Source organism: Danio rerio, chromosome 9 (assembly GCF_049306965.1).
Source record: "Danio rerio strain Tuebingen ecotype United States chromosome 9, GRCz12tu, whole genome shotgun sequence".
NCBI classification, from domain to species: Eukaryota; Metazoa; Chordata; class Actinopteri; order Cypriniformes; family Danionidae; genus Danio; species Danio rerio.
In genome coordinates, this window is record NC_133184.1 from 46,601,203 (window position 1) to 46,745,381 (window position 144,179).

The 144,179-nt window shown below is 34.8% G+C and overlaps 5 protein-coding genes and 2 long non-coding RNA genes across 24 annotated transcripts in view; 3 read left to right on the forward strand and 4 right to left on the reverse strand.

The window, feature by feature from the left end:
- Window positions 1-24,222, forward strand: part of nckap1 (NCK-associated protein 1) — a 104,241-nt gene extending 80,019 nt beyond the window's left edge. For 6 of the 7 annotated variants that reach the window (XM_005167921.5, XM_005167922.5, XM_073912024.1 and 3 more), the window contains 9 exons: window positions 1-26; window positions 5,691-5,784; window positions 10,061-10,143; window positions 13,011-13,091; window positions 13,167-13,260; window positions 19,147-19,263; window positions 19,413-19,522; window positions 19,683-19,772; window positions 23,187-24,148. The exon at window positions 1-26 is cut by the window's left edge and continues 72 nt beyond it. In XM_005167921.5, coding sequence (XP_005167978.1) covers window positions 1-26; window positions 5,691-5,784; window positions 10,061-10,143; window positions 13,011-13,091; window positions 13,167-13,260; window positions 19,147-19,263; window positions 19,413-19,522; window positions 19,683-19,772; window positions 23,187-23,303 — 812 coding nt within the window. In that variant the 3' untranslated portion in view covers window positions 23,304-24,148. Of the gene's footprint in view, window positions 27-5,690; window positions 5,785-10,060; window positions 10,144-13,010; window positions 13,092-13,166; window positions 13,265-19,146; window positions 19,264-19,412; window positions 19,523-19,682; window positions 19,773-23,186 lie in introns of all 7 variants that reach the window. The other variant, NM_001137665.1, reaches the window with a different exon arrangement.
- A 6,549-nt stretch (window positions 24,223-30,771) lies between these two features.
- frzb (frizzled related protein) lies at window positions 30,772-37,491 on the forward strand. The gene is made up of 7 exons (NM_130943.2): window positions 30,772-31,553; window positions 32,220-32,258; window positions 32,410-32,466; window positions 32,655-32,720; window positions 32,848-33,052; window positions 33,125-33,188; window positions 36,106-37,491. The coding sequence occupies exons 1-7, from the start codon at window positions 31,088-31,090 to the stop codon at window positions 36,154-36,156; spliced, it is 948 nt and encodes a 315-aa protein (NP_571018.1). The 5' UTR covers window positions 30,772-31,087; the 3' UTR covers window positions 36,157-37,491.
- Window positions 37,492-46,644: 9,153 nt separating this feature from the next.
- LOC141376198 (uncharacterized) lies at window positions 46,645-84,554 on the forward strand. 7 transcript variants are annotated; one of them, XR_012385612.1, is made up of 5 exons: window positions 46,645-47,149; window positions 51,192-51,308; window positions 56,265-56,379; window positions 75,106-75,195; window positions 82,394-84,554. It is a non-coding gene; the product is annotated as an uncharacterized lncRNA (long non-coding RNA). The 7 variants fall into 7 exon arrangements; XR_012385611.1 differs by lacking the exon at window positions 46,645-47,149 and adding an exon at window positions 49,384-49,465 and having other exon boundaries at window positions 82,394-82,558; XR_012385614.1 differs by lacking the exon at window positions 75,106-75,195 and having other exon boundaries at window positions 46,702-47,149; window positions 82,394-82,457.
- Window positions 47,116-49,840, reverse strand: LOC137496433 (uncharacterized). 2 transcript variants are annotated; one of them, XR_012385609.1, is made up of 5 exons: window positions 49,778-49,840; window positions 49,416-49,460; window positions 49,134-49,305; window positions 48,538-48,681; window positions 47,116-48,042 (listed from the first exon to the last, which is right to left on the reverse strand). It is a non-coding gene; the product is annotated as an uncharacterized lncRNA (long non-coding RNA). The 2 variants fall into 2 exon arrangements; XR_011016758.2 differs by having other exon boundaries at window positions 47,956-48,042; window positions 49,406-49,460.
- On the reverse strand, window positions 69,311-96,369 carry dnajc10 (DnaJ (Hsp40) homolog, subfamily C, member 10). Its single transcript, NM_001083547.1, has 23 exons — window positions 96,320-96,369; window positions 93,294-93,546; window positions 92,199-92,364; window positions 92,019-92,069; window positions 90,181-90,263; window positions 89,943-90,074; window positions 89,360-89,453; window positions 88,333-88,410; window positions 88,192-88,235; window positions 87,954-88,085; window positions 87,767-87,856; window positions 87,401-87,511; window positions 84,697-84,811; window positions 82,535-82,662; window positions 80,307-80,423; window positions 78,240-78,341; window positions 77,998-78,153; window positions 76,437-76,570; window positions 76,290-76,343; window positions 74,148-74,295; window positions 70,561-70,683; window positions 70,367-70,474; window positions 69,311-69,681 (listed from the first exon to the last, which is right to left on the reverse strand). Exons 2-23 carry the CDS (start codon window positions 93,489-93,491, stop codon window positions 69,670-69,672), a joined length of 2,376 nt encoding a protein of 791 aa, NP_001077016.1. The 5' UTR covers window positions 93,492-93,546; window positions 96,320-96,369; the 3' UTR covers window positions 69,311-69,669.
- Window positions 96,370-98,284: 1,915 nt separating this feature from the next.
- On the reverse strand, window positions 98,285-105,337 carry zgc:66484. Of its 4 annotated transcripts, none has more exon segments than NM_199827.1 (4): window positions 98,285-98,817; window positions 100,333-100,516; window positions 103,208-104,409; window positions 104,577-104,761. In NM_199827.1, coding segments are annotated over 3 exon segments (1,221 nt in total). In that variant the 5' UTR covers window positions 104,125-104,409; window positions 104,577-104,761; the 3' UTR covers window positions 98,285-98,697.
- A 4,322-nt stretch (window positions 105,338-109,659) lies between these two features.
- The window catches only part of vil1 (villin 1), a 43,026-nt gene continuing 8,506 nt past the window's right edge, over window positions 109,660-144,179 (reverse strand). The window contains 19 exon segments of one of the 2 annotated variants that reach the window (NM_200238.1): window positions 109,660-110,433; window positions 112,487-112,642; window positions 113,471-113,539; window positions 114,728-114,916; window positions 115,001-115,145; window positions 118,359-118,504; window positions 118,609-118,788; window positions 120,514-120,672; window positions 122,225-122,362; window positions 122,435-122,535; window positions 124,415-124,568; window positions 124,911-125,009; window positions 128,415-128,493; window positions 128,595-128,800; window positions 128,899-129,009; window positions 132,127-132,235; window positions 135,070-135,266; window positions 135,348-135,422; window positions 138,050-138,155. In NM_200238.1, the coding sequence (NP_956532.1) occupies window positions 110,320-110,433; window positions 112,487-112,642; window positions 113,471-113,539; window positions 114,728-114,916; window positions 115,001-115,145; window positions 118,359-118,504; window positions 118,609-118,788; window positions 120,514-120,672; window positions 122,225-122,362; window positions 122,435-122,535; window positions 124,415-124,568; window positions 124,911-125,009; window positions 128,415-128,493; window positions 128,595-128,800; window positions 128,899-129,009; window positions 132,127-132,235; window positions 135,070-135,266; window positions 135,348-135,422; window positions 138,050-138,127 (2,505 nt within the window). In that variant the 5' untranslated portion in view covers window positions 138,128-138,155 and the 3' untranslated portion in view covers window positions 109,660-110,319. 2 annotated transcript variants of the gene reach the window in all.

The window sequence follows — 144,179 nt, forward strand, 5'->3', positions numbered from 1 at the left end:
TCTCATCCCAAGTTGCAGAACTGAAGGTGAGCATCAGTAGTCTTGGAGGTGGAAGGGTCACATCATTGGTCTTTTCTTAGTTGCTTTTTCCTTTGAGAGTGTTTCAGTGGAAGGGTTTTCTGTTGGAAACTGCCTGACAGCAATTACAGCACCTTTTCAGTCTTCCTGTTAAATAGTGATTCCCACAGTCACTGACTCACTGGCAAGCCCAGACAAAATTTGTTGATGTTTTTTTTGTGTTTGTTTTTAATTATTTGTTTCTTAGTTGATCTGAAAAAAAAAAATCAAATAAACTTACATTGACTTACAGTCAGGTCGAGACTGAATATGTGGACTTTTTTTACTTTCTTAGTTTTAATAATATATTTGTTATATATATATATATATATATATATATATATATATATATATATATATATATATATATATATATATATATATATATATATATATATATATATATATTATTAATATATATATAAAACGAGATGAAAGGTTGGTTGTTTGACATTATCATTTAAGGCATCCACAGTCAATTTTTGTACATTAAACAATTCCTTGAGCTCAGTGAAGGCCAGGAACACAATATTTTCAAATCCAGGATATTTTTTGTTTAATTTTATGTCCATAAATAGTTCATAAATAAGTCAAAAACCAAGCCAAAATGCAACATATTAATCTTAACATTGTCAAAAATCTTAAATTGGTAAAAAAAAAAAACACATCATAAATGTATGGAATAGTATATACAAAGATTGATTAATAATATTAAGATTCTGAGTTAGATTTGGCCAGAATGTACACAAATTAACATAACTTTTTTTAGACCATATCCTACTACTGTAATACCATTAAGAAAAGCGCGTGAATCAATGTTTTGTTTGATAAGTAAGATAAAGTCAGTTAGATAAATGACTTGTAGCTTGTTACAGAAAGAGTGAAGGGCGGATCCTTTACACCGCTGCTAAAAACCAAACCTGTATGATTAGAGAGGGCGGAGCCGCAGTGTCACAAAGACCGCGACACAAGTTCGCCTCACCCCGTCATATGAATTATTAATGTATTGTTCCACTGTAATAATAATAATAATAATAGCTTGTTTATTGTTTGTTGTGAAAAAGCTAAACCGTTTATTTTTCTCTATAACAACCTGTGCCCTTTGTGTTCCCTTATAATAAATCAACAACAAGAGTTAACGTAAGGTTTTAGGCTATAAATAATACGTGCAACCGCATAAATAAATCTTCAGATAGGCTATTCAGCTACATGTAAGAAGTTATTTAAAAACTTACAAAGCACACTTAGAAATGTCCCCTTACAGACAGGTATCTTGTGATGGGGAGAAGCGCAGGAAAATGGCGCTCCCTGGCCTTGTTCTTGACATCAGCGGAGACTCGTACCCTGCTGCATTTGTGTAGTCTTGACAGACGCAGGATTCAGGTCCACTTTTGTACTGTTTTTATACATTTTTATGAAGTTGAAAGCTTCATCTTTTATCGCTAAATCAATGAGCAAACTCGGAGCACTTCACCGGCGGCGACTCTCTTCCCAGGGGATGCTGAGCTCGCACCGCATCCTGAACGTTCTATAACCGTAATAACGCACTTTGTAAAGAAACTGGTCTGGCAGATATCGTGTTTTATGAAAAAATACACTTTGTACTCGGCCTAAAATGTACATTCTTATATGTTATTAATTGCTGCAATCCAAATGTCAAAAAATGGCGTTTATCGCGTTTTGCAACCAAACTCTTCATCTATATATATATATATATATATATATATATATATATGTATATATATATATATATATATGTATATATATATATATATATGTATATATATATATATATATATATATATATATATATATATATATATATATATATATATATATATATATATATATATATATATATATATATATTAATATTTATTTTATTTTTTTATAATAATTTTTTTTAGGTTTTTTTTAACCTTTTATTGGACAGGATGGTGGAGATTATTGACAGGAAAGTATGTAAAGTAGGTATTGTGCATAGATTTAGTTTATTATAATTTTTTTAACTTTTAAAACATTTGTTCATTTCTTTATTTTAAAGAAAATTTAAGTTAAAAAGGGTATGAATGCAAGTAAAGCTTACATGTTTTTACACAATATTTAGAATATTTTTGTTAGAAATATCTAAAATAATATATTATTATTATTTTTTTATTATTGTATTACTAAATTATAACAACAATCTTTTCTATCTGGGCCATTTTAAAAAATTCTTTGCGTTTAGCCCTTTAGGAGTCAAAAATTGAATTCATAATGGTCTTAAAAATGTCTTAAACTTGAATTGAATTTTAAGAAAAATCTTAAAATTAACTTGGTGAAACCTGCAGAAACCCTGTAATATTTCACTTGATATTTTTCTAGATACTAGCATTCAACTTAAAGTGCTACTTAAAGGTTAGGGTGATTAAGCAAGTCATTGTATAACAGTGGTTTGTTCTGTAGACAATTGAAAAAAATATTGCTTAAGATGTTAAATAATATTGACCTTAAAATAGATTTAAAAATTACAAACTGCTTTTATTCTAGTCGAAATAAAACAAATAAGACTTTCTCCAGAAGAAAAAATATTGTAGGAAATACTGTGAACAATTCCTTTGTTAATCATTGTTTGGGAAATATTTGAAAAAGAAAACAAAACTCACAGGAGTGCTGTTAATTTTAAATTTAACTGTATGTATTTGAAACAGCCCTGTGTGTTATAAGTAAGCCACGAGAAAGTGTGTGAACACACTCAACACAGACCTGGCACATGTCAGCGATGTTCTAACATGCAAGCCTCTTTCCCTCAGCTGAAAGCAATTTGGGCAAAAGAGAACCAAGTTTCCTATCTGACCCACAATCAGCTGTGGGCTGAGATGGTTTATTTGGCATTTGTATTCAGTGGCATGTTCAGCAAAGCATTTAAACATGCGACACGTTTTCTCTCAGAGCTCAAATTATGCAAATCATTTGTAGACATGCAAACTCGTGCCCATGCATTTCTTCACAGTTTCCGTCTCAGGTCGTTTTATGCCTTTTTAATCGGCTACTGATCAAGATTGTAACTGTTAAAAGTATTTATTGGAAGGAAAAAAAAAGCTCAATTCTGTGTCTGTTATCAAAACAAGTTTGTTTTCTGGTTAACCCTAGTGTACTTTTCAAATTGACTACCCTTTCGTTTAGGGGTGCGTATTTCGTTTAATTTTGCTAACCGACAACCGCCGCTTGTTAACTGAATATTAACTGTTAACTGGTCAGATTAGTTTAAAATTATTTAATTAAAAATAAATAATTGAGGTGTCTATTTTGTGTCTGACACATTAAATATTGCATTTTAAGATATTGATATTTTTTAACATGCAAGCATACTAACAACTGAACATATTCATGCATCTGCAGCACACAAAAAAATTATAAAAAGAATAAATAAATAGTCCTGCCCTAGATATTTTTCACTTAAATGACAAATTTAGATTACAAAACAAAAACACTGGCTGAATCCTTTTTAAGAACCAGCATAGGCTGTTTTTCCCATCATTTGTTTTTTCTTCCGTCAAATAAAAATAGCTACCTCAAATCAATTGATCTGTGGAAAATATGCATTTAATTAACGCTCCGCTGTTATTCTTATATCATAAGTCATTATTTGAAAGATTTTGTTTTGAGAGTCTGGTTTAACTTTAGAGCTTGTGTGCTTTTTTTGTTCTTCTGTCTCATTCGCAGTTCATGTGCGCTGTGTGTGATTTAAAGTCAATGACAAAACGCATGTGTTGACTTTCTAAAATATAGACTACTATAGCAAATAACAGTTTTGTTGTTTATATTTGATATTGCATTAATTTGCATAAATGTTTTAATAGCTGTAAAATGAAAGCCCCAGTTTGGTGCTGAGTTATCATTAGGCAAAAATCATTGATTCAAAGATTATGAAATAAATGCTTAAAATAAAATGGTTAAAATAACCTTTAATAACTAATTTTCCAAATTCAAAAAAGTTTGGTTTGTTGTTTGTGCATTAAATCATCACAACTATAGGCTATTTGTTGTGTTTATAAGTGGTGCTGAAGCATTTCTCTCATGGAGAGAAAATCCAGACGCTCTGTCTTGTGGCCGCCTTGTTTCCAAAGCATCACACATTTCAGAAAGTTTTGTTTTGCGGCGGCTTTCTCCAAATGTGCAAGTAAACAGGTGTTTATGACGCGGATTCAGGACAGAGACAGTCAGCATCAGCGCTGGTTTGACATCAACTCGTCTGTGTCAAACTGTGACCAGTAATATTCTTCTTTCATTTTGGTTCTTTGGCAAAATGTGTCTGTAAGCATGTGTGGTTGCATGTGTTACCATCTCGCGAGTTAACTAATATGTGTTGCACATTTATGCATCCATTTAAATATTTATATAGTTGAAATCTATATTTATGAATAATCTATCTATGAAATTCTATATAAATCTATATAGAAGTTATTAAAAAAAGAAAAATTTCCCCCCTTTTTAAAAATATTTCCAAATGATGTTTAACAGAGCAAGGAAATCTTCACAGTATGTCTGATAATATTTTTTCTTCTGCAGAAAGTCTTATTTGTTTTATTTCAGCTAGAATAAAATCAATTTTTAATTTTTTAATACCATTTTACCATTTCCCAAGGACAAAATAATTAGCCTTTGTTTATTTTCGATCTACAGAACAAACCATATACAGTAACTTGCCTAATTACCCTAACCTGCCTAAGTAACCTAATTAACCTAGTCAAGCCTTTAAATGTCACTTTAATGTCACTCTCTTTGTTAAACAGAAATTGGGGAAAAAATAAACAGGGGGGCTAATAATTCTAAACTCAACTATATATATATATTTTTTTTAATCTTTTAACTGCTACCATTAATTGGTTAAAAACACACTCTTTCGGTTAACGGTGAATTGGTTATTATGAGCATCCCTACTTTCGTTTTCTGTTTTTGCCCCATTGACTTTCATTATATTGACATTTTTTTATTGCAAGGTCATAAAAGCATATAATCATGCATTCTTGATTGTTGCTGGATTTCCTCTTTGAAAGAGCTAAAATGTGTCATTTTTACTGGTAATCATCAATTGACACCATTAATCATTTAGATAGGCCCGGGCAAAAAGTTTCTGGCTTTTATATGGAGTTCTATGGAGTAAAACAGCAGATTATGGTTTGTGTGCATAAATACACTTACCATTTTTACTATGTTCTGAGAGCTGAGCTATTTTACCTTTTCCCAACTGGGAAAACCAGCAACAATTAAGAATGCATGATTGCATACTGTCATGGCTTTGCAATAAAAAAATGTCACTATAATGCAAGTCAATTGGGCAAAAACAGCCACCAGCATAACAAAAGGGTAGCGAATTTGCTCAGTGTTTTGTTGAGTTTTTGAAACTTTTCAAATCATTTTCCAAAATTTATGCTAAAATAAGATTCGTCATCAAAAATCATTCCATTTACTAAAACAGAGAAAGTTGTGGCCAAATTAAGACTTCAATTCACCTCAGACTGGATGTGGACAGCACACAAGGGTTAAGGCATTGTTGTATATACGGTTGTTGGATTTGAATGCCTTTTTTGCGATTCATGTAGGTAATGATGTCCTCTCTTCATACTGTTTGTTTTTTGTCACCCTTCCAGAAACTTGTGGTGGACAATGTGGAGGTTTTAACCCAGATGAGGACCAGCTTTGACAAGCCGGACCATATGGCAGCACTCTTTAAGAGGCTAACATGTGAGTATCTGTTGTGGGATTTTTTAGTGATATATTTTTATGGCATTTACAGTGCTATGATGTTATTAATTTAAAATCACATTAGTTACTGACACATAAAATTGACCACCAGTGTAATCTACATTTTTAATGTTTTCAAAGATTTTTATGTGGTTGTTGTTATTCTGAATAATTTAGTTCACCAGTGAATACTAAAAATTGTACTAAGGTTTCTATATACTGTACATATTAGGTATCATAATTGTTTTTATTTATTATAATAACTGTTTTTTGAGCACAAAATTATCATAGTAGAAGGATTTTTTTATATATCACATCACTGTAGCACTGGAAGGAATTACTTTTTAAAATATATTCAAATTACCATGTTTTTGTTGTATTTTCATTTTTAAAAAAAAGGCAGCCCCAATACAGTCGAGGGTTATTTTCTTAGTTTATAAAGTTTTTAAATAAATATAATATTAAATTTAAAAATGTAAAAATGTTAATCAAGGAGTTAATTGTACATTAAATATAAAGGTAATGCATAATAATAACTACACACTGAATCACTTATTAATTTTAATTTATTTAATTTATTCATAAAAAATGAATCAGTGACGAAGTATGAAAGTACAGCTATTAAGCACATTTTAAATGTGCTTACAAGTCAAGAATACAGCATTTATATCTGCAATTATAAACCTTTTACTAACCTCTATTAATGTAGAGTTAATGCTTAACAAATAATGAATTAACTATTTGCTAATTTGTTAATAGATGATTCATAGTGTGTAATTATTATAGTGTTACCAATATAAATGTTCCATGTCTTTTTCTTTTATTAAATGCTCTTAAACTTCCTTTAAAATGAAGTATTGAAGTATCTTTATTTATGTGTCAAACTACTCTTTTTGTTAAAGGGATGATTCTTGCCTAAAATTAGTTTTAGGTGATGTTTACACAAAGCTGATTTTGACCTAAACATGAAAACTTATTCTGCGTTTTGGCTGTTTATTTACGTAACATTTTGGCAGCATGTAAAGTAAATCATTTGTTCATGTAAACCGTAAAGATGCGATTTTAAAAGAACAGTGATGTTAATAGAAGGTCATGCACGTTTATATTATGTGTTATGTATTATAAATACTGCTTATAACATGAGGACGTACTTGAACAATAGCCTATATGCACAGCTAGTGTTTCTTCCCATACCGATAAACTTCTGGTGAACGGTTAATGTGACTTTTTTGTAATTCCCTTCTGTTTGGCCTCCCTTAAAAAAACACTTCATAAATTATAACTTGTACAATACACTACAGCCCGTATTATCACAAAAAAAAAAAAATCTGTCACATCACACCAATTCTACGACAGCTTCACTGGCTTCCCAACTTTTTCAGAATTAATTATAAAATACTTCCTCTTACTTTTGAAGCCATCCACAATCTCGCTCCTTCATACCTTACTAATCTTGTTCATATCGCCACACCTTCTCAAACACTCATTCACCTCACTGTTCCCTCTGTCTGTTTGATCGCCATGGGGAGCAGATCCTTCAACCATTCTGCTCCTCAGCTTTGGAATTCACTTCCTCCTGATCTCCGTAATTTAGACTCTCTTTCACAACTTAAATCCAAACTCAAACACATCTGTTTAAAGCAGCTTATTCTCTTTAACTCGACTGCAATTTTATTGACTTTTATTGTGTTTTTATTTAAACTGATTGTTCTAGCTGTCCTGTACGGTGACCTTGAGTGTCAAGAAAGGCGCCTTTAAATAAAATGCATTATTATAATTATTATTAATTTTATACAGTTAATTTAATTACAGCATCAAAGCTGTAATGTAATTAAAATACAATCCGTTAAACAGACTTCAGCATTCATTCAGTTGTTCAAGTTTATTTCCAATATTTTTATTGCATTTTTTCCAGATATTATACAAACTTGCAAATGTATATGAAAAATAGAAGTCCTATCAGCAAAGAGATGACATGAAATACATAGCAATAAAAACAAGAAATCTGTAGAACTCTTTAAACAACCTTACATTTTTCTACCCCCTTCTATGCACCATCCCTCCCATCTCCCACCCCTCCCTATTTTCTGAGGCCTTCAATAAGTATGTAACGGTGAATCAAGACACTGATAAATAAATAATAAACATATAAACAAATAAATAATAACATTAGAAGAAAAAATATATATAAATAAAATAAATAAAAATAAATATATGGGTAAATACAAAGGATGAAAATGTAAAATAAAAACTAGAAGTCTCTCTTTCTCCCTTTCGAAATTCTAGTCAGCAGTTCCTGAAATGTTAAGGTTCTCAATGACTGACAGCATGGGACTCCATGTTTTGTTAAAGGAGTTCAGTGATCCTTTAAAACAATGTGTCAGTTTCTCAAGATAGATGCATTTAAGAACCTCTTTAATCCAGTTTTCTGATGAGGGAGGGGACACATGTTTCCATTTGAGGAGAATTGCACGCCTGGCGAGCAAGGTGGTAAAGGCAATGACGCAGCGTGATGTTTGTGTAGTTGGGGATGGAAGATAACCAAAAAGGGCAGTCAGAGGGTCAGGAGTGATGATTATATTAAGAGCTTGAGAAAGAATTTTAAAAATATTAGACCAAAAGGTTGTTAATTTGTTCAAGTTTATAATGAAAAGCTGTTTACACACATGCCTGTCAAACGAGTGCAGAAACACTATTGAAAATACTATAGTAAAATAAATGTGGCTATTATAAACACATGGCGTGGGATAATGTCATTTATTGCAGTGCTTCTTGTACAATCTGAAAGCCGCTTTATATTGTATATCAATCAGGCAGTGAAGGTTGGTCATTTTTAAAGAAAACAGACCTTAAACGCGCTGATTTATAACTGCAAGAAACCTTGTAAATGGAAATCTTTTAAACAATGTTGTTGTTTTTTTTTTTTGTTTTTTTTTAAATACATTATTGTGATGTAAAAATCACCTTAAAGAGAAGAGACTTACAAATTAACATCAAGTACATTTACATGGACACCAACACTCTATTTTTATTATGAGTAAGACATTAAGATCTGATTAAGAGTCTACCATGTAAATAGCTTTTTTTATGACCTTACTCCGATTAAAGTCATCAATCAAAACAGAAATGTGGATGATTTCAGTTTTAGTTGCATTATTGAATGCAGTATAGACATGTAAACACCTTAGTTGACGTAATGATGTTAATCAAACTATGTACTATGGCATGTAAAACAGAAACATTCAAGAAGCAACTTATGTAAACTCCTTAATCATATTATTGTCTTATTCAGATTCCTGATGTTCATGTAAACATTGTTAATGTTTTAAAGTCATGAATACACATAGCCAAGTCTATTGTGTCTATTTAACAGGCCCGGATTGGCTAATCGGGAGGACCGGGAGAATTCCCGGTGGGCCGGTCCGTTTTTTGGCCGCGAGGGCCGGTGTCCCTAGTTCCAGAATCGGTTGCTCTCAGCAGTCACACTTTTTTAAAATAATTTATTTATTTACTTGACCACAGCCTTCTTATTCATTATTTTACCGCAGCTCTGCTCTTTTTATTTATTTTCTCGTAGCCTCGTGAGCAGGATGCAGGTTAATGATGATATAACTAGATAAGTCACCATTAAACATACAGCTGTTGTGGTACAGTGGTTAGTACGTTAGATTATTACTCGGCCAACCTGGGTTCGGTCCTTGTCTGAGTAACAAATTTTTTATTTATTTTTTCATTTTTATTGTTAAGACATAATACTGTAAGGGTTGTTGAACATTTGAAGTTCTTAAAGTGCTGTTTTCTCAAAAAAAGACGTGATAGTGTAATTAGAAACTGAATTGGAAATAACCTTATTTTAATATAGTCAGTAGTGAACTGAGGTGGGCTGGTCTAAGGCTAGAAACTCCAGGGCTGAAAAAGAGTCCCACTCCGGCCCTGCTAATTAATATGTGAATTTTTGTACATTTCCTGTCATGTCCACGAAGCTCAGGTTGAACATCACTCTATTAGATGATAGCCGTGTGGAATCTGATGGTATGAGCTGTAATAACAGCCACCCCTCATGGTAGACGAGACCCTCAGCACACAGCTATTTGTGGTATTTGTTATGGCTTGTCCTCATACAGTCACATTACTGAGCTCATATGTATTTTCAAATCCAGTCTGAGGAATGCGGCCCATGTTCACACCACCTGCAGACCTATTTTTAGTAGTTCTAAAGGAGGAAAATGGACTATTTCGGGAAGTTATTAACATGACGTGTCTTCTGTTTCCGCAGCGGTTGACAGCGTGCTGAAACGGATGACCATCATTGGTGTGATTTTGTCGTTCCGCTCTCTGGCTCAGGAAGCTCTCCGAGATGTAAGTTTGTTGTCCAGACGTCTTGTTACTCTCATAACTTGATCCACACATATATCAAGGTTTCTACAGGTTTCACCAAGTTCAATTTAAGACATTTTAAGACCATTATGAAGGCAATTTTAGACTTTTACAGGGATAAATGCTGAGTATGTTTTTTCGGATATCCCCGTAAAAAAAGATTTTCGCTTGACCTATTAAAAATTATTATTATTTAATTATACAAAAATAGGTCAGGTCATTATCCTCAGCAGTAAATAAATGGAGAATATTTAAACAGATGTTACTGTAAGGAAAGTACTGAAATGCTATCGAGATTAGGATTGTTGGTGATTGTATGGAGGTTAATGGCCAGATTGATTAGCTGCACATGAACGAAGGAAAGAAAAAGAAATGATAAAAAAGAATTAAGAACTACAAAACAACATTTCAGTAGATTTAAGACTTTTTAAGGCCTGAAATTTAGCTTTTGAGATTTAAGACTTCTTAAGACCCCGCAGATACCCTGCATATGCAAAACACTTCAACTTAACAGAAAGATGCTGGACCTCTTATAGCTGAGATCTTGCTCATTACCATCCTGTATTTTTTTAATTCCATGAAATGCAGAAAGAGATGTTTAAAATAATGTTCAAGCTGCTCTTTTCTGAATGAAGTCCTAGAGAGTGATTTATATATCCAAGATACAATATGGACAATTTGTTTTTTTTTAGGATTTGTGCACTATATTCCGTCTTTAGAAGTCATGCAACAACTTTTTTTATGAACAGAGCTTTTTACAGCTCTTAAATCCTTTTTTTTTGTTGCATAATTTATGTATTAAAATTAGTGTTGTTAATACAGGGTGTTCACAGGGTCTTAAAATCTCTTAAATGCTATTTTACATGGTATAAAATTTTGTAGCATTTTTGATTATGCAATGTATATTTGTTTGATAAAGTTTAAATAAAGTTTTATTGAAAAAATTGCTAATATGGGGACGCCCTGTAGTTTATAAAATCGATAAAAACCAGCTTGATTTGACGTCACGCTGTTTGTTTATTAAAGGCAAAACCATTATTCCAGCTGTTCTCTAGGCGCCACCAGCCGGATTAGCATTTGTATTCATTATATAAATAGAATAAATGTTTATTAAAGTTAGTATTTAGTAGATAAACTAAGTTAAAATGTCGTCAATGTTACCGGTTAAAACGTAAAGTGACAATGAGGTCTTAAAATGTTTGGAAAGGGTCTTAAAATAGGTCTTAAAAGTTAGTGGATTTCATTCCCTGTTTCCTGTATATACACTGTACTAACTAAAAACTATTTAGTTAAATATGTTAACATAAAATCAAATAATCAGCGAAAACATAAACAAAACATTTTCCCTTGGTAATTAAATTAATATGAAAATTTAAAATAAATTAAAATAAACACAATCATGTCACATGAATGAGATATTGTAATCACAGCACATGAAGATTCTTAGTGAATGGTGATGTACATTTATATATATATATATATATATATATATATATATATATATATATATATATATATATATATATATATATATATATATATTTATATATATATTTATATATATATATATATATATATATATATATATATATATATATATATATATATATATATATATATATATATATATTTATATATATATATATATATATATTTATATATATATTTTTTTTTTGTCAACTGATTTGGAATAACTAAAACTGAAAAAAAAAATGTTTAAAATAAATAATAGTAATAAAACTTATTTAAAAAGTGCAAACAAATTTACTAAAATAAAAAAAAACTGAAAAAATATATATAAAAAAGACTTACTAAGTGTTACTATTGCTAATATTATTCAAATAACATTAAAATAGCACTGAATCAAATATTCAGCTTGAAACGCTTCAGGTTTGGTTGCCATATTGCATATCAAGTTTGAATATGCAAAGGGTAAATGAATTGACTGTTTTATCAGTGAGTGATATTTAAAACTAGCCCATTTTCTCACATAATGCTATTCATTTTGTATTATATAATATGGCTTTAGGATTGTTGAAATTTACTCAACATTTGGATTGCCCCCCTTTGATTTTATTTATTTTTTTTTTTTTTTGATTTTTTAAATATTTTCTAAATGATGTTTGACAGAGCAAGGAAATTTTCACAGTATGTCTGATATTATTTTTTCTCCTGTAGAAAGTGTTATTTGTTTTATTTCGGCTAGAATTAAAGCGGTTTTTAATTTTTTTTAAAAACATTTTAGGGACAAAATTATTAGCCCCTTTAAGCAAATTTTTCCCCCGATAGTCTACAGAACAAACCATCGGTATACAATAACTTGCCTAATTACCCTAACCTGCCTAGTTAACCTAATTAACCTGGTTAAGCCTTTAATTGTCACTTTAAGCTGTATAGAAGTGTCTTAAAAAATATCTTGTCAAATATTATGTACTGTCATCATGGCAAAGTTAAAATAAATCAGTTATTAGAAATGAGTTATTAAAACTATTATGTTTAGAAATATGTTAATATGTTATCTTTTCTTCGTTAAACAGAAATTTGATAAAAAAAATTAACAGGAGGGCTAATAATTCAAGGGGGCAAATAATTCTGACTTCAACTGTGTGTGTGTGTATATATATATATATATATTGCAATCATGATTTTGGAAAGTATTACAGCGCTTTGTAAGTGTTTATTATTACCATTTGTTGAGCCTCCCTATACAGTATAATAGAGCACTTGTATCCGGAAGCTGCTATGCGTGACGTCACACTTAACAAGTGGATAATATCATTGCAATAAAGTTGCTTAAACAAAAAAGTAGCCCAAGTGAGCTCTGATCAAAGATTTGTCCTTCTCTATAGGTGCTCTCTTGCCACATTCCCTTCCTGGTGAGCTCCGTTGAAGACTTTAAAGATCACATTCCTCGTGAAACTGACATGAAGGTAAGTGGAGTTCAGACTTGCTGGTAACAGTAACAATGGGGAAACAGCCAGACCTGAAATTCTCCCTTCTGTCAGGTGGCCATGAACGTGTACGAGCTGTCTTCTGCTGCAGGCCTGCCCTGTGAGATCGACCCTGCTCTAGTAGTGGCGCTGTCATCCCAGAAGTCTGGTAAGTTGCTTCAAACCATTTGAAATGTTACTTCAATCCATTTTAAAATCAAATATAAACTTTGCCGTTCCAGTGTAAAACGATTAGTTGAATTAAAAAGTGAATAAACCAATTTCCTTAAAAGCAACAAGTTCACTCTTATTAAAAAAGTGAGTAAACTTAACGTAAAAGTAAAGTAGCTTGGAACTTTTAAGTTGATTTAACTTAGTTATTTTACGTAAAAAATGTTAGCCAAAGGGTTTAATCTTTTTTTTTTTACCAAAGTTGTGTACTTGTTTTAAAAGCCACAGGTTTACTAACTTATTTCAGCTAATCATTTTTACTGTGTGTTTTTATTCAGATAAACATTCTCAACCAAACTCAAACATTGTAATGGCAAGGTTTATATATTTATTGGAATAAGATACACTGTCTAAAATGATTAGTAAACTTAAAAAAAGTGAGTAAACCAGTGGCTTTTAAACAAAATTAGTTGACTTTGCCTAAAGTGAGTAAACCCATTGCCTTAAGTGTTTAAGTAAATGAACTGTGCATAATTATAAAATTTAAGTTAAATCAACTTAAAAGTTCCAAGTTTGCTCACTATTTGGATTGCAAATTAAGTTAAATTGAATTCAATTTGTCACTTTTAAGGCAATAGGTTTTCTCTCTTTTTACTGGAACTATAACCAGAGTTTTTTTTTTTTTTTTAATGATTATTGAAATTCAGATTTTTTGCTCACACAATCACATTCATATGCGACCATAAACCACAAAACCAATCATGCGTGTCGATTTTTAAAAAAAAATTGAGATTAATAAATCACCCAAAATCTGAATAAATAAGCTTTCCATTGATTGGTGGTTGGTTGGATTAAGACAATATTTGTCTGAAATTCAACCATTTAAGAGGTTAAAAAAATCAAAATACTGAGAAAATCACCTTTAAAGATATTTTTAGTTGTTTAGTTTGTGCAATGAGTTTTAATATAATTACAGTAGGAATTCTTCATTGAAAATGATCTTTACTTAATATTTTAATCATTTGTCTGCGCAACGGTGCTCCAGGCATTCCAACTCCTAGCTTGTGAACCTTTCCTGATCCTGTCCCCCTTTATCTCCTACTTCACTTCCTGTCATTCTACGGTCCTGTCAGATCAAACCAAAAATGTTATAAAATTCTATTTAAATATCCAATGATTTTCGGCAGAATAGAAAAATGTATAATTATGACACATACTATGTGTTTTTGGCTATTGCCAGAAAGATACCTGTGTAGTAGACAAAGGTCCAGGGTCACAAGTATCTTAAATTATTTCTTTTTTTATTTAATGCGTGGAATATAGTATTGGAATTATTTATTTCAGACTATGGAATATGGCATCACACATCAGACCAGTTTTCCCTTCACACACAGTCAGCTGAGACGCATTACCATTTCCACCTGGTATCATCATGCTGTCAAATCAGAGTACCCGCGGGTTCTTAAAATCATTGAAAAAGTTTTAAATTTGATAATCTCAAATGAAGGCCTTAATAGCCTTGAATTTGGTATACAATGTCTTGAATTTCGTGACAGGTCTTATTTTATTTATTTATTTATGTTCGCCTTTCCTAGGATTAAGGTTATACTAGTGTTACTAGTGTTGGCTAACCAAAAAGTCAGGGTAACATTGAGTTCACCTCGCGCTTCAGGTCATAGCAGAAAGCGCGAAAGCGTGCATACCCGTTACTATGGTTACTAGGCAAGTGAGGTACAGAACAAGATAGTCACTAGCCTAGCTTGTCTGCTAAAATGGGAAAATATCAGTTTAATCCACTGTGGCCAAGGAATCCAAATTACATTTGGGTCAAGCCTGTGCCAGGAAATGACCGCGACACGTACTAATGTTAGTGCCGGTGTGGTCGGAAATTTTTTAAGCTAGAGACGATGGGTGTTATGGCCCTGGACTCCCATATGAGGGGTGCCAAACACACTGTGTGTAGTACTGCTCATCAGCGCCAACCACCTATTGTCATGTTTGACGAGAGTCTCAATAAAATGACAAAAAGTAAGCACTTGGACCTTCATGCACACTACTGGGTGGACAGCCATGTTGTCGCGTATGTGTTAAATATAATAATTGAAATAAAAGTTTTATTTAGTTCAAGTAGCCCCCTTGTACATTATTATTTTCTAGGGTTCAAAATATATACAGATTTGACATTTTCCTTTCATACTTCTGTCGGAATGGTTATGAGGTTGGCATTGAATTTTTTTTTAAAATGGTATCAAAAAGGTCTTAAGGTCTTGAATTTCATTTGGAGGGTCCTGGGGGTACCCTGCAAAAACAACTTTTGCGACCACTTGTGTTCAAATGTTGTTGAGACAAGTTTAAGGTAAGTCAATTATTTCAGACCAATCAAAATAGCAAAGCAAATCCAGACAGTTTTTAAGCCAAGGTGCCTTTTTTTTTACGTCTTCAGAATATAAACAGTCTCACTTTTTCCAAGTCAGAGGAAAATAAAATCTGCAAGTTCTTTTAGTTTTGGCTTCTTGAGAAAGTGCAGATATGCATCAGGTGTTTCTGCTCTAGCTTTGTTCGAACTAGCGTCAACTACTGGAACGCAGCTTTCAACAGCATTCGCAACAAAATTGTTCGCTACCGAAGTGTGACATCGGTACGCACGCACTTGAAAGAAAAGGAATCATTTTTCCAAAGTGCACTTTGGTGCTGAAATCTAAAGCCCATTTGATGCCAAATGATTTACCAGAAATCCCTGTACCCCCATAAAGACCTTGGAATCAAGCTAGCTGGCTGTAAAAAAGGTTTGGTTTGTGTCGAAACGTTAAGTGGTATCACATGGTTTACATCAGGGCTAATCTGGTCAAGTACTGCAGCGTGAGGATGCTCGCCTGCACTGTGATTACGGTGTAACCTCACACTATAATACACACTCACACACATGCATTACATCCACACCCATGTTCAGTCTGGTCACGGTATCAGCTTACCATGTCTTATTATTTCTGCGGTGAATGATTTCACAAGAAAGTTTCAAACCTCACGCGGCCAGGCCACAACCTCAAGAGTTGAAAATAACACAAAATATCTGTGACTAGCAGATCTGAAGATCAAGGTTTCTGAAATCTTGTTTTCAGTGTTTATGAGTAGCTAACTAAAAGTGATTAGACTAACTTATTATACTGACTGCTCAATAATCCAATACTTTTTTTCATAAAGAGTCATGCATTATAAATACAGCATAAAGGTCTGTGAAGTGCTTTGAAATTTTTCATTTTCTGTTTGACCTTGGCTGTTTCTCAATTCCAAGAACGCAATGAACTGGACTTACGTTCTTGTAAAGACCGGTCTTGCCAGGTCACATCAGAAGAACGAACTTGGTAGACTGCGAGAACACAGAAAGCGTCCTGTGAGAAATGAGATGCTGCGTTCTTCTTGATGGTCACATGACCCTCAGCATCCATACAAACGATTTGTTTTCCCCTTTTTCACAGTATATACCAGGGGTCACCAATCCCGGTCCTGGAGGGCTGGTGTCTCTGCAGTGTTTAGCTCCAACTTGCCTCAACACACCTGCCTTGTTGTTTCAAGTATACCTAGTAAGACCTAGATTAGCTGGTTCAAGTGTGTTGAATTAGGGTTGGAGCCCAAATCCACAGGACACCGGCCCTCCAGGAACAAGTTTGATGACCCCTGGTATATACTATGGATAAAGACTTTATATATATACGTTGCACAATACAAATAAAACAAATTTTAATACGAACTTCAGCAAATAAATACCCTTTATAAAAATTTTCATGGTGATGTTTACATTTAGGGAACTCCTGAGGTAAATAATTTATATCTCTGAACTTTAATAATAAATCTATATAAAATGTTGCACTTCTCTTGAGTTTTGGAATTGAACTTTGGCAGCTGATGATGATGTTACATGAAAACACGAGGACGCAAGAACGCTGAAGAATGCATTTTGAGAACCAGCCCTAATCTCAACTGAACCATGAAGAGAGGGCGGGGCATACATTGGCTCCTCCCTCTTTAAAAAAGGGGCCGGGTATGTCAGACACTAGGGAGCATTTGATTGGTCAAGATTGAATGAGACACTGAAATATGAGGTGACGTGAAGAAAAATTGTTGCATCAGGCAGAAGTGACAAACTGCAAGCTGTGGGTGTTTATTTCCGGTTTATACTTTCTAAACACGAGTTGTGTCTGTTTTGGAGCACACTGGCTGACAGATATCCTGTAAACATCTAAAAATTGTTTATTTAAATTTCATATGACTTTTAAAGGAGGTCGCAGACTTTACACAAAGACATAGTTTACTTTAAGAGCATTCAAATCTACTATCTACAATGCCAGCGTTGTACAGCATTGTGTCATAAATCTTTAATGCACAAAATTTTACTTTAAGCTGGATGGTTTTGTATTGTGCATAAAACCATGTCTTTGTTTTGTGTAATAGAGAGAATAGGTTTTCTTCTGTTTCTCTTTTTTCAGTCAACATCATTTCATTAGACAATTTTTTTGTTTGGTTTTTTTAAAAAACTTATTTTCAGACTACCAAATGTTATTGTTGTGTAAATTAAATGTAATTATACTTGTTTTGGCCAAGATTAGGCAGTATACAGGTTGCATGGATCTAACTGACAACAAACAAAAAACAAATGACAGTTAACATGATTCACACATTGACAAACTAACTATTCAAAACATCTACAAGCCTGTGTTTTAATTTCTAAATTAGATTAGATTAGATTTAACTTTATTGTCATTACACATGTACAAGTACAATGCAACAGTGCAGTTAAGGTCTAACCAGCATTTATAATCTTAAAAACAACCTTGTGAAATTGCTAATAGTCACATTAAGCTTTCACCGGAAGTTAATCGTTGGTTTTAAAACTTTAGCTGTGCTTAGAGCCCATTTGCGACAAATGCTGGAAGGTGGTGGGATGCTCGCCACATGTAGCAAAACCATAGAGCGAAACAGACAGCTAAATGGGAAAATAAGTTTGCGTACTCGAGAAAGATGAGTTTAAACAGTGACTGAAGCCTGTCGCTGAAAACAACCACGTAATTTATTCTTTCTAGCTTTGTTTCCTCCGAGTTTTGTGGCAACTACAACTGTTTATTTGCAGCTGTTTATGTTAAAGGTTTGATACTGATTAGACCTTGAATTGGTGACGAGGTCTTACAATCTTCTCAGAAGGTCTTTAAAAAGTATTAAAATGGTATTGAAATTACCTTAAGGATTCCTGCAAATACCCAGTAAGTACAGTAAAGGAGTTTCATATTCTGGAGTATAAATTACAAAGGTGCTTGATTTAAAACCAGCGGTGCTTTAAAATGTCATTGAATCTGCTGTTCATGAAAGTGTGGAAACCTTGTATTATATTTTGCTGTTCACTTCAAGTGTCCAGCGTTGCTTATCAAACCTTCATCCAGCATTTGAGCCCGTTCGAGGAATTGGCTTCCTGAGAAGAAACACACCTCAGAGCTCATAGCAGTTGTCCAGATTTGAGCAAATCTCTCCAGTGAACGGCTCTGAATTTCTCAGAGCAGTGCAGACCCTCCAGGGCCTCTTGGCTCGCGCTGATGTTTTTGTTCTGTTCCCCCGACGGTTTAATCCAAACGTCTTCTGTTTACTATCTAAATAGAAAGTCAATTCAAACTAGACTTAATTGAATCACTCCCAAGCGCTGTTGCACTAATAACATAAATAAGAGTTAATTTTTGGACATTTGCACCGTTTTTCTTGGCCACTGATGCAGATTTTCGGACACTGTCCAGAGTGAGAACTGCAATCTCTGCAATTTCCCTGCCGTTCTCCCAATGGCAGCGGATCAGGGTTACCTAAAAGAAAACTCATGAACTCAATTCTCTGTGTTTTGTAACAGAAAATATTAGCCCGGAGGAAGAGTACAAGATCGCCTGCCTGTTGATGGTCTTCGTGGCCGTTTCCATGCCGACCCTGGCCAGCAACGTGATGTCACAGTACAGTCCCGCAATAGAAGGTACCAATTTTTACATTTCAGACTTGCACTGAACCGCTGCGAATGAAATCAGATTACATCTGTGCTGTTTGAACTGCGGTTCTCTGGAACAACTTTTTTTTTTTTTGACATTTATCGCGTGTGTGTTAACTCTCTATAAATCTTTTAAGGTCACTGCAACAACATTCACTGTCTGGCTAAAGCGATAAACCAGATTGCCGCCGCTCTGTTCACGATCCACAAGGGCAGCATAGAGGATCGCCTCAAAGAATTCCTCGCCGTAAGTAGCAGCAATTGTCCTAATTCCTGACATAAAGATTTTTCGTTTCCAGTACTTTTACTACACAGCATACAATTTACACAAACATATCAGCAGTAAACACTCAATTTCTGCAACTGACATGGTGGAGCTTAATAAATCCTGTAATTTTGTCCGTCAGCTCGCCTCCTCCAGCCTGCTGAAGATTGGACAGGAGACGGATAAAACCACTACACGGAACAGAGAGTCTGTTTACCTGCTCCTGGACATGGTGAGTAAATCCACAACTCGGTTAAACGACAGAAGACGGCATCTGATATTGATATGTAGATTCAGATGAGTTTTCTTCATAGATGTACCTCTTATTTAACTTAAAATCTTTAACTGTCACAGTCCTGCCACCAGGAAGCTTAAATTCAGCTCATGTTTTTGCATCTAAATCCTAATCTAATCAAGGCAAACTATATATCATTGGAAAGGTTGAATCCTTATATATATATATATATATATATAAGTATGTATATATATATGTATATATATATATGTATGTTTGTTTGTGTGTGTGTGTGTGTGTGTGTGTGTGTGTGTGTGTGTGTGTGTGTGTGTGTGTGTGTGTATATATACACATAAATGTATGTATACGTATTTTAATGTAAATGTAATCGAAGGATTATAAGACACTGGAGACTAGTAGTGGATTAATTATTGAAGTAATGAAGAAGCGAATTCAGCTTTGCCATGAAATAAATACATTTTAAAATACATCAAAACAGAAAGTAATATTAAACAATGTAAATAATTGTCTTTAGACAAAAAATAGTGAGCTTACTCCGCTTTTTTAAATAATTTTTTTAATCCAATTTTTTTTCAGCCAATCTACAGGTCTGGTCGGAGCACATTTAGCTCAGCTTAGCATAGATCGTTGAATTGGATTAGACCATTAACATATCACTGAGAAATGGCCAAAGAGTTTTGATCATTTTCCAATTTAAAGCATTACTCTTTTGTAGTTACATCATGTACTAAGTCTAACGGAAAATGAAAAGTTGCTTTGTTCTAGACCAGGGGTGTCCAAACTCAGTCCTGGAAGGCCGGTGTCCAGATTTTAGCTCCAGCTTTCCTCAACACACCTGCAAAGATATTTCCTAAAAGCCTGGTTAGAGCTTGATTAGCTAGCCCAGGTGTGTCTGATTGGGGTTGGAACTAAACTTTGCAGGACACCAGCCCTCCAAGAACCCCTATTCTAGGCTGATATGGCTAGGAACTATACTCTCGTTCTGTCAGAATTATTAAGTAACGGAAATTACAAAGATTTCTAGGCTGATAAGAACTATACTCTCATTCCAGCGTAATAATCAAGGAACTTTGCTGCCTTACCATGCACTTTTAATGTTCTGTTGATCTTGGTATACAGTGTAACTACAGAAGATTTTTAGAGTGCTTTCACACCTGACGTATTTAGTTCAGTTGAATTGCACTAGAGTTCACTTTCCCACTTGGTGCGGTTCATTTAGGCAGGTGTGAATGCAGCAATTGTACTCGAGTGCGCACCAGAAGCCGACCAAAAAAGCGTACCGAGACCTGCTTGAAGAGGTGGTCTCGGTACAATTTCAAACAAACCCTGGAGCGGTTCGTTTGTGGTGAGAATATGATACAAACTAAAACAGACCCAACTGCGCCTTTTGGACTGATCCAGCTGCTCTGTGCATTATGGGATATGGAGGAAAAAAATTTGTTGACAGCGCTTTACCAACAGAGAGAGGTAAAAACACATTACCTGATGGATCGTTAGTAATATTTTCGCAAGATGACCATGTCGAAGTTTAACTAAATTAATTCACGACGACTCCTGAAGTGACCTAAAGTAATAATGCTTTAAAACATTGTTTACCAGCCGCGGCCGCGCTTCATTCTTGAAATGTATTGTTTGTCTAAAGCAGGGATACAATCAGCCAGCGCAGTCGTCCCTCCATAGTAAGCGGCATTCTGTGTCTGCCGGTTTGTTTACTTGCGGGAGTTCATTGGCATTTTTGGCACGTGAATTCTGACCAATCAATAAGCAGTTCAGAAACTATGTTCAACAACATCTGGCCAATGAGAGATGTGGATTTTGTCAGATGAGTGCATTTTGGTTCTTTTTAACTGGTTCGGACCAAAGCCAGCAGTGTAATGTGAATACGACCAAAAGACGGCAGAACATGCAACAATGTATCATTTATTGCCCTTGGTCCGGACCAAATCAAGGGAACTGCAGATGTGGAAGCACCCTTCGAAATTTTTGAATGAGATGCTAATGGTCTAATCCGATTCAATGATCTATGCTAAGCTAAGCTAAAATTGCTCAAATGAGACCAGGAGATTGGCTGAATGGATAAAAATGGTAAAATTTGACTGACTTTAGGGAAGTTGTACAATGAGCCTATGTTCAAAAATAAGAGATTCAAGAGATTTCTTTCTGACCCACCCCAATATCTACACATTAGCTGCGTCCCAAATGGCACACTATACACTATGCACTCATGCACTATGTACTTATGCACTTACACACTCAACAGGATAGTATATGTATGTTGTGTCGTCCCAAATGGCACACTTATGTTTTTTTTACTAAGCGGAAATTCAAACCGTTTCCCTGATGACGTTTGACGGTTGCCAAATCAGTGAAATAAACAACTGAATTATCAAATAATACCTGCCGTAAGTACTGCCGTATTCACCATCGGGAGGCGCTATAATCACTCTCGTAGGAGAATTTTGCTTTCACCATCCAAAATAAATAAAGTTATTCAACATGTGCGTCCGATAGCTCCACCCTTTCCGCTACGTAAGCAAACCTGCGTTCGTTGAGTGCGAGTGTCCATCATTACACACTTCATTTTAGCGGCTGAATGAGTGCATTATCCGGGTAATTAAAGTGCACTTATTATTTTTAGAATTTTCAGTGTGAACACACTACTTACACTATTCATACTACAAAATGGCGTAGAATAGTGCATAAGTATGCGATTTGGGACGCAGCTATAGTATTCATGCTCTACAGCAGGGGTGCTCAATCCTGTTCCTGGAGATCTACCTTCCTGTAGATTTCAGTTGCTACCAATTTCAAACACACCTGCCTGTAATTATCAAGTGCTGTTCAGGTCCTAATTAATTGGTTCAGGTGTGTTTGATCAGGGTGAGAGCTGTGCTTTGCAGGAAGGTAGATCTCCAGGAACAGGATTGAGCAGCCCTGCTCTACAGTGAGTCAAGTTTTTATTTGATAAGGTCACCGTGCTCTGTAATGAATAAATGATTGTCTAACTTTGCTCTTATACTATGTTGCTTTAATCCAAACACTCTACAAATGCTTAGTACTCAAGAATGTTTTGAAATCCCTGTGGAGAAAACAAATGGCTAAAATACTCAGGGAAAGATTTTTCCATATTTCCGTCTTCCTTTTGAGTCCATAACCGTCAGATGACTGGGAAAATGTGCTGTTTGTGTTTGAGAGTCACGCAGCTCTTTTGATCCGTTAGCCTTGTGTGGGATTTGTCTGTGGGATTTTCAGCTCTTTGAAGCATAATCTCCAGGATGCACCGAATTAGGGTGTAATGGAAAGCAAGAAGCGTTTATTTTCGTACATATCAGACTTGTGTGTCGGCTTCAGCAGAACATCCCAATCACCCTGAGATCTGCTCTTGTCTAGATCGTTCAAGAATCGCCATTCCTCACCATGGACCTGTTGGAGTCCTGCTTTCCATACGTCCTGCTCCGAAACGCCTATCACGCCGTATACAAGCAGTCGGTATCTTCTTCAGCATAAGAGCACTCCAGGAGCAGATACTTCAACTCTCATTCCATATTCCTCCGTAGGATTCTCCGATGCTATAGTCTTACAAGACTTTCGATGGGATCAAAACTTTTATGACACTGAATAAAGAGGGAAAAATGGCAAACAAAATAATTATAATAATTTGTATATTGACCACTTACAATAATCAAGTTTGATCCCAGGGACTAGTGACACTAAGTATCATTTTTGACCATTTCTTTTGGTTTGTGTTTTAATTTGCAATGGTTAAACTTGGAAACAAACACATTAAATAGTTAATTGTGAGTGTTGGGATGTGGGGGGGAGGGCAGGGGTGAATTGTTAAAAACTACATGATGCTAAATGCTTGTTCTGATAACAGATGCCTCTATGAAACAGTGATTTTTCTTTTCTTTTTCTTTTTTGGATGTTGTTCTAGATCTAATCTGTGTGGGTTACTGCGTGCTTCTCTCTCTCTCTCTCCCTCCCTGTGAATTTGCATTTTATTTTCATGACACTTTGTGTTCCTTTTACATACTTGCCAAATTAATGGATATAACAGCATCTCATTCGGATTGAAACGGCAGAATTGTGCATAACTACATGTTATAAAAGCAACCTAGTGTTGTTTGTACAAAGCATAGTATAATTTTTTAACTAACTTTCATGATGCCTTGTGGCATTGACACTCCATTGTACCCGTCTGTGAGCTATAATAAACATTCATACATATTTATTGAATGTTTATCAGTCGTTTCCCCCACTTCCTCCTCTCCCTTAACCGGTTTTTATATGTTTTGGATTTTTTGGAAATGACAATGTATCTTCCATAACATGAATAAACATCAGGTCATATATGGTTTGAGTGGTTTACTTTAATGTTGTTAAGTGGTGTATTTTTTATATCATAATAAAAAACTGCGGATTATGAACTCATGAGTAACATTTAAGTTAATTACCTGTACATCGTTGATGATTAAATGGGTGCTTTTTTTATAGAAATCCTCATCCTGAAGGCATATGCAACTTTAAACTTACAGGAAAATGAACAGCAAATCACTGGTGATAACGTACGGGAACCCTGTAACAGGTTACATCTGTGATTTTGGCATTTTATTATGCAGGAATGTGAATAATGGTTTCTAAAAGCAGCATTTTGATATTCTGTTGTTACTGACAAGAACATTGCTGAAATTCTTTGATCAGAGGCTGACCATCTAAATCTTCTCACATGAACCGAGCTCAAGGGCACAGGGTTTGTGCAGATGCTTTTTCTAAGGCATATTTACTTTTATGGGCTTGATTTAACCTTTTGATATCGCTACCTTCATATTTTAATATGTACCAGACACTTTTTAGCATATACACTCACCGGCCACTTTATTAGGTACACTATACTAGTACCGGGTTGGACGCCCTTTTGCCTTCAAAACTGCCTTAATCCTTTGTGGCATAAATTCAGCAAGGTACTGGAAATGTTCCTCAGAGATTTTGCTCCATATCGATATGACAGCATCACGCAGTTGCTGTAGATTTGTCGGCTGCACATCCATGATGTGAATCTCCCATTCCACCACATCCCAAATGTGCTCTTTTGGATTGAACTCCAGGCCATTTGAGTACAGTGAACTTATTGTCATGTTCAAGAAACCAGTCTGAGATGATTCAAACTTTATAACTTGGCACATTATCTTGCTGGAAGTAGCCATCAGAAGATGGGTACACTGTGGTCATAAATGGATGGACATTGTCAGCAACAATACTCTGGTATTCTATTGATACTAATGGGCCCAAAGTGTGCCAAGAATATTCCCCACACCATAACACCACTATTACCAACCTGAACCGGTGATACAAGGCATGATGGATACATGCTTTCATGTTGTTGATGCCAAATACTGACCCTATCATTCGAATGTTGCAGCAAAAATCGAGTCTCATCAGACCAAGCATTGTTTTTCCAATCGTCTCTTGTCCAGTTTTGCTGAGCCTGTGCAAGTTGTAGCCTAAGTTTCCAGTTCTTAGCTGACAAGAACGGCACCCGTTGTGGTCTTTTGTTGCTTAAACTCATCTGCCTCAAGGTTCCATGTGTTGTACGTTTAGAGATGCTCTCCTGCATACCTCGGTTGTAACGAGTGGTTATTTAAGTTACTGCTGCCTTTCTATGAGCTGGAACCAACCAGTCTGGCCGTTCTCCTCTGAACTCTGGCATCAACAAGGTATTTGCACCCACAGAACAGCATTTCACTGGATATTTCCTCTTTTTCAGACCATTCTCTGCAAACCCTAGTAAAGGTTGTACATGAAAATCCCTGTAGATCAGCAGTTTCTGAAATATTAAGTCTGACAACAACAACCATGCCGCGTTTAAAGTCACTTAAATCACCTTTCTTTCCCATTCTGTTGCTCAGTTTGAACTGCAGCATGTCTACATGCCTAAATGCATTGAGTCACTTTGATATGATTGGCTGATTAGAAATTTGCGTTAATGAGCAGTTGGACAGGTGTACCTAATAAAGTGGCCGCTAAGTATATATAAAACTTCATCTCTGTATTGACCAAGCGGCAACATCCCGCTCTCCCTCGTGAAGCCAATACGGAAGTAACTAAAACTGCAATTCATCGACTCGCCTTGGGGGGCTGGCTCCAGGAAGTGCAGGTCATTTCTGACTGCAATGGGAAATTGGCCTTTTTTACAGCTGATAAAAACGTGTTTAAAGCCTGGTACATTTGATGGTTTTAGTGCATATAGCTAGCGTTACCCTTCATGACAACTCTGAGGGGGGTGAATTTTTTTATAACTTATTCGTTTGGTTTATATTAATGATTTTTTCTTTTGCATAATTAAGGGAGTGGTCACTTGAGTGACAGCCGTGATTGACAGTTTGTCAGCTGCAGCTAGCCCGCGTGGTCGCGTCACGTCTGCTAATTCCGTCTAATGAATATGGCTTCTGCAGTGTTTGTGCTTTAGTTGTACATGGTTTTATGCAGTCTGTTCAATTTGTTGGTTTTATTTCTTACATTTATTAAATAATATGGCTTGTTGTGCAGTTAATTGTACTAACAGACCGTCCAAGACGGGTCTCCATTTTTTCCGGTGAGTGATATTCTAGTACAATGTTAAACATAAATGCATGCAATGATGTCTTAAATAATTAATTATTTAGAACTTTATTTTAAAATTTACTGGATTAAATCCTTCATATTGTGAGTAATGTTAGCTGCAGGCTTAAACCAGAAGATATCTGAAACGATAACGGTAATATGCGCCTGCTTTTCAAAAATAAAGTTGGCTTAATGATTACTAATATTGTACAAACGTGATATTATATTGTACAAACGTGATATTATATTGTACAAACGTGATATTATATTGTAAGAACGTGAAAAGTATATTGTACAAACGTGATATTATATTGTACAAACGTGATATTATATTGTAAGAACGTGAAAAGTATATTGTAAGAACGTGATATTATATTGTACAAACGTGATATTATATTGTAAGAACGTGATATTATATTGTAAGAACGTGAAAAGTATATTGTAAGAACGTGATATTATATTGTACAAACGTGATATTATATTGTAAGAACGTGAAAAGTATATTGTACAAACGTGATATTATATTGTACAAACGTGATATTATATTGTAAGAACGTGATATTATATTGTAAGAACGTGAAAAGTATATTGTAAGAACGTGATATTATATTGTACAAACGTGATATTATATTGTACAAACGTGATATTATATTGTAAGAACGTGATATTATATTGTAAGAACGTGAAAAGTATATTGTAAGAACGTGATATTATATTGTACAAACGTGATATTATATTGTAAGAACGTGAAAAGTATATTGTACAAACGTAAAATTATATTGTACAAACGTGATATTATATTGTACAAACGTGATATTATATTGTAAGAACGTGAAAAGTATATTGTACAAACGTGATATTATATTGTACAAACGTGATATTATATTGTAAGAACGTGAAAAGTATATTGTACAAACGTGATAAAGCTCTTTTTTTTACCTGGGTGGCAGCTCTACGCTTCCGTAGAAGATGAACAAACAATCCTACCAAAAACTTGCAAAATCAGCCGGATAAGAACTCTGCATCTCGACCTGTAGCCGCAGGAAAGGGTGTTCAGCTGCTGGACGCACCATGAGTGAGAGACTGCGCTAAAGCCAGTGGATTTAATAATGTTCCTCCACAAACACACGTAGCCTAATCTTGGTGCGTAAAGGGTTTTTAAATTATAAATAAATATTAATTAAACCATATAATCATAATGTAGACAGAGTATACAGACTAATGGTGGCATTATTCTTTTATTATTCAGCTTCACCGCCGCCTTAATGCCAGATTGTGAAGAGAAGTGGAGAAACAACTTGCACAGCCTTTATCTTAATTTCGTTATTGCCAAAATACCCGTCATCATTTAGAGTTTATTTTAATTTGATTTGTTAAGCAAGATTACTTTTCATTGGTGTGTTGGATAATTTAAAGGCTAAGTGCATGTACCTAGACCTATAGAGTGCTGAGATGTTACGATGTTACAGCTGTAGGACTTATTTTATTTCTTTGTTCCAACTTTCAAGTGGCCTATAGTCTACGCTTGTTACGAATAAATGATGTTAAAACATATAAATGACTCATTCTTAAAAAAATGCATTAGAGCTGTGCATGAGCACATTTTAATGTAGGCTGTGAACGGGTTTGGGCTGTATAAAGCTGTCAATCAAAATGTACCTGTCGGACTCGGGACCTATCGGGTATAACTGCTGTTCCGCGGGAGCCGGCCAGATTTCTTACGGTGTGGGAGTAAATTTCTGAATAAATCGCGGGAGAGATGTGTGTGTGTGTATTGTATATAAAGAATACTTTTTGATGTTAACAATTAAATAGTTGATATCAACAATTCAGTTATTTCAAACGAAAGAAATATAATGAATGCTGAATGTTGAAATCAATAAAGCATATCCTAAGAATAAGTCAAAACGGCTTGCCACAGAGAGCCATAATAATATCAACAACATTTATTATTTTAAGTTTTGTTGTGTAGTTTCAGGTTAATTTACCTCGATAGTACGCTGAGATGTTCAAATGATTCAAATGTCGCGGGTGGTGGGATGGTCTCTATGGTTTCAGCAAACAGTCATCTTAACTCCGCCTAAGATCCGCCTCTGCCCATTTTCGAGTATCCGGGAATGACGCACTTCCAAGATGGCGACGGCTGACCACGCCTACAGTAATAAGCTTCATTTGCGCTCTTCAGAAACCTATGGGTGACGTCACGGACACTACGTCCATATTTTTTACAGTCTATGGTATTGACCTTATTCTCCGCAGACGAGCGGGCGCTGCCATTTGAATCTTTTTGGCTCGAGACTTCCGGTCTCATTCACTTCCATTCATTTTTAGACATTAAAAAGTGCTCGTTTCGCTGTTTGATGTTGCAAACTGATATTTCCTTGTTATATTATTCTACTTGGTCTGTATAGTCATGCAAACATTTGTTTGTAGAGCAAGTAGTTTGACCGTTTTTGCCGTTTATTATTCCTTGTAATTTCTCCCATAGGCGACTGAAACGGAAGTTCTACGACAATCGCGAAAACAGGCGCACTTCCGCATTTTAGAATAAGGTCATGCGGATTAAAGGGATAGTTCACCTAAAAGTTTAAACAATTAATTTCAAACATTGAGTTTCTTGTTTCATTTTAAAAGTATCTTATTTTGTGTTCAACAGAAGAAAGAAACTACTAAAGGTATGAAAAAAGTAAGGCAGGGGTGTCCAAACTCTGTCCTGGAGGGCCAATGTCTTGCAGATTTGAGCTCCAAATTGCTTCAACGCACCTGCATGGATGTTTCTAGAAAGCCTACAGACAGTAGTAAGAGCTTGATTAGCTAGCCCAGGTGCGTCTGATTGGGGTTGGAACTAAACTCTACAGGACACCGGCCCTCCAGAACCGAGTTTGGGCACCCCTAGTGAGGACCGAAGCGAGTAGTAAATAATGACAGAATTTTCATTTTGGGGTGAACTATCCCTTTAAGATCAATTATTTAAGCGCCGAGTGATGCAAATGATTTGCTGCATTTCTAGATTAACATCTCTTGTTGTCAGCATATTGATGCTTTAGCAGCATTATGTCAGCGATTATAGCTAGTGTTAGAAGGATACCACTTCATGAAGTTGCTTTAAAAGCTGTTTATGGTCATACGGAATTAGCAGTTTTGAGCCACGAGTTCCCTCAAGATTATCTCTAATGGGTTTTTAGCATAGCGGTTTTTATTTAAAGTGTGTAGTTAACATTTTTAAAGAGACTTTAACATTTTGTTGTGCTACATAAATGATGTACAGTCATTCCATAAATATTCTCCTGGTTTTAAGAGATGCTAATAATGTGTGAGAACTGCAAAATGCTGTCCAAATCCTCAAGAATGTTTACGCACACTAATGGTATCGTAGTCATTCATGTAGTTATTTGCTATCGACAAGCTTTTTTTTTTTAAGAAAACGTCAAATTGAGTGGTGTCAAACAGTCTGTCACATTGATATTGTGTCAGGTTTTATATCTTCTGTTGGATGGGTAAGTTATCACTTCATGAATTTGCGAGCGGTGGTCGTTTAAAGAAAATAATCACGAGCTCCCTTGAGTTTCTACTGGTTTTCAGCATAGCTTGTGTTTATTTAAAGTTTGTAGTCAACATTTATCTAAGAGACTTACTTAACATTTAGCTGTACAACATAAATGACAAATATTTCGTTTTTTAAAACAACTTAAATGACTATTGGATTCGCCAAGAATGCAAAGTTGTAGTCTAAACTAGTAAGCTGCTAGCACGATACTCTGCTAGCTTTCAGAAATGTGTCTTGAGTTATGACTGTGTACTTTATGCTGTAAAACGAAAGGTGAATGTTAACATTGGCTTTATTTACCTCGTAAATCAATCACTGCTGCTAAAAACACATTCCCAGGCGAATTAGCCTTCCTGTTTAGCTAGCAAATTTGAGGTTATGAATACGCAGTTTGTAGACAGTTTAATGACAAATTATGCTTTGTGATATTTGACATACATACTAAGTATCAATATGATGTATATCAGAGCTAGTTACATGTTTTCTAAGCAATTATATGATATACAAATATTCTCACAATAACCTCCAAACAAAACAAAAAAAAAACATTTAAAGTGCGAACTTCTAATTGTTTTGACCCTTTTGTAGTTTCCTAATCAACACAGACCGATGTTTATTAGAGGTTTGCCTTTAAATTAACACCTCCTTAAGTCCACAGCTCTATGTACCATTGTACTTAATTCAAACTGCGCTTTTGTCTTGCTTACACGGCAGCAGTAAGTCAACAGCCGCGCCACGGGACACACTGAAGTGATGGAGGAGGTGGGCTGCTTCATGTCCCCTGCCCACCTCCTCTTATTCCTCCTCCTCCAGCTCTCTCCATCCAGTCGCTTTCTGTCAGCTGGAGCCGGAGAAGAGACCAGTTCACAAGCGCGCTCCTGACGCGAGGACCCCTCAGCATTTCCACAAGAGAATTTCTTCAGCTTTTTTTCTTAACTCCAATTATTTCATCGACAATTTCAAGAAGAGATGAGCTTTTGTGCTCTACGCATCCGATGCATTCCCTCAGAATGGTGAAGTTAGTTTGAGGAACTTTCTTTTGGCACCGCCGGGGAGCTTTTTACGCGCTAGAGTCTCCAGAACACCTCCGCATGTCATTCTTCTATCAACTCCGCTTTTTTTAATCATTATTTTTTTATATTTAATGCAAAACATGTTTTCCTACGAGATGTTCATCTGCGTCCTGGCCTTCGCATGTCTCCTGGAGATCCCGCGGGGCACCGGAGCCGCGTCCTGCGAGCCCATCCGCATCCCCATGTGCAAATCCATGCCCTGGAACATGACCAAGATGCCCAACCACCTCCATCACAGCACGCAAGCCAACGCCGTCCTGGCCATCGAGCAGTTTGAAGGGCTCCTGGGCACTCAGTGCAGCGCGGATCTGCTGTTCTTCTTGTGCGCCATGTACGCGCCCATCTGCACCATCGACTTCCAGCACGACCCGATCAAGCCTTGCAAGTCCGTGTGCGAGCGGGCCAAGTGCGGCTGCGAGCCGGTCATGAAGAGGTACAACCATACGTGGCCGGAGAGTCTGGCCTGCGAGGAGCTGCCGGTGTACGACCGAGGGGTCTGCATCTCACCTGAGGCCATAGTCAAAGCGGAGGGGCCAGGTTATTATTCATGCTTTCATGATTTATTTAAGATATAATAAAAAATTCATGTTTAAATTAAATAATAGTATGATGAAAACTCAGATTATTTAAAAAATATATATAATTATAGAATATTTAACAGTAGTACATAGTTTTATGCTAGTATAATAATATAAAGTTATTCAAGTTAAAGTGTATATACATACATTTAGGGTGAATTCAAGTACATTTTGATTATTTACTATGATTATTTGGCTAAGGATAGTCATTTAAGTATATAAAAGTTGGCAGATGAATGCACATTTCAGACTTAATTTCATGCATCTGTTTAATGTGTGCAATGTTTGAATTTTTTTTATAAAGGATATTATTGTTATGTTATGATGTATGTAATGATATATGTAATAATAAAAATAAATTATTAATAATAAAATAAAAAACACTAATTAGGGCATTTTATACTATATCGATATAGATATGCATGAACCGTTTGCTCAATTTACATTAATTCAGCCAAGATAGATAGATAGATAGATAGACGGGGTAGATTAATACATTATCTTTATATAATTAGATAGACCTATTTATTAAAAAGTAAAAGTATGCATTAATCTATACTGTATTCATTTATATCTAATATTTCTGTAAAAAAATTAATTTGAATTTTTTTGTTTCCCCCTAAAGATAATTCTTACTACCAAGACCCTGCGAAATGTAACCCTGGTGAGGACTTATTACTATTATTATCATCTTAGATTCATATTTTAACATTTATTAATTAATATTGTCGATTAAAAGAGGTTTATGCTTGTGTCTCAACTGGATAAAATGAATTTTAGGTTGGATGTTAATCTTAGCTCTGGTTTTTGCACAGAGGGAAACCCAGACTTCCCAATGGATTCACACAATACTAACTGCAAAGGAGCAAATGGTAACATTTGTTTTTATTTTTATATTTAATGTTTGTTTTGGCGGGGGGGTTGGCTTGTTTTCCATAATTCGTAATTAACAGTCAACAAGTTGTGTGCAAATTTGTTAAACATTGCATATTGTTTGTTGTTTGGATAATATAACAATAGAAATCATAAATTCTGAACCTAAATCTCTTTGCTTTTTCAGATCGGTGCAAATGCAAGTCTGTGAAATTTAATCAAAAGACATATTCAAAGAATAATTACAATTATGGTAAGTCTTCATGTTTTAATTTTTTTTTCAAAGCCTCCTTTCTTACATATTCTTTCCTAAACTGCATCTCAAAGTACTATTACAACCTGAATGTAATCCTTAATCTTGCACATGTTTCTCCTTGCAGTGATTCGTGCAAGAGTGAAGGAGATCAGGATTAGAAATCATGACCTGAGCGCCATTGTGGAGGTCAAAGAAGTTCTGAAGTCATCTCTGGTCAACATCCCTCGAGACACGGTCACTCTGTACTATAACTCCGGCTGTCTGTGTCCTCCGCTCACAGCCAACGACGAGTACATCATCATGGGTTATGAAAATGAGGAGCGCTCCAGGTAATGGCTGATTTAGGTGACGAGGAGATGTGTGGATTAACTTCCAGTTCTCATAAATCGTTTGTGCCACAGGCTGCTGCTCATCGACAGATCCATTGCACAGAAGTGGAAAGAGAAAATAGGCCGGAAAGTAAAGGTATGATGATGGTAACAGTCAACATATTAAGTGGAGACGTTAAATGTCTAACTGTCAGTGCAATCTAATGTTAAGTGTATACAAATGAGATGTGAGTCAGTTCAGATTTTTAGTGGATAAGTTCAGTTTTTCACACAGGTGTTCTTACAGAATAAACACAGGTGCAGTTATGAACTAAAACCTGTGTTTATTCTGTAAGGATGCCTGTGTGAAAACTGAATATATCTAATAAAAATCTGAACCGACTCACTGAACTGACTTACATTTCACAGCCAGAAAATATCCAATTACAGTTGTTCTTCATATGACCTTTTCACTAGTTTTATTTTTTTTAATTTAGTAGGCACTTTTTTATCATAACTTAATTTTATGCATTTCATAATAATACCATGTCTCAAAAAAATCCAAGCTGGAATTTTGCCAAAATACCTCCAACTTCAATTATATTTTCTAATTAGATGGCAAATAGATGAAATGATATGATATGTGTACATTTCCCACCTCACTTGATTTATATCACTGCATTACCTTCTTCTGCATCTCCTTGGCTTCTTCTTCGACTGTAGTGATATTTTCAACAATAGGGGCAGTGTGTGGATGACAATTCTCCACCACATGTCATACTGATCCAGTGCGATAAATTTTCATATCAATTGGATTGGATTATTAAGTAATCCTACTTGATTACTTGATAATCCAATACACCTTTAGTACAGTTTTTAGTTGGAAATTCATGAAGAAATCGTGAAGCGATGTTGCCTTTCAGTACTCGTAAACCTTTGTTTAAACTCTTATTCATTCATTTTCTTTTTGGCTTAGTCACATTTTTTATCTGGGGTCACCACAGCGGAATGAACTGCCAACTTATCCAGAACATTTTTTTACACAGCGGATACCCTTCCAGCCACAACCCATCACTGGGAAACACCCACACTCATTCACACACTCATACACTATGGTTAATTTTAGCATACCCAGTTCACCCATACCACGTCTTGTGGGGGAAACCGGAGCAACTAGACATGGGGAGAACATGCAAACTCCACACAGAAATGCCAACTGACCCAGCCGAGGCTCAAACCAGCAGTGTTCCAGCTGTTAGGCGAACGTGCTACCCACTGCACCACCGCGTCGCCTATCAAACTCTTATCTTTATTCAAAAACACAATTTTTATGTAAGCTTTACATAACTAAAAAATAAATACGTCATCATTACGTCATCACCAAGGACAGTAAATAAAATATTATTCTAATACACAGATTCTGCTGTTATTTCTGTATGAAATTTAGTCATTCTTGTAGCACATTAAGCTGTCTTAATTTTGTATGATTTAATATTGCTTGTTTTTTTGAGACACGGTGTGTGTGTTTATGTATATATATATATGGCTGCATTTATTTAATCACAAATACAGTACAAATTGCAAAGTTGTGAAATGTTATTGCACTATAAAATAACTGTTCAAAAGCAGTTTAGAATTTAATTTATCATTTATTCCAGTGATTTTAAAGATTAATTTTTCAACTTCTTTACTCCAGTCACATGATCCTTCAGAAATCACTCTAATATTAATAATTATTATAGTTATTATAATTGTTTATTATTATTATTATTGTTATTAATGGTAATAGTATTATATAAATGCAATAAAGACTGGAGTAATAATTTCATTTGAATCTATATACAATAAGAAAGCAGTTATTTAAACTTTTAATAAACATTTAACAGTTTAACAATTTGTTTTACATGTAATAAATACTGCCTTGATGAACAGAATTATTTTCTTAAAAAAAAAACATGAAAAAAACCTGACCCCGAACTTTAGTTCAGATGTGTGTGTGTGTGTGTGTGTGTGTGTGTGTGTGTGTGTGTGTGTGTGTGTGTGTGTGTGTGTGTGTGTGTGTGTGTGTGTGTGTGTGTTTGTATACTGTATATGCACAAACGATTAGTAATGATTAATCACATTAATCACAATTTCTATTTACATGTTTGTGCATTCACTGTGTATAAATACAGATAAAAACAAAAAATATTTACATGTATGATTTATATACAGTATATATATATATACGCACACACAAAATACAAGCTTTTATTTGTTATGCGATTAATGGTGATTAATCCTTTTTTGACAGCACTAAAATATACATATGGACAGTATTTTATTTTTTTATACATTTTTTTCAGGGGAAAGTCTGATATCTTTCAGCTTTGCTGGAATGAAAAAAAAAACTACTAAGGGCAATATTATATACTTTAAACCCCCTTAGGAAATTATGTATTTATAGATCTTTCTATTTTCTTTTTAAAATTTTGATTTCAAACCTAACAATTTCCAACCTAACATCTTATTAGTGATCCTTGTAATGACAAGATTAAGAGTCCATGAACTTACTCTACACTGAAAAAAAAAAGATTCATTGGAAAAATTGCATAGCAAAATTGTCACCATCAATTTTTTATGTGTTGAATTTAAACAAACTAAATGTAGTAATGTTCAACTTAATTTGTTTGGTTGAAAACAATTTATTTAGGCTGAATTTAACCACTTACCTTAAAAAGTAAATCCATTGAATCATCGTTGAATCATTTTTTTTCAGTATAAGGTGTAAACAATTTATACGGGCCAAATTTAAACAAACAAAATAAGCTGAACATTACTACATTTTATTTGTTCAAATTCGGCCCATATAAATTGTTGGCAACCCCTTACCTTAAAATCCAATGAGTAATTTTTTCTTCAGTGTACATTTGTGGGCATTTTATATCTATAAAGGAAGATGCTTTTCTCTGAATAAAGTATTGTAGAGCATTTGTGTGTTCTGCGTCTGACCTGCTGTGATAATCTCTAACTCTCTGAATGAGCATATGGAAACAGAGGCCCCTGATTAATGTTCTTCTGTGCATGTGTGCCAGCGCTGGGACCAGGCTGCAAACGGGAGGAGGACCAAATGGAACCACCACTAAACTGTCCTTGGAAATAAACCACACAGACAAGCCTGAAGAGCAGAAGGAGCAGAAACTGAAAAATTGCACTATTGTACTTTGTTTTGTTTTTTCATTTTGTGTGTGTGTGTGTGTCGCTTTAATTTTTATTGTTGTTATATTCTCATTAACAAATTGTTGCCTTTGCACAAACAAAATGTTGGCTTGACATTGCTGTGTTAGGAATGGGTGGCGAGCAGTGTTGGGTAAGGTTACTTTTAAGAGTAATACATTACAGTCTTGAGTCACTTTTTTTCTAATATCTAAAAATGTTATTTAGGGGGGAAGGTAATGTAAAAGTATGTATTATGTTATTTTTGCTTGTTTATATCGAGATTAAGAAATGAATGGTCAAATGGTCAGTTCACCCAAAATAAATGATTTTTAAGTAGCTAAATGTGTTACTTTTTAAAGAATGTAATGTAAAAGTACACTGTACACTTACATTTTTAAGCTGAATCAAATAAACCTTTTAAGTCCATAATACTTATATTGTTAAACTAACTTAAAACAGCTTGCATAACCTATGACCTAAAACATGCTGTCAGGGCTAATTGATCATATTATTTTTTACTGTGTATGAATTGTTATTGTTATTTTTAAAGAATAAGATAGGCTCAAAGGATCAGTTTACCAAAAAAAAAAAAGATTTTTAATTAACTAAATGTGTTCCTTTTTAAGAATGTAATGTAAAAGTACACAGTAAAAAATAGACGCAACTTAAAATTTTAAGGCAACAAACCTCAGGACATTTTTGAGCTAACTTGACTTAAATCAAGTCAAGTGCAGTAATTGGTTTGAAAGTTAAGTCATCTCAAAAATTTCCTAAATTTTTAATTTGAGTGTATTGTTATTGTTATTTTTAAAGATTAAGACAGATTTAAAGGGTCGGTTCACCTATCCCTTTAAGATTGTAATATATCCCTTTTAAAAGTAACTTTACTCAACACTGGTGGTGAATGTCGGGCAGCATTTTTTGCCCATTAAATTTAAAGGTATTTGAGGTGCTGGTGTCATTTTGTCCTACCTTGTCAGATTGTCCTACCTCCCATTTAAAAAGTAGGTAGCACATTTTGATGATGCAGTATGCAACCAATCAGATTTTGCTACCAGTATCAATTTTTTAAAGTGGAGTAGTGTGATATGAAGCTGTAATATCGACCTAACCTATGCACCTAATAACCCCAATCTCAGAACCATTCAGATACAGTGTTCAATAGCATAATCTGATGGGTAGGATAAAATGTCAGGACACTAGTTCACATTGACATGATGCAGCTCTCTGCTTACAACAGCAAACAAACGCGCTCTCATGCTGAATTTTCCCCTCAGGAGGTTTTAACGTTCTTCACAAGAACAATGAACAGCGAGAGAAGCTGAGAGAGAATCTTTTTGGCAGAAGCACAGAGACGTTGAGATGATCCAAGACTTAGGAGTGTAACGTTATTGCGGACGACGAAAACAAGCTTTTGGGCTTTCTGAATGATGTTCCTTTTAAAGCATTTTACATGATAATTCCTGTAGTTCTGTTCTCTTGTAGATGTACGCTTGATCTTAATTGTCATTTGAAGTGTCATGCAATTGAAACTATTGTACAAACTGTACATAATGCTGCAAAAGTCCATTATTCAGCCTGGAACTCTTCACGGATGACATGAGCGTGTTTGTATGCGTCGCAAATGACGTCGATTTTGCAAACAGACATTTTGTCTTCGGAGACAAACAAGAAGATTTCTTCACTGTGTTTTGGGTTCAAGTAAAGAGGTTTCATCTTATTTGGCTCAGTGTGATATGTTTGTTTTATTCAATATTTATTCAATTAAATTCTTCTTTATAGCACTTTTACAATGTAGATCATGTCAAAGCAGCTCAACATAGAAGTTCTATTAAATTAAAACGGTGTTAGTCCAGTTTTCGGAATTGAAGTGTAGTTTAGTTCAGTTCAGTGTGGTTTAAATTTCACACTGAAGAGCAAATTTATCAATGCACAGCTCCAAATGCCAGTGGCGAGGAACAAAACTTCACCAATTGATGAAAGTGGAGGAAAAAAACCTCAAGAGAAACCAGGCTCAATTAAGCACGACCATTTCTTTTCTGGCCAGACTTGTTGTGCAGAGCTGCAGTCTGTGTGCCGGAGGCTGGAGAACACTGGACGTCCATCGTGGAGAAGCTGCAGATGTGAGTAGGTCATCGGTGTGTGTTCAGGCTGGCTCACGAGATCCGTGCAGAGACATGTCTGTCACTGGGTCTTTCAGGAATCTGTGTAGTGCTCTCCACTCCTCCATGACCGCCACAGCATCTGCTCAGGATACGGCCTGGTCCAGGATTATGGAAACCTCTAGAAGTCCACTATGGTTGGCATCATCTCTTTACAGGCCTTGGATCACATCAGTGGTGCTGCATAATCTCTAGAGGCCTCGGGATGAGTGGAAATACAGAACAAAGAAAATAATTAACTAAACAAAATAAATAAACAAGAGATATTAAATGTCAATGCATGTGAAGTGCTATAATGAAAACAGTAGTTATATAAACAAACATAGAAGCAAACGGGTAAAGCATACGAGTATTTCTAACTAAAGGCTCATATGCTTTATGTTTGTCTCTATTTAAACATATGCTACATGTTTCTTTTTCAGCTTCCTTATAAATGCATAGTTCACGCAAAATTCTGTCTTTATTAATTCATTCATTTGAATAAATAAAGATTCATCCATCTTTATTTAAATGTAAGAGTTTCTTCTGTTGAACACAAAAGTTATATTTTCAAAAAATGTATTTTAAAACGATATACATTTACTTGAATAGCAAAATGAAGTAAGAGTTGTGAAGAGTTATAAAGGTCTGCTGGTGAGGTAAGAAACAGCTTTTCACCTTAAACTAAGATACGTTTTCTTGTTTTTGAAATTAGCTTTAGCGAAATGCTTTTATTTTCAGAAAACAATATTTCATATCTTAGTAAACGGGTTTTTGTTTTAATATACTCACTAGTACTAAATTATTAAGTTAAAAAAAAAAGTTTGTAATGCTTTAATATTATTCAGAAATGTAAAAAATAACTGTATTTACTTATTTTAAAGAAACATTCCATTTTTGTTTTGGACACGGACTCATTTTACTACTCTCCTTGAGATGAACAGTTTTACCATTTTCAAATCTATTTAGCCAATTTCCAGGTCTGGCTGGAGCACTTTTAGCTTAGCTAAGCATAGATCATCGAATCGGATTAGACCATTAGCATCTCGTTAAAAAAAAAAGAGAGAACATTTTTATGATAATTTTCTTATTCTCTATACTCATTCCAGCGTTATAATCAAGGAACATAGCTGCCGTACCATTGCTGCTGCAGGAGTAATGTTATTACACGGCACTGTTTGCAAACATGCAATGCATATGTCACATTTTTCACTTCAGCGGATCCTCAGTCGTCCCCTGATTGGTTTAAAGATACAGGATTTTCAAGGAGTCGAGTGTGCAGAAATCTTAACCAGTCTGCCTAAAATCATATGTGATTAAATAAAAATTTCCTTTGTGTTTTACTTACAGATCATTAAGTATATTGATGCACCATTGTTGTATACTTTTATAGAGTTCATGAATGAATGATGCTGCAGCTTGTTATTCAGTGGATTTTCCACACCCCCAAACATGACGTGGCACAAAATGAAAGGTGATTGGTTGGTTAACCTGTCAGTCAAATAACATAGTGGGCGGTCCTTGACCATTCAAAGCAGTTAAAGTTGACAAACCTTTAGCCATCAGTCTGGTTATGCGAGACTAATTACAGACTATTTTCAGGTGCTGCATAATATCATTGTGGCTGCTGCAGCCATGGTACAGAAGCGAAATTCCTATGTTTCTTTTTCCTTAATTACGTCATTATGAGTGTATAGTTCCTCGCCATATCGATTTAGAAAATAGCGTAACTACAGGAGGGTCCAGCATTAAACAGGACCAGTATCAAAACCCTTTTTAGGATTTTTTTGAGCAATGCTAATGGTCTAATCCGATTCAATGATTTATGCTAAGCTAAGCTAAAAGTGCTCCCGCCAGACTCAGAGATCAGCTGAATGGATTCAAAAATGATAAAACTCAATTGTATAAGTCTAGGGGTGATGTAAAAGGAGCCACAAAAAAAGCTTTCCTTTAAAATTAAAATGTACTATTTTCTGCATCAGATTTGTGAACTACAACAACAACATGAGAAAAAAAGTGGATTTCCTGACCTGAAAACTCCCCTGCTCTTCCTTAGGCCATTGGTCACTGGATAGCTGGAGCCAGTCCAGACTAGTTTAGTGAAACATTCCTGCTGTCAGGGAAAAGAGAGAGTCTCTGTTTCTGCTTCTCAGTGCTGCAGGTTAGTATACAGTAATCTACAGTAATAGAGTCATCCAGAGTGACGTTTTGTAAATAATCTGTTCCTAGGAGCGGATGTAATCATGACCCCACAACATGTCCACCATTACAGGTACAGGTTTGCCCTCAAAAATACCACACTAACACTTAAGAGATCGTTATAAAATGTGTTTATGTTATGTATTCGATTTTATGTGAGAAATAATTCTTTAAACGGAAAGTTGCTTCACATCCAGACCAACTGGTAAGCATGTATGTATGTGGTATAAAGAAGTGCTTGCTAAAACTGTGATTTTATTAATATTGTTATGTCTGTTAATTTAAATTTTAGTTAATCCTAAAATTCAGTGTAATGCAGTGCCAAATTTAAAGCTAAAATATAATGCATACTTGTATTTATAATCTACAGAATATACATTCACGGCCACTTTATTAGGTACACCTGTCCAACTGCTCGTTAACACAAATTTCTAATTAGCCAATCACATGGCAGCAATTCGATGCATTCACGCTTGTAGACATGCTCAAGACGATCTGCTGCAGTTCAAACCGAGCATCAGAAGGGTTAAGATAGGTGATTTAAGTGACTTCGAATGTGGCATGGTTTCAATTTTGTGGGTGCAAATGCCTTGTTGATGCCAGAGGTCAGAGGAGAAGAGCCAGACTGGTTTGAGCTAATAGAAAGGCAACAGTAAATTAAATAACCACTCGTTACAGCTGAGCATCTCTAAATGCACAACACATCCAACCTTGAGGTGGCCACTCCTGTCAGCTACGAACAGGAAAGTGAGGCTACAATTAACACAGGTTCACCAAAATTGGACAATAGAACATTGGAAAGACGTTGCCTGGTCTGATGAGTCTCCATTTCAGCTGTTACATTTTAATGGTAGGGACAGAATTTGGCGTCAACAACATGAAAGCATGGATCCATTCTGCCTTGTATGAACGGTTCAGGCTGGTGGTGGTGGTGTAATGGTGTTGGGCATAATTTCATTATTATTCATAGTTATTTATGACTATATTAACCGGTGTATTATTCACAGATATTACCAGCTGGATCAGAACATATCAATGTTATAAAAGCTGTCCATCCAGAAACTGCTGACCCACCTTATATCATGCTGTCACTTCCAGCAGATTTTGCTGGGCTGTAGAAAAATGACTTTGCGACAAATTTATGTACCCGAAAGGCTGACGTAATCGCAGGCAGAGGGGTTTATGGGAGAATTAACATGAAATGGATGATTTATCGCTACATAAATTGACCGTCCCGCAGATCTTCAAGGAAAGAGCTACCGTAACCGAGGCTAATGAAATGGCCCTGGCGATCAGTCTGTCCTGCTGCTCTCATATTTTAACTTGTTGAAATTACGCGACATGTGGGAGCCATCAAAACAACATGGCGTCGATGTAAATCTCCTGTTTCCGTTGCTCTGGAGCTGAAAGCGTCTATGCTCGTTCAGCATCTGGCCGTGCGTCAAACCGATGGCCAGCCTGCCTCCCCAAAACATATCACTGACTTCACAATACAGCCCTGTAATGACTACCAGAGGAGCACTTGAAGTGAGGCCTTACAGCAGCTCCAACATATAAAATCAGCTTGCGCACCACCATCGCTGGATTGGTTTGACATCCATTATGCATGAGAAGGGAACGATCGGCAGATGATATATTCATTTTACGATGCTGAGCGGCAGTGTTCTGGTGTGGCATGAAGTTGATGTTCTGCATTTGACAAAAGAGAATCTGCACAGTGGTTCTAGTTTTTAAAGTCTGCGTGAAATCAAAATTAATAATGTTTATTTTGCTAGCGCAGATTGGTAAAGTTAATCCACTGAAATCTCATTACACCTCATCTTACATTCCGTCAGTTTAGTGGTTAATTTAGACAAATTTAGTTCAGACAGATTTTTAAAAGGAGGCGGGGCACCAAACCCCGCCCTTACAACCATCATTGGGGCATGAGCGAATCATACTAAATTGTAAACTGCTTAGGACTGTATATATGAAATACCACCTTATTCGCAACTTTCTCTGGATGTACTAGGTGTTTATGTCAATAAAAGTAAAATAAGTAAAATAATAATGTCTTTCAGCAAGAAGGACGCTGGTTCGAGTAAGTTGGCGTTTCTGTGTGGAGTTTGCATGCATGTTCTCCCCATGTTGGTTTGGGTTTTTCTCTGGGTGCTTCGTTTGCCCCCACGGTCCAAAGACATGCGGTAGAGATCAATTCAATAGACTAAAATGGTCGTAGTGTATGAGTGAATGAGTGTGTATGGATGTTTTCCAGTACTGGGTTGCAGCTGGAAGGGCATCTGCTACGTAAAACATATGCTGAATAAGTTGACAGTTCATTCTGCTGTGACGACCACTGATGAATAAAGGGACTAAGCCCAAGGTAGATTAATAAATAAATGAATAAATAAAATGATAATATTTGTGTATTATAAAGCTCAGAATAAATGTAATTTTTCATTTGTTGTGATTGGGTTATCCACCAGGGTTCATTAATTTATAAATCAGGTATATTTCACCAAAACATTGCTGTCTCTTCCAAATATCAAATATTGGTATAGTCTACATATGAATATTTACTTATATTATTTATATTTTTGCACTATTTTTGTTTTCAGAATCAAAATGTGTTTTTCATGTGGTTCGTTTGAAGGTATACCGCATTTTGAAAATGAATATTTTTCATCAATTTATCAGTGAATAAAACTAATATGCTTTGGTGCATTTAAACAAAACCGTTTTAATAAACTTTAGGAAAAGAAAGATAATACATTTTTATTCAAAAGAGTCTATACAAAAAAATAAAATACAGTTGAAGTCAGAAATATTAGAAATATGAAATATGAGAACACATTTCTAAACATAATAGTTTTAATAACTCATTTCTAATAACTGATTTATTTTATCTTTGCCATGATGACAGTAAATAATATTTGACTAGATATTTTTCAAGACACTTCTATACAGCTTAAAGTGACAATTAAAGGCTTAACTAGGTTAATTAACTTGGCAGGTTAGGGTAATTAGGCAAGTTATTGTATAACGATGGTTTGTTCTGTAGACTATCCAAAAGAAATTAGCTTAAAGGGGGTAATAATGTTGTCTTTAAAATGATTTTTAAACAATTAAAAACTGCTTTTATTCTAGCCGAAATAAAACAAAAAAGACTTTCTTCAGAAGAAAAAACATTATCAGACTTACTGTGAAAATTTCCTTGCTCTGTTAAAAAAAAAAAAAATCAAAGGGGGCTAATAATTATGACTTCAACTGTATCCTATAGTGAGAAATAGTTTGCTCTGATCTGTATCTGAAATACTAATATTACTAATTAAAATGATAGATAATATAAATGTACATTTGACCACTCTTATAATGGATTATGTCATTGTGAATTCATAATCAGTCTATGCCGATAGACGTGGTAAGCATTCACAAGACACTTTTCTTGTAAAATAGGTGTTATTTTTATATATAGCTTAAAAGTAAAGTCAAATTAGATGTATAGTTTGACCTACAGGAACCTCCAATATAGTCAGAGGATATTGTAGGTCAGAATGCACGAAAATATCCCACAAAACACTGAAAACTGATATATGTTTTATTAATAAAACCGATGTTGTTTATTAATTCATTCATTTTTTTGTCGGCTTAGTCCCTTTATTAATCCGGGGTTGCCACAGCGGAATGAACCACCAACTTATCCAGCAAGTTTTTACGCAGCGGATGCCCTTCCAGCCACAACCCATCTCTGGGAAAACCGATGTTGTTTAAATAAATGCATTTGATTCTCTGAAGAATGTATTAGACAAAATAACATTACCGAAAAAGTTGACCCCCCATCCCCCCAATCATAATGTGCACCCTGTGTATAAAATTTCACATTTATTTAATTATTTTTATGTTCCTTTTTATTTTTCCTGTTTATTAAATATTTTTATTTAATATTGTCCCCAATGTATTTGGGTGTGCAATTTTTTTTATAGTTTGCTTTTGGACAACTATATAATGTGCACTGTATACACATACACACACACACACACACACACACAAAGTAAAAAATTCTGAGCTATCTTATAATCAGCTATCTTATATCATATAATCAAACGTTAGATTAAATCTATACAAACATGACATTGGATTAATTATTTCAACTGAATTTAACTGACACTTCTTAACCCAATATGACCCAACATTGGGTTACAAATCAACAGCATTAGTGTTCAGCACATATAAGTACACCTCTCACAAATCTCTCTTTTAAATTCAGATTTTTAATAGCAAGCTATACAGTATCATATTTGTGCATATACATTAGATTAGTCAGTACTGAAGCCAAGTCTGCAGCCTATCTAACAAAACAACTTACGATAACGGTCCAAAAACTAATACACCCTAATTTATATGTTATAGAAAAATATTAAATACAAATTTTAAAAAGAGGAAAAATGAAGAGAAGCAAATAAATGAAAAATGTATTTGAGATTTTGTAGCTTGTCATTTTTCCTCATTATTTAGCTTGAATTGAATTGTATTATCTTTCAATTTCTAAATATGTTTGTTGACTAAAATATTATTTGAATGAATATATCTTCAATAAATCTGTTTTGTTTAAATGCCTATATTTTCAAAATGGGGTGTACTCGAATAGTTACTCTAAAGATCTGTTGGCATGGCATGCGCTGCCTGGGTCTGGTGCTTAGAAGAGCAAAGCAATAAAAATATGATTTGCTCAGCAAGAACAAAATAATTCGAGAACACCGCTGAGCAGAACAACTCCTAAAACCGATCTAGGTGTATTTGATGTGGGCTGTGTTATCCACAAGCGCTGACAAAAAGAAATGTCCACTTCTGAACGCAGAGAAACTATCAAAGCCTGCGTAATTCACACCATAAAGAACTGCTGACAGGAGAAACTGTCCTTTTGGGTCTCTTTTCCTATTTTTAGACACTTCCTGTCACACCATATGGCTCTGCCTATATGAATATGAACAGTGATCAGAAACACATGTTGAAATGTGTGTGAAAAATCTGGGAAATGTTTCAGATTTGAGGTGTGCAGCGCAGTCCAAGTTAAAATGCAGATTATATTTCAAGCTCACAGTCGTTCGTATTTAATAGTTTTCTTCATTTGACAAACTTGGACTTTTCATGAAGTAGACTATGTAGTTACTTTTTAAGATATTCATGTATAGAGGCGACATGATGGCTCAGTGGTCAGCACTGTCACCTCACAGCAAGGCCACTGGTTCAAGTCCCAGCTGGGTCAGTTGGCATTTCTGTGTGGAGTTTGCATGTTCTCTGGGTGTTGGTTTGGGTTTCCTCTGGGTGCTAAATTGGCCGTAGTTTATGTGTGTGGATATGTGAGCATGGATGTTTTCCAGTACTGGGTTGCAGCTGGAAGGGCATCCGCTATATGTAAAACATATGCTGGATAAGCGCTTGGTAAATTGCGCTGTGGCGACCTCTGATGAATAAAGGGACTAAGCTGAAGGAAAATGAATGAGTGAATGAATAAATCTTGTGAATATTTATTTATATATATAATTATATAATTAACTGTATATTTAAATGTAAACATTCAGTTAAATGTATATAATTATCAGCATATATTCATTACTATACTGACAGTCTGTTATATTTCATAATTATATTTAAAATAAATCGATAAAACCTTTTAATAATCACTTTCTAATCGGTTTTCTATAGTCTTTTTAATAATTTTTATTTTTATTTCCAGCACTTATCTATTATCTATTATTTTTCTTCATAAAAATTTCACTTTTGTGCTTCTAACACTAACAATCATCTACTTTAAAAAAATACAAAAAAACTTACATGACCTTCTAACAATAAAATCTCTTTCTCTCTCTGTAAATATATACCAAGTTAGACAAAAAGATGACATATTATTTACATTGGTTTGTTTTGTTTTTTTCGTTTGGCCTACTTAAATGAAATCGTTCCCTATGTGAGCCACGTTAATCTAAAGAATTGTTCATGTTTTTTATGTATAAAACCTTTTAATGAGGAAAAAAATTACTGAGCTCCCCTTTAAAGCTAAACCTTGATATGTATTTTTTCCTTCTGTGCTTCTGTTAACAGGAAAAAAGATATTCCAGTGCTAATTAGGTTTGCACGCAAAGGGAATGAAATGGGCACAGCAAAGCCAAGAGTCACTTAGCAATAACAATGCAGTTATGCTTACACATTTACAGGGGAGGGAACTTGTATTTGACAAATTTTCGGCGTCAATATCTCTGTAAAATATATTTTAAAAACTAGTAGAAAGCATAAAGATTTCTACTAAAGATGATCGCACGACAAAGTTTTTGTTGTTACATTCAAGCAGTGCCTTTGGCGCTTTAAATTCGCGCCCTTTGAGCAGAATGATTCACTGAATGGCTCTAAGTGTGTTCTGCTGTTCACTTTAGATGCGCTTTATGATTATCGCTAGTTACAGTGAATGTCCTGACAGATTAAGGAATGTCATGTATTTACATATTCACATTAAGAGGAACCTTTAACGTTTCTCACATTTTTAATCAGGCAAAAAAACAGTCAGCCTTTCACCGACATGGTGAGTGAGACAAGTTCAAGCTCGGTGAGTTTTGTACATTTTTAATGCTTTTAGTTGTACTTTTAATTACATTCTTAATGATATTTTATCTCTCGTCAAAAATGTCACATTTATAGCCTACTTTTTAAATATTGAGAACTTTTAGCTGAAGAAAATAGCTAGAATGCAACCACTATTTTCATTAAGATGCTGACTCATTAAGAAATCATTATCTATCTATCTATCTATCTATCTATCTATCTATCTATCTATCTATCTATCTGTCTATCTGTCTATCTGTCTGTCTGTCTGTCTGTCTGTCTGTCAGTCTGTCTGTCTATCTATCTATCTATCTATCTATCTATCTATCTATCTATCTATCTATCTATCTATCTATCTATCTATCTATCTATCTATCTATCTATCTATCTATCTATCTATCTATTTCTGTCTGTCTGTCTGTTTGTTGGTGGACTTACTAAAATTAATATTATTTTAAATGGCATATACTCATTAAGACTTAACCTTTACAGTCTATGGACTTAACCTACACTTTTTTATTAGCAAATAGATCATCACTATAGCTTCCCTTACAAAAATAGCCTACAGGAATCCTGCAGGAATTTCATACAGGTATCCTACAGGATTTTCAGCTCATTTTCCTGTAGGAATACCTGCAGGAATTTTGTGAAGGAAATTTTAAGACAGAAATTTATGAAGGAAATTTATGCAGGGATTGTTCCTGCAGGAATTACAATCCTACAGGTCTATTAAAATATACAGTTCCTGGAGGATTATTGTGCAGGATAGATTTGAAGTTAGAGAAATTTCACAATGAATCAATGTATTTTCACAAATTATTTATTAAAATTGTTAAAAAAAATAAAAATAAAAAGTAGACCAGAATCCAATGAACAGGCTGCGTTTACTCCATTTTCCTAAAACAAAAAGAAAAAAAAAGTGTCCTGTAAGTGGTAGAGTATACAGAATACAGTCTGTACAGTATAAAAACCATTACAGCTATGAAGAATCCCCATAAACAATTAATGGACCCTTTTCACAAAACTGTTATGATGTGTTGTTAAAGATCATCTGCATCCTAAATACCTTAAAGTTTTTAATATTTAGATTTTTTAAACTTATGTACATTTACATTAATTTATGTATAATACAATATTTATGTCAAATTAAAAAAACAATGCGAGGAGTATCTAATGAAGTGTCTATGGGGACAGGACAGTAAATTTGACATTGTTTTCTGTAGCAAATAGAATTGTAAAAAAAAAAAAAAAAAAAAAAGTTGTACTCTCTCATTCACTGCGCTCGGAGTTTACCAACTATGATGATTTCAGCTGCTAAAAAACACGCAAATGTGAAAAGGGTCCATACAAGTGTGTGCGTGTGTATGTGTGCGTGCATGCACAAATGATTACCTTTCTTGTAACTTGTGCTCATCGTTTACTTTTCCCTTACTGCTGCTCTGATAAATTTTATTGGTACGTTAGGAAACTTCTTCTCTACTACGTCTGTAAATTCCCCTCTTCTGAATATCCTCCTCCTGAGAGTTTCTTTGTTCTCTAAAGAGAAATAAATAAAGTTGAAAATACTTATCTTCAATCATGATAAAGCATGAGCAGGATTTAAGTTTCTGTTGATATGATAACCTTGGATAAAATATCACAATATTGTGATTACTGCTCTAAAATAAGTTATTTTTAAAAATCTGAGTAAAAAACAACAACTTAAACACATTATATTTTAGAAAAGATTTTAAATATTTTGGAACGGCAAACATGTGAGGCTAAATAATTAAAATAAATCATTGACCGCTGCTGTCGTCATTAGTTTCAAAAACACAGATTTCTTTACAACACATAAAAAACCTTTACAAATACCTTGGAAAAGGTATAGCAGAAAATATTGGTGGTTATAAAACCGTGACTTTTCCAAACAGACATAAACCTTGAAACCGGTTATTGTCCAATGCCTACTCATGATCACAAGTCTTGATGTTTGCTGTACGTTTTACCTTTAATGTCTAGAACTGTGGCTGGTGAACTTTCATCCTCATAGGCAACATCCACAACATCCCCAGGTTCAAATTTCTTTTTCAGTAGGTTCTTTTTAGAAACAATAATGTCATCGATCGATGGTTCCTCCCTCCATTCCACTAATGTTAGGACTCATGTTTTGCCCATTTTCTAAGATAGATAAATATATAGACATAAATAAACACACACATACATGCACACAATTAATTCTGATGGCTACAGCTGACTGTATCCATGACAACAGTTTTACCTTAATGTACCTGCCAAAGAGTAGTTTGCTGTCCGGCCGCAGCGATAAATGATTTCTGAGGTAACAAAAAACTATATTAGCATCAATTATAAGCAGTGAAAATACTAAATAAAACACCGGTTATGTTAACAATGATAAAAATATCATTTCATATAGTCATTTTTTAAATTAAGTTCTGATATGATGGGCGGTAGCAGACCTTAGTATATTACGTTAGCAATGTAACTTACTAGTATTGTTAATGTGATCTCGACTTTAAAAATCAAGTAAGTATTTGTTTTGGTGTTACAAAACAATTTACTGATTTAACATTAAAACAGAGCATTTATTAGAGCACTTTAACGATAAAATAACTTAAGAAAAGTGTTTTACCTTCAGAAGACGGTTGGTGACAGTTGACTGACGTGTATTCGTATCGGCGACGTGAAGCGAGTCATCTCAATGAATCGAATCTTTTCTCTGAATGATTCATTTTACCGGAGTTTATAATGTAAACTACACTGTAACGCCAGTAGGTGGCGAAAACGAGCGTCTTTTTTAAGTGTGAAAGACTGTGTGAATCTGTAAAGCACAGATTCATCAAAACACACGTATTCCAAAAACAAATCATTTATTTTGTTAAAGAAAAAAGTCTGTTTATAAGAATGTTTATTTTAATGTGTCTACTCAAGTCCATTTTGTCAAATAATACACACACATATATTAGTAGTAGTCATTATTAACTTAAAATATTGTAAAAATATTGACTTAAATGAAGAGGCACCAGTTCCAGCTGCCACAAAAAGGCAGTGGACACAGAATAAAATAGGTTGCTCAGGTCAAAAAGACAGAATAAAGGATAACAGCAACAAACATTTTAAAAGAAAGAGGAGGAGACTCTGTTGAACTCATAAAATGCACAGACATACGTTTAACATATATCTACCTCAAGGACAGGTCTTGCAGTTTTATTTATTTATTTATTTATTTATTTATTTTTTATTTTTTTGCATCTAACCAAACAGATTTTTAATAAATGAAAAAAAAAAGTATAGAAATGAAACGTAAAAGTGTACAGCTTGCTTGTTTGCATAAATGCATAATTTGAATGGTTTAGTGTAATGGTTGATTTTTATAATTGCCTATAATCTATTTGTATACTTTATGTATTTATTTTCTTATTTTTTGTTTGTTTGTTGTAATGTTTATCTGTTAGAACTCATATTGTATTGCTACCAAAAACAAGTGACACAATTTCTTTCATTCCAATTACAACAAATAATTCCTGCAAGTCCTGCAGGAATTATACAATCCTGCAGGATTTGTCACTTGCTTGGATCCATTGTAAAAACCTGTAGGAAATTCCTGCACATATTGTCAATGTGTCTTACAGGATTTTTGAATTCCTGCAGGACAGCAGCTTTTCTGAAAAGGAAAAAAAATGAATCCTTCAGGATTCCTGCAAAAAGTACTGCATGATTCTAAAACCTGTAGGAATTGCCTGCACATATTGTCAATTTGTCCTGCAGGATTTCATAATTCCTACAGGATACCAGCAGGTTCCTGCAGAAAAAAATGAAAATCCTGCAGGATTCCTGTAGGCTATTTTTGTAAGGGTTAGTTAATGCCTGTAGGAAGGAACCATAGAGGTAAAACAAACAAACAAGCAAACATGTATTTATTATTAAGAAAACACATTTAGAAGTTGTATTAAGAAGTCTTTGTTTGGGTAAAATATATTCTACTTTTCATAATTGCTCGGTCAATTCCTATTTTTTTAAAGTATTTATTTTCAATGATTTATCAGTTTTCCCATTACTGGATTGCAGCTGGAAGGACATCCGCTGTCTAAAACATATGCTAGATAAGTTGGTGGTTCATTCTGCTGTGGTGACCCCTGATGAATAAAGAAACAAGGCTGAAGGTAAATGAATGAATGATTTATCAGTACATTGTTTAATTAACATTACCTCCAATTTTGTACGGTAATGGTTAAAAATATGAGCCAGAACTACAGTATATTTATAAAATGAAAATAAATTTGTGAATACATTTTGAATGTGCTATCTGCTAAGAATTTTACATAACAAATTGCCCCCCCCCCCCCCCCCCCCAAAAAAAAAATAAATAAATATTTGTAGTATTATAAGTAGTATTGGTAGTGTTATAAGTAGTTATTTTTACAAATTTAAGTGGATTGAACAAAAAAAATTATTTGTCCCAAAAAAACCTCAAGAATGTTGTTGGATTAGCTCGTTTTAAATTAGTATAGACAAGCTGAAATAAATATTATATAAACCAATAATATAAATATAAATAAACATTTCTTGAGTATTTATTATAAAGTGTGATCCAAATATTAGCCAGTTAGACAAAATCTTTAGTAACATATAACACAAGCTATAGATATGTGTAGAACTTGATCAGCAATTACAAATCTTTCTGTTGCCTTGTGAATCCATGTGGCCGTGCTGATAAACTGACCCTAAGCACTTTCATATGTGGCTGTGCATTCAGCCTCAGTCTGATCACTCTTGTTTTGGGAGCATGAATAAGCCTATTGCACAACACTGCACATAACAGCACTGAACTATCGTGTTGAAATCAAGCCCTTGGTTTCCGATTAAACTTCAAAAGAAACATGTGACACCAAATCAGCAACACTTACTGTATGTTAGCATTCATATTCTGCGCAGCCACACAGAGACGTGCTCATATATGCGTGAGCGCTGCAGGTGCGAAGTGGTGGATGATGAAGGGTTGTCTGGACTGCGGAGATCCAGCACAAATGCTTTGCAGATGTTTGATTTAGTCTGCCTCGCTGTTGCAGAACATAACCATCTGCGCAGCTCGCATTTATGGCTTGGTTTCTTTGCCCTCTGCCACAGAAAAACAACTTTGCCCTTTAATGAGGCCAAAGACAAGTGGAGTCTTCCTGAGCCCCGTGTGGCCACTTACAGCAGAACGCCAAAACGTGAACAGCTGCTGGATGGGCCACAAACACACTGCTAGTTTGTTTTAAATAGTCGGTTGCTGTAAAAATGGACATTTTGTGATGGTTTATTTAGGTGTTTTATTGTGCTGTTTCAAACCTTTTAATGCTTTTGATGAATACAAATAATAGCAATTTTAGGAATTGCTTCAGTTGCTTTTTTTCATACAAATCGATGCTTCAAAGAATTAAATGTGACACAGAAGCATTAAAGCGACTACTAAAGCTATTGCTTTTTTTCTGTTTAACACAGATAATTCATGTTCAAATTCACACTAAAGTCATATATGAATATCCAATGAATATTATATAATTATACACAATTACACAGGGATGCTCTGATAAGGATTTTTGCAGCTGATAACGAGTAACATCGAAGCAGTGGCGCAGTAGGTAGTGCTGTCGCCTCACAGCAAGAAGGTCGCTGGTTTGATCCTCAGCTCAGTTGGCGTTTCTGTGTGGAGTTTGCATGTTCTCCTTGCGTTCATGTAGGTTTTCTTTGGGTGCTCCAGTTTCCCCCACAGTCCAAAGACATGTGGTACAGTTGAATTGGGTAGGCTAAATAGTCTGTAGTGTATAAGTGTGTGTGTGTGGATCTCCCCCAGAGATGGGTTGGGGCTGGAAGGGCATCCACTGCGTAAAAATGTGTTGGATAAACTGGCGGTTCATTCTGCTGTGGCGATCCCGGATTAATAATGGGACTAAGCCGACAAGAAAATAAATGAATGAATGATACCGAGTACCAATTCCTTGTCATGGTGATCGGGCGATACCAAGTACCGTTTCTTATGCTTTAAGCTTTAAAATGCATAAAGCACTTTTTCCCATCAAGTATGATACTTAGCTGGATATCTCTCCTTACCTAAGAGAATAAGGGTGCTTTCACACCTGCCTTATTTAGTTCGATTGAATCGCACTAGAGTTCGTTTCCCCTTTTGGTACGGTTCGTTTGGGCAGGTGAGAATGCAGCAATCGTACTCGAGTGCGCACCAAAAGCTGATCAAATAAGCGTACCGAGACCTACTTGAAAAGGTGGTCTCAGTACGCTTTTTAAACAAACCCTGGAGCGGTTCGTTTGTGGTGAGAATATAATTAAATTAAAGATATAATTCCCTAAACACGTTTCTTATAACCATTTAGTGTGGACTTGTAATAGCTAAAAGCTGCTTTACAGAAAATAATAGATTAAACGGATACTAAAAATTGGAAAAATCACTAACAAAGCGATTTAGAAATATTGCAAATGATGAAAGAAAAATTCTACATGTCTGAATGAATTTTAGAGCGCTATGATGCATAAGAAGTAAAAGTGCACACCTAGACAGAATCAGAATCAGTTTTATTGCCAAGTGTGCTTCACACACACAAAGAATTTGTTTTGGCTACAGAAGCTTCCAGTGTACATAAAGTGACAAGTGACAACACAAAATCCATATGAGAAAAATAAAGATGATAAACAATAAACAGAGATGCAGTTAGTCAAGAAATCTGGATGTTGAGTTGTATGTACAGATTGCTGTGTACAAATGTGACTGGAAAAGGAATTGCATTTTATATTGATATAATGTGCTTTGTACAAGAGCGTATGAGAAAGTATTGCACATATTTATTGCACAGTTAGGGAATATTTAACTGTTCATGAGGTAGACGGCCTGAGGAAAGAAACTTTTCCTGAATCTGGCTGTTTTTGTGCTTGGTGCTCTAAAGCGCCGATTAGACGGTAACAGTTCGAACAGGTAGTGTGCTGGGTGCGAGGCGTCTAGAGTGATTTTGCGAGCCCTTTTACTCACTCTGGAAGAGTACAGTTCTTGAAGTGTAGGGTAGTGCCAGTGATTCATTCAGCAGTTCGTACTATTCGCTGTAGTCTACAGAGGTCGGTTTTGGCAGCTGAGCCGAACCAGAAGGTGATTGAAGTGCAGAAGATGGATTGGATGACAGCTGAGTAGAACTGCACGAGCAGCTCCTGTGGCAGGTTAAACTTTCTCAGCTGACGAAGGAAGTACAGTCTCTGCTGGGCTCTCTTCACAGTAGAGTCTTTGTGAATGTCCCACTTCAGATCCTGAGAGATGGGGGTGCCCAGGAACCTGAATGACTCTACTGCAGCCACAGTGCTGTTGAGTGAAATGCGGTTTCTCCTAAAGTCCACTATCATCTCCACTGATATAAATACATTACTTCTTTACTAAAAGGAAATAGGCCCATAAACTACTGTTTATTGCAATAAATACATTATAATAAGTTATATTATTAAGATAAGTTACAAATATTTTTTTTTATTTCCCTAATAAAATGAACTAAAATGATTGCTGGAAACACAGAACTTTCAGTTATGATGTTTACAAATATTTCAGTTCTTATATGTCCTCGGCTTGTAAACTCGTAAACAAACAATTGTGATCGGTTCATAAAATCGACCAGATTAGCGAGTACCGATCGAGTCATGAAATGTGATTACCGGCTGATTCCAATTTCTGGCCGATCGATCAGAGCATCCCTATTACACAGATTTATGTCAGTCACTTGAGATCCACCAATAGCAAGCCAATGATTCAGTCAATTCCCCACTAAAACTCCATGTCAGAGAAACCCAGTTATACTTATAGAAAAGACTAAATACTGTATAGAAATCATCATAGAAATGTCTATTGCAGGGGTGCTCAACCTTGTTCCTGGAGGTCTACCTTCCTGTAGATTTCAGTTGCTACCCATTTTTAAACACACCTGCCTGTAATTATCAAGTGCTGTTCAGGGCCTTATTAATTGGTTCAGGTGTGTTTGATCAGGGTGAGAGCTGTGTTTTGCAGGAAGGTAGATCTCCAGGAACAGGATTGAGCGGCCCTAGTCTATTGCAACACGTTCAGATTTAAAACCTGAAAGAAAATAAATGTAAGATTTTGAGATGATGTTTAGGTGGCTGAGAGCAAATATCCTATTTAGTTAAATGTTGGTAACACTCTACTATAAGGTTTTATTAAATAATGATAGTTAATGTATTTACTAACATGATAAAACTATGAACAATATTGAAAAAGTTGCTTAATTAAAGTAAAGTTGTCCTTTTTTTGTGTAAATTCACTGCAATAACTAACTGTTGTTGCAAGGCTATCTGGAATAGTTGATTCTGATTGTTCAGTCGCGACATCCCTGACTTAACAACTATAAATTTGATTTTTTTTGTAATAATGGATTAGTAAATATTGAAGTATGATTAATAAATGCTGTACAAGTATTGCTCATTATTAGTTCAACTAATGAATAAATAGTCGGTTGCTGTAAAAATTGACATTTTGTGATGGTTTATTTAGGCATTTTATTGTGCCGTTTCAAACCTTTTCATGCTTTTAATGAATACAAATAATAGCAGTTTTAAGAATTGCATCAGTTGCTCTTTTTCATACTAACTGATTCTTCAAAGAATTAAAAATGGCAGAAGTATCAAAGCCGCTACTTCAAAATGCTTTTTTTCTGTTTAATACAGATAATTCATGTGCAAATTCACTATAAAGTCATAAGAAATTCAAAATAAATTATTATATATTTATACAATATTACATATTTTTGTTTATACGATCGCTTAGTGGCAGATTAATCAATTATTAAAAAATTGATAGTTTTCAGCCCTAATATGAATATAAATTTTTTCATTTAGAGCTTTTTTTATGTAAAAATCTGAAAAAAGGGTGTCATGTTTATATTCATTTTTTAAAAGAGCCAATGTTTTAACATCAGAAGAATGTGTTATATTTAAACATTTGTTATTTTTAATAATAATAATTCCCTACATTTATGTAGCGCTTTTCTAGACACTCAAAGCGCTTTACACATTTTTCTGGGACAAAAAGACTATTGTTGGTCAGAATAACAATATTTTCATTTGAAATTTGGCAGGGGGCTCAGTGGCTCAGTGGATAGCACTGTAACCTCACAGCAAGAAGGTCGCTGGTCCAGTTTGAATGTTCTCCCCATATTCGCGTGGGTTTTCTCCGGGTGCTCCAATTTCCGGGTAAGTAAAATTAGACGTAATGTATGAGTGTGTGTGAATGTGAGTGTGTATGGGTGTTTCCCAGTTTTGGATTGTTGCTAGAAGGGCATCTGCTGCGTATATACCAGAATAGGACTTAGCCGAAGGAAAATTAATGAATAAAGTTTGGCAAAATGTTGTCAGATCATTTTAGAATAGAACAAAAACTTTTGTAACAATATTTTTTGTATGTTTTATATTTATCAGTACTATTTATCAGTACACACTGAATATGTTGAAACAATATGAAGATCAGTAAAGATAAAATAACAAAAAAAAAAACCTATAAAAGAGGTTACAGCATAATTGGTTATATGGGAGCTTTCTGTCAGTAACAGATTAACATTTTTGTGCCATTATTTACTGATAATTGTCTGCCTCATCTGTCAACTGCCATTGAATAAGATCACACATACTCTACATTTTAGTGAACAGATTTCTAGTAACCAGTTCTGTCTGCAGCAATGGACCTAGTAAAGGTCTTAAATTTGTGTTTTAATGTGATTTGTCATGGTTCAACTTCCCACAGCCACAATTCCTTTCACAGTCCCAGAATTTAGCTCTTTAAAACTTATGCTTTGTCTTTAATTTGTATGGTTGACTATACTTATTGATTTATTATCTTTTCTTATTAAGGGAAGGTCAACGCTAATTGCTCAAATATAGTCTGCTGTGAGGTATTAAGGACGAGTCTATAAGACAAATCTCTGTGATGATAAGCAGAGGCAAGCTGTTTTATATGTTCTGCAAAGCCAATCAGAGAGACATCATGTAGAGCTGCTTATCACGTTTACACTGTCTGGACAAACAGATAGGCTTTACCTGCATCTTATTTACCTAGTCATTCTCACCAAAGACCTCATCACATCAAACAGGACGTTTGCAAAAACAAAACGTTGATTGGACTCAATGGGTTTGGAGCTTTAAGCTAAAATTCAGCTTTAAAAATGTTAGATTTAGCTTGTGGACTTAGTTTTAAAAGCGCACCAGTTTTTTTTTTTATATTAATACTGCTGTCATACATTATTTGAGAAATAAATTATATCATAAAATGTAAACAGTATATAAAAAATTATGTTATTGGCAGAGATGTATTAAGTACTAGAGACCGAGACTTAAGTAAAAGTCCAAGTGCTCTATCAACAATTGACTTGAGTAGAAGTAGAAGTTCTCTTTAAGCACCATACTTAAGTGGAAGTACTAAAGTATTCAAAAATTTTTGTACTTAAGTATTGCAGGTAGTTTATTTCAAAATTTACTACTCAAGTACTGAAAGTAAAAGTACAAGTATTGTGTAATGTAGTTATTAAAAAAAAAAAGCAGTCAAAAGACATCATATTGTTTTGTTTATTTTATATCTTTTTTGGAGCACGTGATTAAGCAGAACAAAAAGAAACCTGGCTTACAATACTGTTTTTCTCTCACGCTTGAACCACAGATCTGACTTTAGATCTGACAGCTTTAACACACACCTTTCAAAGTTGTATCACAAAAACACTTCGTAATCCACTCAAGACACTATTGAAACCCATTTTCGGATCGCAAGTTACTGGTTGTAAATGATGTAAACGGAAGTTCTAAACATTCTACCGGAAGACGCTGGTCGCTATGGCGCCCTCCCTGCAGCAGCCAAGAAAAATGTCTATGATTGTAACTAGTAGGGGTGTGAATCTACACTGGTTTGGTTTGGTTAAGATTATTATGAGGTGCCGTATAGGATTTAAATCAAACTTTGCTTATCAATACATACATAAAACACGTGTATATACACCTATAAATTACTCGCATATACACCTATACTACCGGATGTTTAAAACAACATGAATGAAACTAGTGTATATACATATAAACTTGACGCATGAATACACCCACATACACACGCACATACATATAAACTCGATCCTCACATAAACACTCACATTAACACACGCACATACATATAAACTTGCTGCATGCAAACACACCTATACATACTCGCATATACATTTAAACCTGATATATGCATATACACCCATAAACTCTCACATAAGAATATAAACTTGATGTGAGCATAAACACCCAAATGACACTTGTGCAAACATACAAAATAAAATTCACAAACATATATACAGTAAGTTGTGTATATACATATATGCAAGTGATTTCAGATGTGTGTATGCATGAATTTTCACAGTAAAAGGAAGTTATTTCACTTTAAAAGGAAGTAGTTTAATTTCAACGTAAAAGTCCTTTGAGTGTAATGAACAAGATTATTATTTGTCATGAATCAGGTTATTGCAAACCTTAAGAAACAGAAATAATGCGATTAATAGAGGAATTACATCTGTTGAATTATGAAAATAGATTATGGTAATTCTAAAAAATAAATAAATAAAAAGGTAATGCTAAGGAATGCTCCTGCAAAATTAAAGGTTTATTATGCAATTAAATTATTGGAAATGTTATTATGGTTTAATAAATATAAAGTTGCTTAAGTAATCATTTTGAATAAAATATGTTTGTTTAATATTAGTTTTTTATGTTTGTTTTATTATTGGTGTCACTATTCGTCAAGGGTTATGATACACACTTATGTCCAGTAGGGGGCAGGAATGCACTTAAGTGGGTTTTCCTGTCACCAATAAACAGGCTAATGCACCAAAATGCTGGATGCCAGCTGCTGTAAAAATATTAGTAGTTATTAAACACAAAAGGAGTGTACAGAGAATATATATATAGCTTTTCCTTGGGGGTTAACTTGACCAACATGATGAGCAGAGACTTTTAATCAGCGTTTTTTTTTTTTTTTTTTTTTTTTGTATATGCTGAATAATTAACAATCAAAATGATACCAAAATCTTGCAATTTTGACACCCACATTGTAAAAACATATAAAAAGCATAATAATTATAAAAATTACAAAAAAAAAAAACAAGAAGACTATAGGCTACATTAACATTTGCAATAGAAAAGAGGAGTTTAGTTTGAGTTTACATTTATATTTATAATACTGGTTTCTTTTTGAATGTCCTTTAAGGGTTCTATCTGTCCATTTATATTTGTGTATGTAATTACCTAATTAAATGAAAAGTTTTTAAATAAAAATATTTCTTATTTTGAGTAGTCTATTTATATAGACTAATATTTGATATAACATATGTTCACAATTTAACATATTTAATCCCTCTATTAATCACATTATTTATATTTCTTAAGCTTTGCAATAACCAGATTCGTGATAAACGTTTGTGAATTTTATTTATTTATTTATTTTTTGTATGTTTGCGTGAGATGTTATAGGTGTGTTTGCATGCAGTGAGTTTGTGTATGTGCGCGTGTTGTTGAGGGTGTATATACATAGACCGAGTTTATATGTATATGCGAGTATGTATAGGTGTGTTTGCATGCTGCGAGTTTATATGTATGTGCATGTAAATGTGGGTATTTATGCGAGAATCGAGTTTATATGTATATGCGAGTATGTATAGGTGTGTTTGCATGCAGCAAGTTTATATGTATGTGCGTGTGTTAATGTGAGTGTTTATGTGAGGATCGAGTTTATATGTATGTGCGTGTGTATGTGGGTGTATTCATGCGTCAAGTTTATATGTATATACACAAGTTTCATCCATGTTGTTTTGAACATCCGGTAGTATAGGTGTATATGCGAGTAATTTATAGGTGTATATACACATGTTTTATGTATGTGTTGATAAGCAAAGTTTGATTTAAATCCTATACGGCACCTCATAATTTTGCACCAGACTGCACACCACAGAGAGAGAAGACAGTGTAATGAAGCCAATTATGATATGGGGAGGGTTAGGAGGCCATGATGGAACGAGGCCAGTGGGTAAATTTGTGGGTAAAAAAAAAAAATACATAAATTAGATGTCGCCCACCCTGAAGGAATGCGTCAATATACATATATACATTAGATGTCGCCTACCCTGATGTTAAAGGAATGCGTCAATAGATCCACCATTTTAGTAGAGGGTGGCGTTCCTTATATATATATATATATATATATATATATATATATATATATATATATATATATATATATATATATATATATATATATATATATATATATTTATTTATTTATATACGTGGGCGCTAACCAGTATTCACGTCGTATCATGTTCAACTCTGCAATACCCTTTTACACTGTTTGAGAGTCTTTGCGTGATTTGAGAGAGATATTTAAGCACAAATGAAGTAACAGTACTGTCTGTGTACCATATAGTTACACAATGCAGTATTTAGCTCGCTTGTAGACATCGCTGCTGTCCTCAGATCATTGTCTGAGCAAAAGTTTAATCATTAGCCCTGACTGTCAGATGTTCTTCATCTCAGGAGCTGTATTTTTTGTTGCTTGATAACAGATATAAGGTGAGTTATCATTCATTTTGGCATGACAGGAGCGAACAGGATACTAATGATTGTTTGACTTGATACTTGATGATGGTTTTATGACATTTTTGCTTTTTAAATCTACACTACCGGACAAAGGTCTTGTCGATCCCAATTGTAAGAGCAACAAATAATTCAATTCAATTCAATTCAGCTTTATTTGTATAGCGCTTTTACAATGTAGATTGTGTCAAAGCAGCTTCACATAAATGGTCATAGTAACTGGAACAGTGTGGTTCAGGTTTTAGTGTTTAAGTTCAGTTCAGTTCAGTTTAGCTCTGTTCAGTGTGATTTAATCATTACTGAGAGTTCAAACACTGAAGAGCAAATTCATCGATGGGTAGCTCTACCAATCCTGAACCATGCGAGGCAGTGGCAACAGCGGAGAGGGAAAAAAAACTTCACCTGATGGGAGTGAAGAAAAAAAACCTTGAGAGAACCAGACTCAGTTGGGCACGACCATTTTAATTTCTCCGCTGGCCAAAAGTCTTGTGCAGAAATTCATTCGCCGTGGTTTATGCTGGAAGATGGCCTCAATGAAGACTCGTCTGTCCCTGGAGCGTCGCTGGAATCAGACTCATGTTCTCCACTCCCCATGACCATCAGCGCAGCAGCAGCTCAGGATATGGCCTGGTCCCGAATATGGAATCCTTGGGATCATCACGTCGCTGGTCTTGGATCCAATCAGTGACTCCGCCTAATCTGAGGACCTCGGGATGAGTATCCCCAGGTGAAAATAGAGAATAAAGAGAATAATTAGCGTAGCTGCTGTTCATAGTGTATATAAGCAAGATGTAGAAGCCAGTGTGGAACCCGCTAGGGGATGCACTGAGTGTATGCTTTACTAAACAGATAGGTCTTTAATCTAGTTTTGAACTGGGAGAGTGTGTCTGAGCCTCGGACGTTATCAGGAAGGCTATTCCAGAGTGTAGGAGCCATGAAAGAGAAGGCTCGACCTCCTTTACTTGATTTTGCTATTCTAGGTACTACCAGAAGCCCTGAATTTTGAGATCTTAAGGAGCGAGTTGGTTCGTAGCGAGACAGAAGGTTGGTTAGATAAACAGGAGCTAGATTATTTAGAGCTTTATAGGTGAGAAGTAATATTTTAAATTCAATACGAAATTTAACAGGCAGCCAGTGTAAGGAGGATAAAATTGGGGTTATATGATCATATTTTCTGGACCTGGTCAGAACTCTGGCTGCTGCATTTTGTACTAATTGAAGTTTGTTAATAGAGGATGCTGGGCAGCCAGCAAATAGAGCATTACAATAATCCAGTCTCGAAGTCATAAAAGCATGGACTAGCTTTTCTGCATCTGAGATGGATAGCATATTTCGTAATTTAGCGATATTTCTCAGATGAAAGAAGGCAGTTTTTGTGACATGGGATATATGGTTTTTAAAAGTTAGATTGCTGTCTAATATGACACCCAGATCTTTTATAGTAGAGCTAAAGCTAACTTTGTATCCCTCTAATTGTAAATTGAGTTGCGAGATCTGCTGTGTGCAAGATTTAGGCCCAATAAGTAATAATTCTGTTTTGTCTGAGTTTAAGAGAAGAAAATTGTTGGTCATCCAGTCTTTGATATCTTTGATACACTCAGTTAGTTTAGAAAGTTCAGACGTCTCGTCAGGTTTAGTGGAAATATATAATTGAGTATCATCTGCATAGCAGTGAAAGCTGATCCCATGTCTTCTAATAATGTCTCCCAGAGGTAGCATGTAAATTGTAAACAGTAAAGGGCCTAAAACTGATCCTTGAGGCACCCCATACTTTACTGGGCAGATTTGTGAAGGCTGTCCATTAAGATTTACAAACTGGTAGCGGTCAGTTAAGTAAGACTTAAACCATTGTAGAGCCTGTCCCTGGACACCTGTAGACTTTAAACGATTTATGAGGATATTGTGGTCAATGGTATCAAATGCCGCACTAAGATCGAGTAAAACTAATAGCGAGACGCACCCTCGGTCAGCAGCTAAGAGTAAATCGTTGGTTATTTTCACTAAGGCGGTTTCTGTACTGTGGTGAGCCCTGAAACCTGACTGAAACACTTCAAAAATATAATAATAGCTTGACTTTTAGTTGATCATTTTGAAAAGTGGCAGAAAGTAGACTTTTCTGATGAATCATCTGTTGAGCTGCATCCCAATCATCACCAATACAGCAGAAGACCTATTGGAACCCGCATGGACCCATAATTCTCACAGAAGTCAGTCAAGTTTGGCGAAGGAAAAGTCATGATTTGGGGTTACATTCATTATGGGGACGTGCGAGGGATCTGCAGAGTCGATGGCAGCATTAACAACCTCAGGTATTAAGACATTTGTGCTGCCCATTACATTACAAACCACAGGAGAGGGCAAATTTTTCAGCAGGATAGCACTCCTACTCATATTTTAGCCTCCACATCAAAGTTCCTGAAAGCAAAGAAGGTCAAGGCGCTTCAGGATTGGCCAGCCCAGTCACAAGACATGAACATTATTGAGCATGTCTGAGGTAAGATGAAAGAGGAGGCATTGAAGATGAATCCAAAGAATCTCGATGAACTCTGGGAGTCCTGCAAGAACGCTTTCTTTGGCATTTCACATGACTTTTTTAATAAGTGATTTGAGTCATTGCACAGATGTATGGATGCAGTCCTCCAAGCTCATGGGAGTCATACACAATATTAATTCCCTTTCCACTGCACTATTACTTTATATTCTGTACTGTACATTATTTCCGTTAGGTGACAAGACTTTTGTCTAAGCAAAGTCAGACCTTACTGTCCTAATGAAATATTTAAAATCAAAGCCTGATCATATTTTATTTTGGTGAAATAAGTGTAATCCAGAGGCCTTTGCCTTTCATATAAGCCACTTCTGATACCAAATGATCAACTAGAAGTCAAAGTATTGTTTGTTGTTCCTAAAACTTGGATAGATGACAAGACGTTTTTCAGGTGGTGTATGTAAAGTTACAGTAGCTTCACAGTTTTACATTAAAACTTATTAAAACTATAAAAAGTGGCTTTTTTAATTCTGACATTTAAAACCTTTAGCATAAAAGAGCTGCGTTCAAGTAATTGAATACATTTTTTAAAATAAATGCCTCAAGTAATCGGCCAATCTATACTGAAAAAAAAAATTATTCATTCAATTTACTATTTTTTTTTAAGATAAGTGGCTGCAAACAATTGTTAAAGGCTGAATTTAAACAAACAAATAAAGTTGTACATTACTACATTTATTTAGTTTAAATTCAGTCCATATAAATTGTTTGCTTAAAAAAGAATCCAATTAATCTTTTTTTTTTTTTTTAGTGAACAAGACTTTCCCATCGCCCTCTTTATGGCTGTTGTAGTTTGATTGTACACCTGATGGAGGAAAATCATTAGTGTCACATGGGCTTCATAAACCCTGCTTACCCCCGACTCCCCAATGCGTGTGAACGGCAGCAAAAGAAGAATATGGGAACTTTAACGTCAATACAAAAAAAGAGAGAAGAAAATATATTATTTTGGTGTGATTTTTTTGTAATTAAAAAAGCATAAAACCTTAATCACGGTGTGAATTTCAAAACACATTTTTATGATTGTCCAAAATGACGTTGGTTTTTAAAAGCATATAGTGTGTGTTTTCCGTGAACTCTAGTGTTCCTCTCGTAAAAACCACACTGTGGTTACAAGGTGCTACAAGGCGCTGACGCCAGAACTGGGAAAAGCGCTGCCAGCCGAGAGAGCCTGTCCAGCGGCCCCAGGTGGGATTTTTCCACCTCAGAATAAAAGAAAATAAACGCGCAGCGATCCCGCAGGAATCACCAGCGCAAACCGCAGCTCTGGGAACGCTGCCTCACCTGGGCAGGACGTTCACACGCTTCCCATGATTCCTTTCCAATGTTCTCTAATGGTCAAAATGACCCTGAACAATTACTACTGAACCTTGCTTTAATTTGGGGTGTGCTGCTTTTTTTATGGCCTTCTCCCCACCCTGCGTGTTACCCATGATTTCATAAGCGCTGGACGGGACCCGGCGGTTAGGGGGGTACACTAGGGTCACGCCGCGGAGGGATTTTCCTCCAGCGGCTCGTATGCGAGAGGCCCGCACGAGCTTTCATCCAAGGAAAGCAGCGTGTCTTTGGTGTCCGCGCGGGGTGAACCCTGTTCCAGCACCCATGCCAGGACACACACTGTGCACTATGAAGGGAGCTCGTGACAGACAGCGAGAAGAAAGAGTTTGATGTGTTGCCACAATCCCTGGACATTTCATCCTCTGAACATCTGCAAATGGGGCCCGGCGAGCCCTTTGAACCCCTCCTTTCTCTTCTCCCTTGCTAAAATGGAGGAAGTTTGAATGAACTTAGACTGGAGGCGGCCATACAGCCAAACTGACCCTTGTAGAAATGGAGAAAAAAAAGGGGGTTTTAAAGGTTGTCTTGCTTATTATTGCTTACACTTTAGGATAAACAATTAACCCTGTCATTTATTAAGCTTAATGGACAATTATGGACCTGTTATGCAAAAATCACTTTTATAAGGGGTTTAAACACAGTTATGTGACAACAGCCTGTGAATATAACCAGCTTCTAATGGTAAACGTTTATTAATTTCATTTTTGATAAAACAGTCTGCAGAAACACTTTGATAGACGTTTTCTCTTCGTATGCATCATCAGAGGGGGTAAGCCCCGCCCATTAGTGATGATCTCTCCCTCATTAGCATAGAACGTTTGTCTTGTTTTTGAGTCTGCCACTATGCTGACACATAGGCATTTGTTGCTCTTTTGAAAAGAGCACAGTCTCATTTGAATTTAAAGCGACGGTCATCAAAACGGCACAATTAAGATCAAAGCCTAAAAGAGTCAGCTTCAAAGAGTTATAAAGCATTATTTGTGGGGTGTTTTTAGCTGAAACTTCACATACTAACTCTTTAAAGGCATCAGAGATCTTATAAAAAGGGACCATTCTTGTTACTCAGGAAATTTATCATGAAGATTAATTGCAAACGCTTGCCTAATGCGTGCACCTATTTTATTTGTTTAGTATAAATACATACATATATTATTAGCCTGATTTGGAGCGGGCAAGCTGTAAACAATATATCCCTTTAGCAACTTATTCAGCCTGTCGTTAATTTATTTACAGTGTTAGTGTTATTAAATGGACAAATGCATTATAAATCTTGTCTACGCTGTCAAGTATTCTGTTAATACTCGACACCCAATTTCCTCCACTAATTTATGCTTAAAGTAATGTTTCCCACTTGTAGTTTAAAAGTGAGGTTAGGGTGTGAAACACTGTATTCAATTCAATTTATGTTTATTTCTGTAGCGCTTTTACAATGTAGATTGTGTCAAAGCAGCTTCACATAGAAGATTATAGTAACCTGAAAGAGTGTCAGTCCAGTTTTCAGAGTTTACGTTCAGTTTAGTTTAGATTAGCTCAGTTCAGTTTAATGTGTTTAAATATTCACTGCGGGGGGTCTAAACACTGAAGAGTAAAGCTACGGTCACACTAGAGTTTGTGTGCGCGAAATTCTGTCGTGCGGTGCTGCCAAAAGGGGCGGGATTAAACAAGATGATTAGCGAGCGATTGCTCCATGTTTTAAATTTCTGTCCAGAGAGGTCATGTTTTGATCCTCGATTGGTCTCATGCAGTGAAGTGATGAGAATTCGCAGGTCTGAGTTCACCAAGCTTGAACTTTGCACCGAAGCAACCTGCGAAACTTGACGCATGACTCTGCGTTTCCTGTCTGACGCATTCGCGTGCGTATGAATGTTAGTCTATGGAAGGAAAAGCCCAGTGTGACCACAGCTTATTCCATTGATGCACAGCTCTACAAGTCCCGAACTATGTAAGCCAGTGGCGATAGTGGCAAGGACAACAAAACTTCACCAATGGGCGAAAGTGAAAGAAAAAAAAAAAACCTTGGGAGAAACCAGGGTTAGTTTAGCATGACCATTTCTCATATAGCAAAATGTCTTGTGGAGAGCTGCAGTCTAGGCGCCGGAGGCTAGAAAACGCAGAAAGTCAGCGAAGACTCTGCATTCCCTGGAGTCTTCCAGGAATCAGTATCAGGCTCTCCACTCCTTCATAACCCCCTCAGCAGCTACTACGGCCTGGTCCGGGAATGTGGAAACCTTGGGATCATCTCTTCACAGGTCTTGGATCACTTCAGTGGCACTGCATAATCTCTGGGGGGCTCGGAATGAGTATCCCCAGGTGGAAATAGGAAATAAAGAGAATAATTAGCGTAGCTGCTGTTCATAGTGTATATAAACGAGATGTAAAAACCTGCGTGGAGAACATTCATGCATCATATAGCTATGTGATGCAATGAGAGTATGCTTTACTAAACAGATAGGTCTTTATTCTAGTTTTGAACTGCAAGAGTGTGTCTGAACCTCGGACGTTATCAGGAAGGCTATTCCAGAGTTTAGGAGCCATAAATGAGAAGGCTCGACCTCCTTTACTCGACTTTGCTATTCTACCAGAGGCCCTGAGTTTTGAGATCTTAAAGAGCGAGTTGGACTGTAGCCAGAAGGTTGGTTAGATAAACAGGAGCTAGATTATTGAAAGCTTTATAGGTAAGAAGCAATATTTTAAATTCAATACAAAACTTAACAGGCAGCCAGTGTTAGGAGGATAAAATAGGGGTGATATGATCATATTTTGTAGACCTGCTAGTGTCAGTGGTTCTGCCCTCACTACTGTTGCTGATAAAAACACTAAATGTAAACATTTTACAATCCTGTAAACAAAAACAAATTATCAAACATACGTTTTTAATTAATGATTTATAAAGAATTTACTTTTTTTATTTTTAAAGAATTATTAGGCAACTTTTTTTGATGGTTTGCTGTTGTCCTGATGGTGATGTTGTTAAGTTACTTGCTTAGCCATGAATAGGGCCAGACGGAATCTGTGGACATTCTTTGCTATTTGTGCGGAGAATTTTCGTAAAAATCTGCGGATTTCTGCGGAATTATTTTGGGAGTATCATGAATAAAACATTTCTATGTAAAATAAAAAATAATATCTTTTAAACTTTTATTTAATGTTTAAAATGCAAACCCAATTAAATTCTCTAGATTTGGTAAACAAAGCAAGTCTCATATATCTACTAAAAGATTGTACATAAATCAGATGAACATTTTCATATTAGTCAATAATATTACTGTAATTAATTAAAAACTGAATAAACTTCTGAATTATGCGCGGGCAGCTTCCGTGTGGGCCTAGCAATGAACAGCCAATCATCTGCCTCATAGTTTAAACAGTCACGGAAACAACGCATGTTGCATATAGTTTTTTTTAAATCATTGTTTTAGGGCACAAAAAGATCAAATAGTGATGTGGGCAATGTGTCCATTTAACATTTCATGCTTACTGTTATACTACAAAGTCCATTCAGCTGAAACCTGATGGTAATCTTAGAGAGCCTACTCTCTCTACCTTTTACCATTTTAGGGAGTGCATAATGGAAATGGTAGTACCTCATAATAGTCACTTGTACTTAGCATGTATAGTTTTTTACATTTTTTTTAAAGAGTATAGATAATGTCCTGGGGCGGCTCAGTGGGTAGCACTGTCACCTTACAGCAACAATGTCGTTGCTTCAAGCCCTGGCTGGGTCAGTTGGCATTTCTGTGTGGAGTTTGCATGTTCTTCCTGTGTTCGCGTGGGATTCTCCAGGTGCTCCGGTTTCCCCCTCAGTCATGCGCTATAGGTGAATTGGGTAAGCTAAATTGTCTGTAATGTATGCATGTATGTCCTGGTCCTCCAGGTTGGGGGTTGAGCATTGGGCTAATGACTTCCCTCATAAAAATTAGATCTCATGAAGCATCAATTTGGTGCGGATAAATGTTAACTTTGATATAAACGGCCCTGGGAGTAAGTAAGTTGGTGTCCTAATGGTGCTTATTTGACATGTTAACAAGGGACTGAGAATGTACAGTGAGATGTGCAACAAGAATCTTCAAAACCCAATCCAGCAGGTCAGTAATACATTAGAAAATATTAGCATTATTAATCTCAGAACACGACCTGCTTGATACTGTCTTTATTCATCTTTTGAGCAAACTTGTTAAAATGGCTCAGTGAAATTTTGTAGAAAAATCCCGATATTTTCAGTAACTGAACATCAAAATACACCAATTAGGATAGACGGGGAATTCTGTCAGGTTCAACAAGCTGTTATTTCTATAAAACAATAGTGAATATCCCTCCCACTGAATGGGAACATTTGATTTAACAGGTCTATGAGGACTTTGTGTAAACTCATCGCCTCCTTGTGGCCATGTGGAGAACATTCACACAGTTATTCAAATATATCATCAAGCAAAGACAAAAAATGGTTCAAATAGATGAAATAAACCTGAACATCTAAATAAACTTCACTACAGATTTCATCTATAGCCAGTGCAGCTTTATGCTTTCTCCAGTAATTTGATTTAACGTTAAACTGCATTATAGTTATGGCAAAGATGGCAAAACTAAAACCTCTTCTAGAAGCGCACATAAATAAAAGTGTCCTAAAAATTCAAAATTGACCGTTTAATCACAGAAACCCGTAACGGAGCAGCTGCGAAAAACACATTACAGTCATAAACACAGTTTGTGTTTAGAAATGAAGACACTAGTTGACAGGACATTCACAGATTACAGATAAATAATTGCACTGTTGACCACCTCTTCTTGCATCAGTAACACATTCAGAGGTTCTAGTTGAGTCCTGATTTATTCCCTCTCCGAAGCAGCCGAGGCGAGTCTGCTTTCCACAGTCCATTTGGCAGTAAACAAACTCAAATCTCTCATCAAAATGAGTCCATAAGTGTGCGTTTTCTCCCATCACTGTCACTGCTCCACATGCAACAGCATCTGCAGATCCAAAAGGGGTCCTAAAGTTCATCCTGTAGCGAAGTAAAAGGAAAAGGTGATATTAGGAACTCAATTTTGAGCTGTAAATTAAGAATTCTCTCCACACCACTGAAAATAAATGTATTTACAATTCAAGGAAATCCACTTTTAATTTCTTTTTACACCCGACCTAAATATTTTAAAAATAATTACTTAATAAGCAGTGCTTCTTTGACGTCAAAATTATTAAAATTGAATAAAAAAAAAATCTGATTCAGCATGAAAAGTCAAAAAAATAAAAAAATAAAAAATAAAAATAAATCAGATTTTTATCAGATTCAGCATCATGTCTATTTTTAGGGATCATTCACCCAAAACTGGATATTTTTTCATCATTTATTAACTCTTGAATTACAAACTTGTCCAAATTTCTTTCTTCTGCTGAACACAAAGGAATTGAAAATTGAAAATTTTTTGAAACCTGTAACTTTTCACTTTTTTAGATTTTGTTTGTCCTACTATGGAAGTCAACTGTTACTGGTTTCCCAACATTCTTCAAAATAACTTCTTTTGTGTTCAACCAAAAAAAAAAAAAAACACCCTCAAAGTTCAGAACCACTTGAGGGTGACTAAATGGTGAGCACATTTTCATTTTTGGGTGAAATACCACTTTAAAGTGTTTGAAAGACTCCTAAATCAAAAGCAGTAAGATAATCAAATAGGCGACGAGTATCTTACTTTAAGTTTGGACTTTCCCTGTAATGCTAGCTGCTGGAGTCTCTGTCGAAGAATGTCTGCAATGACGGTGGCGTCTCTGCTGTTAATATGCTCTCCTCCTTGATCTCGCTAAGAGTTTGAGACACAAATAACACAGTCAGCACAATATGATGAACAATATGAGAACATTATGATGGCCAATGCTTGAGCTGTACCCTTGTGGTGCCCAAGGTGGGGTAGAATCGGACAGTGGGGTAAGCCTTGATCCCAGCACTCTGGCAGGTCTGATAGTGTGCCTGGCAGTCCACTTTTCCCGCTCGTACAGTTCCCTTCATCATCTGCAGGAGAAGAACAGGCGAATTTATTCATGATTAGAGTACTTGCACTGACTGAAGTCCATGGATATGATGCTGTGTTGCTTTTTGATATATAATAATTGCATCTTCAGTTTAATGGAAAAGTTAAAACCGGAGCAGACATGTTCAAAACAGTATGATCATGTTCTAAAGCATGATTTCAGAATGATAATCTAGACATTCTGTAAAAAACAACACCAGACTGCAAGATGGAACAAGACAACTGATTGAAAAAGCTACTAGAAATATGTAAAGAAATGGAACTAAAACTATATAAGAATTACTAGGAATGCACCGATATGGATTTTTTTGCCGATATTGATAACCGATAACTTGGAGGCCAATAGCCGATATATATAGAGCCGATAAATATTAATATTTCAAAATGTACTATTTTTATAAAGTGAACAGTAAATTTTATTTTAAAAACTACATAAAAGTTTGAACTGCTCTCATGAACTGAATAATCTATAATCAAAGCAAAAAAAAGCTATTATTTCAAAACTGCAAGGTGATTATATAGACCTATATTCATGATTTCACATAAATCAACATGCCAAAATGAATAGCAAATTAACATGTAACTTGACAGTTAAAAAATATATATAATAATGATAATAATAATAATAATTATATATATATATATATATATATATATATATATATATATATATATATATATATATATATATATATATATATATATATATATATATTAAAAATATAAAAATAATTGGTTAAATAACAAAATGGGATTTAATTAACAAGCAAGGTAACTATATTTTAATTCAAATGAAAGCTAAGGAATAAAACCAGCTCAAATGTTCTTGAATAAAACATGTTGGAGTAATGTACATATGTACATACTTTTAAAGTCAGAATTATTAGCCCCCCGCTTATTTTTTCCCTTATTTCTGTTTAACGAGATTTTTTCAACACATTTCTAATCATAATAGTTTTAATAACTGATTTCTAATAACTGATTTATTTTATCTTTGCCATGATGACAGTAAATTATATTTGACTAGATATTTTTCAAGATACTTCTATACAGCTTAAAGGGAGATTCAAAGGCTTAACTAAATAATTAGGGTTAGAAGCAGAGTCAGATTTGCCCTCGGAGTCAGATTGATCCAACACCTGAGCACTGACCACAGATGACTTTATGACAAACACAGTGCACAATATAAAGACAGAATGTGAGCTAACCGATCAAACTGAATACGATCTTTCATCAACAACACATGGCAAACAACACGTTGATTGAAACAAATAATCAGATTCCAAACAACCCAACAAGGTGTTTAGCACGTGTGCATCACTGATATTATGTTTACACATGTTCTGTGTTTCTGAGATGATTTAAACCAATATATTTAATGGCACTCTATCAAACATATCTAAAATGATAAGGAACATGGTTACTTACTGAGTTATTAACACACAGCAATAGCACACGAAAAAAAGGACGGACTTTGAAGGAATAAACAATGTGAAGTAAGCTCAGTTATAGTGCACAGGACTAGTCTGAACAAGTTCAACACACAGTTTTGTACAATTATGTAATTTATCGCCTTAAAGATATCGACCTAAGTTTAAAAATAGCATTTATCAGCCGATAACGATATGGCCGTCAATATACAGTATCGTGCATCCCTAAGAATTACATAAGTAGTATATTTGTTGTTGAAGCATTTTCCCCTTAGTGAGATCTATCTAACCATCCATCTATCTGTCTGAAAAAACATATATTTTAAGGGTAAAAAAAGTGAATAAAATGCTACAATAGAAACCAGTTAATAGCTAAGTTTCATTATATAAATACCTGTCATAGATCTAACAGTACATATTTATTGTAATATTTTTTTTTTTTTTTTACTTTATTTCTAGAAGTTTTTGTAAAAACATAACACCAAATAATGTACATCATGTATATATGTTGTCTCGGTGTTATTACCTTATACTAACTAGAACATGCACCAAAACACATACAAACATAACAGCAATTTTACAGCACCATCACAAAACAATAAAGAAATTTTAGCCAGACTGATGGAATAAGAAACAAAATAGAATAACGTGTAAAAAGGAAGTGGAGAGAAGAAAAAAATTATACATATTTACAGAAACATTAATAACCTATACATCTAAGGAAGGGGCCCCATGTTTTGTCATACAACTTTTGTTTGCCAAATCTAGAGAAGCTTAACCTTTCCAACTTGAGGGCAGAAACCATTTCAGGACCAAAATATATGACCATAGGTCCTGACTGCACCTTTGCATTTATCACACAGGGGAGAGACAGAAGGATATAGCTTATTAAGTTTGGCTTTTGTATAGTGCAATCTATGCATCACTTTAAATTGAATGAGCTGTAGCCTTACATTTATAGAGCAAGAATGAATACATATTTATTGTAATTTGAGAGTTTCTGGACCAGTAAGTAAAAAATGTAAACTGACAATCCCAGAATTTCTTGTGTAACAATTCACATTTGATGTTATGTGCACACATTTGGGTAACACTTTACAATATTAATGCATTTACTAACAAGAACAAACAATGAACAGTACATTATTTAGTACAATTACAGTATTAATGTTAGTAACGTTAGTGAATTAAAATGCAGTTGTTCTTTGTTAACTCATGGTGCATTAACTAATGTTCACAAGCATGAATGTGGATGTTAATAATGCATTAGTAAATGTAGAGCTATGATAAATAATTGCTCGACAAGTATAGTTCATTATTAGTTCATGCTAGTAAAAACATGAACTAATGAAACCTTATTGTCAAGAGTGACCCACAATGCTTGTTAAATCAAGAAAGGCAGTTAAAATGTTTTTTTTACTATTTTTCTATATACTGTTTATTATTATTAACATCCTCGGCTTATGAAAACTATATTTGTACAATTAGCCACATGATTATAATGATAACAACTTATGTCAAAAAAGAAGAAGACAGAAATATATATGATCGAATGAAGAAACATGGTTTCAGGTGTACATGCAAAACAACTTGGCAGCATTAAAAACAATAATGTATGCGATTGGCTAAAGCACTACATGTACTGCTCTCATTGGTTCAGCTGGTTAAAGTTCATTTGCAGCTATATTTGCATTTGTTTTAGGAAATTTCAATACTTGCAAAGCAGTAAACGTTTGGAAAAACATTAGTTAAGTTCCAAATACCAGATGATCTCAAAGGAGGTTATCAAAGCCCACTACAACAGCAGTATAGTTTACAATATTAAACTATTTAAATATAACCAGGCCAAGCTTATATTTAAAACACAAGATTGAAGTTAGTATGTGCTTGGAGTTTCACTATACCAAAAAAAGTTTAATATTAAATAAATGTCTGGCAGATATAAAAAAAAAATTCAGGGTAAATGCTTTACATTTATCAGATGTCTTCACAAATTTGGCAGAATAAAATCTTACCCTGGCAAGAACTTCAAACTCAGGGGCAAACTGCTGGCATGGACCGCACCACGGGGCATAGAAATCCAACACCCAATGATCTTTTCCTCCCAAAACTTTCCTCTTAAAATCCTCAGGTGACAGATCCACTGAGGCACGAGGCAGTGAGCTATGAACAAGAGAGTCCAAGAGTTAGATTACAAAGGCAAAAAAACTCTGTATCTTAACAGAAACGCAACCAAAATGACTACAGTGGTGGTGCCACTGTAGTTTGTAAGCGGTAGTATCGTCATTAATGGTCTATCTATAATAGATAATGCTGCATGTGGAAAAGTCACTAAAATGCTCGCATGTTTTATTTGAATAGTCTGAGGAACCCTTTAAGGATGCACATTTTCTAATGTTTTCTGAGGTTTCAACACACATCTGAATCGGTTCATTTCTGTCCTGTCAATATGATTTAGTAGCTACAAAATTTGCGTCAATGCCTTAAAATGAATGACTCACAAAAATTTGAATGACTTTGGATTGTTACCTGATAAGACTGAAAAAACAACAACATTTAAAACCCAAAAAAGCAAGAGGAAACATTTAAACTATTTTTGACCACTTCAAATATTTTTGTATCAAATTTCATTTGATATAATTTGTATCTTTATTTTAATTTATTTTTGTTGTGTCATCTATAAAATAAACAACAAGGAATACATTTTAGTTGAAGTGCAAATACTTTTTCCAACAATAAAGGAATTATGAATTAAATACAAGACCTATTATAACTTGTAAAATATAGTATTTTTTGACAATTTTCTTTATAATTTGAGTTATGAATTACAGTATCGCAATACCATTTAGTATCATGATACTTCAACTGGTATAGTATCGTAAGATGAACTAATGGTAAACCGACAACTCTAATTCACACTTGTCTTGTTTGGTTCCACTAAATCAAACTCAAGGTTTTTTCTTCTTTTGGCAGGCGTGAATACAACAATCCCACTCTGGTGCACACCAAACAAACAGACCGAGACTCAATTGAAGAGGTTAACTCTGGTACTTTTTTTTAAAGGTATGAATTAGATCTGACACAATTGACCCTACATGGCCAGTTGATTGACAGCCAGTCATCTGACCAGTCATAATGCTAATATTCTTTTCATATTGTCAGACAGGCATCGTAGTAGCAGGAACCTAGAAAGGCTGGGCAATATACAATTTCATCCTTTCCTGAAACCTAGAGAAGCATATAAAAGTGATACTTTTGTGTAGACGGATCACCATTATCTGTCAATCATGGTGCAGTCACTACTGCTGAACAAATGACATAAAATGTGTCGAGATGGATGAACTAATCATTTCTGGCACAGCCTGCATAACTTTAGTTTATGAAGATGTGACTTGTTACAAGGCAAAATAACCAGTGAACTATTAGAGGAAGTGAAATAATCTTGTTTTTGTTTTGAAATATGATTATTTTGCTTACTCTATTGGCAGATTATTTTGCATCTTTTATGAAAAAAAAAAACTTCATTTTTACTTTTTATTTCTGAAAAAAAAATATATATATATTTTTACTTGTCAAGAAAATTCTTCTTGATTTAAGAATTTAAAGACATTTAGACTAGAAACAAGACAAAAACTTAAAAGCATTATTTGCAGTGTAACCTAAAGACCCAGATAAACAATGAATCGATCTTTACTGTCTCTTATTTCAAACTTGCATTCCATGTATGGATGCATTATAGTTCAGTCTTGTCTTGAGATGCCACCGTTGCTTTTGTTTGTGAATTATTATAGGGAATCAATATGAAACACTTAATATATTTGAATGATCCGAAACTCCTATCTCTTGTAGGCTATACCTTCATTTTTTTTACTGTTGGAATTTCTATTTCCAGTTACACTCACATCTTCAATATGTCCCCCATAACGCATATTGCAGACCTTTATGTCTGCTTCAGAAAATCGACACTGTGTTTGGCCCAGAGTTGAACTAAAGCAAGTGAACTAAGTGAATAAACCCTTATTTGTAACAATTTCTGTTGGCCAAAGCTCCTTTTATTTCAATAGTTTGATATTAACATTTTGCTAAACTAGTTGCACAATTCACTGTGTAGTTATATTTGTAAAAATGGATACTTTATTACTAAGAATCTGACTCACCTTAAGGCCCAAGCCTTGAGTGAAAATGCATCTCGGTGCCATCCATTATAGGTCCTTTTGAAAAAGAGGAATGAAAGAGAAACACAGAATTTGTAGAACTAATCATGAGTGAATGAGTATGAGGTAGAGAAAGTGAGGGACACGCACTGATACTGGTCTCTGCGGTTGCTGTTCTGAGGGAAAAGACGGATTTCTGGGTAAGCTCTGACGCTCTCGCTCTGGCAGAATGAGTGGTGTTTCTGACAGTCGACTGTTCCCACGTTTACAATCCCACTCAGCATCTAGAACACACAGGGCAGTAATGACCATGACAATTTTGCAAGCAATTATGTCAAATTACTGCAATAAATGATTTATCTTTTTCCTTCACATTGAGTGTAAGCTAATTACACAACTTTTTCACAATGTACTTGGAAACATTTATATAATACTTCAGACGTTTAATTCTCAGATTTCGAAGATATATTTTATTGCTATTAATATTATATTATGTGTGAGCATATATATTTATATAATTTGTTACATGGCTGTCAGGAATATTTGATTGTGATTGGTTAATCACAACATTCCAAGATATGTTATTCCAAGATAACAACTGCTAAATAACACAGGCTCAACTGGGAACTTCGAATTACTTTGACCACTGTTGAATACGTTCACATCTATATACTTACATCAAAATTCATTTGCATCTGCTTGTCTGTCACGTCGCATTTTTGAATGTTTGGTGCCATCTTGTCAATTAATAATTTGTAGATTAGTCTATGCCTTATTCAGTCAGCTTTGTTTTTGTCAGCTCTGTTTTTGACTGTTTGGTGCCTTCTTGTTTAGGAATAATACAGAGGTTAGTCTATCCTTTATTCAGCTAGTTTAGTTTCTGTCAGCTTTCAAGTTTTTCACTGCTTGGCGCCATCTTGTGTCTGAATAATGTGCAAGTTAGTGTATCCTCTATCAACTGAATTAGATTCTGTCAGATTTGCCTTTAAGTAAAGAATTAATAAACTCTTATGACTCAGAACAATGTTTTGTGTCAAAATTTTTTGTTTTTTGGCAAGTAGCTGTGTAATAAGCAAGTTAAACTACATCAGGACAGTTGTTTTTGCAGAATAAAGCTCTTCAGTCTAATACAAAATGCTCTGCTTTACTTTGGACACCTGATAAGCCTTGGGCATTATTCTGAGAACAACCTCCTGGATGCACTTTATCCCTAACATAAAATAAATGCTATTATTAAAACCTCAAAGGTCTTTAAAGTTAATTTTACTTTTTAATTTCAATTAAAATCTTAATTATACTTACATGTATTATTAACTGTAATTTATTTTCACCATTATGATTGTGTTTTTTTTACAATTAATAAATAAAAATTAATAACAAATTAAGTTTACAATTTTAATGATCTCATTTATACTTACACGTATTATGAACTGTAATTAATTTTTATTTATGTATTTCTTCTATTATTTTAATTTTAATTTTTTAACAGCAATTATTATAAAAATTAATAATTGTTTCACAGCCTTTTGAATAACTGCATGAAATTTTGCCATTTATAATTTAAAGTGCACAACATGCTTGTTGTGGACAGGCACTTAATCTAGTGTCTTCACATCAATAATAACATCAAACTGCAAAAAAACTATAATAAGTAATGCGGTAATGCATTAGCACTGCACTTGCTGTCAGTGTAATGTAATAGAGCAGGTACCCGTGCCATTCTCCTCCACTCGGGCAGCAGGGCCTGACAGGGGCCACACCACGGGGCGTAGAAGTCCACCATCCATGTCTCTGAGGACTTGCGTCTCTTCACTAGCTCCTGGAAGGACTCTGGGCCCAAAGTCACAACCACAGGGTTCACCAGGTCCTGTGCAAGACACAGCCATCTGTTACATTGAAACAGATATACAATGTGCATGCAGTATTATATGATTTATAGTTAAGTATACTGACCTCTATAAACTCCAGGATGCCGTCTGCAGAGTGATGGCCCTCATATTCATGGATGCTGGACTTGTTGAAGATTACAGTTGTTGGATATGCGTGAATGTTGTACTGAAGAAAGGGAAGGTGAAAGAGTTGAGAACTGGATGTCATCTGCATATTCATACCTTGGTAATATTAGCTTGTTATGTAAGTCTATCCTAAAATAATTTTAATTAGAAGCAAAAGCAGGGTGAGGTCTTAAATGTTGTTTAAAAAATAATAATAATAAAAAATGGACGTCAAAACATTGCTATTGCAAGTAAACAATACAAATAACAATAATGGGGAAAATGTACATAAACATGCCTGAATACATGGCAACTTCTGATACATTTTTTTGAATGCCCAAACAAATGCTTCAAATCACAATGTAATCATGTGATTAATTAAATTGTGATTTGTTTTATTTCTTGAACTACTCATGCCATTTCTGCCACATTTAAAATAAACAAATATTGTCATTTAGATATATTTTGTTGAATAAAATAACTTTTTAATAAAGCTAATAATAAATATCTTTTTAAAGGTTAATATTCATTACACAGCACCAATTTTGGGGTAATTGGAGTAAATGCCAATTTTTTTTTAAATGACAAGAAGTAAAAACATTTGTTATTGTGACCAATTGGCTCTAAATGACAATTTTTTTTTGTAATCATGAAGAAACATTCAGACTTTTTTTTTTTTAGAATCAATTTTTTTTAGCCATTTCCTCAAAAACTATACCTAATTAATTCTAATAACTTTCTAGAGTTCGCTTTAAATTTGCAATAGCTGTAATAATTTTTAATGACTAAAATAATGGAATACTAATAGACAACATTAAATAACATCAACTATTATTATTTTTTACTATGCAAAACTATGTTTGTTCAAACTACTTAAATAAAATCAGCTGAAACAACATTTCTTGAGGAGGTTTAAGTCAACTTAAATTATTTGTTCACGTTATCCCAACACAATGTGAATTTTACAGTGTATTGTCGTCATTATTATTTTGATTATATATTATGATAAATATAAAATATGTAGTAATTACCATTAAATCTAACATTATATTAGTTGTGTAATTTTGCTGCTAGTGGTGCAGAAGAAACATACCGAAAATGTATTAAGTCAAATGCTGTGGTTTCCTGTAGCAAAGATTAGAAAGATTTGATGATTCTATAAACACATTCTACATACAGATCAGTTCACTCAGACAGGAAGCTAATGAGGACCGTAATCCTATTAAGAGCATGCTTATGCAGGAAACCACATTAAAATGCTACAGACGTTGAGCACATGCAGCCAATAACTTCAGATCCAACAGATCAACCTTACAGTTTTAAGTACAGTAGTTTGGTTAAAGCTAGAAGTGTTTTCAGCTGTGTCTACTAGGCACATGCGCATCAATACAGCGCCTTTTTATGTTTCTATACAACAATAAATTCAGCTTTTCATTACTGTAAGGGGTAGTTTTAGGGTATAGACCTTAATAGAACACAATAGGATTGACTGTCACGTAAAGACATAAATAAATCAAAAGCCCAGTTGGAGCTCAAGTCCTACTTATTTTGGAGCTGGCTCAGACCTTCGTTTATTCCTAACTCTGCAGTTTTTGCAATATTTTCAGTAGGGCTGCACAATATATCGCTTTAGCATCGATATCGCCGTGTATGAGTTGTGATTGTAGTTGATCAGCAATAAAGACTCTACAGTGTTATTTTACATTACCTTTGATTATTCATTTACTGTACCTGAATATCTAACTACTGTTTGACTCTTTGGAAAAACCATAAAGCACTAATTATTTCACTTTTATTTTTGCTCTATTATGTTTATTTACGATTGCAATTTGTTTGATTCACTCCACTACAAGATTATTCCAGTCAATCTAAATGTATGATTTTATTCCAAACAGAGCTATTCAAATCATCAGCTGAAATTGTATTCAAATCTCAATATATATCAGAGAAAATATAAATATGGCAATGTCAGATTTTACCCAATATCGTGCAGCCCTAATTTGAGGAAGGGTGAATGTTTCAGTACCGTATTGCAGAGGCCTTCGTGAATGGTACAGTCCAGAGTCCCAAACTTCAGCTGTCCGAAGAGCTGGATTGAGGCTTTCCTCAGCTCTGGGAGGAGAGCTCGGCATGGCGGACACCACTGTGGGACAGATCCAATATTAATAACAAAGTCCCTTTAAAGCAAGTCATTTCACTCAGCGGCTATTAAATCTCTAAAATTGCTTGCCAAGCTTACATTTCATATTAAGAATCACCCATGACATTAAACATTAGTTTCATTTCTAAACGTTCAAATCACACCAAGTCTGCAGAAACTCACATCTGGCCCGAGCCCTTACCCTGGAGAAACCGGTCTATAGCGATCAATGGTTGGCTCCCATACTAGGAGGCGGGGCTTCATTTACCATATTGACGTTACACTTTTCCCCATTCAAAACTATACGAGTGACATGTCTTGTTTATTCTATATTCTATTATTGATAATAACCACCAATGATTTTTCAGATATTTCAAACAGAGATTCATTTTAATTCATTCAGTTTTAGAGATTCATGTTTGTTTTGAACATAGCACAATTCTATTTTTGGTTTGTTTTAATTGTGTTAACCAAGCTTCTTATCCTATGAGAAGATGATTCACTTAATTATTAGTGACTTTTATTCATTATTATTATTATTCATCACTTGTCTGTATGCAGTGAGGAAGAAATGTATTCATAGATCCAAAAGTGAGTGTTTTGTTTGTGCTTTGTTGGAGTTTCTGTGCGAGGTTTATTAGGAGGATTCATATTTGTTCAATAATTTTATTCCTTGTTGTTTTTATTTCTTATTGTATGATTATTTTATGAGTCTATTCTAGCATTCAGCTTGATCTTATGAGGAAACAGAACTATTTTATGTTTAGTCAGTTTAGTGGCAAAATCAAGTTCAGTCATCTGAAAATGAAACACTTTAAAAAGGAGTCGTGGCACCCATAATTCCCCATAATTGGGGAATGACTAAATTGTACTAAACTTTACGAATGAGATCATATGAATTTATATTTTCTTGTTTATATAAAGCCGTTTAAATTACCATTGTGCAATAAATGTGCTATATAAATAGACTTGGCTTATATGTACAAAATTATCAACAAAAATGCCATTCATTACATTCATTGTTTTCAATGCGTTAAAATATGAACAACTGTGCATTTATATAACATACTTTATAACAGCAGGTTTACTATGTTTATATATAACTTTAACCGTTAAAAGCTAAAAGTAGGGCCAGAAACATTTTTTTTAGATTTCTGCAGAGAATTTTTTTTTAAATCTGCAGATTTCTGCGGAATGATTTTGGGAGTATCATAACTTAATATATGAAATCAAAATAATACCTTTTTACCTTTTATTTAATGTTTACAGTACAAATCCAATTAGATCTACTTATTTGGGAAACAAACCAAGCCTCTCATATAATATATCTACTAAACAACAGAAAATATAACTTTTAAAAACTGTATTGTAAATAAATTATATGTACATTTTTATATTTGACAATAATATTATTGAAATTAATATTAAAAACTAATATAAATAAATATAAATGTACACACATTTAAACATGTGAATAAATAGACTGAATGATGGGCTAAGATTCTGCAGAAATCTGTGGATGATTTCAGTGGGCCCAGCTATTAATTACGAATTAATTAGTTAAAGTTATTGTAACTAATATAATTATGGAAACTAATAATCTTAACTTTTCTGAATTTGATTGTAATGCAATAATGTGCCCCTTTTGTAAAGCTACTTTGAAACAGTAACAGCTGTAAAAAGCGCTATACAAATAAACTTGAATTGAATATTTCTTCATTATTAATAGCAGACATTGGGTATATGTGTTTATGTAGGTGCAAACCATGTGGAAAACCTGCTTGTTTTGTTGTGTGTAATGATGAAATTGCTGCATACATTTGAAAGAAGCTTTTGTATTTAAAGAGTTTATTCTATTCTATTCATCTTCAACAGAGAATGTTGTGGAGTATTAACCAGTGGGAATTCTTGACCTTTCAATGTTCAAATTACACACTGTGGCAGTAATGTTCACTCTATGCTTGCCTCCGCAGATCATTTCTCACCGTCCTGAGCTTGATGAATCAACCATCGGTAGGAAGTTGCCATGGAAATGTGAGTGTGTGTGCAGCAGATAATCATTACTGTTCAAATGTATGCTTGAGCAGAGGATTTAAATGCATGGAATAACTCACAGGAGCAAAGAAATCAACCAGCCAGGGCTCCTTCTCATGATTGGGGAAGTTCTCAGGCCTCAGTGTGGTGACGTGGGCATTCACGCTCTCTTTGGCAAAGGCCACTACGTTGTACAGAGCATCCTTACCTGGAGATTTGACAGAGTAACAGGCATCACAAAACACATTTTATAACAATGGTTATTTGCTAATAATACAAATATTTGCTAATTTAGAACAACGTTAAGAGATTTTTAATGTTCTTGGTTAGTTCAAGTGTGCTTTCACAATAGCACTTTTGGTCCGCACCCGGGTTTATTTGACGCCAGAGTTTGGTATGTTTAGCTACAGTAGTGTGAACACTGTCTTTCTTTGCGCATCCGCAAAACATAGCTGATCCCACATTAAAGACATGGTCTGGGGTACGGTTCATGCAAACTCTGGTCTAGTTCACTTCTGATATGAATGCAGTCGTACTAAATAATGGATGTGAACCGTCAATTCTACAACAAACTTTGGTTTTCATAACGTTCATTCGTGTGTGTGTGTGTTTGTGTGTCTGTGTATGACCTAATGTTACATTGGTGACAAGCGAGACTGACCCAGTGCAAAAGCAGTGATAATGTCTGCTTGTTTCCTCAAAAAACATCTTCTGCAGACATTGCGTTATGTTCTGAAAATTTATAATATTTTTGTGGCAGATAGACGCAAGTTGCTCTTTGTATGTTACCAAAACCAAAAGATTCAGTAAATCAAAATGATTGTGATGTGTGTACCATGTGTAAATGGCCATCATCTAGCAGCTGTATACACAATAGCAGCTCGATGACCCAAGCGTACCCAGGTTCAGAAGGAAAAAGACTATGGGTGTACTCACACTATGTACAGTTGCCTTGAACCAGACCAAAGCATGCTTGTCCCCCCTCCCATCTCCCCCGAAGCCCCGCACTCACATTACATTAGGGCCTGGGCATGCTTACGTCATCGATGAGGTGCTGTTCAGTAAGTGCTTTCGCTCAGCACAATGGAGGTTTCTCCAGTGTAATTGTTTTAGCCGTTTAGGATGCGGTGACACACAGTCAAATATTTCGCTGAACAGATCCGCCACTTTTGACGCTTATAAACAATCATAGAGTGCTTGTGCTGCAGGAATTAGGTTTGCTGAAGGTGCAGCTGTGGTGCAGTGAGGGGTTTGCGTCTTTAATAAACTACAACAGATTGCGTTCATTGAACAGTAAGAATGATTAATAAATCCATATTTAACAGTCCCTTAAAAGTCACATCTCGCTTTCAGTTTCGGGCTCAGGCACGTTTTGCACTCACACACACACGAGCCTACCGCGCCAAAGCCCAAGTAAACTGCGCTTTGGCCCACCTCTTCCAACTGGGCCAGGGCCAGCCAAGTGACCCGTGCCTGAGCCCGATTCGAGCTAACACACTTCTCAAACGATGCAGGAAACGGGCCTGGGTACAGTTCGGATAGCATAGTGTGAGTACACCCTATCCGCTTGTTAAGTGGTGACGTGTTTGTGACGTATGTATACTGTTTCCGGGTCCAAGCCGCCATTCATTTGAGTGGAGAAATCATTCGTTTTATGATCGCGTTTTATTCCTATCACACATTAAAGTAGATTTTACATAAAGTCATAGTGTACACAACAATCTCTGGGCTTGCTGCATAACAAATACCAAAATTTAACCAATTTATAAAACAATGAATCTCTTTCTGGCCATCGAATATTAGGCATGGACATAAATTTTGCGATCGTGACTTTCGAAAGTATTAAATCGCTTTGTAAACGTTTATTATTACCATTTCATGAGTCTCCCTATTCAGTTGAATATAGCGCTTGGACCCGGAAGCCGCTCCGCGTGACGTCACACTTAACAAGCGGATGTGAACACAAATCAGCCAAGAAGGTGGCAAGGGGAGGGTAACTGAATTTGGGAACTGACCCAAGTGTTAAAAAAACACGCGAAAAGTGTTTTAACCATCTGGTGCTGGTTTTAGACCTTTTTTTTTCTTTTTTTTTTATTTAAACCACATTTAAGAAGTTTTTTTTTTTGCAGAAAGAATTTTATATAAAGATTTTTTTCTATACGCATCATTCATACATCAGAGCATTAAAAAGCACTTGTTTCAGTTATTAAGATTAGTCCTATTAAAGCTTGTCTGAACTCACCATGGTGGATCTCAAAATCATGAATTCCGACTCCTTTAAAAACCGCCACGCAGGGCTTATGTATGTACAGAGAAGAACACAGCTCAGAATCTGAGATGCAGTCCACTTTCCCCACCTGTGCAAACAGATTAATGCAATGAATCAAACACATCATCAGTTATATGATCAACGAACTGTGTAAAACAGCAGTAAAAACAGAGGTGTTTTCAGAATGCATGTTAACCTATTGTAGTTGAGATTCAAATAATATCATGTATTTTTATTTATTGTCAGCAAAAAAGGCTATTTTCATGGCAAAAAAACTATTTCATTAATAAATAAACAATTAAAAAAACCCAATCAAATAAATACATAAATTAGATTAATTAACGGTAATACTTGATAAAAATTTACAGGTGGCACTGCTGAATATCTCCTTAAGTGAGTTCATTTCATAAAAAACCCTTCTGCAGTGGCCAAAAGCAGGCTAGTCCAATAGCAGTGCTTCCCACACAGACTTTACTTGGGTAGGGAGAATAAAGTATATTTAGTGGCACATTTTGTATTTTTTCACTTTCATTAACATCCGTAAAAAAATGTTTGTATACGCCCAATATAACCAAACATCTGTGATCCATTAAGTAGTGGAAAATCTTCTCTCGTTTAACCGTTTCATTCTGTGTTGCTGAGAACTGTGAACACTCCCACAAGACGTCCCTCTCACGTGCTCTGCAGACCCACAGAGATGTTCCTTTTAAGGATTAAATCTCCTAAAATGTCCGGGATTCAACTTTGGCTTTTGCTCTCTAAAGCTTGTATATGTTTTTTGCATCGCCTTTTTACGTAAGCCTACTTTTTACTTGGCTTCGCAGCTGACTGTGCATGCACAGTAACCAAAGAGAAACATTAAATAATTAATTTTTCTTTTTATCTAAATGACTCACTGAAAAACTAAAACGAAAAACTTTACTATATACTTAGAGAGGGTGAAATGTCTGGTCTAAATAAATGCACGTTTTTAGTAATGATTAAAGGTGCAGTAGCTGATTGTCTTCTGAAAATTATTTTGTTGTGCTGGTTAAAAGTCTCTTCACAGTCCAATTCACCTTATTCTTTGCCGACGAGCGGGCGCAGCCATTTTAATCTTTTTGGCTCGAGACTTCCGTTCACTTCCATTCATTTTTAGACATAAAAAACTGCTCGTTTTGCTGTTTGATGTTGCAAACTGATATTTTCTTATTATATTCTTCTACTTGGTCTGTATAGTCATGCAAACATTTGTTTGTAGAGCAAGTAGTTGGACCGTTTTCTTCCATTTATTATTCGTAGTCATTTCTCCCATAGGCGACTGAATCGGAAGTTCTAAAACAATCGTGAAAACAGGCGCACTTACTAAACTGGATAAACTAATAAATGTTCATCCAGTTAAATATTGTCGGGCCGACATCTCCCATAATTCCAATAAGTAGCTCAAACTGTCTGTCAACAAATGCAGATTTGGCTTTTGCGCATCTGTTCACGCATATCCGCCATTAGCGTGTGCACACATAGATAATCGTTCATGACAAAAGCACATGAGACAGTCACCTCTGCGGCAAAATCAAATGCTGAATTGAAACTTTTTAAACTCCTGAATGAATATTGGAGTTACTTTTGCACGCTGGAGAAAGGACGATACTATGGCTAAAGTATTTCTGTTAGACAGGTAATGTTCTGTTTTAAAACTATTTTAGCTTCACACAAAGCTGATGCAGATGTTGTCGCTTCAAATGGGTTATATGCACAGAAGTGTTGTTCACCCACTGAAATCCTTGATTAATATGAGTATTTTCAGTTTCATAAGGAACTTTTACAGCATTGATGATGTAGATTCTTCTTTAGTTTAACAACAAAACAGAAGTAAATAGCGCTATTCCGCCTAGCCTGCTATACTGAGCTGAAGTTGGTTTTATATTCACATTGGGTCATTTCTGAACAATGACAGCCATTCTGAACAATGACGCCCTGCCGATATTGTTTACCTCTACTCTGAATATTCATTTTGAAATAGCATGCAAGTATGGCTAAGTAATAAGTGTAATTCCTGCACGCCGCGAGCCAACCACTACATACACTTCTAACTGGCGAATGACATAAGCTAGTGGGTTGTCTGCTGTCGTGTTGCTATGCGTGCGTTCGCAATTTCAAGAGGCGTGGCTTTAAAACAGTCCCCTGCCGCCCAAAGCTAATATGCTAACCGATTAGCATTTTGGCAGATCACCTACTGCACATTTATCAACGCATTTGCCTTATTTAAATAATCTACAAGTTTTAATCTTGTAAATATGACAATTTTTAGAAATATTGTCTGTTTTTAGAGATATTGTCTGGGGTTAGGGTTTGATGAAAAGTACTCAAGCCGGGATTCGAACTCGGAATGCCCTCAAGTGCTACGGCACTATATGTCAGCGCGCTAACCACTAGGCAATTGCGCTGATTAAATTAAATTTTTTAAAACAGAATAATGGATCACTTTAATAAAATACTGACGTGCAGATATGGTACACGGCACTATATGTCAGCGCGCTAACCACTAGGCAATTGCGCTGATTAAATTTAATTTTTTAAAACAGAATAATGGATCACTTTAATAAAATACTGACGTGCAGATATGGTACAACAAAAGAATTAAAATATTAATAATACACAATAAATGTATAATTCATGAATAACATTTATCAGGAACCTGTATATGCGAGTTCTTCAGAAGAGCGTTGAGTTTTTTATACTCGTGTGAAGCCAAATCGTTGCGTCCAAAAGAAAAACTGACAAGCCATCGGTGATGGGCCAATTTATGCTGAAATGACAAAGTTAAAGAACATATTTAGACAATTATAAAAGTAATAAGGTATATTTCACGAAACTTCCAAACAGAGCCACACAATGATATCTGATCTAGTTAGTGCGTGTCAGTTAGTGTGTAAACAGAGAGATACTGCAGGTAGTGCTGGGTGTGGTACAAGACTACACTCACTCGACTGCAAACACAAACCTATTATGTACAGCCTTTCCTTATTCTCTTGATATGCATTGCAGTCACTTGCACTCTTACCTCAAAACTGCTCTTTGTGAGAATCTCCAGGTCAGGAAGATGCTGCAGAACTTGTGCATATATTTCTTTAGTATCCAAACTCTGAATAAACTGCAAGGTTGGTCAAAATTTAAATGAAAAACACCCAATTAGATCCGATCAATTAGAAAACAATGCATCTAAACAGGATATACAATAATTTACCCACCAATACACTGCCTTTCTGAGTGAGAGAACTGCCTGGAGGGAAGAGGGCTGTAGTGCTGGTATTGATTTCAAAGCTCTCACACAGATCCGCCTGTTTGGTGCAGTCCATCCATCCTACATTAACTAAACCGTCCTGTATTGTAGAGATTACAATGTTCATTTATGCTCACATGACAGTAAGAGCCATTATTAAATGTTTAGACATTGGAATTGAATTTAGTAAAACAGGGAACACTTACCAACATTCCTGCTAGCTTCCGTCTTGTCTGTGATTCCAAACAGTCTGTGAATGAATCTCGTTTTAGTGATTTTTTAAAAGATGAATAACAGGGATTTCTAACATTATTTCTAACATCTAACAGGATTAGTTGTAGTCTCACCTCCAGTGTCTGCACAAAAAGTTATCAACCAGCCGATTCTTTCAGCAAATGCTCGCTCAATCTCACTATAAATGTTGCCTAAAAATTAAATACATTATTAAATACACAGACAATGCTCAGCATGAGTCAGAGGCAGTACAATATTACAGCAGATAATAATATTTTTAGCTTCTGGTACTGTTCACTTGGCCATTTTATTACATGGAATGAATATGCCAGTAGGTAATTTACAATATTTATACACAAAACATTTCTGTAGTTTTAAAACTGGGATAAACACATAACATGCTAAGTAACACTTAGCACTACATAAAATTTATCAACAAAAAAAAATTTGTTAATTTAGCATTTAACCCCTTAATAAATACACCACTTTCATTATACACTCATTGGCCACTTTATTAGGTACACCTTACTAGTAACGTATTGGACCCACTTTTGCCTTCAGAACTACCTTAATCATTCGTGGCATAGATGCAACAAGGTGATGGAAATATTCCTTAGAGATTTTGGTCCACATTGACTTGAAAGCATCATGCAGTTGCTGCAGAATTGAAGGCTGCACATCCATGATGCAAATCTCCCGTTCCACCACATCCCAAAGGTGCTCTATTGGATTGAGTTCTGGTGACTGTGGAGAACATTTGAGTAAATTTTCTCTGTTTCAGACCGTTCTCTGTAAACCCTAGAAATGGTTGTGCGTGAAAACTCCAGGAGATCAGCAGTTTCTAAAACACTCGCCCGTCTGGCACCAACAAAAATCACTTTTTTCAAAATATCCCCATTCTGGCATGTCTTGACCATGTCTACATGCCTAAATGTATTGAGTTGATGCCATGTGATTGGCTGATTAGAAATTTGCATTAATAAGCAGTTGGACAGGTGTACCTAATAAAGTGGCCAGTTAGTGTAAATAACAGAATCATAACAATCTCAAAAGAACATTTAACTAAAACACTTGCATTAACTCTTTATTTACTACATCACCTTTGGCTTTAAATGAAAATATAATTATAGTATTAAATACCTTGCCATAGTTCCGTCACTTTACTCTTCACAAACTGCATTGCAAATTTGGTAAGGCTTGATTTTGTTCTGTCATTGAAGTATTTCTCAGGATTCTGTTGGCAAGATTATGTTTATTATTTTGGATGACTACAGACATTAAACATATAAATGAATATTACATTCATTCTGTACATACACATGAATTGCATACTAATATATAATTTGAGCATCTATAACGCAATGTGTGTATCTGCAATAGCTAAATCGCAGGATTAGATTATTTATTAAAGATTAAAAGATATTATTAAATATAATTTATTATTATTAATACAATGATGACCATAATAATTTACATTTGATTGTTCAATTTCTGTACTTGAATACTGTTAGACTCCCCAGAAAATCATAAAGCACTGTTTAGTTATAATTTATGCTGATGCATAGCATAGAAAAAGTCTTGATCCTTCCAGGTGATATAAATGAAATAATTCCAAATAGAGCTAATTATATTAATTCATATTGCAATAAATATAGCATAAAGACTAAATATTGCACTGTAAGATTTTTCCAATATTGTGCAGCCCTATGGAAAATGCTCTTACCATTCCTGCTCTGAACACATAGAGGCTGGGGTAACTGTTGATGCCTTTACTGCGGCACAACATGCCATTATCACCACAGTTCACAGCACCTATCCGAATCACACCGTCCATTTCCTTAGCAAACTCCCGCCACTGTAGGGTTGATTCACACGTCAGTCAGATACAGTACAGTGTGACTATAATAATGAAACGTGTGAGGAGAAAGTGATTGTAAGTGGGAGAGAACAGAATTACGCACCGTAGGGGCAAGATCGTGACAGTGTGAGCAGCGTGGGAAATAGAAATTCACGAACCAGACCTCCCCAGAATTTACAGCTGCATCTGTGGATAAAGACAAAACCGGTGTGTCAACACTTAAACACTGGCAGAAGCTGCTCAGGAATCTATTTGACCACTGCAAGATCAGCTTAAAAGAGGTCATGGGTGCGTTTTAGATCTAACTTGATAATTAACAGGCTGTTGAATTGAGTTTTTGTCAATAAATACTAAGCACATTTCCCCCTCCAATTCTCATTGGTTAGTATTAAAAAGACAATAATATTTCTTTTAGTTTGCCTGAAACAATTTAGTTTTATTTAAATTTAAAAACTGCTACAATCAATATTTTTAGTCCCCATTAAAATTATATACATACGTTTAAACACACAAACACACATACATAGTTCTTTTTAAGAACTTTCGTAATTAACATAATTAACTTCAGATAATACTTTAAACTGTCCTTTAAGCAGAATACTAGTAATTTATTTAGCCAAGTAACTAGTAAAATATGACATACTGTCATCATGGCAAAGACTAAAGAAACTAGTTATTAATATGCTGAATTAAATTCATTACAGGCCGATAGCGTTGCCTTTGCAACCTTACTGGCTAGACGACTTATTCTTATGAATTGTAAAGTCAGCAGCTCCCCCTTCTTATCGGCAATGTATTTTTGATTTCCTGCATACTTTTTGGATGGAAAAGATTCGATTTGCGATAAAACAAAAGCCAGAACAGTTCAAGTCTGGAGCCCTTTTCTAAATTTTTTTAAGGAGACCTTAACCTTAATCGAGGATCTTAATTGCCTTTCTATCTTTCTTTTCTTTTTATTATTTCTTTTTATTTCTTTATTCTTTTATTTTTGTTATCTTATGTTTGTATATCTTTGTGTATAAATGTGGAATTTTATCTTTATTTATATACTTGTCTTATATGTCTGACCAAAGATGAATCTAATAAAAAAAAAGAAAAAAGAAATTAGTTATTAAAACGTATAAACAAAAATTAAAAATGTCTTTCTGTTAAACAGCACTCGGGAAATATTTAAAAAAGTATTACAATTTCACATGAGGATGAATAATTTACTGTGTGTGTGTGTGCATACACATCAGCTTGCAGTAAGTGTGAGTCCTAATGCCCCATTATATCGATGGGGACTCTACACTGCTCCATGAGCGCTGTCTTATGGATAAGACTTTAAACCGAGGTCCTGACTCTTTGTGGTCTTTAAAAATCCCAGGATGTCTTTTGGAAAAAAAAATTAATAAAAATAATAGGGGTAAGGGTTTAACCCCGGCATCCTAGCTAAATTTGCCCCTGGCCTCTGTCCACCATGACCTCCCAACCATACACATATCATAATTGGCTTAATCACTCTGTCTCCTCTCCATTAATCAGCTGGTGTGTGGTGTGCGGTCTAGTGCAATATGGTTGCCATCAAATCATCCATGTGGATGTGTGAAGCGCTTTGAGTGTCCAGAAAAGCACTATATAAACGTAAGGAATAATTGTTATTATTACTATAAAAAAAAATTTACATTATTTAATTCACATTTAACTGTATGGTTTATTTTTTGCTGAATTAAAACTCCAAAAGTATTTTATATGACTGTGATGCATTTTCATGTCAGGATGCATAATTTGTCAAAATTGAGGGGACCAAGCTTTACTTTTTATTAATATATATATATATTTTTTTAAATAATCAGAACATGTTTTTGTAAGATTCAGTACAGCAAGCTTTTTAAAAGCTTTTTTTGTCTTAAATAAATGCATTCCATCACCTATTCCGGGTCAAACAGCATCAACACTTACCAAAATCTCCTCTGTCTAAGGTGGTAATTTCTGGATCATCGTCATAAATTCCTGAAAAAAAAACATGATTTTCCTTTGGTATAGAGACAAGCACAGCATACTTTACAACATATTCACTTTTGTACTGTAACACTTTAAAATATCATCCACACAGAACACCATGCAGAAAAATGTAATTACCAAAATCATATCTGTAATAATTCCAGCTTTCATATCTTCCTCCCTGCTGTTCATCTTGCAGACCCTTCTCTCCATATTTATCATATTTCTTCCTCAAGTCCTCATCCTTCAACACCTCGTAGGCCCGATTGATCTTCAAGAACTTGTCGTGGGCTGTTTCATCATTCTGACGATCACAACATTCTCAATTAAGCATACTACATGAATAAAATAAGTATTGAAAAATAAATATTGAACATGTCATGCTTTTTCCAAGTTAATATATTTCTAAAGAAGCTGCTGACATAGAATTGATCCAGATTTTGGTAAAAACTCAAACAATCCGAACATAGACACACACAAAAAAAAAAAACAGTTGTGTGTAAAACAAAGGAATGAGACAAGAAGAAAATACTGAACTTCTGAAATGTACATAGTACTTTGTATAAACTGCTTTCTTTTAGTAATGACAGCTTCAAGATGCCTCTTGGAGAATAGTCACATGCATTGCTCAGATGTAATTTTTTTTCTCATACTTCAACACAACTAAATATCTAGATGTTTCTGATTTCAGCTGCTCACTGGGCTTTCCATGCCTTTTTACACCTTCATTTCTTCATGTGTTCAATTTTTCCCCCCTGTGTCATTTTAATCTTTTAACTTAAAGGGATAGTTCATTTAAAAAAGAACATTCTGTCATCCTCTACTTACCCTTTACTCGTTCCAAACCATTATTGGTTTCTTTTGTCTGTTCTGATATTTTGAAGAATGTTATAAACCTGTAACCAGTGACTTCCATTGTATTGGTTTTTCCTATAATGGAAGTCAATGGCTACAGGTTTTCAGCTTTCAGAAATGTATGTTCTTTTTTGTTTAACAGAATAAAGAAACACATGAGGGTTTGGAACCACTTGAGTGAGTGTAAATAGTGAGTACATTTTTAAGTTTTGGGGTGAACTATCTTCTAAATTTCTGAACTAATTTGTTTTTTCATTGTGTGTATAAATTGCTTTGGTCTGTTTAAAATTTCAAATATATTTCCTTAGTAAAACAGTGACGTGTTCAATACTTATTTTATCCCGCTGTATCTGACCGGTACAAAATAAATCGACTTACAGGGTTTTTGTCTGGATGCATCGTGAGAGCGAGCTTTTTGAACGCCTGTCGGATGTCACGTGTGCTAGCTTCTCTCGAGATACCCAAAAGCTTGTAGTAATCTTCATCGGAGGAAATGGAAACGAAAAGCCATACTGCGATGAAGGCAAACAGCAGAGACTTCCTTGAAGGTGTTAAATGATTCAGGATCATCTCCATTGTTGGTGTAGAAGAACTTCAGAGGTTACAGATGTGTGATGATCAGCCAAGACACCTTGATGAAATGAGAGTGAAAAAAAGAGGAAGAGAAGTGTTCACAAATGCAGCGCTACTGGAAATGAACACGTCAGTGTTTACAGAGGGCGGAGCAACTTTCTTAAGCTGTCTGTCATAATCCACATCTCTAAACATTCTTTTTAAATCCTAATTAATCTCAATTCTAATATTCAATACTGTAATAACCCAGTACAGTATTTTAGAAGCATCCCACAGTGTTGTGATGAAAACGCAATCCTATTATTCTAACACAAGTCTAAATGCAGTAGAATTAAAATAATATTTTAATGATCATTCTGCTACCATTTCTGCTTGCACGTTACACACATCAATTCAATTTGGGAATTACATTTTTTTTTATAATTATTTTTTAGGGGTTTTCAAATTTATTATAATATAAGACATTGGCAATTTCAGACTGGAAAACATTGGGAGAAAAGAGAGAAGAAGGATTAGAAAAGAGAGAGGAAGGATTGACTTTACGTCGGCACACAATATTATTATGACTGGGTATCACATTTTCAATTTAATTTAACAATTTATGAAGCATTAAAATTTCTATGTATTTTAGATATTAAAACTGGAAAATGACAATTTAAATATGTATATTTACATTTTTTATTTTGCACCAAACTATGCATTTATGTGACAGAGTATGCAAATTTAAATTGGGAAACACATAGAGTGTTTACAAAATAATATTGCTATTCATGTGGTTTAATACAGTATAGGGGTCAAAAATCAACACAATAATACAATTTGTGTCTCGTATAATTTTTTTCTGAGCAAAAAATAAAGACCCATGTATTTTTTAACTATGATTCACAAAAACACCCAATAAAACATATTTAAATTTTGTAATTATTTAACCCAGTAAACAATATGTCAGGTACAGCCACACAATATTGGAAAAATATGACATTGCGATATTTGATTTTTCTATATACTGTATGTACAGTTTTACCAAATGATTGAATAGCACTATTTTAGTTTAAACACACAAACTTTAGTTTAGTCACGCTTTATTTTAATGTTCACTTCTCGCTTTTTGCAAACCATTAACTATGACTTTTGCTTCTACTCCTAATTTGCTTCTTATTAATAGATATTAAGGTAGTTTAGATGTTGGGTTAGGAATGTAGAATAAGATGATGCAGAATATTTAGTTTATAAGTACTAATAAGCAGGCAATATCTCAATAACATGCATGTTAATTAGCGATTATTTAATAGCGAGCATTGGTCCCTAAAGTGTTACCAAATGTTTTATTTTAGATTGATTGGGATGATTCTGTAGGGAAGTGAATGATGCATAAAATGTAATAAACAAATTATAAGCATAGACAAAACAATAAAAGAAAAGATAGAAGTGAAATAAGTCTTTATTGTAAAAATAATGCAATAAAATTACTCTTTATTGAACTTGTGCCTAAATACTTTAATCTCTCTCAGAGCTTAAAAACATTTACAAAAACTATCAAATTTGACTATGTTGTGGTTAAACTGCAGTGACACCACAAATCTTGTGTCATGACTTGCATATCTACTGTAAGCGATTTGACTACTGTGGATGCATACATTACGATATTGATGCTGAAACTATATATATATATATATATATATATATATATATATATATATATATATATATATATATATATATATATATATATATATATATATATAAATATAATGCAGCCCTAATGTCTGGGATATTTATGAGAAGAATCCTTTGACAACAAACCAAAAGACCAGAGAACTAATTATTCATCATTTAAACTGTGTCATTGTCCTTCAAACCACAAGATTTTTCCCATTTTAGTAAAGAGTTTTAATAAAAATGTATTATGAAAATAAGTATGTCATTTGATTTTTACAAATATATATTTTGTGGTCAAAGATCACGAAATATTATTCCATCAATAGTGACATCTTTCATTTTACTAAGGCACTTGCATTTACTTTCTCTGATTGAAATATCTTCAGTAAATTTAATTCAGTCCAAACACTACAATCTCATATTGAGTAAGTTTAAGCCAGTTCAAGAAATACCACAATGATATATAAATTCTTATACAATTCTGAATTTGGCGACATGTTGGCTCAGTGGTTAGCAATGTTGCCTCACAGCAAAAGGGACCCTAGTTCAAGTCCCCATGTTGGCGTGGGTTTCCTCCGGGTGCTCCGGTTTATCGCAGAATTGGTATAGGTAAATTGGCAGTTCATTCCACTGTGGCGACACCTGATTAATAAAGGGACTAAGCTGAAGGAAAATGAATGAATGAATGATACAGCTACTTCACCATGTAGTATTACAGTAACTTAAATGATTCTATATATAGTAAATATGCTTAACTGACAATCTAGAACGCAAAACAATCTACACAAACATCGATTACAAACAATATTTTTGTACAGTTAGCCCGGTTTGAAATTCACACTTTCTAATATATAAAGTTTATTAGTTTACTTAGATCAGATCCTGTTAGACGTCTAACTTACAGCTGAAGCAAACTAGTGAGACACTCGTCTGTTTATCTTAGTAACTTACAACTGCTCAGTTCTCTCTCTAGGGTCATAATTTAATGTTTATAATTGAGATAATGAACACTGATGGGAACACTTGAGCCAGTAGCGTAAGTAAACCGTCAGCTGGCTAATTACTGCATTCCGATGCAAACTTTTGATCGAAACACACAACAAGTGATTGCTAAAGATACACGGAAGTGACATCGACATCTGTGTTATGTGTTTGTGTCTCTATTTTCTTACCTTTCGTCTCACTCTTTAATGTTGCTCCAATTTCGCACAGATGATCATCTTATTTTTACTCACACCGGTGTCTGCAGCAGAGTGAAGCAAACGACGGAAAGAGAACAATAAACCCGGAACCCGTAAGTAAAAGATTTTCAAAATAAAAGACATGTTCAAAACAGTTTTGTTTCCATGGACGTCAGAGATGTTAGCGATTTTTAAAATAAAGGATATAATAGTAAGCATATCAAAAACATAATGATGTCTAATAATCATTTTGAAATAATTTAGTCTAATTTTAACTAATCTTTTAGCAAACACAAAAAGCTGAAACAAAAGCTATTTGTTTATGGGAATTTGGGACAAATTTGTTCTTTTCTGTTTCTGAAACTTATATTCATGCCATAATCTTTTCCAGCTTGTCATGCTTTTTGCCTGTTTGGTCAAACAGCAATTCATAGCTCGGAGCTAATATCTATACTGCACAATAGGGCCTAAAAAGATCCACAATAGACTTTCTGGATGGACACATCACTGCTTTCCTACTCTCGAATGCTTTATTATATCAAACTTACATTATGAACACAGGGATTAAACTCTACTAACAAATTTTAAATAGTGCTACCTCAGCAGCCCTTTGTGCTTTGGTACCAAAACTTAATACAAATCTGCAACAAATTGATGTCTGCCATTAACAGCTTTTAAAAACTGTAATGGATGGAGACCCTTCTTTTATTTATTCACAAAAGCCTGGAATGAGATCCCACAACATCTAAAAATAATACCAACACTGAGACTTGTAAAGAAAAATGTCCATGCTCGTCATCTGATGGTCAACTATCGAGAGATAGTAGCCTGTTTCTCTTTATTTTGCATGTTTGGTGATTGTACTGTTCTCACGTGTTGATGGATGAGATGTTAAGGGTGTCTGTTTTATTTTTTGCAGAGCAGGAACCTGCTGAAAAACAGCATTCATGCTGAGTCATACCCGATTATCTTTTAATCTTTTCTGTTTAAAAAAGTTATAAATAACTACATAATTTTTAATTATTTACATTTTAAAAACCTTTATTCATCATCATATTCTCCAATACATGTTGCATTTCATAGTTTAAGTGTCTTGGTTCATATTACAATTATTAAAAATGAGTAGAAGTTTTGGGGGTAAAAGTGGTTTATTGGTTTGAAATGGACAAACATATATTACCAATAAACAATTCAGTTCACTAAGGCACTGTATTATTGCAGATAAATAGCCCTTCTTATGTTATATGGATCAGCTTCATTTCTAAATTTTCAAGGTATTTGTAGGTCAGGAGTTTCTTAAAGTACTTGAATATACTAATTTACTTCAATAATTGACTTTCATTCATTTTGGGAAATATAAATAATGTACAGTACAATGATCTGAGATTAAGAGCACATGAAAATTTCCAGTTTCTTTAATTTATGTCTTTGAGCAAAACATCATTTATTTTTATTCTGTAATATACTGATGACAATTCTGAATGTTATAATTTTATAATTTTTTATTATTGTTTTGCATAAAACAATTAAAAGCACATACTTATGTTCATTTTAAGACAACAAACTAATTTTGTTTTAATTCTAAAAAGTTAAGAAATCGATATTTGCTGGAATAACTTTGGTTTTTAATCACAATGGCTTTTATTGTATCCAATTGATATTTTCTGCAAAAAAAAAAAAACGGTAAATTATTTAGTTTGCATGTTCTCCCCGTGTTCGCATGGGTTTCCTCTGGGTGCTCTGGTTTCCCCCACAGTCCAAAGACATGCGCTATTGGTGAATTGGGTAAGCTAAATTGGCCGTAGTGTATGTGTGTGATGGCAAGAGTGTATGTGTGTTTCCCAGTGTTGGGTTGCGGCTGGAAGGGCATCCCCTGTGTAAAACATATGCTGGATAAGTTGGCGGTTCATTCCGCAGTGGTGACCCCTGATTAATAAAGGGACTAAACCAAAAAAATATGAAAGAATTATTTTATATATTAAAAATTTATAGAATAAAACAAATAATATTAATCATAAACACACATATTAAATCCAGAGAGACTGGGAATTTTCAAGAGGTCTTTTCATTTTTTTCTCCATAACAGTATAAATGCTTGGCAAGTGCAAAAGACTATTTCTTTATCAGTACTACATGTACAACACGTCGTTGATGTTTAACAATTAACAGGACGGAGATATGCATGATAACACGAGCAGGTGGATGTCATTTGCAAGCACTCACAGTTAAGCTATAAACTGCTTCTGGGTCAGGCAGAGACAAAACGCAAACTATATGATGTAAGAGCAAGTCTATAAAGTGCTTTACGCTTATAAAATGTTTCTTCATAAGACCAAAGTGTATGTTCCCCTGTCTTTGCGACTGTATGTTCAGTCAGAGTAATAGCTGATGAGTCTTTCTGCTTCTCGCTGTCCGGATAAATAGGCTCCATGGGTGGTGGTGTAGAAGTTCACATGCGTCGCTTCACCAGCAAACAAAACCTGAAGGTTCTTCAGAAACAGAGAAAAAAACTGTTATTAAAGTCCCTGTGAAATCAGAATCAAGCATTTTAGAAATTAGTATGAATATGTTAGTTATAAGGATATATATATAAGCTACACTGTAAATAAACAAAAAAACAAGTTTAAATCTAAAAAGGGCGGTTCGCTGCAGAGCTTTTTTAGTGCAGTGCTTGGGTTAAAAGTTAAGTGAACTCAAAAAAAGCTGTGCCGCAAGTTTCTATACGATTTTAAGTTGAGTCAACTTGTATACAGTGTAGTGTGACCAAATGTACATTAAGAAGTCATAAACATCCAAAGCTTGCAGTGTGTAACTTCACTCTAAACGCATAAAAAAAAAAAAAATAAATAAATGACATCACTTCTCATCAAATCTTCAGACCAATCAAATGCTCTCTAGTATCTGCCATGCTTCGCCCCCTTCAAGATTCTATAGCTATATGGACTTGAGGTCAACCATTACCATTGTCAGAGCTGTCATAATGGGGGGAGTAGCTATTTATGTCTAGGCCCACACGAAATCTACGCGTGCAGAAATTTGCAGATTTCCGCAGATCATTAGCCCATCACTGAGTCTATGTACTTACTTGTGGAAATCTGTGCAGTTTTATATTTATTCTGCTTTTAAATTCATTTCAGTAATATTATTGTGATTTAATAATAGTAATAACAAAATGTTGATATGATTTATTTACAACACAGTTTGTGAAGTAATATTTTCTGTCTTTTAGTAGATATATTGTATGAGAGACTTGCTTTGTTGACCAAATAATTGTTAACTCTATCATAGCTTGATTATGGAATTATACTGTTTACATTTACAGAATAATATGTGGATATCCTTGTTATTGTTAATTAAAATGGTTAAAAAAAGCCTTTTACATAATATAATATAATATAATATAATATAATATAATATAATATAATATAATATAATATAATATAATATAATATAATATAATATAATATAGTGAAGCAGTGGCGCAGTAGGTAGTGCTGTCGCCTCACAGCAAGAAGGTCACTGGTTCGAGCCTCGGCTCAGTTGGCGTTTCTGTTTGGAGTTTGCATGTTCTCCCTGCATTCGCGTGGGTTTCCTCCGGGTGCTCCGGTTTCCCCCACAGTCCAAAGACATGCGGTACAGGTGAATTGGGTAGGCTAAATTGTCCGTAGTGTGTGTTTGTGGATGTTTCCCAGAGATGGGTTGCGGCTGGAAGGGCATCCGCTTTGTAAAAACTTGCTGGATAAGTTGGCGGTTCATTCCGCTGTGGCGACCCCGGATTAATAAAGGGACTAAGCCGACAAGAAAATGAATGAATGAATAATATAATATAATATAATATAATATAATATAATATAATATAATATAATATAATATAATATAATATAATATAATATAATATAATATAATAATCAGATTTCATACATTTTACACTTTACAATAAAAAATAAACATCTGTGTAATATTAATCTTTCAAACATTTAATATATACAATATCAAATGGTTACCTTCCTCCCCCTGGACCTGTGTTTAGGGGGAAGAGGGGACGCTAAAGCCTTGTGTGCTTCCACTCCATCAACACCATCAGGTACAAATGTATAGGAGCCGCGGACTTGAGGATCAGAGCCCCATCTGGAGATCAGCGTCTTTGACACTTCTGGTACTGGCCAGCCTGTTGAAGACCTGAGCAACCTTTAAAAATACATATAGAGATATTCAGTTTATTAGTGACAACAAATACAACAACAAAAAAACAATTAAGAGCTTAAATTGTGACATACAGTTGAGGTCAAAATTATTAGCCTTTTTTTTCCTTTTTCAAATATTTCCCAAAATGTTTAACAGAGCAAGGAATTTTTCACAGTATTTCCTATAATATTTTTTTCCTCTGGAGAAAGTCTTATTTCACTAGAATAAAAGCAGTTTAAAAAAAAAAAAACATTTTAGGGGTCAATATTATTAGCCCCCTAAAGCAATATTTTTTGAATGTCAACAGAACAAACAATCATCATACAATAACTTGCCTAATTACCTATCACAATCACTAGCGATTTAATCCCGGCAGATCACTGGTAAACATGCAGTTCGCTAAAAAACTACAAATCCGTTGGTATATGGACTGCAAGATCCAGTCATGCACCTCTCACACGCACCTGTTCCAGATTACGCTGAACACACTCACAGCCGGAGGATCAATATGGACTGATTACAAGAATTACATATACAGCATACACGCACACTTCATTGCCGAGTCTTGTTTTACTGCTTTTGTAAGAATTGCAACATGTTTTGCCTTGCCTCGCCTTGTTTCTGACCTTTGCTTTGCTTTGTTTTGTTTGTTTATGTTGCTTCTGCCTGCCTTTTAACCATCTGCCTGTTTTATGACCACGACTCTTGATTGCCTGTATATATTTGCTTGCTCCTGCGCTGTGAAGGGTCTGGCTGCTGACTCGGTGCAGATGCTATCTGAGCTGCATCCAATGCTTTTTAATTGGCTCATCTAACCCTAACCCTTACAGTGATGTCACTAGCTCCGTTGAGTGCATTGTGTCTCTGACATTGCATCTCTGAGCAATGCAATCTTAGCTTGCATCATAAAGGCTGCATCCAGATACTATTGTCGACTGTTGCTTGCCTGACTATTCTTAATAAACCTGCATTTGGATCTACACCTTCGTTGTCAGCGTCCCATTTACTTTACATTACCCTAGTTAAGCATTTAAATTGTACTTTAAGCTGAATACTAGCCTTTTTAAAATATCTAGTAAAGTATTATTTACTAAAAACTAGTTATTAAAACTAGTATATAAAGTAGTATATATTATAAAAAAGTTATTAAAACTATTATGTTTAGAAATGTGTTGAAAAAATGTCTGTCAAACAGAAACTGGGGAGTATTTGTACAGGGGGCCAATAATTCAGGATGGCTAATAAATCTGACTTCAGCTATATATTAATTAATAACTGTTATATGCCAATTTATTAGCAGTTTAATTTATAATAATACTATTTGAACAATGTGTTTTAATGCTTGGCAAAAAAAGAAATACATGCCCACAAGCTGAATTTGTGATATAGTAGTGATAATTATTAGCTATATGCTACTTACTGATGTAAAAGCAGGTGTTTTAAAAATTTGTTTACAATCTAACCAATGCATTTCAATGAAAGCCGAATAAAATAAATCTAAATAAATAAATATACAATTAAATAATAAATCATTTTAAAATGATTGGACTTTTTCAAATAAACAATTGCATTAACTTGTGCACACACATAAAAGACTATAATTAAAATACTGACTAAAATGTCAGAATTAACTCAATGTTATTTGAAGGAATCAATGCTCATAGTAAAATCATCAAATATATTTATGTAAAAGTTATGTTTAAAGTTTTTTTTTTACTAAATATTAAGTATAATTATTAAATCTAAATATAAATGATAAATATACTTAATACACATTAAAATAAAATTATATATATATATATATATATATATATATATAAATATATATAAATAAATATATATATAAATAAATAAATATATAAATAAATATATATATATATATATATATATATATATATATATATATATATATATATATATATATATATATATATATATATATATATATATATATATATATAAAATAATACATAATTTCACAGCTCAATGTCATGATGTAATGTAAGGATAAAATTAATCTCTTTGGACTGTGGGGGAAACCGGAGTACACGGAGGAAACCTACGACAACACGGGAAGAGCATGCAAACTCCACACAGAAATGACAACTGGACCAGCCATGACTTGAACAAGCAACCTTCTTGCTGTGAGGTGACAGTGCTAAACACTGAGCTACTGTGTCGCCCTTAATGTCACTCATTAAATATACATATTATATCCCAAATCTAAATGAAAATTATATATTTAAAACACACACACAGATTGTGTAGGTGTGCTAAAAATATCCCAAAATATATATTATTTAATAAAATAATAATATAAGTAATATAAGAGAGACACACACACACAGATATAGTTTATTATTATTATTATTATTATAAATTAATAATAGTAAAAATACTGATTATTTTTATCATGTTTTATTCATAAATGTTCATAATTAAATATACAGTTTATTCTGATTTATCATTTAACATTTTTATTTGTAATTGAATTATTATTTTTTAACTACTACTACCACTATTTACTGTGTTTTCTATGTTTTTAAAAATATATATGTATGTTCGTTTTAATGTAAACTTTATAAATGCTTTGGCAATACATTTGTAACATTTGTCATGCCAATAAAGCAGTTATTGAACTGAATTATTGAACTGAGAGAGAGAAAATATATTGGTCAAAATGATACACTTTACCTCACACAGACCTCCTGGATTTCCCTGTCCTGAAGACTCTCCATATAAAGTGCTTCCCTGCCCGTGATCCAGCCACACAGAGCAGTAGGATGACGAGCCACCGTATCAAAACCAGTGATCTTCTTAAACCACGTCTGCTTCCAGTCTTCTCCTTCAGACAGATCCTCATACACATCTTTATCCTCAGGCCCCTCTTTCCACACCAGCTGAACCCCAGCACAATCATCCGGCCAGAAACTCTTCTCAAAAAACAGAAAGATTTTGTTCACAATCCCAAAGCCGAGATCATTAATAGCGGACAGCTTCTTTTCTGGTAAAGTCGGATCAAACATGGTTTTAGCATGCTCTTTGAGAACACCAAGAGATACGGTGACTATCACATGGTCTGCTTCAAAAGTCTGTCCATTTTCACAGACGACCTGAACAGGATGATCTTCCTCCTCGCTCTGGCCTTCTTTAACCAGATCCCAGCGGATGGTCTTAACTGGTGCATTACACCGGACAGCTTCTGAAGGCACATCTCTAAGAAGAACATCTAAAATTGCTTGATATCCACCAGGTCCCAGAGTGTTGAAAAACCCTCCCTCTAGCTCTGTGTAATTGCTAAGCTGAGATGCAGAAATCTCATAGAGACTGGAGCAAGCCTCATCTGTGCATTCAACCCTCTTGCACCATTCATAAACTTGCCGGGCATCTTCGGTTTTGGATAATTCTGTTCCTCCAAAGGCATCATCTAAATACGCACCCAGTGTTAGTTTTCTGTACTTGCCGTCCAGCTCATCATCAAAAGCTTTATCTGTGAGCTTGCTGAAGCGTGCACACACTTGATCTACAACTGATTTGGGGACCGGCTTCCCATCCTCGTTGAAAAAGTAATCTCGAGGGGAGACAGAATGAGGGAGGCACATGTTTTTCATTGCTGACGGTCCTTCAGATAGCAGGTTCTTCTCTTTGGCAATCTTGTACAGTGGGTTTCCTTTCTGCCCATGGATCCAGTTCGCTCCAACTTCGATTATGTTCTCGGTGAATGGTTTAGTGGTGTGAACTCGACCTCCAACTCTTTCCTTTGCCTCAAGAACCAGGACATCTTCAAATCCTGCTTCGATTAACTTGGATGCAGCGGCCAAACCTGCAAACCCTGACCCAATCACTAGAACTTTGGCATTTTCTGGTCCTGTACTCATTGTTGCTGCTTTGTTGAGCTGTTTAGAAAGCAGAAAATGTATAAATTAACTCTTGCAGACAGCAACTTGACAGACAGACTGTAAAAGAGTGCCCTACCCACTTTAAAGTTGCCTTTATGTAGCTTAACACCTGCAATACCTGTAAAACCTGACCTTTGTAATTCATATAGTACAGTATTATTTACATAAAGATCAGGTGGTTTTTAGTCATCCAATGGAAGTTGGAGATGCAAATGGTATAGTAGGCAGCATGACCTCTTCTCTCGTTTGCACTTTGCCTGCGTGACGACAGCAGATTTATTTAATATCCAGTAAAACATGAACGATCACATTCATGTTTTCATTCTATTGCTATTTTGACGATAGTGACAGTGTGAATGCAGCCACATTCACGGTAAAGCCAAACTTCAAAATAAATGTCTGCATATAAAAGAAAAGAAACTTATTTAAATAAGACTTTAAATTACTTTAAATAAGACGATAAAATCTTAAATATGCATTAATCAAAATATTATTTATTTTGTCTGTTTTTATCCATTAACAGTTAACCTAAACATTGCTGAATGATATCGACAGATAAACTATCAATAAACAAACAGATTAGGCTATTATTAGATTTCTAGTACTAAATATTTTACAATTACTATGAATGTCACGTAGGCTACTAATTGGATTAATGAAAAACGCGAAACATCAAACTTTTACACAAGAAAAACTGATGAAATGAAACCAACCTTATTGTGTCTATTCCTTTAAGCTGATAGTCAGCAGATGGCGCTAATAACCCGCCTTTTTTCTTGCTCGTTGACTTGCCTCAGACCTAATTATGAAGTTAGCTGTTTACGAAAGTACCTTACACTTCAAAACTCTTCAAAATAACTAATTTCTAAACAGATAAACTAATGCTGAAGAAAATGTTTGAAAGAAAATTACTTCCCTTAAGTCAGATTCAACTTAAAAAGTCATCTTGTGTTGCTGAAGCTACTGCAATAAGCATAGGTATGTGCTTGCATTATTCTCACAAAAGTTTTATTTCTGAATGATATATAGTGTACTTCTTATTTTTAGTTAACATTTGTTCATAATCATTGTGTGTTTTTGTGTAAACTAGCTTACCATTTCTGCTGAAAAGTTCTAACAGACCTAATCTTGTTTGTTGATCTTACAGGTCAGCCTGGCTAGTTAAAATTTTCTGCTAAAAGCTGCTTGAAGTCCATTTATATCAGTTTCTAATCAGCCTGGCATAAAAAAACAGTAAAATTGTTTAATATTTTTATTATATATATATATATATATATATATATACATATATATATATATATATATATATATATATATATATATATATATATATATATATATATATATATAATAATAATAATAAATATATTAAACAATTTTACTGTATTTTATGCCAGGCATATTAGAAACTGATCAACAAAATTCCAACACTATAAAACCAACAGTCAACTTTATTAAATGAAATAAGTGTAGTTAACTCAATTTACTAAAAGTTAATTCTGCTCATTTAAAAAGAGCTTGAACTTAGTGTTGAAGATAATGAGTTAATTAAATACCACAATATTTCAACATAAATGGAGTAAGTTCACATTACTCATAGGTTTTTAACTCAAATGGTTTGTCACAATCGGTTTCCTCAAACCTTAAACTTATTGGGTTTTATAGTGAAAGAAAAATTTAGTAGCTATAGTTTTAATTAGATTTCGTTACTTGTTTAAATGCTCATCAGTTTACAATTATTGGTTATTGATTACAATGCATTCACACATTAATGGTTAAATGCACGGTATATAATTTCAGCACCGATATCGCAATGTGCAAATTTGCAATAGTTACATTGGAAGATATGCAATGCTGAGTCTGAATTATAGTTGACCAGGGGCTAGAGAACTGTATTTAAATACTGTATTCATGTGGAATTTATATGATTTATGCAAAAACAAACAAACAAACAAACAAAAAAACTAATTTAATAATACTTTTACTTGTTTTAATACAAAGCAATATTTTCACTTGATTTAAAATTTTTTTGGATATTTAGACTAGAAACAAGACAAAGCCAAGTCAGATTGCCAAGTTTTTTTGCATTTTGATTATTAAATTCCTGTGCAGAACTGTGTTTTAGGAAATATGAGTTTACTGTATTTAGCAATACAGTTTACATTAATATTTAAACGGGGATAATAAAATTAGTGTAAAAGTACTCACTTTGGCAAAATACTACCAAGTGTAGCTAAAATAATAGGATGTAATTGTAATTTGAATAAGCAGGGTTTTTACATGTTTTGTGTGCGCGTGTGTGTGTGTGTGTGTGTGTGTGTGTGTGTGTGTGTGTGTGTGTGTGTGTGTGCCTGAGTGTGAGGACTTTTGAGAGTAAAAAAAAATGCAACACAAAGTTTTCAGTTTAATCATTCTTAAACATACCATTAAAAATAAGCACAAATCCTGAACATTCACGATGACATATAGCATATTAGTCATGTTTTCTTTGTCATTTTACCTGTATGTGAAACTGGGCGTGTGGGGCGTGAGCGTAATAACAGGGTAATTTGTGTTGGATTTTACAAATCTGGATTAAAAAGTCAACAATCCCTGCTGAAAGACAGTTCTTACCCACCTAGTCTCTTTGTTTGCCTTTGCTATTGTCAAGTCAGACAGACTGCTTAAAGATGTCTTGGAGAACAGTCTTGTTTATTATTTGTTGTTGTAAAGAATTGCAGAAATGTAGGCCAAAAGTATTTCATTGTCTATACATTGCATGACTCATGCATTACATTGCTGACATCCCTCAAGTAAATGACACTTCTAATGCCACATTTCCATCTTCTCATACGGTAAAAAAACGAAAACAAGACAACAGCTCGGGTGAAAAAACAATGTAAGTAAAGCACAAAACAGACGCAATGTCCACACTCAGACATAAATGCTGCTTAAGATTATTTTCAATTTCAAAATTTCAACCATCAGGTCTTAAGCACTGCTTACTGTGCCGTTTCAGAGATACATTTAGGAAATCCGAAAAGATTCATGTAATCTTACTGTACAATGTAAATAATTCTGTGTTCCACACAGTCGATTTGTGTTGGTAAAGCATGAAGGAATTAAGTTAACCAAATTTATTTATTTATTTTTTTTACAAATTTATGTGGATTGGACATAAAACAATGAAGTTGTCTAAAGCAAAATCAGGAATTGTGTTGTTTTAGCTCATTTTAAATAAGTAGTTTTAAGAAACGTACAGCATACATAATTTTTTTTCAGTATAAGCTCATATCTGTGGTCTTTGATTGTTGGATTGACATGTTCACCAACAGCTGCTTAAAGACTATTGCGATCAAATTTTCTCTTCGATACAGACACGCAAGAAAACTCACCTGGAGTTTGACATCATCCATGCATGACACTTTAACTATCCCTCATTGATTCCTCACACCAAACGTAGGCTATTTGAAATTGCCTACTACTAGGTTCTTCATTTGAGTTTGAACTTCACTACTGTTAGAATAGTATGCTCTATATCAGAGGTGGGCAAACTCGGTCCTGCTACTACTACTAGTTTACGTAGCTACAACACTAATCAAACTCACCTAAACATCCCAAGAAGTGTCTTCAAGATCACTAGAAATCTATAAGCAGGTGTGTTTGATTAGACTTGCAGCTAAACTGTGCAGGACACCAGCCTTCCAGGACCTAGTTTGCCCACCCCTGTTCTATATAGTATGAGTAGTATTCACCCTTAGTTACCCCTCTATGTTAAAATTTTACACTGGTACTGCATAAGTCAATGCTAGATAATTTTATAGTTATATAAAATGTAATATAATTAATGCAGTAAACATTCATTCATTCATTCATTCAATCATTCATTTTCGGCTTAGTCCCTTTATTAATCTGGGGTCCCCACGGTGGAAAGAACCACCAACTTATCCAGCATATGTTTTATACAGTGGATGCCCTTCCAGCTGCAAACCATTACTGGCAAACATCCATACACACTCATTCACAGCCACACACTATGGACAATTTTGCTTACCCATTTCACCTATACCACGTCTTTGGACTTGTGGGGGACACTGGAGCACCCAGAGGAAACCCACTCGAACACAGGGAGAACATGCAAACTCCACATAGAAATGCCACCTGACCCAGCCAAGGCTCGAACCTGTGACCTTCTTGCTGTGAGGTGATCGTGATACCCACTGCGCCACCGTGACACCACAGTAAATATTTTAAAATTTAATTAATCATTTAAAACATTAATCTTCCTTCGGCTTAATCCCTTATTTATCAGGGGTCACCACAGTGGAATGAACCACCAACTATTCAAGCATATGTTTTTATGAATTGAATAAACTAAATTGGCCGTAGTGTACGAGTGTGTGTGCGAATAAGTGTGTATAAGTGTTTTCCAGTACTGGTTTGTGGCTGGAAGGACATCCGCTGTGTAAAACCTATGCTGGAATAGTTGGTGGTTCATACCACTGTGGCAACCTCCAAAATAAGACTAAGCCAAAGGAAAATTAATGATTTACTTTTACTTTTTGTAAATGCTTACCTAATGATTTCTTCAAATTTTATAACATATTTTAAATATAATATTATATAGCACCATAGTCTCATATTAATCTGATTATCTGTCAACAAAATGTATTAATTATATTTAATTTATATATTTATTACCCTTTATATTAAACAATGTTCATGGAAGAGAGCTTTCCAAAGAACTTTCTTTGGAAAAAAGATCGCTTTTTATCTTCTCCACGCAAAGATGGCAGATTTCCCAAACAATCAGTAGGCTGACTTAATACAACTCATTCACAAGCTGTGATCACTAAGCTATTTGGTAACACTTTATTTTGTTGGTCCGTTTGAATATTAATAGACTGTTTGCATACTATCTGTTGATATGCACATTTAACATGCATTTAACTGACCATAAAAAACTTTGCTAGTACATGTCAACTTACCCTAAACCTGACCCCAACCCTTACCCAAACCTAACACTCTACTTATAATCTAATGAGAATTAATTTTAATGTAACTTAAATAAAAAAAAAAACGGACCATAAAAATAAAGTGTGACCCGCTATTTAAATAGGAACTGTTCCTGTGACAACTATGGTTATGTTTTTAATAAATTAAGCTTCAAACTTGCCTTGGGGCCACAAGACAGGTTTTATGATGTTCTATTGAATTTATGCATACGTTAATGTATAATACTTGAATTAGCAAAGAGGCAACAAAAGATTTTCCATCATAATGTCTTTTCATGTTTATTGACTTTTCCATTAGACAGGTGGTCTGCCTTTTGTACACAGTAAATGATTAATACCAATGGAAATTACACATTAGACAGTGTGCAGTAGTCTCCGGGTGTCTTTTATAATTAATACTCACTATAAATCATTAATCTCAAATACAACTTGCATCTTAGTTCAAAGATATTAAGTTTTATTGTAGTGCTTAAGCCGCTTCAGTGAGTCGTGGCTTTTTGTCAGTGCTTAAATGTTTCCTCTTGAGATGCTTTAAGGAAAAGCAAGTAAAAAGGAAAGGAAATTAAACTGGAAGTTCGCCATGCTACATCAATACAAATCTGTGTAAAAAAAAAAAGATAGATCTGCAGACTTCATTTTCCCAATATCATCCATTTTCCTGTTTAAAAGTTATACTCTAAGGTAATTAATTCTGCTTTATAATGTTGACTTTAAATATGTCAATTTCAGATAAATCAGTTTGCATGTGCAAAAAAAGAGAAATGTTTAAATAAAGGAATTATATGTAAACATCTTAAAAACTCTAAAAGGAAATTTAGTTGTTTTTGCATGGCACCTCTACTAGAATTCATACAGTTTAACATGAGAGCAAGTCTGTTTTGTGGCACGGGGATGTATTTGTGCACATTTGTGCCTAAAACAGGCCCTTTTCTTTCTTTAGATTCAGTTGCTTCCAGGATGGCATGGCATAGAAATTCATCCGAGATATCCCCATGGCCAGGGCAAAGTCATCGTCTGAGAGGTAGTCCTGCATCAATGAAAGAGGCGTGTGTTAGTGTTATTACAGGCTGGATTTTATGAAAACTTACGAAGGTTACATTTCACCCCCAAAATCATAGACCGTAAACAAGTGTGACCTTTTTAGTAGTTAGATGATATTATTATTTTATTTAAATGAGAAAATTTAAGGAATTTACTACCGTAATGTATTCTGAATCGTAAAAGTATTAAATAACAACTACCAAAGCATTAAGGCCACAATCCCAAACAAAAGTCTTAAAAAACAATTAATTTTCTTTAAAAGTTATAAAATTGATCTCACACCATAACATGATCTTATAGTATTTATTTATTTATTATTTATTTCTGTGATGTAGTCCTGTGGTAATGAAAGAGGTGTGTGTTAATTTTATTATTGGCTGAATTTCATGAAAAACCAAGGTTACAGTTGTAGACCAAAAAGAAGTGTGACATTTTTAGAAGTTTCACTATTTTCTATTTAGAAAATTAAAGGCATTTACTACCATCATGTATAATGATGATAATAGTAATAATGAATGTAAAATCAAAATGTGAAGTCAGGAAAATAATAATTAATTATAATGACAGTAAGGCCACAATCCAATATATATATATATATATATATATATATATATATATATATATATATATATATATATATATATATATATATATATATAACAAATATATATATATATATATATATATAACAAATATATATATATATATATATATATATATATATATATATATATATATATATATATATATACAAATAACAAATAATACAAATAATAATAAAGTATATTAAAATACACTATTACACTATACACTACAAAATACAGTTGTACTCTTACATACATAACAACAAAACCATACAAAACTATTTGATTATATAGATCTTAAATTTATATATAGTTTGTATCATATACATGTATATTTTACATGTATATTTTTTTCTAAATATATACACACACTCTCAAAAATATGGATGCATGTGTATATTTATAAATAGTAAATATTTATTTAATAACTTAATTTATTAAACTTTATTTAACTATACACAGCAAACACATGTATTATGTCTAATAAACAAACTTAAAAAAAAATAATACATAATAAAACTAACTTTGATTTTGGATGTGATTAATCTTTGTCCAGCATTATTTGGCATGTTCAAAAAAAAGGTTGGCTGTGTTTTAACAAAATGATTATGTCTTGATGTTTTTCTTAAATATTAAAAAAACAGTCCAATAATGCAATTTATTATATGCCATTCAGTGTAGAATCTAAAGGCCTTTTTGAAATCATATAAAAAGCTAAATTACTCCTAACTACATTGCAAAATATATCTGTAAATTGACAGTTTAATATTTTGTGATTCATGGTTTTTTTTTTTAAATTCACTTATTTAGGCTTTTATATTGCATTATGGGGCCTCGATCTTTCTTCTAACCACTTAAAATCTTAAAGTTGGAAAAAGTGACTTATGAACAATTTGAATAGTTTAAAGTGATAGATTGTCTGGGTTAATATTATGCTGCAAAAAAATTCTGTGATTTTTCTAAACTTATTTTATTTCTTAATATCATGTTTCAAACTGCTAAAATGTCAGTAAAAGTAGAATTTGCAACATCAAAAGCTGACAGAGCAGAGGTCAACATCCCATAATGCAATTCACAATCGTAAATACACGGAAAACACAAAATATGTAAACTGGTAATTAACAGATGCTTGTTTACAGTGCAGATATTTAGTTCATCTTTTTTATTGTGTGGTAATTTAAGTCATAAAATAAAGATATTTAGTAAAATGCTTATTCGTGATAATTCTTTGGTCATTTAGTTTAACGCCAATTTTGTCCAATCGTATTGTGGATCAGGGTGGAATTTTCCAAAAATGATAATGCTCACATTTTAGTATCTATTCACTTTATTTAATTTTATTATGAATCAACTACGCTTATTATGTATCTGTAAATATTTCTTATAGCATTAAAATGTAATTGTTTGGCAACCTTTTCTTCATTTCAAGTGTGTACAGTATGTTAGAAAGTTCACCTCTTTTCTTGTGGGGTCGACTCCCTCAGGCAGGTCTTCTGTCTGAACGTTCACCAGCTTCTCTGCAGGAAAGGTTTGTGTTACAGGACGGGGCATCGAACCTCCTTGAGTTGAGTTACTTGAGTTGGTTTGGTTTGAGGATGGTTGGGTCAGATCCTGCACACAAGACATTTTCACGTGTTCATTTATGAATCTGGCAGGTGTTTTGTGCACAAATCAAACATCTTAAAGAACATTCAATGTATATTATATTAGTTTGTTTATTAGTTCAATCAGTGTTTTCCAACCCTGTTCCTGGAGGCACACTAACACTTCATATTTTGGATGTCATCCTTATCTGATCCATTAAGTTCAGGTTTTGGAGTCTATTCTAATATTCAGATGAGTTGAATTTGTGTTTAATATGGAAGAGGTTAAAATTTTGTACTGTTGGGAAACACTGGGTTAAATTAGTTTCTATTTCAGAGGTCGCCACAGCAGAATGAACAGCCAACTATATTTTATAAAGCGAATGCCTTTCCAGCCGCAACCCATCACTGGGAAACACCCATACACACCCTCACATTCACACACACACACACACACACACACACACACACACACACACACAACACACACACACACACACACACACACACACACACACACACACACACACACACACACACACACACACACACACACACACACTCATACATCATGGCCAATTTTGTTTATTTAATTCACTTCTACTGCATGTCTTTGGGCTGTGGGGGAGACTGGAGCACCTGAAGGAAACCCATATGAACACAGGGAGAACATGCAAACTCCACACAGAAATGCCAACTGGCCCAGGCAGGACTTAAACCAGGGACCTTCTTGCTGTAAGGTGATATTGCCAACCACTGAGCCACCGTGCTCCCCTGAGTTAGATTATAAAACCAATTCCAATTGCTATTATCTGCTAGCCCTGTCCAAAAAAGAAGAAGAAGAAAAAGAACCTACCACAGTAATTTTGATAACATCAGTTGCATCCCCAAGCTCTGCTTTAAGCTGGTCGTAAGATTTCCCTTCCTAAAAAAGGATAAAAAAAGAAAAAAAAAAAACATTTATGACTGTGCCATACATTGCTGTGTTTGGTAAGTTACTTCAAATAAAGTTATACATTACAAATTCAATCATAAAAATTGTATTTAAATTACTATTATCTGAAAAGTGATTTAATTGCTCCATAAGTAATTTTTATTACTTGCATCAATACTACCTAAAATGCATATAAAACTTTTTAATTTTTTTACATTTGCATCACGCAGGGCCTTTTAACTTTATTGAAAAAGAGTTATACTAAAGTAAGATAAAAAATTATCTGCCCTCTTGTGATTTTTTTTTTACCAGGTGCTTTTTAATGTATAGATTTTTTTTTTAATTTAACACATTTTTAAACAATAGTTTTAATTATTTATTTCTAATTTCTAATGATGAAATAACATAATATTAGACTAGTCATTTTGCAAGATACTAGTATTCATCTTGCAATTGCAATTTAAAGGCTTAATCAGGTTAATTAGGTTAACTTGGCAAGTTAGGTTAATTACAGTAGGGAAGTTATTATAGGTTTGTTTATAGCCAAGGAAGCTAATAATATTGTCACAAATGCCATAGATGTAGCATTTTAGCATTTGCAGATCGCTGGAGAACTACAAATCTGCCACTTTAATGAACTACAGTTCCCATTATGCACTTCACTCACACACCTGGCCCAGATTCCCCGTGATTGAGAGCACACACAGCTGAAGCTGTTCAGGACTAATCAGATGGACTATAAACACAGCATACACGCGCGTGCACACTTACGCATGGCTGAGTCTTGAGCATTTCCTAGCGTTTTTCCTTGTCTTGCATTTTGTGCTTTTGGACCCTTGCTCATGTATCTAAAACTTGACTAAACTTCACTTCACAATTATAGACCTTAAATTAAAAAAAAAAACTGCCAAGCTAAAAGAAATAAGATTTTATCCAGAAGAATAAGAAAGTTTATTCTCCATTATTCATCAATTTGGAAATATAAAAAAAAAAGAATAAAAATTTCACTGAAGGGCTAATCATTTTGCCTTTAACTGTATATAAGTGCAAAACAATTTAAATAAATGACACCATATTCAAAAAAATTTAGCTTTTCAGCAGATAATTAATTTAATTACAATAACTGTTTACACCCAAGACTGTGATGTAAGCAGTCATATTGAAAGAGAGTAAACTTACACTCCACTTTTGTGGGTCCCAGGCGTGGAACCATCCTGTAAAGGTGGGTGGTTCAAAACCTTGTTTCACCACAAGAACAGGTGTATCCAGGTCACGGCCAGCAGGGTGGGACTTCAGATACTCCTGTGCTGTAACCACCGCTTCACGCTTCTCTGTGTCATTGGCACCTTTTCCGATCCACAGGTACACCTGGATGAACATAAACGTGCTATGATTTCAAGGGGTCTAACTGATTTAAAAAACTGCAAAAAAACATCTACATCCGACATTCACCTGATCCCAGATGTCCAGCAACATCACGTCATCCTCATCCAGGTCATCCTGGTTGAAGTTTGTGATCTCTGTTGCTATGAAGCGTCCTGTCTGGTTGGAGCACTCAAACAACCGGGGCGTGATACTGATGTTTTCATCCTGAAGTCTGAAAACAGGAGAAGATAATATCTGTCAAAACACCATATGAAGAGTTCAGATGCAAAAACCTCTCAATGCCACCTAAAATGTTCTTCTATGTATGTCTCCAATGTTTATATGCTGTTAGTTGACTTTAAATGCAATAAAAAATAACCTATTCATCAACATAACAGTGGAATATCTGCTACACAAGGAAATTTTTTTTTTAAGTATTTAAGAAGAAGATTTTGATGGCACTTAGAAGCTTTTGCATCTGGACTCTCCATATTTATCTTTTGCAAATAAAACAATCACAAAATTCATCCCCTGATACCAAACCCTATTTAAAAAAGTATTCTGTGTTTTTCATGCGAGGAACGCTATACCTAGAAACCTGTAATCATTGACTTCCACAGTATATGAAAAACAATACTGTGGATGTCAATGGTTACAGGTTTCCAACTTTTTTTTGTATATCTATCAACCACTCAAAATGGTTAAAACAATTAAAATGTGAGTAAATCATGACAGAATTTTAAATTTTGCATGGACTATACCTTCAACCACAAAGTGTGTTATACCTTAAATATTTTAAGTAGTTTAAAGCAACAGGTTTCAACATTGCATTTTTTTGTGCAATTTGCTTGTTACAGCTTACTGATGGGTAGAATCATGTATTCATCTAATGTGGATTTACACTGAGGAATTCAACAAAAACTGTTGAATTAATGCAAACTGATAGCGTCAATAAGAGCTTAAATGTTTATTTTACTGTACTACAAATGTGTCTTTAGTAAGTGAGTTTCCCCTACAGTCCAAAGACATGCACTATAGGTGAACTGAATACACTAAATTGCCATGATTGTGTGTGTGAATGAGAGTGTGTATAGGTGTTTCCCAGTGCTGAGTTGCGGCCTGAAGAGCATCTGCTGTGTAAAAACAAGTGCTGGAATGGTTGGTGGTTAATTCTGCTGTGCCGACCTCTGATAAATCAGAGACCAAGCCAAAGGAAAATCAATAAATGAGTGAATGAATAAGATTGTAAGTTATCTTTAATGATTGTAATGTTTTCTTCAGAGCCTGTTGCACTGTTGTCTGATTCACTCTGTCTACAACAGGGGTGCCCAAACTTTTTCTTATGAAGGGGCAATAACCAAACTTAAAGATAACAAAGGTAAATATAACTGCCATGGGTAAATACCTAATTTATTTAATACTGTTTAAAATAACTAGAAAACATTGCTTTATATTAACTTATACAGAATATTTTTAATATTTTATAATTAACTTATTACAGTCAAAACAGAAACATTTTTTCATTTATAACATTACAGAGTTACATTAGTTTTGATTTGGTCGCCAATGTCTTCTGCATAGTCCTCTATTTGTCGAGGGGCAGTATTTGCGTTTTACAAACTCAGATTCATTCATTCATTTTCTTTTCGGCTTAGTCCCTTTATTAATCTGGGGTCGCCACAGCGGAATGAACCGCCAACTTATCCAGCATATGTTGTACACAGCGCCCTTCCAGCTGCAATCCATCACAAACACCCATACACACTCATTCACACACATACACTACACTATGGACAATTTAGCTTACCCAATTCACCTGGGGCCTCATGTATCAACGCTGCGTACGCACAAAAACTTTGCGTACGCCAGGTTTGACGCTCAGAATCGCTCACGTTTGGATTTACTAACAATGAACTGAACGTGGGAATGTGCGCAGCTTCTTGGCAGGCGTACGCACATTTTTTGTGCGTGTCTGTTTTATTTCCATTGGCGACTCCTAGAGGCAGTTGTGTTAAATTCCTCTCTACAAAGTGTCTGAGCCTTGCAATGGCAGCTGTATGAGACGGGTTCAGCAGGTATATAAGGTTTCCATACCATACATTTGACCAGCTAAACATTAAAGCACAATTTGCAGCAGTCGCCTGTTTTCCCAATGTAATCTGAGCGATCTACCGCACGCACATTGCTATAAAGACACTATCTGAAGATGAATTTGCATGCGTAAATCAGAAACATTTCCATTTAATAAATGTGCAAATAAAATATGATGCTTATTGATATGAACTTATTGATGATTCCTACTTGTCTTTCTCGTGATAAATAGTTAGCAAAATCTGATATGTAGCAGGGGAAAAAACAAGAAAGAATTCACCAGACGCTGGATTCGAGCCGAGTTCATACCCGAACAAAAATCAATCAATTCATGATCACATGCGTCTTACAAGGTGCGCCACTGAGACTGCTAGAAGTGCTGCAACATTTTACAGATATAAACCACACTATTTCTATCTTTAATGCACTCAGTGCGATGTTCAGACCCAACTGTGTTAACCGCATCAGCTAAACTCTCCCCACTCTATTTTTTTCTTTTGTTGTTAATTCCGGAGAACAAACTTGCAAATAACACCGCTTTTCTCCGGTCTACCTCCGAAAGTAGCACCTCCAATTCACATTCTGTTCAAAGTTTTTCTTTTTCTTGCTTTTGCCGTTGCTTTTTCGTTGGGTTTTTCATTAGCATAGTCATTAGCATATTCATACGGGGGAGGAGGCAGGGAGGGGTTTTGTGCTCGTGCATGTTGCGCTCAGTTTCACGTTCATTCAGATGTACAAAAGAATATGCGTGAGATTCGGCGTAGGCAGTGTTTCATACATCTGAATTTTTTTCTGCGTACGCACATTTACAGCTTTGTGCGTACGCAATGTTTTAGTAAGATTTCCACGCAAGTCTTCGTACATGAGGCCCCTGTATCGCATGTTTTTGGACTTGTGGGGGACACCAGAGCACCCGAAACCCACACAAACAGGAGGAGAACATGCAAACTCCACACAGAAATGCCAACTGACCCAGCCGGCGCTCGAACTAGTGACCTTCTTGCTGTGAGGCGACTGTGCTGCCCACTGCACCACCGTGACGCCCCAACTCAGATTCATTTACATTTAATTAAAACATTTAATTTTAGTTTGCTTTTTTTGTGTCTTAGCAATCTAATGAAATAAAGGTAACTTCAAATTAGAAATGACGAACTCTTTTTAAGGCATTCGTCCCAATCCTTTTTATCATTCTCAGATGGGATAGTGGGCCAAATCAAAGGTTACAATGGGGCCTATTTTGGGCATCTCTGCTCTATAGCATTCTAATTAGTTCATTCTTGAGGTCAGCTTATCAGGATTTGATACAGAGCAACTTGTGGATTCATACAGTAGTGCAAATGTTACTGTACAGTACCTTTTGTTGCTAGCATACTGGGACTTTCCACCTAGATTAACCCAGAAGTCAGCTGGTTCCTGGCCTTCAGCTATGACTTGCTTCTCCCTTTTAGAAATAATGTCAGCTAGAGATTTGGCCATCTCTCTCTCATCTCCACTGCAGCCCTGCAGTATGTCAAATAAACAGGTTAGAGCTCAGAAATATTAGCCCTCTCATACTACAGGATTTCCTTCCGAAGTCTGGTATTTTGAGCATTAATTCTACCAACCTTGCCATACCACAGGTAGCAGCACTTATCCGTGCTGAGCACAAACACATCATTGGAGTTCAGAGAAGATGAGCGTGGAGGCACCTCAGTGGCACGTGTGTTGAACTCGTTCGTACCATGGACATGAAACAATCTAACTGATGGCCGAGATTGGGAGGATCCTTCCCTGGAACTTCCTTCCTATAATTCAATCATAACAGTCACATTAACAAATGAGGTGGGTGCATGAACTGCATGGTGCCAATGTGTAATTTATGCAATGCAAGGTAAAGTTTCCAAAACACTACTGCACTTTTGTTTTGATGAAAAAGTACACTTGTTTAAAACAATTAACAATAAAATAACAATTTTAATAACAATTAAAGTTTTAACACGTCAGGCTATGAGTAGCTTAGTTTTACAAAATGTACATTTTCTAGATGAATATTAATATTTTTGAGGTTGCTTTATGTTATTAGGAATTCATATTACATTTTACACTACTTGCTCCTTTTTAGGAAGTGCAGTCAAATGTACACTTTTGTATCTCATCTAATTATAGGATATGGTCGTTTATGGCAGTAGAATACACAATTAAGATAATATTTCAGTAGAAGTATACCCAAGTCAAGTCAAGTTGCTGCACTGCTATATTTTTAAACAATATCTTTTTAAAGGGATAGATCAGTTAAAAATGAAAATGACCTCATCATGTATTCTCTCTTGTGTGTACCTTGAGTTTCTTTATTCTGTTTAAATGAAAATAAGACATTTTGAAGAATGCTGATTTCTAGCACCAACTGACTTCTGTAGTAGCGAAACAAATGACCATATAGGTCAATGCAACTAGCAACCAGCATTTTTAAAAACAAAATATCTTTATGGAGTCAATCTAGGGCCATATATACTTGCAAAATAAAGGTAAGTATTGAGCAAAACAAAAACAAAAAAAATGCAAATCACCAAAAATCGCAAAACAAAAAATAGTTTTTGAGAAATAAAAAATAATTTAGCTAGCAAAAATAAAGAACCGCAAAGGTAAAATTAAGTTTTGCAAAATAAACCTGAAATTTTCCCCCAAAAAATAAATAAATAAATAAATACCCTACAAAATAGAAATCAAGCAGTGCAAAAAAAAAAAGAAAAAACAAAGCTGTTTTTATACTTTGCACTTCATATTTCTGCACATTTCACTTTGTGACCCTGATTTGTCAAGTGAACTTGGTCATTTACAGCAGGCCCCGGACCTACTGGGCTGTAAGACCACCTCGTTGATACTGCGTCTCCAGGTGATGACTTTACTTAAATGGAGGCAGGTCTGGACCTACTATAAACGCCCAAGTTCCCTTAATTCTGCCCCCTTGTCAAATCATGGCCACAAAGTGGAACACTCAGAAACGTAGCAAACTCACGGTTGATTAAAAAGCAAATCAAAATGAGCATTGCAATTGACTGGATGTGTTTTGTAAAGGTAATGCTATAAAAAAGGTTTTGCAAATATATATATATATATATATATATATATATATATATATATATATATATATATATATATATATATATATATATATATATAATTTTTTTTTTTTTTTTTTGGCACTGCTTGATTTTTTTTGCAGCTCTTTTTTTTGTTTGCAAATTTCATTTTTGTTTCTTGAAAATTTATTTTTGCTTTGCAATTTTTGGAGATTTGCATTCACTAATTTATTTTTGCTCAATACTTTGTTTTTTTTTCCATATATCTTCTTTTGTGCTCAACAGAGTAAAGAATCTTAATAAGAGCAAGTGAAGAGTGAATAAATGATGTTTTTTATTTTGGGGGAACTATCTCTTTAAGAAAAAAAATATTTAAGGGAAATGGTTGGGTTAAAGCAAAAGACATTTAAGTATTTCTGTAGAAAGGAAGAAACAGGCTTACAGACCTACCTCATAAACAATCATTTTGCCCTTGAATATGGCCATTAGATGCATGGGCTCCTTTCCCATAGGAACGCGGACCTGCACCGGTTCTCCATTATATTTCTGGTCCAGAATCACAGCCTGATATGCACAGGCTGTCAGCTCTGCTGTGGATGCATGGCGGCCCTGAGATATTATCCACAAAAATGTTAATATTTGTACAGTGCAAATCTGAAAAATAAGCATTGTGCCATCATCACATTTGCTTAATCCAAGGAGACTCTGCATTCACAATGGACATCTTATTTTGATGTGAAATTAATCATAGGTTTCAGAATTCTAATGTGATCTAGCTTGAAACAACCAACTTTAAACACTGTCTGAATAACTGTGTTATAAAAAACATAAGGATGGAAAAGGAGCCAATTTTTTTTTTTTTTTTTTTTTTTTGAATTTTAGACACCCCTGCTGTCATGAAGTAACTTAAAGAACCATTTAAAATGTTGAGGTCTCTACACAAGCGTTGGGTTCATATTTTAAATAATGCAATCATTTACTCAGAAGGGATGCATTAGATTGATCAAAAGTGGCAAAAACATACAGTTGAAGTCAGAAGTATTAGCCCCCCTGTTTATTTGTTCCCCAACACATTTCTAAGCATAATAGTTTTAATAACTGATTTTTAATAACTGATTTATTTTATTTTTGCCATGGTGACAGTAAATAATATTTTACTAGATATTTTTCAAGACACTTCTATACAGCTTAAAGTGACATTTAAAGGCTTAACTAGGTTAATTAGGTTAACAAGGCAGGTTGGGGAAAAGAGGCAAGTTATTGTATAATGATGGTTTGTTCTGTAGACTATCGAAAAAAATACAGCTATAAGGGGCTAATAACTTTGACCTTGAAATGTTTTTAAAAATGTAAAAACTGCTTTTAATCTAGCCGAAATAAAACAAATAAGACTTTCTCCAGAAGAAAAAATATTATCGGATATACTGTGAAAATTTCCTTCCTCTGTTAAACATCATTTGAGAAATATTTAAAAAAGAAAAAAAAATGTAAGTGGGCCAATAATTCCGATTTCAACTGTATTGAATTTTATATTGATATTTATTGATTTTTTAATACTTCTCGTTACTAAAGATTTTGTATCATAGCTTTCACAAAAAACAAAAAACAAAATTAAGTAGCACTTACAAGCAACTTTCCAACATTGACACTAGAACAATTTCTGTGATTGCTGAATATTCAGCTATCACAGTAATAAATTGTATTAAAAATAATTCATACAGTTCTATTTAAACATCAGTATCTTCACAGTGGAAGTCATCAAAGTTGGATAAACTTACAGAGCAGTGAATGGGAGAGAACTGAAAATATATGTTTTTGTATTTGTATTTGCTAAAATGATAAAAGAAAAATTCCACGATAGTGTTAACATCAAATGTCACCCGCATAGACACTGCATTAAAAACACCTTGCCTAAGCGGTTATTAGTTTTTTTTGTAATTTGATGTAAAGGTCATATAATGCGAAGTATAGCTTTATAATTGTACAAACATTTAGAAAAAAATAAGATATTAAAAATGCATCATTATCATCTTGTGAAAAGGGTTCATTGGTATTTCACAATATTATAGCTTTTTTAGACAACAATAAAAGCAGCCATTTTGAGCATACGTAAATGATGGAGTACATAATGTAAATAATCGATTAAACAAGATACACCTACTTGCCACATGTAGAGAATGTAGTGAAATTTGCTGCTGACTTCATATTTGTAGAGAATGAGATAACAGTCCCCACCGTAGAAGTGACCGAGCCACTTCCTGTCCACAGGGGCGAGCTCATTGTCCTCTATCCTCCACACCTGAAATAAACATACTCATGTGATGATTTCTGCAGTAATTCACTGAGATGAATGAAAGGCTGCTTCACTGACCTCTGCTTCTCCTGACCCATCATCCACCATTTTCTGCTGTGCAGCTATGTCAGGTCTGGCATGCATAGAGGTGGCATCAAACTTGACTTGCTCAACTTTCGCTGTAGAAAGTAATATATCATTAGAATAATGTAGAACAATATGTTATTTGGACATTCTGTGTAACTATTTCAATTAGGGTGGTCATATTTGTGCTTCTATGTCAGACAATACTGTTTTGAAAGACTATTATGTCATTCTCCTAGTTGTCATGATCACCAGCGATCTAGGCCTAGCACATCACTGGAAAGCATCCACTATAACCCTAGACTACAATTCTGAGGCTGAAATGAACTACAAATCCCATTATACCCTGCACTCACACACCTGGCCCAGATTTCCCTTGATTGCAAAAACACAACTGAAGCTTGTGAAGACTATAAATACACCTTACTCACGCACACATTGCTGAGTCTTGTTGTTTGTAACACTCCTAGGCGCTAGTCTTGTCTTGTCCTTGCCTTGCCATTGACCCATGTTTTGTTTATCCTTTCTGTTGTTTTTGCCACCTGCCCTGATCATTTGCCTGCTTTTGACTACGCTCTTGGGTTTCCTGTTTACTCCAGTTTGCCCCTGTGTTGACCGTTGCTTGCCTGACTAATCTCTTAAATAAACTACATGTGGATCTTCATCTTGGTTGCCAATATTGTTATTTTGATGATCAATAGTGATCGAGCGTTTGCAGATTGCTGGAAAACTACACACACAATCTTTGCTGAGTCTTGTTGAACATGTGTAGCATTTCAAATATTTTTTCCTTGCTGTGTTTTGAACACTGCTTTGTTTACTGTTTTGGTTTTTTGCCATCTACCCTGACCCTTAGTCTGTATTTTGACTATGTATTTTGGATTACCTTCATACTCCTGTTTGCTCCTGTTTCTGGCCATTGTCTGCATGGCTTCTCTGTAATAAACTGCATGTGGATCTGCACGTCTCTTAAGCCTGGTTTATACTTCTGCGTCAAGTGACCGCCATAACCCACTACGCATGCAACACACGTAGCTGTGCCTTTATACTTCTGCGCGCTGTCTCCAAACGCTAGTTGGCAGTGATGTGTTAATGTGTCTCTGTGTCGAGTTTCTTTGCTGGTGTTTTTCTTTTTCTGAACACTTCCTGAATGTACAAGTGGCTCAAACTCGCTCATTTTGAGGCAGGAACTGGCGGACGTGCAACTGAACATGTCTGGGGTAAGATGAAGGAGGAGGAATTGAAGATAAATCCAAAGAATCTCTAGGAGTCCTGCAAGAATGCTTTCTTTGCCATTCCAGATGACTTTATTAAAAAGTTATTAGAGTCATTGCAGAGATGTATGGATGCAGTCCTCCAAGCTCATGGGAGTCATACATAATATTAATTCTTTTTCCACTGCAGTTTGACTTTATATTCTATAATGGACATGTGACAAGACTTTTTTCTAAGCAAAGTCAGACCTTACTGTCCTAATTAAATATATAAAAATCAAGACATGATCATATTTTATTCTTAAAAAGTGCAATCTAGAGGCCTTTGCCTTTAATATAAGGCACTTCTGATACTAAATGATCAACTAGAAGTCAAGATATTATTTGTTTTTCCTTAAACTTGGATAGGCGACAATATTTTTGTCAGGTTGTTTAGTTTTGTTTTCAACTACATTTGTTGAATAAATGTAAGAATTTACATGAAAATACATACAAATTAAGTGATTAGAAAGAAAGAAAGCCTCTGCAACTGAATTGAAGTGGCAGAATTTCACAACTTAACAGAAATAAATATATATAATCTCAAAGGAAGATCTTAACTGTTTTAACTCTAGCTTAACAGGCTACAAGCTTTATCATAGCAAAACTTTATCAACACTGTTTTGCAGAACTGTCTATTTTTGAGATTGTTAATCATCACACATTTCAGTCTCCCATCCTCTTTTTAGTGTCAGCCTTTACTCGTGTAAACCAGCCTTACCAATTTTCCCCGGATTGTGTGTGGTGCCCATTCCAACTGTCTGCCCCTTGTCTGTCCATTTCTGGAAGAGTTGCTTGAACACTGACGATTCTGCTCCCTCGCTCACCGTCTCTATGTAGGTGGAAACAGGATATCCTTTTGCTTTTACGTAGGCCTGGAACAATTGAACATTTAGTGAGTTGATGATAGTGTTGAATTTGCATGAAGTGAACCAATTTACATTTGGCGCAGTGTACTGTGATAAACTTAGAAATTCTGAGCCTTGTGTTTTGCAACTCTTCTTAGATAAGCGGATCAAATGGTTCTGATACTTTGATCAGTGCATTGGGGGAGTTGTTTCGTCTTTTAGTGACTTGAAGCAGTTTTAATTTACTAGAAGTTTTTCACATATGTTAAGCTGCTTTGACATCTACATCATAAAAGGGGCTATAGAAATAAAGTTGAATTGAATGTGATTCACTGGTGATAGCAAAGACTCATATTTATATATACTCACTTCTGCCATCTTTAGAGACTCTGTCCTTTCAGCTTTGGATGCCTTTTTGCCCTTCCAGATGAAGATCTTTATTCCGCCTTGATCCAGCAGATAGCAGTCCTGCCACAAGAATCAGATACCAGTTACCACACTTTCCATATATAGTGGCTACATTAGTTTCCATCCATGTTGTAAGATAAGTAATGCTTGTGTAATTGTGCTGAGTTCTTTTATAGACAGTGGCTTTTTTATTTTTGAGAGCATTTCAATTATCTTTATTAGAGGATAATATAATCTCTGATATTATCTGTGTTCAAAGGGAAACTGAAACTTCATCTTTTATTATTAACTTCTAAGTCCTTATTAACATTAGGATTACACTGTCAGATTGCATTTGAATAGCTGTTTATCATACATACAATTTGCCTTCCTCTTATGGGGGAATTTTGTAAGTCCTACTTCTCAGTTTCAAGTCAAGAGGAAATTATATTTGTTTCAGTTTACTTTTTGAGGATGGTATCTTAATCTTATTGTACACATTTCATTGTAATACAAATAGTACATTATAATACAATTGGTTCATTATAATAAATTGTTTTGAAATAGTTTGAAACTTAAAAATAGGTCTTTAGTTTACTTTAGTACTCAACTTTCTTCTCATTTTAAACTCAATCATGATTTAATTCATTTCTGATCAATAAAATTGTCATGCTATAGATTTATGTCGTTGCAGTAACAGCTGAGCTTTAGTTTAATTGTGATTTCCATGACACATTCATTTGAATAATATTTGTTCATTTCGGTGCCTTTAAATTCCAAAATTTGCATTGCAGCCAGTTGACCAGGGGTGTATTCCAAATAGCAAGTTTAACTTAATCCTAACCCTAATATTTTGCTTGGTTAAACCTAAACCTGATTACTTGAGGTATGTGTTTTTCTGAAGCAGTCCTGAGGGTAAGTTCTGTCAACTTAGAGTATGTTAGTCTTGAACACAAAAGACTCTCAACAGAGCACCAAATGCACCATGAAAAAGACGGCAAAAAGCACCTCTTCTTTCTTCTTCCGTTTCACCGCGAATCACATTGAACCTCCCTGTACAGCAATGTAAAATATGGAGCAATCGCTCACTTTCAGTGTTTCATCATCTTGTTTTATCCCACCCTATCCCACAGAATTACTGACCCATACAGTGAGGTAACACGATGGCGCAGTGGGTAGCACGATCACCTTAGCTAGAAAGTCACTGGTTTAAGTCCCGGCTGGGCCAGTTGGCATTTCTGTGTGGAGTTTACTTGTTCTCCTCATGTTCGAGTGGGTTTTCTCCGAGAGCTCCGGTATCCCCCTACAGTCTAAAGACATGCGCTATAAATGAATTGAATAAACTAAATTGTCTGCAGTGTATGTGTGTGAATGAGTGTATATGAATGTTTTTCCAGTACTGGGTTGTAGCATGGAAGGGCATCTGCTGTAAAAAACATATAATGGATAAGTTGGCGGTTCATTCCGCTGTGGAGACCCTTAAGGAATAAAGGGACTAAGCTGAAAAGAAAATGAATGAATAAACTTTAGTGTGATCATCACTTTTATCTCACCCTTATCTTACGCAGTGGATGCCCTTCCAGCTGCAACCCATCTCTGGGAAACATCCACACACACTCATTTACACACACACACACACACACACACACACACACACACACACACACACACACACTCATACATTACGGACAATTTAGCCTACTCAATTCACCTGTGCTGCATATCTTTGGACTGTGGGGCAAACCAGAGCACCCGGAGGAAACCCACGCGAATGCAGGGAGAACATGCAAACTCAACACAGAAACGCCAACTGAGCCGAGGTACGAACCAGCGACCCAGCGACCTTCTTTCTGTGAGGCGACAGCACTAAATAAGAACTTATATATGATGGTTGGTTGGTTTTGCCTCCCCTTTTGTTAAAGGCTAATTAATTTTTCTATAAAAAAAAATTGCGTAATAAAATATTTTGATATGTCATAAAAGGCCATGCATTTAATAGAAATGTCCTGTTACCAAAATATATATATATATAAAAACTAAATAATTAACAGTGCAAATAAATGTAACCCAGGTTCATTCTGATTACCTACCCCTATATACTTTTCTGGAGAGAGCAAAGAGGAGGTAAGTTTTTCACAATTTTTCTTTTTTTAAATCCGCTAGAGGCCGCTGTGTATGCTTTTTCAGATGTCAAATTTTGCGCCATGCTGTTCTTGTGTAAATCGGACTGACTGACTGACCAACCGACCGATCCACCCTTCCCATTTCCTATACCCAACCAACAGTATTTTAATAGGCACTGATTGACCTGCCCTGCATCTCAAGTTCGCCAACGTACTTGTCGAGCTACCAACAAACTGGTAACAGCGAGAAAGCCATCCATACGGAGGTAAGCGGTCAGCTAGTAAGTAAGAAAAGAAACGGCATCATACAGCCCCGTAGCATTCATTTTAACGACGAAATGCAGCCATGTGAGCTCTGGATACATAATTCGCAATCTCCAGAAATGTATATAGGGCAAAGTTTTTAGAATGAACCTGTGTTAAATAAAATATTACTTTACTGTCTTTTACTGAGAATTCATAGAATATTTTAAGAAACACACGTTTCTGAACTCTGAGGTGAACTAAACCAAAAACATAGCCTGCTCTGGAGCAGATTATGTTCAGAACATACGTTGCTATGGGGACTTGCATACCCTGTGAGTTAACTCGTTTTTTTGGAATTGAAAGCTGAGGTTATTTACATGCATAACTTTAAACCTATCTGGTCACGTAACCTGCTTTCTGAAATAACCTCAGGTCAACCTATTCCATGAGCCTATGAGACATTGCCCATGTTTTTAATTAGTTCATTCATTCATTTTCCTTCAGCTTAGTCTGTTTCAGAGGTTGCCACAGTGGAATGAACCGCCAACCATTCCAGCATATGTTTTACACAGTGGATGCCCTTCCAGCCGCAGCCCAATATTGGGAAACACCCATACACATTCATACACTACAGACAATTTAGTTTATTCAATTCACCTATACCACATGTCTTTGGATTGTGGGGTAAACCAGAGCACCCACAGGAAACCCACGCCAACGTGGGGAGAACATGCAAACTCCACACAGACATGCCATCTGGCCCAACCGGGACTTGAATCAGTGACCTTCTTGCTGTGAGGAGACAGTGCTAACCACTGAGCCATGTGCCGCCATGTTTCTAATTGTTCTGTTTTATTGTAACATGCATTCACTCCATAGACATGCACATTATGCTGATGATTACTATCCCTTATCAAATGTGAACTGTTTTATCAGCTATTTTATCACATTTGCCTCTCCCAGCTGTAATCAATGCATTTGTGCACTTTGACGTTAAGTGTAAGGGGTGACATTTGACAACACATATGTTTCACTGGAGCCTATGCTATCATCATGGCCTTTATACAGAATTACTTTATGCTGTGGTGTGTTTGGTTTGGGTCAGGGTTAACCATACCTCAGTTTTCAACAGGTCTTGTGTGAGGGGCTTTACTGCCACTTCCTGCACTACAAGGCTCCCCTGCGCATCTGAAATACTTTTGAACACAACATATTAGTTTAATTTAATTGCAGCAGACATTTTTTTAAATGCATTAAAGCAGCATGATGTTCATTAGTGTAAAACGCTGTAACTCACTGATAGAGCTTAATGGCAGTTTTGAGTTTCTCATCAACGATCTCATCTGGGATGGCTTCTTTGATGTTTTTCGGCCTCTCGCCCAGGGATTGCTTCATCAGTTTCATGGCTTCCTCTGAAGATTGCTCATCATCTCCTTCCACTACGGCCACTTGCGCTCGGCCTCCTCTCTCTCGATCGCGGATGTCCTTGGCTAGGTTCATTCCCTAACAAAAGGCTTCATTCATTTAAAGTGCAGATGTTGTATAATAGCCCTTAAGAATCATAAACTGGGGTGTTCATGCATTTGTAATCAATGGTTTACCCTTAATCTCTCCATTCGGTTACTCTTAGGCCCATTCCACTGAATGATCAGACTCCCCAGGTCCAGCAGGAACACATCGCCTTTATTGAAGCTGTTCCAGCTCATTTCCACCTTAAAAAAAGAGGGATTCAATTTAATTTAAACCCATATACAATGACAATTGATGTTTGTTCCAACTACTTATTTTAAATGAGCTAAAACAACACAATTCTTTTTTTGTGTGTGACAACTTAATTGATTTATTGATCTCTTTATATCTGCTTCCACTAGACTCATGTTTAAAGGACATTCAATCTTGGATGGCACTGAATTTTCTTTATTTTAACGATTCTAAGACTGAAGTGATGGTGTTTAGTCCCAGCTATAACTGTCAGGGTTCTGCCACTCTGGTCTTGCAAATTCTTGTTTTGGTGGCAGATCTCGGACACTACCCGTGTCTGGTCCCGTTTCTGTCTCTGTGTGCGCGCGCGCCGTCGTGGGTGTACGCAGAGTGTGCGCGCTCCTGCTTGACGCGGCCGCACGCGCGCTCTGCGTCCCCCAGACGCGTGCGCTCTTGTACTCGTGTTTGTGTTTTCGTCTGTCAGCAGCGTGGTGTTTCATTCCCAGCGTCTCAGTCTTGTTGGTTTCGGTTTTGGTCGGCGCTGGGATGAAGCATGCATGCTGCATGTGTGAGCGCACGGTGAGTGTTTTCATTCATCGTGTGCTCGTGTCTTGCGTCTTTTGTCAAAGCACGTGGCTCGTTGTTTACATTGTGGTCACGTGTTTTTGTCGTGTGCTTCAGTGTTGTGTTATGTGAGCGCATGGCTTGTATTGTCTCTCTGTGTCATGCGCTCTCCTGTCTATTGTCTAGTCCCACCCTCCTTGTTAACCCATTATTAGTTAATTGTGTTCACCTGTGTGTCAATTTACTTTTTGCTTTTATAATCCCCCTCATGTTTTCAGTCCTTTGCCAGTTCATCGTCGATATTACCCTGTCTTGTTGTCTCCAGTCCTGTTTTGTCCTGCCAGCCCTGTCAAGTTTGTTTTTGCCTTTTTAATTCATGTTTTTCCCTTCGGGGAAGTTTTGTTTTGCCTTTTATTTTTATTTGTAGTTTATAATAAGTATTTCTAAATTTTTTCTGCAATTGGGTCTGCACTCCTTTTTTTTCCCTCACCGATCGTGACAATAACGGCGTTCACTCTGTACCCCTGAAAAATCTTGAAACTTTCTGTAAGCCAGATATTGTGAACCTGGGTTTTAAAATGGACCCTGAGCTAAAGCTTGAAAGCCAGATTCGGTCTGTTATTCGCTTTAGCTTCTTTCACCTTTTCACCTAGCTTCTTGCCTTTCGCTTCAAGGCAACTGGCCAAAATTAAACACGTTTTATCATGCAAGCACTTTAAAACAGTAACCCATGCCTTGTAACCACCCGCCTGGACTACTATAATGCACTTTATTTTAAGTCAGTCCTCTATTTCTCGACTGCAACTCGTTCAAAATGCAGCTGCACGTTTTATAACTGGCACACACAAATACGAGCACATCACTCCGGTTTTATCTTCTCTTCACTGGCTGCTTGTGCATTTCAAGATCCATTTTAAGTTTTATTTGTTTTTAAGTGTCTGATTGGTGCTGCACCTCTCTAAGCTTCTCTATCCCTAAACACCTTCTCGGTTGCTTTGGTCAGCCGACCAGCTCCTCCTGGGTGTGCCCAGGACCTGTCAAAAGCTCAGAGGGGATCGGGCTTTTGTTGTGGCTGCACCTAAATTGTGGAATGAGTTGTTGTATATTAGACAAGCCTCTTCCATTACTTTTTTTAAATCTCTCTTTAAAACCCACTTGTTCAATTTGGCTTTTAGCACTGTGTGAGATGTTGTCATTTTATATTTATTTGATGTTAATTTATTCGTATTTTAAAATACTGTATGTGCTACTCTTTTTTTAATATCTATTGTCAGCACTTTGGTTTTAAAGTGCATTATAAATGAAATTTATATTGAATTTCAATCCACTTCAAATTTGAAAAAAAAAAAAAATGAACAAGTTAACTTAATTGCTTCATGTTGTCCTAACACAAATTGATTGAGTGGAACCCATCATTTTCTTACAGTGTACTTATGAGGATGTGGGCAACATTTTACTATAAGATTTCATCAATTAATGTTAGCTAATATAATTTATAACATGAGCACACAATAAACAATACAGTATTTATTCATCTTTGATAAAATTAGTTAATAAATATAAAGTCGTTCATTGTTAGTTAACCCTCAGTCCATCAAGTAATGTTACCAAGCACACATTTGGCTCTTAATGATGCATTAACCACAGCCATGTCACCCTGTAGCCCAAGACTGGTTACTCACTGAGGTTAAGCAGGGCTGAGTCTGGTTAGTACCTGGATGGGAGACCACATGGGAAAACTATAGGTTGCTGTTGGAAGTGGTGTTAGTGAGGCCAGATGGGGCACTCAGTCAGGATGAGTGAACAGGATGAGTCCTAATGCCCTAGTAAAATGAAGGGGACACTATACTGTCAGTGAGCGTCGTCTATTGAATGAGACTTTAAACCGAGGTCCTGACTGTCCATGGTCATTAAAATCCTATGGCACTTCTCATAAAGAGTAAGGGTGTAACTGAGCCAAATTCCATCCATTGGCCCTTACCCGTCTTGACCCCCCAATCTTCCCCATCCACTGAACTGGCTCTATCACTGTCTCTCTACTCCATCAATAGCTGGTGTGTGGTGAACCTCATGATTGTGAAGCGCTTTGGGTGTATGGCCATACACAATAAATCCGCCATATAAATACACATTACTTACTAGTAAATGTTGAACTAAGATTAATAAAGGTTGTACAAGTATTTTTCATTCTTAATTGATGTCAGTAAATACATTAAAAATAACTAAGAACCCTATTGTAAGATATGACCAGAATATTTGTAGGAAATGGCTTAGGCATTAAACAAAAGTTTACCTCATAGCAATTCAGTTTGTGCATGCAATACTTATAAATTTGCTAAATGTTTGAATTTTTGCCATTCGTTTCCTCTTTGCATGTTTAAAAGATTAATGCAGTGGCATTTAAATGTTTTTGGATGTCAACCCTGAATTACATTTGGTTGTATTGTAGGTGTCTTTTGTGTTTTTGATACGTGGTGCAGTAAGAAGGAAACTTGTAGACCAGCGGTGTTTATTTTTGTGGCACGTTTAAGTTGTTAATGTGAACGGACTGTGGCTGTTCTTACCTCTCCTGCAACCACATGCTTATTTCCCTTCACATGCAGAAGTCTGCGTATGTTGTATGTGTTCGTCTCCACCTGTTTCATCCCAGATGCAACTCCACCTTTTTTGTATCTAGAAAAATATTTAAAACAAAATATAATCAGCTTTAGAGCTCTTATCAAAACTTATTTTCACATCTTAGAGGCGTACATTTCTTGCAATCTGAAATGAAGAAGTGTTTTTCGACTTGTACACTTCCACATTTTTTAAAGAGAAGTACTATTAGACGAGAAGTATCATGTACTTTCCAAATCGTCTTAAAATAAAGAGATTCAGATGCAGATATTACAAATTAAAGGGTAGATACGTGTCATTATGGAAAATATGAGTCAATAGTTCACATGAAAGTCAAAATAAAAGTCATTAAATCCCCATAAGCAAGAGCAAAAGTATTTTATTTAGTATACTAGTATTTTATTTCATGAATTGACATGTTATTTCGTTTTCCTTCTGCTTAGTCCCTTATTTAGCTGGGGTCGCCACAGCGGAATGAACCACCCACTATTCCAGCATGTGTTAGCACAGCAGATGCATTTCCAGCCGCAACCCAGTACTGGGAAACACCCATACACTCTCACATTCACACACACTATGCCAACTGACCCAGCCGGGACTCGAACCAGTGACCTTCTTGCTGTGAGGCAACAGTGCTAACCTATATTCTGATTGGTTGAGCTGCTTTCGAAGCACTTTTAATCACTACAAACAACTTCAGTGTTACTGCACCACTGCATCCGCATGTTCCTGTAGTTTCTTGTAATATCTATTGCAGCAAAATTAACCATTTATTTTGAGAACAACTATTTCCCATCAAAACAAAACAAAACAATTGTGAGTGAAGCAATTACATGAGTGTATGTTGAGGCCCATTGTTTCAGATGTGCTTGGAGAATATTATTTTAGAGTTTTCTATTTCTAATGATATTGTATGTTCATCGAGTTACTCCATTTATTTTCCGTAAAACAGGTCTGGTTTAAACTATTACCATACTCTGAAAGATAAAAATATGTGAGGAAATTACATAGTTAAAAAAACAGGACACACGATAACAGTTCCAGTTTCTATTTTCATTTGACTTGCACCAGAGGAGGCCTTAGAAACGTTGAGACTTTAGTATGAACTAATTTTGATGGTATTTTTTTCACCTTTTGTTGAATATAAATGACTTTGCAACTACTTGCCAACTAAATCTCATTAGAGAATGTCTGCTTAGTATCTTCTGATTCTGCTCAACCAACAGACACTATCCTGACTATAAGAATCTTTGCAAGTATGTCAACTTAGAATAACCCTAACCACACAGTCTATTATTACGCTAACGAGAACTGGTAGCTTGTAGATGCAAGGAAACTGGGCCAGACAGCATCTCTAATATTAAACATCCACTAAAAGGCAGAAAATATTACTTTCCAAAATGAATTGTAGATAATGGTGCACGGTGACTCAGTGGTTAGTACTGTCACCTTACAGCAAGAAGGTCGCTAGTTTGAGTCCCGGCATTTCTGTGTGGAGTTTGCATGTTCTCTCTTAGTGTGGGTTTCCTCTGGGTGCTCCCGTTTACCCCACAGACTAAAGCAGGGGTGTCAAAAAACTCAGTTCCTGGAGGGCCAAAGCCCTGTAGAGTTTAGTTCCAACCCAACTCCAACAATTACCTGCAGGTTTTAAACAAGCCTGAAGGACTCAATTAGTTTAATTAGGTGTGTTTAATTAGGGTTGGAACTAAAGACATGCGCTATAGGTGAATTGGATGAACTAAATTTGCTTTAGTGTACGAGTGCATGTTGAATAATGCTGGGTTGCAGCCGGAAGGGCATCTGCTGCCTAAAACATATGCTGAATAGTTGGCGTTTTATTCTGCTGTAGTTTCTTTATCAGACCCCTTATATACAGTATAAGGGACTAAGCCGAATGAAAATGCATGAATTCATAAATACAAACTTTATTGAAACATTTGAAGTTGAGACTTTTACTGTCACTTTCACTAATCTTAAGTTTAAGCATGACATTTAAATATTTAACTTTAAGAAAGTAACATATTCATACATAAAGTCAAGCCCGAAATAATTCATACCCTGGCAAATTCTGATTTCAAGTTTTGGTTCAAATGAAAATGAAAGATGAATTTATATATTATTATTATTTTTGCAGAAGCCTGTGTCATTTATGGACAAAAAAAAAAAAAAAAAAAAAAACTTGCTGATTTAATAAATGTGACTTTAAGTCAGTTTTTGTCAAGGGTATGAATAATTTTGGGCTTGTCTCTATATACTTTGATTAAGTGTAAATTTTTACTGTGGTTTAGCGATTAAGGCACTTGACTCTGCATTGTGTCTAACATCAGCTATGTTTCCATCCAAAGATGCAAATTAAATGTTTGTGCAAAACAGGAATATCGCATAAAAGACGTACAAATAAAGCAGCATTTCCATGCAAAGAGTCAAAGAGAACAAAATCGTCACTTTCTGATTAACTGGCGCCAAATATCGAAAGTACAAATGGATTTTGCTGCGGTAAGAGAAGCTGCGCAAATCTTCTCTTCATTTAATAAATGACTTGCGCCTCAGAAGACAATGCCTGTTGGTATTTGAAGGCGTGAGACGCAGAGCACAGACACTCTTGATAGTTTTGGAGGTGATTAATTATATAATACCACTAATACTGTAATGGTTAAGACCAAATAACAATGTTTTAGATGCATTATCATCACATGTATCTTATAACAAAATCACATGACTTTTTTTAATGCACACACTAAAATTTGTTCGGTAAAAGTGTTTCCATTGTAGTTTATGCACATTTTTTCTTATCGAATGTGCATACAAATAGGTGGATGGAAACATAGCTATTGATTTAAGCAACTGTCACCTTCTTGTATTGAGGAAATCTTAAACATCAGATGGCTTACATGATGCCCTGTTTGAAGTATCCTTGAAAGGTGGCACTCTCATGGCCCTGGGTCTCACGATGTTGCACAGCAACACCCCCTAGATGGTCGTCCATCTGCGTGGTGTAAATCGCCGCTGCTCCCATCTCATCCTGAGAGGTGGACTTTCCCAGCCAATAATGGATGTCATAGGAGAAGTTGTTGCTGGTTTTGTGAGTCTGAAAATGAGCCATATCATTCATCCTTCATTGAGGTTTGACAAACTCAAAGCACTTGAGTACCTTTGTGCTGATACTTACGTAGAGAATTACATAGCTGTCTCCCTCAAAAAACTGTCCAAATGTTTTAGATGGACAGGGCACAAGCTCCATGTTCTGATCAGTGATTAAAGAGAAAACAGGTAGTTATTTTATTGAATGTGTCTGTGTTTTAGAAATTGATTGCATTCATTTTACAGAATACAGTAGGGATTAATTTTAGAGAACAACTTATTACTAGCGTGAGACTAAAATAGATAGTAGTAATTTATACTTAGGTATAATGCTTGCTATTTACAATCTAATAACTATGACTTTTGCCTCAATTAACTCCTAATTTCTGGTTAATAAATAAGATAGATTTGGTTATGGAGTAGGATTTGTATGTAGAAAAAGATCATGCAGAATATTATACACTCACTGGCCACTTTATTAGGTACACCTTATTAATACCGGTTTGGACCCACTTTTACCTTCAGAGCTGCCTTAATCCTTTGTGGCATAGATTCAGCAAAGTACTGGAAATATTCCTCAGAGATTTTGGTCCATATTGACATGATTGCATCACACAGTTTCTGCAGATTTTTCAACTGCACATCCATGATGCGAATTTCCCGTTCCATCACATCCCTATTGGATTGAGTACTTGTGACTGTGGAGGCCATTTGCATACAGTGGGTTTACTGTTCTCTGTAAACCCTAATGATGGTTGTGTGTGATAATCCCAGTAGATCAGCAGTTTCTGAAACACTCAGACCAGACCGTCTTGCACCAATAACCATGCCCAATCAAAGTCCCTTAAATCACCTTTCTTCCCCATTCTGATGCTCGGTTTGAACTGCAGCAGATTGTCTTGACCATGTCTACATGCCTAAATGCATTGAGTTGCTGCCATGTGATTGGCTGATTAGAAACTTGTGTTAATGAGCAGTTGGACAGGTGTACCTAATAAAGTGTCCGGTGAGTGAATATATTTTTATAATGACCAGGAAATAAGCCACTAGTTTAAAGTAAGAATTGGTCCTTAAACTAAAGTGTTACCTTACTATCTTTTACTTAGTACATATCAGAGTCTTTTTTTGTCTGAGTAAAAAAGTGTAGTTAGTTCTTCAACTTTTGCTGGAGTCATTTTAAACCTGAACGTCTGTACTTTAGCTTGAGAGAAGGATGTGTGTACTTTTGTCATCTCTGACAGTAGGTTGCTGAAGGAGCATCAGATAAACATTTGCATTCATTCTGCATGTTTCAAGAGGCCCTATTCCTGCTGCAAAAAACATCCCACAAACCACGATGCCTCCACTTTATGCTCACTTCTTTACACGCTCAGGTCTGGTTTCACATATGGTGCATAGTTTAAGTCAGAACTAGGCCTTAGTTAAATAAGTGTATTTGAGCCACTATTATCAAAAACATCTGAGTTATTAATTACAGAGTTTTTATTTTTGGGTGAACTAACTCTATAAGACAGATACATTTTATTTAGGACTAGTCTTAAGCCATGTCTGTAAAACCAGGGTATAGGGTTCAGTCTCAATGAATATAATGTTCATTGCAAGTGAACTTTGGAACATTTCACTGTCCTAGTTTAGCCTTTTGATTCTTTCTGCTGATCACAGGTTTGGTTGCATTATCTTGTCCTCTCATGCATTTATCTTTCATGGACAGTCAGCCTTTTAATGGGACTGTAGGTGACATCGTAAAGATGTACTATTCTTCATTTGGATTGACTAACTTCTCTAGCTATTGCTGAAATGGTCTTTTCTTGGCCTTCATCCTAAACCTTTAAGCCCACAATGTGGTAAAACCAGTCACTCACGAGCCCCACCATCCTTGGATGTGGTTATAAATAAACAAACATTGCCCACAATGGTGCACACACATCAATTTACCTGCATAAACACAAGCATATTGACCAGAAAACATATAATTGTTTAGAATAATTTATTCATTTGTTTAATTTCAACATTAACCTCATAGAATGAGATACGTGGGCACAATATTTGGAGCACAGCAAGTCCATTTTTTAGATTTTATTTTGTTTTTAATTTTGGAGAACGCTACTCGCAGATCAACTTCCACTTTCAGCCGTGACCTGTATTTATTTTTAATGCTAAAAATGTGCCAGAAAGTTTAACATAGTGCCAAAAAGTCAATCTGATGTAATTGATGCTATTTCTGTGTCGTTAGCATAACGTAATCACCCCAAGGGTCACAATCTAGTGGAGAAAAAAAAAATCTAAAAGCTAAAGGGTTTTTATTTGCATGTTGTTGTTTTTTAATGCCCCAATTAACTATTTTTGAAATTGTATGTAGGTTATAGATACTTTTATGTTTATGGACAATTTTAATAGTTAAATAAAATTCATTAGATTTTTATAAATCACCAAGCGACCCCCTCCCAGGATGTCACTTTTTCACGACCATCACTTTGGGAATCTCTATTCTAGACATCCTACTTTCAAACAGTTTCGATTGCTTTAAAACGACTCGCCATTTTAAAATGTCTGTGAAAACTGAAAACAGATAATTATAAAAATTTCCTGCAGGTGCCAGATTAACAGCAATAACTGTAAGATATCTGCAAGTGTTCTCTAATATTTATCTCTTGATACTTGCTTAAAAATGTCACTTTTACTCATGTATTAGGAAGAGTTCAAAGCAGTGACCTTGACATTCAGGACTTTGTAGGTTGTTCTCTAATTTCGATTTGCATTGAAGTTGTGCCATCAATCATTCCTGCTTACCTCCACTCTCCATATCTGAAGTCCTGGTGTGGTTTTATTAAGGACTTTGGGAACGTCAGTCTTGACCTCCTGTGGCATGGTGCCAGCTTAAGACTCAGGGAAATACCTGGAGAAAGGAAACAGGGAGGAATACAATACAATGACTGCTTTTTCCCCTAGAATTGAATAGCATACATATTTTGTGCACAAATCTCTTACGGAAATGTGTATGCATCTCATCTTACATTGAATAGGATATTACATAGCCACAAGCTGTTCATATACCCGGTTTACTTTTATTTACCTACCTATTTGGCCTTCTGTCGTTACACTGTTAACGGTTTTGGTAAATAACACAGTATTTAACTTTAATATGAACTGTATTTTACTGCAGTACAGTTATGCAGTAAAGCTACATTGAGAAATTACTGGATATTTTACAGTAAAGATATACACACAATTCTCTAAATACATATACAGCAAGATAAATGGTGCTGTAAAAGTAAATACAGATTTTTTTTTTCAGTAATTGAGTTACTAAAATACAGTATTTTTGTAATTGATTTAAAGTAAGTTACTGGCGAACTGCTGCCAGTAAGTTAGTGTAAATTCAACAGGAAGTTGTTAACAGTGTATTTACTTACCCTTATTTCATATAAACATTATACACAGTTATTGTTTAACTAAAAATACCACATTTGATATTACAGTAAAAAGCTTTGCAGTGAGAAGCAAGATTTCCAGTTTTTGAGGTAGTGAAATCAAGCATTTCTTGTAACGATATGATCAACACAGAACTTTTTTTTTGGCCAAGGTCCAGTGAACTCAAACATACCGACCCTTCAAGACATTAAATGCACGCTTAATGATTTCTTTCCCATTTCTTTAATGTCATTTCAAAGGCAATAGAAGGTGTGGCCCAAAGTCAGTGCACTTCAGTCCATGCTTTAATAAACCCAGACACTCAAGCTGCAGTTGAACATAACTAGCGGAAGAAAGATAGTCAGCCACTCAGGAAAGGAAGTGAAACCCTCATGTCACAGACCTCATGCAAAGCTATAGTAAAAATACTACGCCTCCACATCTAGGGCAGATATGGTAAAGTGTGCTTGAGATGTCAGGGTGTGATTAAGCATTACAATCTTTAGCATTATCTTCTGTATAGGGAAGAGTTCAATCCTGTTAACCACTAATTATCAGATATATTATTCAGGGTGCAGCGGGGTCTTAAACGCCTCAAAAAGTCTGAAATTCACTTCAAATTTTAGGCCTTAAATACTTTTGAACAGATCTTAATTTTCTTTTGTTCATGTAAAGTTACCCGGTTGGTAACCAAAAACAATCTAAAAAATCATTTAACAAAACTAAAATGACTATTAATGACAATTAATTTACTTATAGTAATTTACTACTACTACTAACTATTACTAACTACTTACTACTAAAACTATTAATAACTATTCAGCAATATGGTTGAATTATCTTTTTTTCATCTTTACAATAACATTTGTTTAAAAGTTATCCATGTATTTAATCCATGTACATAAAATTGTTTTATTATAGCTTTTAAAACCTTGTTTAAAAAGTAAAGTTATGCTAATAAAAAGTGTATGTGTATAAGACTAGCAGTTGCTTGTTTTGACCCATTATTTTAAACATGTGGCTATGAAATAACTGAACCTTTCTTGTAACGGGGTAAAACAATTCCACTGGCCATTACAAAAAATTCTAAGCATTTTGTCCAGTGAAATCTGAAATTTCATTCATTATGGTCTTAAAAAGGTGTTAAACTTGACGTGATGAAACCTGCACCCTGGTATTCAAGCTGTATATAAGCTGACTTGTTTTTATATAAACCTCAATAAACATTAAAACTAATTATGTTTACTTAAGTATGTAATACATGTTTGATTTATAGAGCTTTTTAGACTTTTTTCTTCATTTTTTAGGACTCATTTTATGCATAAAATGGGACAAAATAAATTAGTATAAAGAGGATATACATGCAAGCACTTAGTATACACATAAAATATACTTAATAATGCTATATACTTAATATTGTAATATACAAAAGGCTGAACATGGTTTAGTGTCCTGAAATACTCACAACGCTGATCATTTTAGTTGTTAGAAGTACAAAAAAGTTGTAAATACTTGCGCTTGATACATTGATAACCATCATCCAGATGCTACTTTATTGTCATTACACAACATAAATGGCCATGGTGAGAAAGCAGCTGATCAACAAAAATGACTGGTTTATCTGATAATAGCAATGTGAATGTATTTTCACCAGCATTAGACCCTTTAAGCTATACTTTTAGCCGATAGTCAACAGAACCAACCATCCTTATACAATAACTTGCCTAATTACTCTAATCTGCCTAGTTAACCAAATTAACCTAGTTAAGCCTTTAAATGTCACTTTAAGCTGTACAGAAGTCTTGAAAAATATCTAGTCAAATATTATTTACTGTCATCATGGCAAAGATAAAATAAATCAGTTATTAGAAATCAGTTATTAAAACTATTATGTTTAGAAATATGTTGAAAAAAATGTTCTCTCTGTTAAACAGAAATTCGAAAAAAAAAAAACTATATATATATATATATATATATATATATATATATATATATATATATATATATATATATATATATATATATATATTTATTTATTTATTTATTTATTTTTTTTTTTTGGATAGTGACTTTAAGTCTTTTGACCCATTTAATGCAATAAAAATGTGAGTTTTAAAAAGGAAGAAAAAATAATATAAATATCACAGTTTCACACTATTGGGATTACTGCTCTAAAATATGTTCTTTTTAAATGTCTGGGTAAAAAAACACAATATATATTTTTTAAGAAACATTTTAGTATTTTGAAGCAGTAAACATGTCAGGCTAAATATTTCAAATAAATCATTGACTTCTGCTATCTTCAATAGTAAAATAAGATAAAAACTTTTTTTACAACTTTTATATTTTGTATATATTTTATATTATGTATATATTATTATAAAGCAATCCACAGATATTCACTATTCACTCAATCCACTATTCAGAGCTGTAGCTTTTCAAATGTTTTCTGATTCATGGGCTGGCCAGTAGATTTTGATGAAGAGAGATACTGTTGCCCCAAAAAAACTAAATAAAAGAGTTAAACAAAAAAACACAAAGCAAAACGTATATCGTTTTAGCGGTTTTAAAACTTTGACTTTTCCAAACCACTGGAAACCTTGAAACCGGTTATCATCCATGGCTAGTCTACACTGTAAAACCTGATAAAATAAGTTAGCTCAAACTGAAGAAATCGATTGCGGCAAACCATTTAAGCTTTAGAGCAAAATGTTGTGAGTACTGTAAACTTTGTTTGAGTTTGAGTTCAGTTAGTAGAACAAATTAAGTCCAAACAACTACTGCAGCTACTCAGAAGGTTTGGTATTTTAACATTAGAGTTAACACTAAAACAAATTCACTAATAACTAATTTGGTTTAAGTTATGCTTAATATAATCAGTTTATATGATTTACCATAACTCTTTTTTATTAAGTCAAAATAACCTTAAAAATAATAAGTTAAACTAACTGGTAACACTTTATTTTGATGGTCCATTTGAGTATTAGTAGACTGTCTAATATTTGTTGATACTGCTCTTTCAACAAACATTTAACTAAGAAACTTTGCAGGTACATGTCAACTTACACTAACCCTCACCCCAACTCTAACCCCAACCTAACAGTCTACTTATAATCTAATGGGAATTAGTTGGCATGTAGATGCAATGTAAATTCAACAAACAGACCATCAAAATAAAGTGTGACCAACTAACTTAACTTATTTAGTGATTTTCACTGTTAGGTTTTACAGTGTATAAATCAAACATACATATATTTTTAAGTGTATTAATTTAATCTAAATTAAAGATAAATTATCTGAAAGATAGTCTAAAACATTTAATTCTGATTACAAAATGGTTTTAAATGATATATTGGATGACAAAAATGACTGAATAGGAAGTATGCCGGTCAAACTTTACAACAAGGTTTCATAAGTTAATGTTAGTAAATGTAATTACTAACGTGAACTAATAATGAACAGTACTTGTACAGCATTTATTAATCATAGTTCAACATTTAATGCATTATTAAAGCCCAAATGTATGCTTTGCGTTAGTTAATGCACATGAACTAATAATGAACGACTGTATTTTCATTAACTAACAATAACTAACACACTGTAAAAAACTGTTATGCTCAATTAGTCATGACATCATATGTTTTTAAGTCATTGTAACTTATTAAACGAAGTTAATCATGTTCTAACTTAATTCACGCAAGCTGTTTTTAATCAGTTTAACGTAATATAAGTTTACTGGTTTCACTAGGCTACTTTGATTCAGCTTAAAAATTTAAGGCAACCAAGATTTTTTAAATACGTAAATATGTACTGTGATCATGGCAAAGATAAAATGTATCAGTTATTAAAAATTAGTTATTAAAACTATTATGTTTGGAAATGTGTTGAAAAAAATCTTTCTGTTAAACAGAAACTGGGGAAAAAAAATAAACAGGGGGGCTAATAATTCTGACTTCAACTGTATGTGTAGTTCTCCAGTAATCTACAGAACTACACATATGCCACTTTAATGAACTACAACTTCCATCATGCACCTCAAACACACCAGTTCTTGATTCCCCCTGTTCGTGACAAAATATATCTTTTAAATATATCTAATCTTAAATATCCCAAGTGATTTTTAACAGAGCAAGGACATTTTCACAGCATTTTTTCTACTGTGAATGGTCTAATTTTTTTAGATTGGTAGGAACAAAAAAAAAATTATGTAAAAAATGTTTAAGGTCAATGTTATTAGGCTTTAAGATATATATATATATATATTTTTTTTTTTTTTTTTTTTTGATTGGCTAGAGAACAAGCTATTATTTGCAATACTTACCAAATTAAATGAACTTGTTGAGTCAACCCAGTTAAATCTATCAAATGTGATTACAAGAATCTTGCACAATATTTTGAAATAAATGTTATGTACGGTCTCATTTGGACTCATAAGGCTAATTTGATTCAGCTTAAAAATTTAAGGCAGCCAGGATTTCTTTACAGTGTTTCTATAAAGATATCCTTTACAGGATTTCTATAAATGTGTTGTTCATTGTTTGTTCATGTAAGTCAATGCATTAACTAATATTAACAAATACAACCTTATTGTAAAGTGTCATCAATATTCTTCACTAAACTAGCTAGTATTTCAATATGTACATAGCCATACAGAACCATAAAGTATTTTGATTAGATGAATAGCATCTATTATATGAATACTTTTTACGCGGGTATTATTATGTATTATTATGTTCTGTAGAAACTTACTTATTGATGTCAGAAGGCTGTAAAAATTTGATTATGTTGTGTTTGCTTTGTGTTTGCTGTGTGCATGCTCTCCATCTGTTTAAATACTGCAAACTCTGTGGCTACTGAGGTTAGTGAGTGTGAAAGCTATGGCTTTTCATGTTGAAGAACCGACAATATCTTTTGTTTCCTCACGTCTACGTACGAGTTAGGAAGCATGAAATTGCTTGGTTACTATCATCCATTTCTGTGATGTTGTTTTGAATGAATTAAGCAGGAAGCTCCTGTCATCAACTGCTCTTACACGGTAGTCTTTCAGCAAGTGACACAAACATTCACCATCATCTCATCAAAGTTATTAGCCCTCCTGTGAAAGTTTTAAAGTAATTCCCAAGTGCTGTTTGACATTGATTTTTTAGCACATTTCTGAACATAATAATTTTATTAAGAAATTGGTAATTTGTCTTAACATTTATAAATAACATTTATTTCAAAATATTTTGCAAGATTCTTGTAATCACAATACAATTGATAGATTTAACTGGGTTAATTATGTTAACTTAACAAGTTAGCTTAATTTTGTAAGTATTGCATAACAATAGCTTGCTCTCTAGCCAATAAAAAAAAAAAAATCTTAGTTGTGAACGTACAAGTTTGCGATGCAGTTTGCGAATGTTAGTTGGAACGATAGATTTGGGAAACACCAAATTAACAAATGACTGTATGTGTTACCGACTCGGTCCCAGTCATTCCCCTCGCTGGCCAGCATAGGCCGCCATCC

What these genes read in the sequence shown, in the direction of transcription:
- frzb (NM_130943.2), top strand. Translation starts at nt 31,088, where the DNA reads ATGCAAAACATGTTTTCCTACGAGATGTTCATCTGCGTCCTGGCCTTC. An exon ending in CCCTGCGAAATGTAACCCTG is followed by an intron (nt 32,259 to 32,409) that starts GTGAGGACTTAT and finishes GTTTTTGCACAG; the next exon opens with AGGGAAACCCAGACTTCCCA. An exon ending in AAAGAATAATTACAATTATG is followed by an intron (nt 32,721 to 32,847) that starts GTAAGTCTTCAT and finishes TTCTCCTTGCAG; the next exon opens with TGATTCGTGCAAGAGTGAAG.
- dnajc10 (NM_001083547.1), bottom strand. Translation starts at nt 93,491, where the DNA reads ATGGAGATGATCCTGAATCATTTAACACCTTCAAGGAAGTCTCTGCTG. An exon ending in ATGTGTTCAGAGCAGGAATG is followed by an intron (nt 89,454 to 89,942) that starts GTAAGAGCATTT and finishes TCTTGCCAACAG; the next exon opens with AATCCTGAGAAATACTTCAA. An exon ending in AGTGACGGAACTATGGCAAG is followed by an intron (nt 88,411 to 89,359) that starts GTATTTAATACT and finishes TTTAATTTTTAG; the next exon opens with GCAACATTTATAGTGAGATT.
- zgc:66484 (XM_005167917.6), bottom strand. Translation starts at nt 104,557, where the DNA reads ATGAATTACAAAGGTCAGGTTTTACAGGTATTGCAGGTGTTAAGCTAC. An exon ending in TAAAGGCAACTTTAAAGTGG is followed by an intron (nt 104,410 to 104,488) that starts GTAGGGCACTCT and finishes CTTTCTAAACAG; the next exon opens with CTCAACAAAGCAGCAACAAT. An exon ending in ATCCAGGAGGTCTGTGTGAG is followed by an intron (nt 100,517 to 103,207) that starts GTAAAGTGTATC and finishes GTATTTTTAAAG; the next exon opens with GTTGCTCAGGTCTTCAACAG.